Source organism: Chiloscyllium punctatum, chromosome 5 (assembly GCF_047496795.1).
Source record: "Chiloscyllium punctatum isolate Juve2018m chromosome 5, sChiPun1.3, whole genome shotgun sequence".
Classification (NCBI taxonomy): Eukaryota; Metazoa; Chordata; class Chondrichthyes; order Orectolobiformes; family Hemiscylliidae; genus Chiloscyllium; species Chiloscyllium punctatum.
The window spans coordinates 8,904,798-9,040,292 of NC_092743.1; the positions used below are offsets into that span (position 1 = coordinate 8,904,798).

General features: G+C 45.2%; 2 protein-coding genes across 2 annotated transcripts; both read left to right on the forward strand.

The window, feature by feature from the left end:
* The first annotated feature begins 2,174 nt into the window (after positions 1–2,174).
* Positions 2,175–87,345, forward strand: LOC140476863 (desmoglein-2-like). The gene is made up of 16 exons (XM_072569733.1): positions 2,175–2,291; positions 40,717–40,822; positions 42,597–42,802; positions 44,032–44,166; positions 50,799–50,960; positions 54,664–54,808; positions 61,923–62,074; positions 68,294–68,428; positions 71,181–71,366; positions 72,701–72,969; positions 73,368–73,513; positions 75,493–75,705; positions 77,520–77,750; positions 79,934–80,064; positions 81,753–82,118; positions 84,957–87,345. Exons 1-16 carry the CDS (start codon positions 2,238–2,240, stop codon positions 85,869–85,871), a joined length of 3,552 nt encoding a protein of 1,183 aa, XP_072425834.1. The 5' UTR covers positions 2,175–2,237; the 3' UTR covers positions 85,872–87,345.
* A 32,076-nt stretch (positions 87,346–119,421) lies between these two features.
* On the forward strand, positions 119,422–133,549 carry ttr (transthyretin (prealbumin, amyloidosis type I)). The gene is made up of 4 exons (XM_072569736.1): positions 119,422–119,539; positions 123,074–123,210; positions 125,717–125,852; positions 130,411–133,549. The coding sequence occupies exons 1-4, from the start codon at positions 119,480–119,482 to the stop codon at positions 130,513–130,515; spliced, it is 438 nt and encodes a 145-aa protein (XP_072425837.1). The 5' UTR covers positions 119,422–119,479; the 3' UTR covers positions 130,516–133,549.
* The last annotated feature ends 1,946 nt before the right edge of the window (positions 133,550–135,495 follow it).

Below are 135,495 nucleotides of genomic sequence, written 5' to 3' on the forward strand. Positions count from 1 at the left end.
CCCTTTGCCAACTTCCCATCCTTATGCAGCTCACCCTTCTACCTTCCCTTCTACGTAACAGCCTCCCCTCCATTCACTCCCCCTCCCCTCCATCTCACTCCCCCCTCCTCCTCACCCCATCCCGATCTCTACTCCCCACCTTCCTTCCTCTCCTCCCTCCTACACCTCGCCATCTTTCTCCACACCTCGCCATCCATCCCTCTTCTCCCTACCCCTCACTCGACCCTCACCTTACTCCTGTGCCGCTCCCTGTTCCACTCTCATCTTCTCCCCCAAACCCCTCACCACTCTCACTATCCCCTCAAACCCCTCCCCCCTCCCACTTTCTTCACCATTCCCTCCCACTCTCTACTCACAGCCACCCTGGCTTCCCCTCTGTTCCCCTGCCAATCTCCATCTCCCCACTCAAACCCCTCCCATCCCACTCCACTATTCCCTCTCATCCAGTCTCCCATTCCCTGTCCCCTCCTTCTTCCTCATAACCTCCCACTCTCCCCCATACCCTCCCCATTGCCTTCACCTCTTCTGTGTCTTCCTTCCCCCAACCCAAACTCTCCCCATCACCCCACTCACATCCTTTCCTCACACCCCCCTCCCTTTCCATCCCTCCCTCTTGCCCAATCACTCCCTCTAACTCCTATCTCCTTCACCCTCCCTCCTCAGCCCTCACCTCCCTTCTCCCACCCTTGATTACTCCCTTCTCTTCCCCCTTCCTCCCTTCCTCCCTTCCTCCCTTCGCTTTCCCTTCCCTAATGTCTTGTAAGTTTTCTTTATTCCAGTTGATTACAATGCTTTATGGGATTTCATCGATGAACATGGCCGACTGTTATTTAGAAATGGGGTATGATCTGATTTCGGACACTATTGTTTTCTGTTCCTCCCTGTTTCCCTCTCCTCCCCCTGCTCCCACCACCCTCAATTTGTCTCCCCTGCCCCACACCCCTTCCACTCCGCCAATTCCCACCACCCTTCTCCTCCTTTTCCCATTCCCCACCATCCCCTCTCCCTTCCACTCCTTACCCCCTTTCCCTCCACTTTTCCTTCCCTGGCTAAAGACCCTCTCTTTTTCCATCTAACCTCATCCCTCAGCCCTAACCCTGAGCTTTAGGGAGCACTGACTAAGCTGGGGCGATATTCCCTAAAGTGTCGGAGGCTGAGGGGCGACCTTATAGAGGTTTACAAAACCATGAGGGGTGTGGATAGGATAAATTACTAAAGTTCTTTTTTCCCAGGGTAGGGGAGCTTAAAACTAGATGGTATCAGTTGAGGTGAGAGGCGAAAGGTTTAGAAGAGACCCAAGGGGCAATTTTTTCACGCAGAGGGTGGCACGTGTATGGAATGAGCTGCCAGAGGAAGTGGTGGAGGCTGGTACAATTACAACATTTAAAAGGCATCTGGATGAGTATATGAATAGGAAGGGTTTGGAGGGATGTGGGCCGAGTGCTGGCAGGTGGGGCTAGATTAATTTAGGATATTTGGTCAGCATGCATGAGTTGGACCAAAGGGGCTGTTTCTGTGTTGTAGTATGACTCATCTCACATACCGCTGTCACCCCCTCCCCTCTCTTCTTGTTCTCCTTCCTCCCCCCTCACTTCACCCTCACTCCTCCAAATTATCCCCATTCCCACCTCCAACCTGCCCAAAGGTCACCCCTGCTGCCTCACTCCAAATTTTTTCCCTTCCCCTTTCCCAAATTTACCCTCCCCTCCCCAAGATTGTTCCTCACCTCCCAAAATTCACACCCTCCCTCCAAATGTACCCCCCAATTCACTCGTCCCAAATTTGCTCCCATCCCCCAAATTCTCCTACCCCCTCCATTCACCCCATCCTACCTCCAACCTGCCCAAAATTCTTCCCTTTCCCAAATTCTCCCTCCCTCCCCACTTCCTCCAAATTCTCCCTCCCTCCCCACTTCCTCCAAATTCTCCCTCCCTCTCCCTTCCTCCAAATTCACCCCTTCCCCTTTCCCAAATTTACCCTCCCTCCCCAAAATGCACTCTCTCTAAATTTACCCCAATTCACTCCCTCCCTCCCTCACTAGATAGCCCCTACCCTACTCCTCCACTTTTCCCTATGTCCCTCCCCCTTTATTTTACCCCACCCCCTCCTTCCCTGTCCCTCCCCCTGTGTGTGTGTGGAAGGGGAGGGGCGAGCTTGACCCTTACCTGGCCGGTGAGGCTGCTCCAGGTGAGTCGCTCCCGGGACTGGGACAGGGACAAGGGCTGGAGCAGCGGATAATGTGGATCCCAGGGACCGGGCTGTACCTCACTGCGTTGCTACTGCTCCTGCAGGTCAGTGACTGTGTCTCAGATAATCAGGAAACAATCTCTCTCTGAAGCCGAAACTGCTCGCTCTCCCACTGTCTCTCTTGTTTATTGATCTATACTTGGCTTTACTTTACACCCTGTTGTTCTGCCCTTTCATCCTGGGGAAATCCTGGCTGTGTCTTGGTTTGGTTTTGTTCAGTGCTGAATTCAGGTCGAGTTTAATATGCTTCAGCAACAATGACTTGCGTTTGTCTAGCACCTTTTCAGTTTTTCTTGCTTTTGCCTCTTCAATAAAACGCCAAAAGGTGCTTAAACTCCTAAATAAGATTGGGGCTGATGATTAAGGACAGTTGATCTAAGATATTGTTAAAGAGAGAGATTTTTAAAGTGTTTCTTTATGACAGAAGACTGAGGGGAGTTGGTGGGGAGTGAGGTGCACTGAAGGATTTGTGACATTTAAACCAAAACAACACGTTGGGGAACAACTGAGTGGGAACCTAAAATGGGAGCGCGGTGAAGATTTCGGGGAGTGGTGGCAGAGGTGGCTGAGACAGGAGCATGTGGCTCTGGAACAAATATAAAGAGAAGTACAAGAGAGTTAAAATCAAGATGTTAGTGGAGTGGGCATCACTGCATGTCATTTAAACATAGGGAGGTCTTGCTAAAACTATACACTGCACGAGTCATGTCATACCTGGTATATTGTGCAATTTTGGTTCCTAGTATAAGAGAGAATCTGGTGGTGTGGGAGGCAGTTCAGGGAAGGTTCCCTCGGCTGACTTAGTCTTATATGAGGAGAAGTGGAGTAGTTTGGACGTATACCCGTTGGAGTTTAGAAAAATGAGAGGTGTCATAATTGAAACATACAAGATTCTTAAGGGACTTTTGCATGCAATTCTGGTCTCCGATGTTGCAAAACTTGAAAGGGTTCAGAAAAGATTTACAAAGATGTTGCCAGGGTTGGAGGATTTGAGCTATAAGGAGAGGCTGAACAGGCTGGGGCTGTTTTCCCTGGAGCGTCGAAGGCTGAGGTTATAGAGGTTTGTAAAATAATGAGGGACATGGATTGCATAAATAGACAAAGTCTTTTCCCTGGGGTGGGGGAGTCCAGAACTAGAGGGCATAGGTTTAAGGTGAGAGGGGAAAGATTATAAAAGAGACCTAAGGGGCAATTTCTTCACTCTCAGAAGGTGGTGTGTGTATGGAATGAGCTGTCAGAGGAAGTGGTGGAGGCTGGTACAATTGCAACATTTAAAAAGGATCTGGATGGGTATATGAATAGGAAGGGATTGGAGGGATATGGGCTGGTGCTGGCAGGTGGGACTAGATTGGGTTGGGATATCTGGTTGGCATGGACGAGTTGGACTGAAGGGTCTGTTTCCATGCTGTACATCTCTATGACTCTATGACTCGACAGTTCAGATGTTGAAAAGTTTTTTCCCTTGTGGGACAGTCTTGGATCAGAGAGAGTATTCTCAGAGTAAGGGTTTGTGCATTTAACACAGAGATAGGGAGGAATTTCTTCTCTCACATGGGAGTGAATTCTTTCCCACAGAGGGCTGTTGGGGCTAGGTTATTAAGTACATTCAAGATTGTGATAGACAGATTTTTAATCAGGAAGGGGAATCAAGGGTAATGGGGAAAAGGCAGGAAAGTGGAATTATGGATTATCAGATCAGATACGATATCATTGAATGGAGGAATAGACTCGATGGACTGAATGGCCTCCTTCCAATTCCTATGTTGTATGGTTTTGTGGTGATGCCCTTCATGAAAGTTATTGTGAAATTGCAAGATTGCCTGTAGCTTGATGATTAAAGCCTATGGGAAAGACCCCATGGGCCAGGAGTCCAGAGTGGGGCTTCTGAGTAATATCCCAGCATTCCCTAACATCTCATTGCTGCCTCCCACCCAGCCTTTCCCATTTAGAATGCATTAATCGGAAAAAAAAACCCTTAAAAGCAGTCAGTGAAGAGCTGTGTTATTTTGCCGGGCTTGGAAAACTGCTTAATGAGGAGGCCGTCCGCGGTCATTTAGTTTAAAAGAGTAGAAACATTAACACTTTCTGGTTCCAACATAAGTATACAGCAAATAAACCTGCCCGGGTGGTATTGAATTGAACTGAATTGAATTAAATTGAATTTTTTTGTCACGTGTACCGAGGCACAGTGAAAACATAGTTGACTGGTCAGCATGAACAAGTTGGACTGAAAGCTTTGTTTCCATGCTGTACGACTCCAACACAAGGTTTACGATTGTTATTGTTTCTTGTAGCAGAAATTATAAATTATTCTAAATGTGTTATTAGAAGTCTTTTGTCACAAGATCAACAGCAGTAAAAAAAAATGCCCTAATGTTTACACACATTTTGCCGACAGGATTATAGTCAAATAATAACAGAAATTGCTGGGGAAACTCAGCAGGTCTGACAGCATCTGTGGAGAGAAAGCAAAGTTAACATCTGTGGCTTCACAGAATCCAGTGAGAATTGAAGAGTCACTGGACCTGAAATGTTAACTCTGATTTCTGTCTCCACAGATATTGCTAGACCTGCTGAGCTTCTCCAGCAATTTCTGCTCTTGTTTCAGATCTCCAGTGTCCGCAGTTTTATTTTATTAAAATTAGATAATATTTTTTCTTAAGCGCTGTTAATAAGACCATAAGACATAAGAGTGGAAGTAGGGCCATTCGGCCCATCGAGTCAACTCCACCATTCAATCGTGGCTGATGGGCATTTCAACTCCACTTAACCACACTCTCCCTGTATCCCTTAATTCCTTGTGAGATCAAGAATTTATCAATCTCTGCTTTGAAGACATTTAACATACCTACCTCCGCTGCGCTCCATGGCAATGAGTTCCACAAGCCCACCACTCTCTAGCTGAAGAAATGTCTCCTCATTTCCGTTCTAAATGGACCCCCTCTAATTCTAAGGCTGTGCCCACGGGTCCTAGTCTCCCCGCCTAACTGAAACAACTTCCCAGCGTCCACCCTTTCTAAGCCATGCATTATCTTGTAAGTTTCTATTAGATCTCCCCTCAACCTTCTAAACTCTAATGGATACAATCCCAGGATACTTAGCCATTCAGCATATGTTGGTTATGTTAATGCTGGATTATTCAAATTTTTTTTTTAACCAGTTGATAGGTACATTCAAGATATTAATTTAATTTATTTTGTGCAAAATTTAAATGGTTTCTACTTTCGTGGGATATGGGTGTCAATTTTTTTTTGAGTTGATCCATACATTCAAGACATGGATCTTATTGTGCGCAAAACTAAAATTCTTTGTTCTTTCATGGGATGTGAGTGTTTGCAAATTTTTGTTATCCATCCCTAATTGTCCCTTTGAACTGAGGGGCTTGCTCAAGTCATTTCCAAAGACCACCACACTGGCTGTGGGTCTGCATCACCTGTAGGCCAGATTGGGTAAGGATAGCAGATTTCCCTCCCCAGAAGGTTATCAGTGAACCAAATGGGTTTTTCAACAATTGAATATAGTTGTCATGGGTTTATTAAACAATTTTTTTAAATTGCACAAGCTGCAGAGGTAGGATTTGAACCCATAACCCCCAGGCAATAGTTTGGGGCCTCTGGATTACTAGAGTAGTGACATTCCCACTGAATAATCATCTGCCCTGACTGTCCAGATATCAACCGTTGGTCACTGACCCCTGAATGAACTTCAGCTTCCAAACTGCAACCAAGTTAATTTTCCAAGGTTATCTCACATTGGGAATAGGGAGATTTTAAAATGAATGTGGACCATAAGCCAGCAACTGGTAGAAGTGTTTTCCAAAGCCAGTGTATGGGGTGAATGGGATGAGGGTACATTAAATTTCTGTTAAATTTAATGCTATATTTGAGAAGCAGGGTGTAGTCAAGGGGTGTTGTACATTGTTTGAAAGCTGAAAAATATAATTAATGAATGTTTTACTGTGCATGCGGGGTATTGGAGCACCCTTTTATGAAAAAGTGTTGATATTGCATGGAAGGGTGAATCAGCCGCATTGCAAAGTACTTTATAAGTGACTTATTAACTCTTGTGTTGGAAGGGATATGATAGGTACAATAAACGGAGGGAAGAGGTCGGTGTGAAACATAAACACTGACATGGAGTAGCCTGTCTGTTTCTGTGTGAGTAATTCACAAGATTTTGACCTGAATCGATCAGTATGATTTTTCTTCTTGTTTCGTGTAATTTTATGAAGTATATGGCGTACTATTAGTTAAGAATGGGTTGCAATCTGATTTTGGAGGCTACCCATCAACAGTTACTTGTCTGTCCTTGGCATGCTGCAATGTTCCAGTGAATCACAGCCAAAACTGCAAAAGCAACCTCTCATTTTCAAACTTGGTGCTTTACAATCTCCTGGGCTCAAAATCGAGTACAGCATCTTTTAAATTGTGAATGCGTTCCTTGCCTTACTTTTAGCTTGGTTTGTTACATTCTCTGGAACCTTCCGCCACGCTCCCCCCCCCCCCCCACCCCACCCAACACCCAACTGGGAGGGTCTGTTCTTTCCAGTCTGGCGGTTAGACACTATTATTCTGCCATTCTCACATTCCGATCAGTTAATCTCAACTATCAACACCCTTTCTTCCCCAACATGCCAATTCCTCCCTCACCGTGTTGCATAAATGCTGTCATCACCACACTTCCTGGTGAAAGGCTTTTGCCCAAAATGTTGATTTTCCTGCTCCTCAGATGCTGCCTGACCTGCTGTACATTTCCAGCACCACACTCTCAACTCTGATTTCCAGCATCTGCCGTCCTCACTTCCTCCCTCCACACTTCACGTCAGCTCTGATGAAGAGTCATCTAGACCTGAAATGTTAGCTTGCTCTCTCCCCATGGATACTGCCTGATCCGCTGTCATTTCCAGTGTTTGTTGTTTTCAGTACAGATTCCAATATCTGCAGTAGTTAGCTCCTACTTTAAGCCGTGATATTTGCCTCTGGTTTGCCAACAGTAGGGGTAGCACTACTGCCTCACAGCACCAGAGACCTGGGTGTGATTCCAATCTCGGGTGACTGTCAATGTGAACTTTGCATGTTCTACCCATGCCAGTATAGGTTCCCTCCCAAAGTCTAAAGATGTGTCGGTTAGGGTGGATTGGCAGTAGTGTCCAGGGATGTACAGGTGAGGTGGATTAGCCATGGGGAAAATCAAGGAATAGGTTAGGGGGCTGGGTCCGGTTGAGATACTCTTTTGGAGGGTTGGTGCAGACTCGATGGGCCAATGGCCTGTAGCATTCTATGATTTACACTTAAGCCTGTTGCTTGTTCACAGCAGAGCCTCCTTTTCAAGGTATTTTGAAGTTTCTGTGAGGATTTTATTCAGCAAACCATACGACGTTGTGACCATCCCTGCAGAAACAGCTGGACTGTTCATGTTTTTTCCACCATCACAAGAGAGCCATTCGGCCCAGAACTAGTTGATATTGGTGTTATTGTTTCTCCCACTCAACCTCCTTTCAGTTCACTCTGTGTCAGTGTATCATACATCCTTAGCCCCTCAAGTACTTTTCCAGTTTGGCTCTAAATATAAATGTAGTGTTTGCTGTCTGAGTACAGAAATGTCTCCATAATGACTATCTATTATGAGTAGTCCCTTGTTTTGTTCTCTCAAACAAACATTTTCTTGATGGTCTATTTGATCATAGAGTCATAAAGCATGGAAGCAGATCTTTTGGTCCATTCCGTCCATGCTGATCAGATGTCCTAAATTAATCTACTCCCATTTACCAGCATATTCCCCATATCCCTCTAAACCCTCCTGATTCACGTACCTGTCCAACTTCAAACCTATGCCCTCTAGGTTTAGACTCCCCCACCCCAGGGAAAAGACTTTGTCTATTTATGCAATCCATGTCCCTCATGATTTTATAAACCTCTATAAGGTCACCCCTCAGCCTTCGGCAATCCAGGGGCAATAGTCCCAGCCTATTCAGCTCAAACCCTCCAACCCTGGCAACATCCTTATAAATCTTTTCTGAACCCTTTCAAGTTTCACAACGTCCTTCCTATAGCGAGGAGACCAGAATTGCACATAATATTCAAAATTGGCCTAACCAATGTGCTGTACAGCCGCAATATGACATTCTCACACCTATATTCAATGCAATGATCAATAAAGGCAAACATACTAAACACCTTCTTCACTATTCTATCTACCTACGACTCTGGAACATTCTATTCAATTCCCTTTGTACTCACTGGATCTGCAGGCTAACCAAATGCAAGATCATGCACCAGGACACTGTATCTCTGAGCTCTGCCATCACCACCATTTAGGTAATTTGCGCCTGTTTTGGTTTTTCCTGCAGAAATGGACGAAAAGAATAATGAATCATAGGCTTTGATTTTGTCAGAGATTTGTAGACAATTTCAGGCACCTCATTTCTGGAAAGGAATAATTTTCAATAGGGTGTGCCGGAGATTTCTCAGGACTTTTACAAGGAATGAGAAAGGTTGGAAGAGTTGGGAGTGATCTCCTTTTGGAACAGAAAAGGTGAAGAGGTGAGGTGAGGCTTTTAAGGTGACAAGAGGTTGTTGATAGAGAAAATTGAGAAAATGTAATCGCTACAGTGAGTGGGTGAATAGCCAATGGTCATAGATTTGAAATCACTGGTAAAACTAATGTTGAGTTTGTCCAAGATGTTTGTGAGGCCTCTTCCAGATTGCTGTGTCCAGTTCTGGTCTCCCATTTATAGGGAGGATATTGTTAAGCTGGAGAGGGTTCAGAAGAGATTTCCCAGGATGTTGCCAGGGATGGAGGGTTTAAGTTATAAAGCCTTTTTCACTGGGCACGTAGGAGATTGAGAGGTGACCTCATAGAGGTTTATAAAATCATGGGGGGGTATAGATATCTTACGGTCCTTTCCCTAAGATGGAGGATTTCCAGACAAGGGGGCACATTTTAATGGTGAGAGGAGAAAGATTTAAAAAGACATGAGGGGCAATTCTTTTACACAGAGGGTGGTTCACATGAGGAATGACCTTCCAGAGAAAGTGGTGGATGCAGGTACAGTTACAACGTTTAAAAGACATTTGGATAAGTACACAGATAGGAAAGGTTGGGAGGGATATGGACCAGGAGCAAGCCGGTCTAGTTTGGAATGATGGTTGGCATGGACTGGTTGGGCCGAATGGTCTGTTTCCATGCCGTATGATTCTTCCATAGAAGCTTAAGAATGGAGACACAAAGATGCTATGTTACTTGGAGATGTCAGGATCAGGAGAAAGTGAGGACTGCAGATGCTGGAGATCAGAGCTGAAAATGTGTTGCTGGAAAAGCACAGCAGGTCAGGCAGCATCCAAGGAGCAGGAGAATCAACGTTTCGGGCATTTCAGGAATGAAGAAGGGCTTATGCCCGAAACGTCGATTCTCCTGTTCCTTGGATGCTGCCTGACCTGCTGCGCTTTTCCAGCAACACATTTTCAGCGATGTCAGGATCAGGAATGTTTGACCTGCAAGGCTGGCAGATGTTTATTCCAGGAATAAGCTCAAAGGTCAGCAGCTATTTAGAGATGAGGAATGGCTGATAAGATCACAGGTCAAGGGTAGGCATATGGGGTCTGAACATAACTCCTCTTTCAAAGAGCCTGCAGAAGTGTGATGGATCAAATGGTCGCCTCTCTCTGATTCTCAATAAAGGCTGGTATTACACTGTTCACCACAGAAGGTTCTACTGTGTGCAAATTGGAGCTAGTGTTAGGTACACTGATCAGTCTTAAGTGGACTCTGGGTGGATCCATCCCTTTTAGAGCAGCAGGTCAGACATCATCGGAGGAGCAGGCGATTCAACGTTTCGGGAAAAAGCCCTTCATGTGAATTCCTGATGAAGGGCTTTTGCCTGAAGTGTCGACTCTCCTGCTCCTCAGATGCTGCCTGGCCTGCTATGCTTTTCCAGCACCACACTCGTGACTCTGATTTCCAGCATCTGCAGTCCTCACTTTCACCCAGTCCCTATAGAGAGCAGGCTCTGGATAATATTCCCCAGTAGCTACTGGCCCAAACCTTGGAGACTTCCTATTCATTAATTTGACAAACGTTAATCTGAAGCACAGCAGCTCTCCACCACAAGTTCATTTTCTATTCAAGGGCTCCTCCCCATCCTCCCCTTGAATAGAAATTTCTTCAGCCAGAGTGGTGAATCTGTGGAACTCATTGCCACAGAGTGCTGTAGAGGCCAAGTCTAAAGATTTGTGCTAAAGACAAGAGTTAGATACATTCTTGATTGCTCAGGGGATCAAAAGTTACTGGGAGAAAGCAGGAGAATGGGGTGGAGAAACATATCAAATGGTGGAACAGACTGGGTGAACTGAATCATCTAAGTTCTGCTCCATATTTTATGGTCTCGTATGTATGAGTGAGGGATATAAATACAGTAAAGACTTCAATGGATAAGAAAAACACTAATTTAATGTATTAAAATTGAATTTTAACATAAAAGCTTTATTTGTTGGCTTGCTCCTCCTTGTTTGTATTGTTTTGCAATTCTAAAAGTTCTTGAAGTCCAAGCTGTTTGTTTGTTTGTGGGATTGCATGCCAGTTAGCTGAATTTCATGCTTGGCAACAGTAAACTATATTTCAGGCAAAAGCCCTTCATCAGGACTGAAGGCAGGGAGCTGCCTGACCGGCTGTGCTTTTCCAGCACCATTGTAATGTAGACTCTGATTTCCAGCATCTGCAGTCCTCACTTTTTCCTAACAGTAAACTATACTCCTAAAATAAAAATTTAATTGGCTGTAAAGCACTTTGCAACTTTGAGGCTGCATTTTATAAATGCAAGGCCTTTCTTTGATTTATTATATTCTAGATGTCTAATCCCAAAGGCGTCTATAGCATAGAAAGGTAGATAACAGTAGACCATTCGGCCCTTCGAGCCTGCTCCACCATTCGATATGATCATGGCTGATCATCCAACTCAGTCCCCTGTTCCCACTTTCTCCCCATTCCCTTTGATCTTGAGCCCTATATCTCACTCCTTCTTGAAAACATTTAATGTTTTAGCCTGAACTGCTTCCTGTGGCAGAGAATTCCACAGATTCCCCACTCTCTGAGTGAAGACATTTCCCCTCATCTGAGTCCGAAATGGCAGACCCAGTATGTGAAGATTATGATGGCTAGTTCTGAGCACGTCCTTCTCCTCCCTGAGCTGCACAGAGCTCTGGTTCAATGACATCCCCACGACTGGGCTGCTTCCTGCCAAAGGATACATTAACCAAGAGTTTATTCTGCATTATCCCAAACATTTGTAAGCTCCTTGCTGTAGTCAAGAAACTGAACTCTTAAAAGAGATTACTCCAGATGTGAACATTCCATCAAAATGACTTTTATGTTTCCTGCAGGATTTAATGTTCCGGAATTTGAATTTTTTAAAATACACATTCATTGCTCATTCACTCCGAGCCCTTTTCTATTTTACATCTTTTCTGCTTGATGGTTATTGGAGGTATTCAAAATCATAGAAATCCTGCAGCATGGAAATGAGCTATTTGGCCACAGCAACCCCCCCCCCCCCCCCCCTCCCACCGGAAGAGTAACCCACCCAAACCCATTCCCCTATTACTCGTCATTTCCCCTGAATGATGCACCTAGCCGACACGTCCCTCGGCAGTAGGGGCAACTTAGAATGGCCAAACCACCTAACCTAATTGGACCGTGGGAGGAAACCCACGCAGACACAAGGAGAAAGTGCAAACTCCACACAGACAGTCACCCAAGGCTGGAATCGAACCCAGGTTCGTAGCACTGTGTGAGGCAATGGTGTCACAATAATATCACTGGGTTAGTCATCCAGAACCTCCACATCATAGTCAGCTGAAAGTCAGTGATGGGAAAGATAATGGAATCTTTGCTTGATAGAACAGCTCCAACTTAAGTGCATCATAACAAATAATTTCTCAAAGAAGGGTTCTGCTTGACCAATGTTCAGTAATTCAGTTCGAGTGATGTGAGAAATAGAATAAGTGTTTTGAGTTTCGAAAGGAACTTTGACAATGTGGCAAATAATGTCTTTCAGACGGCTGAAGAGATTGATGTGGGTGGATATCTGTGACAAGTTGCCACACCTTGTTCTTACTGTAATGTTTTCTAGTGTATAGTAAATTTGCATATTATCTTTGAGCAATGAGTCGTTCAGTATGATTTCAATGCATTCATTTATGAATTGTCTGCGCTGAATTAGATCATCAGGTAAGACACTCCCTGTAAATTTTGGCAGTAGCCCATTACTCAACAATGTAATGGAGATTGTGGAGAGAATAATTCTGAGAATTGTTCAGTCGAGCATAAATGATTAAGGAGAAAATTTAATACACTTTTCATTCATTCATGGGATGAAGGCATCACTGGCAAGGGTAGCATTTATTGCCCATCACTAATATCCCAAAGGGCAGTTAAATGTCAATCACATTCCTGCTAGTCTGGAGTCACATATAGACCAGAGAAGGTGAAGATGGCATTTTCCTGTCCTAAAGGACATTTGTAAACCTGATGGATTTTTTCCCAACATAGTTATCATGAGACTCTTAATTCCAGATTTTTATTGAATTCAAATTCCATCATCTGCCAGGGCAGGATTCAAACCCAGGTCCCTAGAATAATACCTGGGTCTCTGGATTTACAGTCCAGCGATTACACCACTAGGCCACCCCTCACCTTATCTGCTCAAAAATGAGGGATTTTGATGGATTAATCCAGTATTACCATGGTTGGAAGTGGCCAATGTGGGAATGAAGTTAACATTCAAATAAATCTTATTAAATGGTGGAGCAGCCTCAAGGGGCCAAATGGCCTACAGCTGCTTGAAATGTATATGTTTGTATTAACATGAGAGGCAGCCATGGGGATACAGTGCTTTAACTCACCCTCCAACTTAACTTCAATTTAGTCTCTTTCCTCTCTCCCTGACCCCCTCTCGATTTTTTTTAATGGAATTTGGTTTATAGGATCCCTACAGTGTGGAAACAGGCGCTTCACCCAACATATCCACACCGACCCTCCAAAATGTCCCATTCCCCTGCCTTATTGCTCTACATTTACCCCTGAGTAATGCACCTAGCCTGGGAGAAAGTGAGGACTGCAGATGCTGGAGATCAGAGTACACCAGTCAATGAAGGCAAGCAGGTAGTGAAGAAAGCTAATAGCATGCTGGCCTTCATAACATAGCAAAGAGGTTCTTCTGCAGAGGGCCCTGGTGAGACCGCACCTGGAATATTGTGTGCAATTCTGGTCTCCAAATTTGAGGAAAGCCATTCTGGCTATTGACAGATTGCAGCGTAGGTTCACGAGGTCAATTCCTGGAATGGTGGGAATATCTTATGTTGAAAGATTGGAGCAACTGGGCTTGTATACCCTTGAGTTTAGAAGACTGAGAGGGGATCTGATTGAGATGTATAAGATTATTTAAAAAATGGACACTCTGGAGGCAGGAAACATGTTTCCGCTGATGGGTGAGTCCCGAACCAGAGGACACAGCTTAAAAATAAGGGTAGGCCATTTAGGACAGAGATGAGGAGAAACTTCTTCACCCAGAGAGTAGTGGCTGTGTGGAATGCTCTGCCCCAGAAGGCAGTGGAGGCCCAGTCTCTGGATTCGTTTAAGAAAGAGTTGGATAGAGCTCTCAAGAAATCAAGGGTTATGGAGATAAGGCAGGAACAGGATACTGATTGAGGATGATCAGCCATGATCACAATGAATGGTGGTGCAGGCTCGAAGGGCAGAATGGCCTACTCCTGCATCTATTGTCTATTGTCTATATTGTCTATTGAAGAGTGTGGTGCTGGGTAGTGTCCTAGGCTCAACCATCTTCAGCTGCTTCATTAATGGCTATCTCCCCTACATGCAGATTGACAAGTGGTTAGTAATGTTTGTGCCTCACAAATGCCTAACAATGACCACCTTTGACAAAACAGAAACCAAATTATAGTTATAATAGTCACTGAATCCCACACAATCAACATCCCAGGGGCTTACTCTTGGCTGGGAACTGAACTAGACTGGCCAAATAAATACTGTGGCTACAACAGCAGGTCAGAGGTTAGGAATCCTGCAATGAATAATTTACCTCCTGTCTCCCTTAATACCTATTATCTACAAGGCAGGAGTTTGGAGTGTGATGGAATGCTCCCCACTTGCCTGGATGGGGGCAGCTCCAGCAACACTCGAGAAGCTCAACACTATCCAGGACAAGCAGCCTGCCCGATAGGCACTACATCCACTCCCTTCACCATCTACTTACAATGACAGAAAGTTAAAAAATCCCACAACACCAGGTTTATTTGGAAGCACTTCCTTTCGGAGCACTGCTCCTTCATCAGGTGGTTGTGGAGAATAAGATTGTAAGACGCAGAATTTATAGCAAAAGTTTACAGTGTGATGTAACTGAAATTATAAATGAAAAAGACCCAGATTGTTAGTTTAGTCTCTCGTCGTTTAGAATGACCAGGTTGGTTTCAGTTTTTTCATATGTAAATATGAAATATTCTATTTGGAAGTAGAATCAGGCTGACCTAATATTGGGACAAAGACAGACTTCAATCTCACACCTTCAATGCATTATCTGAGCTGAGATGGCACCTATTGTTAAAGCTATCTTGAGAATGTAACTTTAAAAAGTTCTGGGATTTACATGTGAAGGAACCGAAACTAACATGATCATTCTAAAAGGTAAGGTAAATTTGTTTAGTATTACATTCCATGACACTCTGAGCTTTTGCTATAAATTCTGTGTCTTATGATCCTGTTCCACAACCATCTGATGAAGGAACAGTGCTCTGAAAGCTAGTGCTTCCATATAAACCTGTTGGACTATAACCTGGTGTTGTGGGATTTTTAACTTGGTCCACCCCAGTCCAACACCGACACCTCATCACTTGCGATAACTGTTCCAGTATTTCCAGTGGATGCAGGGTCAGTAACAAGAATGAGGCTAATGTTCCTGGAATAGCAAGTCAAGGGTCAAGGCTCATGGTTGAAGGAATCCAGGTTCTGATCACACTCCAACGGATGGTAGAATTTAAATTCAGTCAACAAAATCTGGAATTCAGTCGTTAATGGGAGGGTGAGCTGAGAGGAACATGCTTCAATGTGATTTGGACAAGTTGAGTGGTGAGCAAATGCATGGCAAATGAAGTATGATGTGGATAAATGTGAGGTTATACACTTTGGTAGCATAAACAGAAAGTCAGATTATTATCTGGGTGGTGATAGATTGGGAAAGGGATCTGGGTGTCCTCATTTTCCTGCCTCTGAAAGTAAGTGTGCAGGTGAAGAAGGCAAATAGAGTCATAGAGATGTACAGCACAGAAACAGACCCTTCGGTCCAACCCATCCATGCCAACCAGATATCCCAACCCAATCTAGTCCCACCTGCCAGCACCTGGCCCATATCCCTCCAAACCCTTCCTTCATATATCCATCCAGATGGTATGTTGTCCTTCAAAGCAAGAGAATTTGTGTACAGGAGCAGGGATATTTGCTGCAATTGTACAGGATCTTGCTGAGACCACACTTGGAATATAATGTGCAATTTTGATCTCCTTATCTGAAGAAGGACCTTCTGGCTGAAAAGGTACCACCATGGAAGTCAGCCAGACTGATTCCTGGGGATGATGCGACTGACTGCTGAAGAGAGACTGGGTTGGTTAGGATTATATAAACTGGAGTTTAGAAGAATGAAGGGGATCTCGTAGAAACCTATAAAATTCCAACAGGGTATGATATTCCCAATGACTGGGAAGTCCATGACCGGTTTAAGGATAAGGGTCAGGCCATTTCGAGAAATGTCTTCACCCAGAGAGTGGGGAGCCTGTGGAATTCTCTGCCACAGAAAGCAGTTGAGACCAAAACATTTTTCAAGAAGGAGTTAGATACGGTTCTTAGGAATAATTAAAGGGTATAGCAGAAAACGACAAGAGGGTTTCTGAGATGGATGATCAAACATAATTCATGACTGAATGGAACAGGTTTGAAGGGCTGAATGGCCTTCTCCAGCTGCTGTCTTCTATGTTTCTATAGCCCTTCAGACCTGCTTTTCCATTCAATATAATCATGGCTGATCCTCAATCTTAGCACCATATTCCCAGATTCTCCCCATACCACTTAATCCTTTTAACATTTTAAAAACTCATTTTTCTCTTCCTTGAATACACTCAGTGACTTGGCCTCTCCAGCCTCCTGTGGTGAAGAATCCGATAGGTTCCCTCCCCTCCCAGTCCGAAATGACCTACCCCATATCCTGAGACTGTGTCCCCTGGGTCTAGACACCCCTACCCAGGGGAAATATCCACCCTACTCTGTCCACGCTGTTAGAATTTTATATGTGTCAATCCAATCCCACTGTCATCCTTCTCAACTCCAGCGAATACAGGGCCCCGTCAAACTACCCTCTCCTCACGAGACAGTCCTGCCATCCTTGGGATCACCCTAATGACCCTCCGCTGCACTCCCTCTGCCAGAGATCGTCCACTCTGTCCTGTTCTTTCTCATTCCTTTCCCTTTTATTTTTCGTGTTTTTTCTCTCTCTCCCTCTCTCGGTATTTCTTTTCTTTACTCCCGGGCTCAGCGTGGACCAAGTGAGGTATCCTTTCGGCATGGTCTCTCAGAGGCCTGTGGCGGTCTCTCGGCCTGGTCAATCATCCCAGTCTTTCAGCCCGGTCTCTCATCCCAGCATGGCGGTCTCTCGGCCTGGTCTCTCGGCCCGGTCTCTCATCCCAGCATGGCGGTCTCTCGGCCTGGTCTCTCGGCCCGGTCTCTCAGCCCAGCATGGCAGTCTCTCGGCCTGGTCTCTCGGCCCGGTCTCTCATCCCAGCATGGCGGTCTCTCGGCCTGGTCTCTCGGCCCGGTCTCTCATCCCAGCATGGCGGTCTCTCGGCCTGGTCTCTCGGCTCAGTCTCTCAGCCCAGCACGGTGGTCTTTCGTCTCAGTCTCTTGGCCCATTCTCTCTGCCTGGCCTCTCGGTGTGAGAGTGGGTCCTGTCTGGGCATGTTCTGGAGGCAGCAGGAGGAGGTTGGGGCGGAAACAGTAGAAGCAGCAATGGCTTTGCTGCCTAATGCCGGGAGAGCGAACAGTGAGAGAGATCACCCCTCCCCCTGTTGTCTGCAGCTGGGGTCTCCCAGAGAGCGAGCTGAGCAAAGGACTCATCAAAGACTGTTGAACTTTATTCCTTTTATTTTTCTACTTTATATTAAGGACTTTAATACCAACTATTACCTATTTCTTCATTTTTCTACTTATTCCATGAACAGAATAATGCTTAGAGTAATTCTAACGCTTAACTTTATCAACTTTGTTGCTTGTTATTATTTTATACCTGAGATTTTTGTACCTAGGTACCTTTGTACTAAGATGGCACCTTGTATGACAGCATTTTACACTTTTTTCTGTACTCCTGTACCCGAGTACACATGACAATAAAATCTAAATTGAAGTATATCCAAACCACACGCAATACACCAGGTAAGGTACTGTGTAAGACAACCTTACGTCTGAATTCAAATCCTCAATCCATTTGAATCCTAGTTCACCAATGCATTTAGCAATGTGTTTGACTCATTACTAAATGAGCCACTTGCAAGAGAAATAAAACACGGGTAATAAATGCTAACTTTGCCAGTGTAAGGTCTGTGGCATTTTACTTAAGTTTTATTGAAGAAGACTATTGACTGAAATGAAAAGGAGCTGTTTTAAAACCGGCATTTGAAAGGGTGGCTACATGTTTTCGAGACCATGACACCTGTGACAAGCAACTGTTTGAACAAGCAGTGCTTGGAGTTTGAGGTACACACTATTGGGAGCCAAGAGGATGTACAGATACAGCTTTTGCTCTAAACAAATAATTGAAAACCAAGAACAGAAACTGCTAGGAAAACTCTGCAGGTCAGGGACCATTTGTGGAAAGAAATCAGGATTTACATTTCATATCCAGTCACCCTTCCTCAGAATGGAGTATTTTTGCCTTTTGCCTTCCAACGTTTATGTGATTGGCAGTCAGGCAACTGTACAGCTTGAAGCTGGGATCAAGGTAGCAGTCTCTCTGTTCTCTGCAGTCAAAACACGTTTGACAGTGTGGTGCTGGAAAAGCACAGCAGATCAGGAGGCATCCAAGGAGCAGGAGAGTCAACGTTTTGGGCATAAGCCCTTCATCAGGGCTTATGCCCAAAATGTTGATCCTCCTGCTCCTCGGATGCTGCCTGACCTGGTGTGCTTTTCCAGCAACACACTTCCAACTCTGATCTCCAGCATCTGCAGTCCTCACTTTCTCCTAATCAAAACACACTGAAGTAAAAATTCACTATCAGCCTGAAGAAAGCCAGGTTATCTTCTCAGCAACGGTTGTTTTATGCTGTGACGTCTAGTTGGTAAGTTGGAGATTTTCTAACTAACCAGCAGAAGTGTCTGGAGAACGATAACTGAAGCAATGGACTATACACAAAGTTTTTCAGAAGCCATTTTAAACTACAGTCTTTAACCTTCTTAAACATCAGTTGTAACCATCTGACAACCTGACCTGGACATGTCTGCGATCTCCTTTTACAAGTTTTAATCACAAGTAACCGCAAGCTGATATCAGTACCAGAGGAATTAGTGTCACTACAACAACTAACAGAACCTGAAGAAGCCATTGTAAGAAAGCAGAAGAGTCACAAAATAATTTTGACAATAGAAACTTAAAACAAATATTACTAAACTGTTCTCCTCCATAACCTATTTAACCCTCTCTGTTTGTGGGTTGTGTTCAAGGGAGAAATTATTAGGGGATTTAAGTTATAATTAGCAGCATACTCTGATGGTTTAAACTGTTTACCTGTGACTAGAGTCTAATTACTTGTAATAAATAGTGATGTTTGTTCAGTGTACAAATGTGGTCTATGCCTTCTATCAACCTGGATCTGAATTATTGAGGTCAATTGAGAACCTTTCTATGTCTGTTGACACCTTTTAACATTTAAGATGACTCCGGAATAATGGGGCTTGATTTCCTGTAAACCATCCCAGAAAGGAGTAACATCAGCAAAACGCATTTCCATCAAAAAAATGATACTGATTGGCAAAAGAATAAGGATGAGATCATGAGTTACCTTAGTCAATGAGTTATAATCTAGAACTATCTCCCTGAAAAGCCAATGAAACAGAGAAATGTAAAAAACAAGAGCAACAGTAGAGTGTTTTTAAATGGGCTCTAGGTCTGAACTGAATGGGCTTCAGAAGTCTGAAGGAGAATCCAATTGAATCTTGTCCATTTAAATAGCATGTTCTTTGATTTCTTTCAGCCCAAAGAGTGAAAAATAAACACCTTCTTGAAAATGTTCAATGTTTTGGTCTCTCTCTGTGACGGAGAATTCCACTCACTGACTGAAGAAATTACTCCTCGCCTCTGCCCTAAATGGCATACCTCATATCCTTAGACTGTGCTCCCCTGGTTCTGGACTCCCCCTGGTCATTGGGAACATCCTTCCTATGTTTACCCTGTCTAGTCCAGTTAGAAATTTCTAGAATCCTGCCCTCATTCTTCTAAACTCTGGTGAATATAATCCTTTCCTGATGAAGGGCTTATGCCCGAAACATCGATTTTCCTGCTCCTCGGATGCTGCCTGACCTGTGCTTTTCCAGCACTACTCTGGTCTTGACTCTAATCGCCAGCATCTGCAGTACCTACCTTTGCATAGTCCTAACCAATCCAGTGTCTCTTCAGTATCCCAGGAATCGGTCAGATAAACTTTCATTGCACTCCTTCCATAGCCGGGCCATCCTTCCTCCGATAAGGGGACCAAAGGCCTCATGATTGCAGCAAGACATCCTTGCTCCTGTACTTTAATCCTCTCGCTATGAAGGCCAACATACCATTTGCCTCCTTCATCACCTGTTGCACCTGCAGGCTTACTATCAGTGACTAGTGCACAAGGACACCCAGGTCTTACATAGAACATAGAACATAGAACAATACAGCACAGAACAGGCCCTTCGGCCCACAATGTTGTGCCGAACTTCTATCCTAGATTAAGCACCCATCCATGTACCTATCCAAATGCCGCTTAAAGGTCGCCAATGAATCTGACTCTACCACTCCCACGGGCAGCGCATTCCATGCCCCCACCACTCTCTGGGTAAAGAATCCACCCCTGACATCTCCCCTATACCTTCCACCCTTCACCTTAAATTTATGTCCCCTTGTAACACTCTGTTGTACCCGGGGAAAAAGTTTCTGACTGTCTACTCTATCTATTCCTCTGATCATCTTATAAACCTCTATCAAGTCACCCCTCATCCTTCGCCGTTCCAACGAGAAAAGGCCGAGAACTCTCAACCTATCCTCGTACGACCTACTCTCCATTCCAGGCAACATCCTGGTAAATCTTCTCTGCACCCTCTCCAAAGCTTCCACATCTTTCCTAAAGTGAGGCGACCAGAACTGCACACAGTACTCCAAATGTGGCCTAACCAAAGTCCTGTACAGCTGCAACATCACTTCACGACTCTTGAATTCAATCCCTCTGCTAATGAACGATAATACTCCATAGGCCTTCTTACAAACTCTATCCACCTGAGTGGCAACCTTCAAAGATCTATGTACATAGACCCCAAGATCCCTCTGTTCCTCCACCTGACCAAGAACCCTACCATTAACCCTGTATTCCGCATTCTTATTTGTTCTTCCAAAATGGACAACCTCACACTTGGCAAGGTTGAACTCCATCTGCCACTCCTCAGCCCAGCTCTGCATCATATCTAAGTCCCTCTGCAGCCGACAACAGCCCTCCTCACTGTCCACAACTCCACCTATCTTCGTATCATCTGCAAATTTACTGACCCACCCTTCGACTCCCTCATCTAAGGCATTAATAAAAATTACAAACAGCAGAGGACCCAGAACTGATCCCTGCGGAACTCCACTTGTAACTGGACTCCATGCTGAATATTTACCATCTACCACCACTCTCTGACTTCGACCGGTTAGCCAGTTTTCTATCCAATTGGCCAAATTTCCCTCTATCCCATGCCTCCTGACTTTCCGCATAAGCCTACCATGGGGAACCTTATCAAATGCCTTACTAAAATCCATGTACACTACATCCACTGCTCTACCCTCATCCACATGCTTGGTCACCTCCTCGAAGAATTCAATAAGACTTGTAAGGCAAGACCTACCCTTCACAAATCCGTGCTGGCTGTCCCTAATCAAGCAGTGTCTTTCCAGATACTCGTAAATCCTATCCCTCAGTACCCTTTCCATTACTTTGCCTACCACAGAAGTAAGACTAACTGGCCTGTAATTCCCGGGGTTATCCCTATTCCCTTTTTTGAACAGGGGCACAACATTCGCTACTCTCCAGTCCCCTGGTACCACCCCCGTTGCCAGTGAAGACGAGAAGATCATTGCCAACGGTACTGCAATTTCCTCTCTTGCTTCCCACATAATCCTAGGATATATCCCGTCAGGCCTGGGGGACTTGTCTATCCTCAAGTTGTTCAAAATGTCCAACACATCTTCCTTCCTAACAGGTATCTCTTCTAGCTTATCAGTCCGTTTCACACTCTCCTCTTCAACAATACGGTCCCTCTCGTTCGTAAATACTGAAGAGAAGTACTTGTTCAAGACCTCTCCTATCTCTTCCGACTCAATACACAGTCTCCCACCACTGTCCTTGATCGGACCTACCCTCGTTCTCGTCATTCTCAGGTTTCTCACATACGCATAGAATGCCTTGGGGTTATCCTTGATCCTATCCGCCAAGGATTTTTCATGCCCTCTCTTAGCTCTCCTAATCCCTTTCTTCAGGTCCCTTCTGGCTATCCTGTATCCCTCCACTGCTCTGTCTGAACCTTGTTTCCTCAACCTTATGTAAGCCTCCTTCTTCCTCTTTACTAGACATTCAACCTCCCTCGTCAACCAAGGCTCCCTCACACGACCATTTCTTTCCTGCCTGATCGGTACATACATATCAAGGACACGTCGTATCTGCTCCTTGAAAAAGTTCCACATTTCCACCACATCCTTCCCTGACAGCCTATGCTCCCAACGTATGCTCCTCAAATCCTGTCTTACAGCATCGTAATTTCCCTTCCCCCAATTGTAAAAACTTCCTTGTTGTGCGCACCTATCTCTCTCCATAACCAAGGTGAAAGTCACAGAATTGTGGTCACCATCACCAAAATGTTCACCCACTAACAAGCCCACCACTTGTCCCGGTTCATTACCGAGTACCAAATCCAATATGGCCTCCCCTCTGGTTGGACAATCTACATACTGCGTTAGAAAAGCTTCCTGGACACACTGCACAAACACCGCCCCATCCAATCTACTTGATCTAAAGAGCTTCCAATCAATATTTGGGAAGTTGAAGTCGCCCATGACTACGACCCTGTGGCTTCTGCACCTTTCCAAAATCTGTTTCCCAATCTGTTTCTCCACATCTCTGCTGCTATTGGGGGGCCTATAATAAACACCCAACAAGGTGACTGCACCTTTCCTATTTCTGACTTCAGCCCATACTACCTCCAGAGGCAGATCCCCCTCAAACTTCCTTTCTGCAGCTGTTATACCATTTCTAATTAGCAATGCCACCCCCCCTCCTTTTTTACCACCCTCCCTAATCTTACTGAAACATCTGTAACCAGGAACCTCCAACAGCCATTCCTGTCCCTCATCTATCCAAATTTAGCAATAATGCCCTTGGTTCCTTTGTCCAGTTTGTTCATGTATTATGTGAATAGTGCCCCCAACACAGACCCTTGTTAACTCCACTTAACCACTGGGTGTCATCCTGAAAAAGACCCTTTTTTCCAAACACTGTTCTGCCAGTCAGCCAATCTGCGATGCAGTTCTTTGTCAAAGGCTTTCTGGAAGTCCAAATAGATCATGTCCACTGGTTCTCCTTTGTCACTTGCTCATTACCTCCTTAAAGAATTCTAGCAGATTTGGCAAGCATGACGTCCCCTTGACAAAGCCATATTTTCTTCTTTTTTACTTAAAGGGGTTACATGAGCTACCCTTCAGTCTGTTCCAGAGTCTGTAAAATCTTGGAAGAGAACCACCAATGTATCGATTAATTCTGCAGCTACTTCCTCTGGGATGTAGATTATCAGACCCTGGGATTTATCAACCTTTAATCCCATCAGCTTTCTAACTCCAGTTCACCCACTCATACTGATTTCCTTCAGTTTCTCCCTCTCAATAAGACGTGTTCCCACCAACTTTGGGACATTATTTGCATTGTCTTTTATGAAGACATAACTCCCAAATCGTATATTTACTTCGAAGCGTCAATTTGGGAGATTCCTCAGCAACTTTCAGAATGTAATGAGATGAATTTGCATGGGCTATGCTTGGAGGGGCTGGGCAAGCAGAAACAAAGTTTGACTGGGTGGGTACTCTTGGAAAGAGCTGACACAGGTTTGGAAGCTGAGTGACCTCCAATACTGCGGTCATTGTATTGTGGCAGAAACTGCACAGTTTGCGAGTTTATTCTGGCATCTGCAAAGGAACCTGATGTGTCGGCACAAGTCATGTTTACGGATTAGCCAATATTCTGCTAATCAGCTGTCACAATCCAGAATACAGCATTGGATCATTGTAAAATTATTGTTTAAGTAAACATATTGATTTGCATAAGAAATGGTTCTTTGTACGTAAAACCTCAATCCTGAAGAACAGGTCTCTAAACTGCTTGTTACATTAATTTCTGGCTGATTCTGCAATCTCTACTTGTACCCGTACAGAAGAATGTTCAACTCCCTGAGGTCATGGGATCAATTACTGAGAGTGTGCTGGTATAGTCAGAGCAACCAACTTTGGAGTGAGATGGTCAACAAAGTCAAGTCTGACATCTTGGGTATTTATAAGCAATCCCAAGGCACTACTTTGGCAAAGAATGCAATGTTCTGAAGTTGAAGGTGTGTACAGTACCTTTAAGAGAGAGTGAAGGCTGTTTTACACTGAGAGCTAGCAGGCACCTGTCGTGCGACTAACTAGCAGTCTCAGAGTACGAGAAAATTGAAAACATGTAACATTTGGCTGTGAAACAAATACCTGAGTTTTGGTTGCTATATTGGCAACTATTTGAATTTAACCAATCAGCTTAAGTTATGCCCTACAATACTAAAACCCAATCAATTTTGAATTTACTTATTTGCCAACATCAAACCAATGAGACGATCCAATATTTAGGGGTATAAAGAAGCAGACGTTTTGAAAGTTAGACAGTGAGACCAACTGCCATCGCCAGAGTAACTGCCAGCAAAACACTCTCTATGAAAGGTTCCTTTTTCATATGAAACATCTTGGCAGCAAAAGACCGAAGATGACTCAGGGAGATCTACAGCCAGAGGATAACAGACACTGGAGATGACAGCCACTGTCTGGGCTTGAAATTAAGTTGTTGTAATTTTAATATGGGTGGTTCTTGGAACAGTTTATTGTTATAGAGTTGGAAGCTTAGAGTTGTAAATAGTTGTTGTTTCATGTTCACTTTTAGAGTTAAAGAATAAATTGATACTTTTTCTTCAAATAGTGGATTTTGGGAGCTCTCTGTCACTCATACTTTAACAGATTGTGAGGTGAGGTAAGGTTTTCTGGGTGTTTGGTTTAATTAGCAGAAGGGGTCACCACCGTGTCGTAACACCAGGGTCCTTTCAGTGCCCTCCAAGTGTGGCTATATCCGACCACTGGACAGATTCCAATTATGGGAACTTCATATGGATCAGTTGGCAGCCATACTACAGTGATGACTCTAGGTCAATTGGTTGTAAAGTCCTTTAGCGTGCCCTGAGATAGTGAAACACCTTTTAATACAGCATAAGACTAAATAGCAGCAGAACTTTCAAAAGCTGATTGGAGGCAGATGTTCACAATTAAAGGGACGGCTGGAAAATGGGAAGTCTTCAAAAATGAGATAACAAGAAACCAGAGAAAGTATATTCCTGTCAGGGTGAAAGGGAAAGGTGATAAGTATAGGGAATGCTGGATGACTAAAGAAATTGAGGGTTCGGTTAAGAAAAAGAAGGAAGCATATGTCGGGTATAGACAGGATAAATCAAGTGAATCCTTAGAAGTGTGTAAAGAAAGTAGGAGTATACTTAAGAGGGAAATCAGGAGGGCAAAACGGGGACATGAGATAGCTTTGGCAAATAGAATTAAGGAGAATCCAAAGGGTTTTTACAAATATATTAAGGACAAAAGGGTAACTAGGGAGAGAATAGGGCCCCTCAAAGATCAGCAAGGCGGCCTTTTTGTGGAGCCACAGAAAATGGGGGAGATACTAAATGAATATTTTGCATCTGTATTTACTGTGGAAAAGGATATAGAAGATATAAACTGTAGGGAAATAGATAGTGACATCTTGCAAAATGTCCAGATTACAGAGGAGGAAGTGCTGGATGTCATGAAACGGTTAAAGGTGGATAAATCCCCAGGACCTGATCAGGTGTACCTGAGAACTCTGTGGGAAGCTAGAGAAGTGATTGCTGGGCCTCTTGCTGAGATATTTGTATCATCGATAGTCACAGGTGAGCTGCCGGAAGACTGGAGGTTGGCAAACGTGGTGCCACTGCTTAAGAAGCGAGGTAAAGACAAGCCAGGGAACTATAGACCAGTGAGCCTGACCTCGGTGCTGGGCAAGTTGTTGGGGGGAATCCTGAGGGACAGGATGTACAGGTATTTGGAAAGACAAGGACTGATTAGGGATAGTCAACATGCTTTGTGTGTGGGAAATCATGCCTCACAAATTTGATTGAGTTTTTTGAAGAAGTAACAAAGAAGATTGAGGGCAGAGCAGGAGATGTGATCTATATGGACTTCAGTAAGGCATTCATCAAGGTTCCCCATGGGAGGCTGATTAGCAAGGTTAGATCTCATGGAATACAGGGAGAACTAGCCATTTGGATACAGAACTGGCTCAGTGATAGAAGGCAGCGGGTGGTGGTAGAGGGTTGTTTTTCAGACTGGAGGCCTGTGACCAGTGGAGTGCCACAAGGATCGGTGCTGGGTCCTCTACTTTTTGTCATTTACATAAATGATTTGGATGTGAGCATAAGAGGTACAGTTAGTAAGTTTTGCAGATGACACCAAAATTGGAGGTGTAGTGGACAGCGAAAAGGGTTACCTCAGATTACAACAGAATCTGGACCAGATGGGCCAATGGGCTGAGAAGTGGCAGATAGAGTTTAATTCAGATAAATGCGAGGTGCTGCATTTTGGGAAAACAAATCTGAGCAAGACTTTCCACTTAATGGTAAAGACCTAGGGAGTGTTGCTGAGCAAAGAGACCTTGGAGTGCAGGTTCATAGCACCTTGAAAATAGAGTCACTGGTAGATAGGATAGTGAAGAAGGCATTTGGTATGCTTTCCTTTATTAGTCAGAGTATTGAGTACAGGAGTTGGGAGGTCATGTTGCGGCTGTACAGGACATTGGTTAGGCCACTGTTGGAATATTGCGTGCAATTCTGGTCTCCTTCCTATCGGAAAGATGTTGTGAAACTTGAAAGGGTTCAGAAAAGATTTACAGGGATGTTGCCAGGGTTGGAGGATCTGAGCTACAGGGAGAGGCTGAACAGGCTGGGGCTGTTTTCCCTGGAGCGTCGGAGGCTGAGGGGTGACTTTATAGACGTTTACAAAATTATGAGGGGCATTGATAGGATAAATAGACAAAGTCTTTTCCCTGGGGTGGGGGAGTCCAGAACTAGAGGGCATAGATTTAGGGTGAAAGGGGAAAGATATAAAAGAGATCTAAGGGCAACGTTTTCACGCAGAGGGTGGTACATGTATGGAATGAGCTGCCAGAGGATGTGGTGGAGGCTGGTACAATTGCAACATTTAAGAGGCATTTGGATGGGTATATGAATAGGAAGGGTTTGGAGGGACATTGGCCGGGTGCTGGCAGGTGGGACTAGATTGGGTTGGGATATCTGGTCAGTATAGACGGGTTGGACCGAAGGGTGTATTTCTATGCTGTACATCTCTATGGCTCTAAGTAGGCCATTCAGCCCATTGAGTCTGCTCTGCCATTCAATGATATCATGTCTGATCTGATAATCCTCAACTCCACTTTACCACCTTTGCCCCATTACCCACGATTCCCCTTCCAGATTAAAAACCTGCTTCTAACTCAACTTTTAATGCACTCAATGCCCCAGCCTTGACATCCCTCTGTGGTAAACAATTCCACAGATTCACTCCCCTCTGAGAGAAGACATTCCTTCTGATCTCCATCGCAAATGAGTGGCGCCCTATTTTGTGATTATTCCATCTTGGTCATGGACCCTCCCATAAGGGGAACCAACCTTTTCACAATCTACCTTGTGTATCCTCTATGTTTCAATAAGGTCACCTCTCATTCTTGTGAACTTCAATGAGTATTGGCCCAACCTACCCAACCTCTCCTCTTTAGACAGTCCCTCCATACCCATGATCAGCTGAGTGAACCTTCTCTGCAATGCCTTCGATGTCACAGTATGGTTCCTTAAGTAAAGGGCCGAGAGCTATTCACAGTACAGTATTCCAGCTGTGATCTGTCAGTAAAATCTCTGTACTTCTGTCTTCCCATTGTATTCAAGGCCAACATTCCATTTGCCTTCCCTATTACCTGTTAGCTCTTTGATTCATGCACAAGACTCCCAAATGCCTCTGCCCTGTTGCTTCCTGCTGTCTTTCTCTGTTTAAAAAATATTGAATTCCTATATTTTTCTACATATTTCCTCCTATATTTCCAAAGTGTGTGACCTTACATTTCCTCGCTGCATTCTCTCTTTCAACCCAACTATCAACGTGCTGGGGATTGTCATTGACCACAGACTGAACTGGACTAGCCACATAAATACTGTGGCTACAAGAACAGGTCAGAGACTATGAATCCTGCAGTGACTAATTATCGCCTTAATTCCAGCTACAAGACACAAGTCAGGGGTGTGATGGAATACTCCCCACTTGTCTGAGTTGATGCAGTTCCAGCAACAATCTTGGACGATTTGGTCTGTTTCCGAGCTGTATGACTCTGACAAAGCAAGCCCCCATTTGATTGGTGCCACATCCATAAACATCCACTCCCTCCATCACCGACGCTCTGTAGCAGCAATGTGTGCCATCTATAAGAGGCACTGCAGACATTCACTAAAGCTCCTAAGACAGCAGCATACAAATCCACTTCCATCTAGAAGGACAAGGGCAGCAGATACAAGGAACTACCACCAGCTGCAAGTCCCCCTCCAAGCCACGCATCATCCTGACTTTGAAAAATATCGAACTCTTTCTTCAAAATGTTTTGACCCCAACCACTTCCTGTGGCAGTGAATTCCATGAACGCACCTCTCTCTGGGGGAAGACATTTCTCCTTACTGACCCAAAAGGTTTACCCCTTGTCCTTTAAACCCCAATCCCTGGTTCAGGACTCCCCACCCCACCATCGGGAACATCCTTCCTGCATCTAACCTGTCTAGTCCTGTTGCAGTTTGGGTGCGATCCCATCTCAACTCCAGTGAATTCAAGCCTGACTGATTTACTCTCTCCTGGTATATCAGTCCCGTCATCCCAGGAATCGATGTTGCAAGCTTTAACTCCACTCTGTCCAGAATATGTTTCCTCAGGTGAAGAGGAACTGGACACAATATTCCAAGTGTGGCCTCACAAAGAGCCTGTATAATTCCAGCAAGACATCCCTGTTCCTCCACTTGAATCTAAATGGTGGAGTTTGCCTTTACTTCTTTGTTCCCAGTCATAAACTCCCCCTCCCTAGAAACTTTGTCAGATGTGAATTCCCCTTCATGAAGCCATGCTGACTCTGCTCAATCATGTTGTGTCTACATCTTTTACAAAGCCACCACCATTTTCCCAATCACAGATGTTCACGCTAAATGGCCTACAAAGACCTGTTTTCTGTTTCCTTTTTTTAAAGAACAGTGTTCATTTGGCACTTTTCCAATCCTCTCAGACTTTTCCAGAACCTTTTTTTTACCCCTCTCTCACTGAATCCAATCCTCCTTTCCACTTTCGCATTCAGTTACTGCTTTAACTGGAATACATTTTACTTTCCTTTGCAACCTACCCTAACGCTAACCTTAAATACACCCTAACCCGACTTCCTTTAATAACCAAGAATGCATCCCCTCAGGTCCAGGGGACGTTGCTGTCTTTCACCCCACAGATTCTTAAGTAATTTTTCTCTAAATAGACATTTTCATTTTAGCTTCTTTAAACCTGTACAAAGCCTATTGATTACACTTGCTTTCTATCTCACAGTTTACCATCAGAAAGTTATGAAGCAATTTACAAAAAAAAATATATTTATAAAATATAGTTGTTGTTCAGATTTCATCAAGACAACAGTGTGGCTCTCCCACAGCACTGACCCTCCGACTGTGTCTTCTCCCTCAGCACTGACCCTCGGACAGTGCGGCTCTCCCACAGCGCTGAACCTCCGACAGTGTGGCTCTCCCACAGCGCTGACCCTCCGACTGTGTCTGCTCCCTCAGCACTGACCCTCCGACTGTGTCTGCTCCCTCAGCACTGACCCTCCGACAGTGCGGCGCTCCCTCAGCGCTGACCCTCCGACAGTGCGGCACTCCCTCAGCGCTGACCCTCTGACAGTGCGGCGCTACCTCAGCGCTGACCCTCCGACAGTGCAGCGCTACCTCAGCGCTGACCCTCTGACAGTGCGGCGCTACCTCAGCGCTGACCCTCTGACAGTGCAAAACTCTCTCAGCGCTGACCCTCTGATAGTGCACTCTTTCCTCATTACTGACCCTCTAACAGTGTCTGCTCCCTCAATACTTACCCTCCAACTGTGTGGGACTCCTTCAACACTGACCCTCTGACAGTGCTGTGTTCCCTCATTACTGACTCTCTGACACTGCTGTGTTGCCTCATTACTGACCCTCTGACAGTGCAGTACTCCCTCATTACTGACCCTCTGACAGTGCAGTACTCCCTCATTACTGACCCTCTGACAGTGCAGTACTCCCTCATTGCTGACTCTCTGACACTGCTGTGTTGCCTCATTACTGACCCTCTGACAGTGCAGTACTCCCTCATTACTGACCCTCTGACAATGCAGTACTCCCTCATTACTGACCCTCTGACAGTGCTGTGTTGCCTCATTACTGATCCTCTGACAGTGCTGTGTTGCCTCATTACTGACCCTCTGACAGTGCAGTACTCCCTCATTACTGACCCTCTGACAGTGCAGTACTCCCTCATTACTGACTCTCTGACAGTGCTGTGTTGCCTCATTACAGACCCTCTGACACTGCAGTACTCCCTCATTACTGACCCTCTGACAGTGCTGTGTTGCCTCATTACTGATCCTCTGACAGTGCTGTGCTCCCTCATTACTGACTCTCTGACAGTGCTGTGTTGCCTCATTACTGACCCTCTGACAGTGCAGTACTCCCTCATTACTGACCCTCTGACAGTGCAGTACTCCCTCATTACTGACTCTCTGACAGTGCTGTGTTGCCTCATTACTGACCCTCTGACACTGCAGTACTCCCTCATTACTGACCCTCTGACAGTGCTGTGTTGCCTCATTACTGATCCTCTGACAGTGCTGTGCTCCCTCATTACTGACTCTGACAGTGCTGTGTTGCCTCATTACTGACCCTCTGACAGTGCAGTACTCCCTCATTACTGACCCTCTGACAGTGCAGTACTCCCTCATTACTGACCCTCTGACAGTGCAGTACTCCCTCATTGCTGACCCTCTGACAATGCAGTACTCCCTCATTACTGACCCTCTGACAGTGCAGTACTCCCTCATTGCTGACCCTCTGACAGTGCAGTACTCCCTCATTGCTGACCCTCTGACAGTGCAGTACTCCCTCATTGCTGACCCTCTGACAATGCAGTACTCCCTCATTACTGACCCTCTGACAGTGCAGTGCTCCCTCATTACTGACCCTCTGACAGTGCTGTGTTGCCTCATTACTGACCCTCTGACAGTGCTGTGTTGCCTCATTACTGACCCTCTGACAGTGCAGTACTCCCTCATTACTGACCCTCTGACAGTGCAGTACTCCCTCATTACTGACCCTCTGACAGTGCAGTACTCCCTCATTGCTGACCCTCTGACAATGCAGTACTCCCTCATTACTGACCCTCTGACAGTGCAGTGCTCCCTCATTACTGACTCTCTGACAGTGCTGTGTTGCCTCATTACTGACCCTCTGACAGTGCAGTACTCCCTCATTGCTGACCCTCTGACAGTGCAGTACTCCCTCATTACTGACCCTCTGACAGTGCTGTGTTGCCTCATTACTGACCCTCTGACAGTGCAGTACTCCCTCATTACTGACCCTCTGACAGTGCAGTACTACCTCATTACTGACCCTCTGACAGTGCAGTACTCCCTCATTGCTGACCCTCTGACAGTGCAGTACTCCCTCATTGCTGACCCTCTGACAGTGCAGTGTTGCCTCATTACTGACCCTCTGACAGTGCAGTACTCCCTCATTGCTGACCCTCTGACAGTGCAGTACTCCCTCATTACTGACTCTCTGACAGTGCTGTGTTGCCTCATTACTGACCCTCTGACAGTGCAGTACTCCCTCATTACTGACCCTCTGACAGTGCAGTACTCCCTCATTACTGACCCTCTGACAGTGCAGTGTTCCCTCATTACTGACCCTCTGACAGTGCTGTGTTGCCTCATTACTGACCCTCTGACAGTGCAGTACTCCCTCATTGCTGACCCTCTGACAGTGCCGTACTCCCTCATTACTGACCCTCTGACAGTGCAGTGCTCCCTCATTACTGACCCTCTGACAGTGCTGTGTTGCCTCATTACTGACCCTCTGACAGTGCAGTACTCCCTCATTACTGACCCTCTGACAGTGCTGCGTTCCCTCATTACTGACTCTTTGACAGTGCAGTACTCCCTCATTACTGACCCTCTGACAGTGCAGTACTCCCTCATTACTGACCCTCTGACAGTGCAGTGCTCCCTCATTACTGACTCTCTGACAGTGCTGTGTTGCCTCATTACTGACCCTCTGACAGTGCAGTACTCCCTCATTACTGACTCTTTGACAGTGCAGTACTCCCTCATTACTGACCCTCTGACAGTGCTGCGTTCCCTCATTACTGACTCTTTGACAGTGCAGTACTCCCTCATTGCTGACCCTCTGACAGTGCACTCTTTCCTCATTACTGACCCTCCGACTGTGCGGGACTCCCTCATTACTGACCCTCTGACAGTGCAGGACTCCCTCATTGCTGACCCTCTGACAGTGCAGTACTCCCTCATTACTGACCCTCTGACAGAGCAGTGCTCCCTCATTACTGACTCTCTGACAGTGCTGTGTTGCCTCATTACTGACCCTCTGACAGTGCAGTACTCCCTCATTACTGACTCTCTGACAGTGCTGCGTTCCCTCATTACTGACTCTTTGACAGTGCAGTACTCCCTCATTGCTGACCCTCTGACAGTGCACTCTTTCCTCATTACTGACCCTCCGACTGTGCGGGACTCCCTCATTACTGACCCTCTGACAGTGCAGGACTCCCTCATTACTGACCCTCTGACAGTGCAGGACTCCCTCATTACTGACCCTCTGACTGTGCGGGACTCCCTCATTACTGACCCTCTGACAGTGCAGTACTCCCTCATTGCTGACCCTCTGACAGTGCAGTACTCCCTCATTACTGACCCTCTGACAGTGCAGGACTCCCTCATTACTGACCCTCTGACAGTGCAGGACTCCCTCATTACTGACCCTCCGACAATGCAGTGCTCCCTCATTACTGACTCTCTGACAGTGCTGCGCTCCCTCATTACTGACCCTCTGACAGTGCAGTACTCCCTCATTGCTGACCCTCTGACAGTGCAGTACTCCCTCATTACTGACCCTCTGACAGTGCAGGACTCCGTCCTTACTGACCCTCTGACAATGCAGTGCTCCCTCATTACTGACCCTCTGACTGTGCGGGACTCCCTCATTACTGACCCTCTGACAGTGCAGTACTCCCTCATTGCTGACCCTCTGACAGTGCAGTACTCCCTCATTACTGACCCTCTGACAGTGCAGGACTCCCTCATTACTGACCCTCTGACAGTGCAGGACTCCCTCATTACTGACCCTCCGACAATGCAGTGCTCCCTCATTACTGACTCTCTGACAGTGCTGCGCTCCCTCATTACTGACCCTCTGACAGTGCAGTACTCCCTCATTGCTGACCCTCTGACAGTGCAGTACTCCCTCATTACTGACCCTCTGACAGTGCAGGACTCCGTCCTTACTGACCCTCTGACAATGCAGTGCTCCCTCATTACTGACTCTCTGACAGTGCTGTGTTGCCTCATTACTGACTCTTTGACAGTGCAGGACTCCCTCATTACTGACCGTCTGACAGTGCAGGACTCCCTCATTACTGACCCTCTGACAGTGCAGGACTCCCTCATTACTGACCCTCTGACAGTGCAGGACTCCCTCATTACTGACCCTCTGACAGTGCACTCTTTCCTCATTACTGACCCTCTGACAGTGCAGTACTCCCTCATTACTGACTCTCTGACAATGCAGTGCTCCCTCATTACTGACCCTCTGACAGTGCACTCTTTCCTCATTACTGACCCTCCGACTGTGCGGGACTCCCTCATTACTGACCCTCTGACAGTGCACTCTTTCCTCATTGCTGACCCTCTGACAGTGCAGTGCTCCCTCATTACTGACCCTCTGACAGTGCAGTGCTCCCTCATTACTGACCCTCTGACAGTGCAGTGCTCCCTCATTACTGACCCTCTGACAGTGCAGTGCTCCCTCATTACTGACCCTCTGACAGTGCAGTACTCCCTCATTACTGACCCTCTGACAGTGCAGGACTCCCTCATTACTGACCCTCTGACAGTGCAGTACTCCCTCATTACTGACCCTCTGACAGTGCAGTGCTCCCTCATTACTGACCCTCTGACAGTGCAGTGCTCCCTCATTACTGACCCTCTGACAGTGCTGTGCTCCCTCATTACTGACCCTCTGACAGTGCTGTGCTCCCTCATTACTGACCCTCTGACAGTGCTGTGCTCCCTCATTACTGACCCTCTGACAGTGCTGTGCTCCCTCATTACTGACCCTCTGACAGTGCTGTGTTGCCTCATTACTGACCCTCTGACAATGCAGTACTCCCTCATTACTGACCCTCTGACAGTGCAGTGCTCCCTCATTACTGACCCTCTGACAGTGCAGTGCTCCCTCATTACTGACTCTCTGACAGTGCTGTGTTGCCTCATTACTGACCCTCTGACAGTGCAGGACTCCCTCATTACTGACCCTCTGACAGTGCAGTGCTCCCTCATTACTGACCCTCTGACAGTGCAGTACTCCCTCATTACTGACCCTCTGACAGTGCTGCATTCACTAATTGTCCTTGTGATGCTAATGATGAGCCACTTTCTTTAACACTGGCATTCCATGTGAAATAGGTGTCCCCACAGTGGTGTTCCGATCATGAAGTGAGTTATATGTTGCAGATTTCCCAATCTCTGGGCTGAATTTGTAGCCACAGGCTGGATTCAGTTCAGTTTTCTGGCTGTTTGATTTTGTGGGATTCAGTGACTGTAATGCTATTGAATATCAAGGGCTAGTGGGTAGCTTCTCTCTTGTTCGATTTGGTCATAGCCTAGCCTTTGTGTGGCATGGATGTTAACTTGCCACTTGTCAGCCCAAGCCTGAATATTGATCAGACCTTGTTGCTTTAAATATAGACTGCTTCAGTATCGGAGGAGTCATTAATGGTGCTGAACATTGTGATTCCTGTTGAAGGGCTTAAGCCCAAAACATCGATTCTCTTGCTACTTGGATGCTGCCTGCCCTGCTGTGCTTTTCCAGCACCACACTCTCAATTGTGTTATCATTGACAAACATATTTTTGTGACCGTATAATAGAGGCAAGGTGCAATTTGATGCCTCAGTTTATTTATGTGTTGCAAATTTGATTTTGTGTACCGCAGGATTTAGAGCAGGCTGTCGGTAAATAAAAACATCAGGGAATTAAATGTTAACACCTCATAACTTATAAATTATTTATAACTAGATGTGGAACCTAATGTTCAAAAGATTAAGCAGAGAGTGATGGATCTAAACAGTTCTATTTACTAAATAAAACCTTGTAAAGCAAAACATGTACCCATTTCAAACAGGTATGCTGTTTTGGAAAATGTAGGGGGTGATGGGTTCTCAGGGGAACGTAGCACGAACAGCCAAGTTTCTGGTATTGAGACTGGCTCTAATGCAACGAGGGGTACATCGGCTTCCAAGAAATCAATTGTGTTAGGGGATTCTGTAGTCCGAGGTACAGACAGACGTTTCTGTGGCCAGCAGAGAAAAAGCAGAATGGTGTGTTGTTTCCCTGGTGCCAGGACCAAGGATGTCTCAGAGAGGATGCAGAATGTTCTCATGGGGGAGAGGGGCCAGCGGGAGGTCATTGTCCACATTGGAACCAATGACATTGGAGAGGAAAAGGTTGAGACTCTGAAGGGAGATTACAGAGAGTTGGGTAGAATTTTAAAAAGGAGGTCCTCAAGGGTAGTAATATCTGGATTACTCCCAGTGCTATGAGCTAGTGAGGGCTGGGGGGGTGGGGGTGGTGGGGTGGGGGGGGGGGTGGGGGTGGGGGGGGGTGGGGGGTGGGGGTGGGGGTGGGGGGGGGTGGGGGGGGGTGGGGGGGGGGGTGGGGGGGGGTGGGGGGGGTGGGGGGGGTGGGGGTGGGGGGGTGGGTGTGGGGGGGGGTGGGGTGGGTGGGTGGGGGGGGTGGGGGTGGGGGGGTGGGTGTGGGGGGGGGGGTGGGGTGGGTGGGGGGGGTGGGGGTGTGGTTGTGGGGGGGGGGTGGGGTGGGTGGGGGTGGTGGGGTGGGGGGGGGTGGGGGGGGGAGGTGGGGGGAGGTGGGACCCAGGGAGATCGTGAGGAAAGAGATCAATCTGAGACGGGAACAGCTGAGAACAGAAGTGAGTCAAAAGTCAGGGCAGGCAGGAACAAGGTAGGACTAATAAATTAAACTGCATTTATTTCAATGCAAGGGGCCTAACAGGGAAGGCAGATGAACTCAGGGCATAGTTAGGAACATGGGACTGGGATATCATAGCAATTACGGAAACATGGCTCAGGGATGGGCAGGACTGGCAGCTGAATGTTCCAGGATACAAATGCTTCAGGAAGGATAGAAAGGGAGGCAAGAGAGGAGGGGGAGTGGCATTTTTGATAAGGGATAGCATTACAGTTGTGCTGAGGGAGGATATTCCCGGAAATACATCCAGGGAAGTTATTTGGGTGGAACTGAGACATAAGAAAGGGATGATCACCTTATTGGGATTGTATTATAGATCCCCCAATAGTCAGAGGGAAATTGAGAAACAAGGAGATCTCAGCTATCTGTAAGAATAATAGGGTGGTTATGGTAGGGGATTTTAACTTTCCAAACATCGACTGGGACTGCCATAGTGTTAAAGGTTTAGATGGAGAGGAATTTCTTAAGTGTGTACAAGACAAGTTTCTGATTCAGTATGTGGATGTACTTGCTAGAGAAGGTGCAAAACTTGACCTACTCTTGGGAAATAAGGCAGGACAGGTGACTGAGGTGTCAGTGGGGGAGCACTTTGGGGCCAGCGACCATAATTCTATTAGATTTAAAATAGTGATGGAAAAGGGTAGACCAGATCTAAAAGTTGAAGTTCTAAATTGGAGAAAGGCCAATTTTGACGGTATTGGGCAAGAACTTTCAAAAGCTGATTGGGGGCAGATGTTCGCAGGTAAAGGGATGGCTGGAAAAAGGAAGCCTTCAGAAATAAGATAACAAGAATCCAGAGAAAGCATATTCCTGTCAGGGTGAAAGGGAAGGCTGGTAGGTATAGGGAATGCTGGATGACTAAAGAAATTGAGGGTTTCGTTAAGAAAAAGAAGGAAGCATATGTTAGGTATAGACAGGATAGATCGAGTGAATCCTTAGAAGAGTATAAAGAAAGTAGGAGTATACTTAAGAGGGAAATCAGGAGGGCAAAACTGGGACATGAGATAGCTTTGGCAAATAGACTTAAGGAGAATTCAAAGGGTTTTTACAAACATATTAAGGACAAAAGGGTAACTAGGGAGAGAATAGGGCCCCTCAAAGATCAGTCAGCATCCAAGGAGCAGCAAAATCGACGTTTCGGGCAAAAGCCCTTCTTCAGGAATAAAGGCAGAGAGCTAGAGGAGGGTGGGGGTGGGGAGAAAGTAGCATAGAGTACAATAGGTGAGTGGAGGAGGGGATGAAGGTGATAGGTCAAGGAGGAGAGGGTAGAGTGGATAGGTGGAAAAGGACATAGGCAGGTAGGACCAGTCCGGACAAGTCATGGGGACAGTGCTGAGCTGGAAGTTTGGAACTAGGGTGAGGTGGGGGAAGGGGAAATGAGGAAACTATTGAAGTCCACATTGATGCCCTGGGGTTGAAGTGTTCTGAGGCGGAAGATGAGGCGTTCTTCCTCCAGGCGTCTGGTGGTGAGGGAGCGGCGGAGAAGGAGGCCCAGGACCTCCATGTCCTCGGCAGAGTGGGAGGGGGAGTTGAAATGTTGGGCCACGGGGCAGTGTGGTTGATTGGTGCGGGTGTCTCGGAGATGTTCCCTAAAGTACTCTGCTAGGAGGCGCCCAGTCTCCCCAATATAGAGGAGACCTCATCGGGAGCAACGGATACAATAAATGATATCAGTGGATGTGCAGGTAAAACTTTGATGGATGTGGAAGGCTCCTTTAGGGCCTTGGATAGAGGTGAGGGAGGAGGTGTGGGCACAGGTTTTACAGTTCCTGCGGTGGCAGGGGGAGGTGCCAGGACTGGAGGGTGGGTTGTAGGGGGGTGTGGATCTGACCAGTTAATCACGGAGGGAACGGTCTTTGTGGAAGGTAGAAAGGGGTGGGGAGGGAAATATATCCCTGGTGGTGGGGTCTGTTTGGAGGTGGCGGAAATGTCGGCGGATGATTTGGTTTATGCAAAGGTTGGTAGGGTGGAAGGTGAGCACCGGGACGTTCTGTCCTTGTTACAGTTGGAGGGGTGTGGTCTGAGGGCGGAGGTGCGGGATGTGGACGAGATGCGTTGGAGGGCATCTTTAACCACGTGGGAAGGAAATTGCTGTCTCTAAAGAAGGAGGCCATCTGGTGTGTTCTTGTGGTGAAACTAGTCCTCCTGGGAGCAGATACGGCGGAGGCGGAGGAATTGGGAATATGGGATGGCATTTTTGCAAGAGGTAGGGTGGAGGAAGAACACCATCTTCTGCCTCTGAACACTTCAACCCCAGGGTATCAATGTGGACTTCAACAGTTTCCTCATTTCCCCTTCCCCCACCTCACCCTAGTTCCAAACTTACAGCTCAGCACTGTCCCCATGACTTGCCCGGACTTGTCCTACCTGCCTACCTCCTTTTCCACCTATCCACTCCACTCTCTCCTCCCTGACCTATTACCTTCATCCCCTCCCTCACTCACCTATTGTACTCTATGCTACTTTCTCCCCACCCGCACCATCCTGTAGCTTATCTCTCCACACTTCAGGCTCTCTGCCTTTATTCCTAAAGAAGGGCTTTTGCCCGAAAGGTTGATTTCACTTTTCCTCAGATGCTGCCTGAACTGCTGTGCTCTTCCAGCACCACGAATCCAGAATCTGGTTTCCAGCATCCGCAGTCATTGTTTTTACCCCTCAAAGATCAGCAAGGCAGCCTTTGTGTAGAGCCACAGAAAATGGGGGAGATACTAAATGAATATTTTACATCAGTATTTACTGTGGAAAACTATGTGGAAGATATAGACTACAGGGAAATAGATGGTGACATCTTGCCAAATTACAGAGGAGGAAGTGCTGGATGTCTTGAAACCGTTCAAGGTGGATAATTCCCCAGGACCTGATCAGGTGTACCCGAGAACTGTGTGGGAAGCTAGAGAAGTGATTGCTGAGCCTCTTGCTAAGATATTTGTATCATCGATAGTCACAGGTGAGGTTCCGGAAAACTGGAGGTTGGCAAACATGGTGCCACTGTTTAAGAAGCGCGGTAAAGACAAGCCAGGGAACTATAGACCAGTGAGCCTGACCTCGGTGGTGGGCAAGTTGTTGGAGGGAATCCTGAGGAACAGGATGTACATGTATTTGGAAAGGCAAGGACTGATTAGGGATAGTCAACATGGCTTTGTGCGTGGGAAATCATGTCTCACAAACTTGATTGAGTTTTTTGATGAAGTAACAAAGAAGATTGATGAGGGCAGAGCAGTAGATGTGATCTGTATGGACTTCAGTAAGGCGTTCGACAAGGTTCCCCATGGGAGACTGATTAGCAAGGTTAGATCTCATGGAATACAGGGAGAACTAGCCATTTGGATACAGAACTGGCTCAAAAATCGAAGACAGAGGGTGGTGGTGGAGGGTTGTTTTTCAGACTGGAGGCCTGTGACCAGTGGAGTGCCACAAGGATCAGTGCTGGGCCCTCTACTTTTTGTCATTTACATAAATGATTTGGATGTAAGCGTAAGAGGTACAGTTAGTAAGTTTGCAGATGACACCAAAATTGGAGGTGTAGTGGATAGCGAAGAGGGCTACCTCAGATGACAACAGGATCTTGACCAGATGGGCCAATGGGCTGAGAGTTGGCAGATGGAGTTTAATTCAGATAAATGTGAGGTGCTGCATTTTGGGAAAGCAAATCTTAGCAAGACTTATACACTTAGTGGTAAGGACCTAGGGAGTGTTGCTGAACAAAGAGACCTTGGAGTGCAGGTTCATAGCTCCTTGAAAGTGGAGTCGCAGGTCATTAGGATAGTGAAGAAGGCATTTGGTATGCTTTCCTTTATTGGTCACAGTATTGAGTACAGGAGTTGGGAGGTCATGTTGCGGCTGTACAGGACATTGGTTAGGCCACTGTTGGAATATTGCGTGTAATTCTGGTCTCCTTCCAATCAGAAAGATGTTGTGAAACTTGAAAGGGTTCAGAAAAGATTTACAAGGATGTTGCCAGGGTTGGAGGATCTGAGCTACAGGGAGAGGCTGAACAGGCTGGGGCTGTTTTCCCTGGAGCGTCAGAGGGTGAGGTTTATAGAGGTTTATAACCTTATAGAGGTTTACAAAATTATGAGGAGCATGGATAGGATAAATAGGCAAAGTCTTTTCCCTGGGGTTGGGGAGTCCAGAACTAGAGGACATAGGTTTAGAGTGAGAGGGGGAAGATATAAAAGAGACCTAAGGGGCAACTTTTTCATGCAGAGGGTGCTACGTGTAAGGAATGAGCTGCCAGAGGATGTGGTGGAGGCTGGTACAATTGCAACATTTAAGAAGCATTTGGATGGGTATATGAATAGGAAGGGTTTGGAGGGATATGGGCCAGGTACTGGCAGGTGGGACTAGATTGGGTTGGGATATCTGGTCGGCATGGACAGGTTGGACCGAAGGGTCTGTTTCCATGTTGTACATCTCTATGACCCTATGTTTTTAAAAATGTACTTGTTTTTTTCTAGAATCATTGTGAGGTTGGACAATGTTTTTGCAAAAGAGGATTTTCCAAACATAAAGTTAAAGCACAGATTGATCCATATGTTTCTGAAGGGAACGTTGTACTTACAGGTGAGTACCAGCCAACTTTATTTGATTTTCAATTCATGTTACTATTCCCTCTCTCTGAGTGGCAGCAACAGTATAGAGTCAGAGATGTACAGCACGGAAACAGACCCTTCGGTCCAACCCGTCCATGCCGACCAGATATCCCAACCCAATCTAGTCCCACCTGCCAGCACCCGGCCCATATCCCTCCAAACCCTTCCTATTCATATACCCATCCAGATGCCTTTTAAATGTTGCAATCGTACCAGCCTCCACCACTTCCTCTGGCAGCTCATTCCATACACATACTACCCTCTGCATGAAAATGTTGCCCCTTAGGTCTCTTTTATATCTTTCCCCTCTCACCCTAAACCTATGCCCTCTAGTTCTGGACTCCCCGACCCCAGGGAAGAGACTTTGTCTGTTTGTCCTAACCATGTCCCTCATGATTTTATAAACCTCTATAAGGTCACCCCTCAGCCTCCGACGCTCCAGGGAAAACAGCCCCAGTCTGTTCAGCCTCTCCCTATAGCTCAAATCCTCCAACCCTGGCAACATCCTTGTAAATCTTTTCTGAACCCTTTCAAGTTTCACAACATCTTTCTGATTGGAAGGAGACCAGAATTGCACGCAATATTCCAAAGTGGCCTAACCAATGTCCTGTACAGCTGCAACATGACCTCCCAACTCCTGTACTCAATACTCTGACCAATAAAGGAAAGCATACCAAACACCTTCTTCACTATCCTATCTACCTGCGACTCCACTTTCAAGGAGCTATAAACCTACACCCCAAGGTCTCTTTGTACAGCAACACTCCCTAGGACCTTACCATTAAGTGTATAAGTCCTGCTAAGATTTGCTTTCCCAAAATGCAGCACCTCGCATTTATCTGAATTAAACTCTATCTGCCACTTCTCAGCCCATTGGCCCATCTGATCAAAATCCCGTTGTAATCTGAGGTAACCTTCTTTGCTCTCCACTACACCTCCAATTTTTTGTCTACCCTTAAAAGTTGTTTGAAGGTTTGTTTGGGGAGATCAGTATCCTTAGTCTGAATTCAAAGAAAACTTTGGCAGTTAACTGTCCCTTGTACATCCTACACCTATACAAAGCAATGTCCACTTACTAACCAGTCAGCATGCTTTACTCATTCTGTATAAGTTGCTGTTCCAGTTGAGATTTGGCATTCTTGCAACTGTGTCCTGATGAGTGATAAATTTGAATTTAATAACATTTTCAATTTTCAAAAAAGCTTACCAACTTACAAAATGTCAATTTTGTAAAAGAGAAACATGTTTCTGTTTCATTCGTGTCCTATTGGGAAGGAAATCTTTACTTGGTCTGGCCTACATGTGACTCCAGACCCACAACAATAAAGGCAAAATATTGCAGATACTTGGAAATGTGAAACAAATACAGAAAATGCTGGAGAATCTCTGTCTCTCCCTCTCTCTCTCTCTTTATTTCTCTCTTTATTTCTCTCTCTCTATCTCCACCACTCCCTCTTTCTCCATCATTCTCTTTCTCTTTCTCTCTCTCTCTCTCTCCACCACTCCCTTTCTCCATCATTCTCTCTCTCTCTGTCTCTCTCTCCCCCCTCCTCCACTCTCTATTCTCTCCCAATGTGCTGTGTCTCTCTCTCTCTCTCTCTCTCTCTCTCTCCCCGCAGATGCTACCCGACCTGCTGAGTGTTGCTATCATTTTCAGCTCCTTCTTCGGATTTCCAGCATCTGCAATAAGTTGCCTTTCACCTTCAGGAGTCTAATTCCAGGTCTTTTCTTTCCCTAAATTCCAGTGCAATTCCACGACTGTGCCTTGGGGAGTCATGTCCAGTTTAGAACCAGCGACAGCAGGTTTGTCGTGGATGGTGCCGGGGTTGTACATGCATCTCGGACCCTAACCATTGATTCGGAAGATCAGTTCCGTGTATTGGCAGAAGATTTGGAAACTTGTGAAACTTGGAGTGTGGATATTCAGCTCAGCCCTTGGAAGAAGACCGAGGTGAGTATCCAGAACACTCAAGAGGGAGTCTGCCACTGGTCAGGAAATATAGGTGAGGCGAGCGTGTTGTGGGACTATCAGATGGTCCTTACTGGAATATTTCTATTCCACTTCCCACCAGAGAGTGAGGCTGGTTGCTAAGCGAATATCTGTGCTACGGTCAGAAGGGATGGTCACTGGAATTGGAAATCACGGATTAGAATAGAATTCCTACAGTGTGGAAACAGGCCCTTGGACCCAATAAGTCCACACCGACTCTCCAAAGAGTATCCCGCTCAAACCCATTGCCCTAACTAACACATCACTGAAAACTATGGACAATTTAGTATGGCCAATTCACCTAACCTACACTGTGGGAGGAAACTGGAACACCTGGAGGGAACCCACGCAGACACTGGGAGAATGAGCAAACTCCACACAGACAGTCGCCCGAGGCTGGAATCGAACCCAGGTTCCAGGCACCGTGAGGCAGCAGTGCTAACCACTGAGTCACCGTGGAGAAAATGGATTGTGAGGGCGTGTGCAATGGAAAAGGATTTCAATGGAGGAGGTTTGGGCACTGGTTTCATGGTGGGCTGGTTGGGAAAGGAAGGTGCCAGAGTGAAAGCAGGATCTCGTTGGTGGGGTGAAGAGGCGAGTTTAACTGGGGTTAGGTTCTGGATGGCTGGGGGCCGCGGGGAGAGAGTGCGAAACAAAGATTGCTAACAAGGAAGATAGGGGGTTCCCAAAAGGACATGTAGCCAGAGTGAGGCAGGGAACATGGTAGAGAGGGATGGTGAAGGGAGGTCATGGGCTTGCTGAGAGTGAGAATGAAGCATATTCACAATGGACTGAATGGTCTCTTACTTTGCTGTGGTTCTGGGGGATGGGAGTTAATGAGGGCATGATGTGGGGACTACAGTAGGGTATACTGAGACTGGGGGAGCAGATTGGGGGGTGGGTTTGGTGCTCTAAAGACAATGGGAATCTAAGCAGAGCGCACCAGGTTTACCGAGTTAGGTGGCCAGTGGAATGACATATGCCTGCTCCCATAGGCCCACAGGCAGACCTGGAGAGATAATACAGCTCCCAGGTCTCTCTGCCTATTTCAGTTAGGCTGGCAAAGTGAAATGACCTTTTTGGCATTAAAAACAATGCAACGATTGAATCGGTTGCTGCGATTGTCCAGATGGTTTGTACCTTTTTTTTTACGAGCTTGATGTGAAGTTGTTTCTAATATGTTTTCACAGCTTGTCAAGAGGAGCCTTAAAGTTATCCGGTTTCCAGCGAAAAGGACCTCCAGACGGCAGAAGAGGGAATGGGTCATTCCACCACTTGATGTTCGTGAGCATGAGCCTCCGACACAGCATAACCCGATTGCTATTGTAAGCAAACCTGATCGTTTTCTACTCACTCGTGGGATGTGGGCATCGTGGGCTAAATCAGCATTAATCCCCCGTGCCTAGTTGCCCCTTGAGAAGGTGGGGATGAGCTGCCTTCTTGAACCGCTGCAGTCCATGTGCTGTAGGTAGACCCACAATGCCCTGAGGGAGGGAATTCCAAGATTCTGACCAACTGACACTGAAGGAATGGCGATATATTTCCCAGTCAGGATAGTGAGTGGCTTGGAGAGGAACTTGCAAGGGGTGGTGTTCCCATGTATCTGCTGCTCTTATCCTTCAGGATGGAAGTGGTCATGTGTTTGGAAGGTGCTGTCTGAGGATATTTGTTGAATTTCTGCAGTGCATCTTGTAGATAGTATACCCTACTGCTACTGAGTGTGGGTGGTCGAGGAAGTGGATGCTTGTGGATGTGGTGTCAATCAAGTGGTTTGCTTTGTCCTGGATGGTATCAAGCTTTTGAGTGTTGTTGGAGCTGCCCCCATCCAGGTAAGTGGGGAATACTCCATCACATTCCTGACTCGTGCCTTGGAAGTGGAGGCAGGAAGGAAGTTACTCGCTGGAATATTCCTAATCTTTGTCCTGCTCTTGTAGCCACAGTAATTATATGACAGTTCTGTCCAGTTTCTGGTCAATGGTAACCCCCAGGATGTTGATGGTAGAGGATTCAGTGATAGTAAAGCCATTAAGGTAGCGATGGCTAGGTTATGTCTTATTGGATATGATCATTGCCGGGCATTTGTGGGGCATGAATGTTATTTGCCGGTCGTCAGCCAAACCGCCATAGTGTCTGTGTCTTTCTGCATTTGGACATGGATTGCTTCAGTGCCTGGAGAGTCATGAATGGGGCTGACCAATCATCGGCGAACATTCCCCACTTCTTACCTTGTGATGGAGGGAAGGTCATTGATGAAGCAGCTGGAGATGGTTGGGCCTAGGACACTATCTTGAGAAACTCCTACAGAGATGTCCTGGAGCTGAGATGACTGACCCCCCAACAACCACAACCATCTTCCTGTGAGCCAGGTATGACTCCAACCAGCGGAGGGTCTTTTCCCCCATTCCCATTGACTCCTGCAAGGGCTCCTTGATATGGGCAGTGACAGTGCTGTAGGTCATGTCTAGGCCAGACAAGTATATGTGGCAGAATGCCTTTTGCAAAGTAAACCGGTTTGTTATACAGTTGATGTTTTATGAGTGCTAGCTTTTTAACCATGATCTATTTAGCCGACTTCTAGAATAAAATGGCAGCATTGAATGGTTACAGCAGAGAAAGGGGGCCATTTGGCCTGTCCTAACCCTACAGCTCTCTGCAACTCAGTTGGACTCAGCCTGGCCTTTTTACATGCCAATCCTTCCTCTTTAATAATCTACTTGTGTTTCGAATGTCACAGTCTGCTTCTCAGGTAGGATTTTAACTCCAGTCTCCAGATCATCCATGCAGACCTCTGGATGCTGTAATGTCACTGCCACCATCGCCTGACCAAGGACTCTGGTTGAATGGTTTCGTTGTCACATGCATCCAGGAGGATACAGTGAAAAGTGTTATGCTGCCATAGTCCGGTGCCATTTTGGTTTACAAAAATGATGCAAAGAAATTACTTGAATGGGGTTCATCCTCTGTTCAAATTGGGTCTCAAGCATGGTTCCAGGGGCTTCTGCAAGCTCCCTGCAAGGTTTTCCAGGCCTCAAGGAGTCCTTGCTCTGGGTACAGCAACAACAACACCGAGGGGTCAGGCTCAGTGGTTAGCACTGCTGCCTCACAGCGCCTGGGACCCGGGCTTGATTCCACCCTCGGGTGTCTATTTGTGTGGAGTTTGCACATTCTGCCCAGCGCTGAGTGGGTTTCCACAGGGTGCTCCGGTTTCCTCCCACAGCCCAAAGTTGGGCAGATTAGGTGGCTTGGCAATGGGGAAGACAGGGATTGGGTGGGATGCTTGTCAGACGGTTGGTGTGGACTTGTTGGGTCAAATGGCCTGTTTCTACATATAGGGAGTCTGTGACTTCTATAAGTCGCTGCTCCGGGTGCCACCAGTACCAAGAGTCCAGGCTCTGGGCCTACTATTGACTGGAATCACCGCTCTGGGCATTGCCACTGCCACAAATCTAGGTTTTGGGCCTACTATTGACTGGAATCACTGCTCTGAGCACTGCCACTTCCAAGGGTCCAGGCTCTGGGCCTGCCACTACCAGAAATCGTGATCCACTCCAATGACACTGCAGCCACCACTCTGCGACACCACACTGGCAATGAAGATGAAGAAAGAAAGAAAAAAAGACAAAACAGAGAAAAGGATGCTGCCAGGCGGGCTCAAGACTCTGGATCACATCATTGACCGCTCGTGACGATTGTTAAATATTATGTTGTCACTGTTAGCCATACCTCAATAACACAGGAAAGTAGTCCCACCTAAAGCAACATCTGTCACTTCCTCTGGCTTTCCCTTGTCTCATTCACACGATCCACCCCTCCCCCAACAAAGGGTTTTCTGGCTGTTTGACAGAAGGCTGAGAGGAACAGTGGATAGTTATTTTTCAATCTGAAGGGAAGTAGACACTTGGTGTCCCCATAAGGATCTGTTCTTTTTGACATACTTTTAGAGGAACATAGAAAAAAGGAGCAGGCCATTCAGCCTCTCAAGCCTTCTCTGCCATCCAGTCAGATCACTGATGCTGCACCTCAGTGCGAAGATTGATGAGTAGAGTCTGTGTAAATGAGCTGGTGCAGAGAGACCGCAGGGTTTTTGTTTTGGTAATGTTTGAAGAAGAATGTGGACAGTCCTTAGCCTTATTGCATGTTCTGACAATGCTTCCAGGGTATTGTAGAGTTGCATATCAGTGATGAACATGACATCATATGTTCATGAGTTTCACAGAGTTATAGTGGACTACAACTGATTCTTCTGCCCTACTTATCGAGAGTGTGGTGCTGGAAAAGCATAGCAGATCAGGCAGCATCTGAGGAGCAGAAGAATTGACGTTTCAACATTCCTGATGAAGAGTTTATGCTCAAAAATGTCGATTCTCCTGCTTCTCAGATGCTGCCTGACCTGCTGTACTTTTTCAGCACTACCCTCTCGGGCTCTGATCTCCAGCATCTGCAGTCCTCGGTTTCTCCAACATGTCAGGTATAGACAGCCGGGATCAAGTGACTCTCTCGAGGAGTCTAAGGGGTGTAGGAGTACACTTAAGAGGCAAATCAATGGGGCAGAAAAGGGGACGTGAGACAGCTGTAAGGTTAAGGAGAATCCAAAGAGATTCTACAAGTACATTATGGGCAAAAGAGTAACTATGGAGAGAATAGGGCCTTTTAAAGGTCAACGAGGTCTATATGATGGGGGAGATACTAAACTAATATTTTAGTATCCACACTCTTATATCTGACATATGTCTCCTTCATCTTCTTGACCAGTGCCTCAATATTTCCTGTTATCCGGTGTTCCCTACTCCTCACACCCTTGTCCTCCACATTAGCAGGAACATGCTATCACCGAACTCTCCTTGTCGACATGTCACATTGCGCTGCATTCAATTCGTACATCGATGTTTTAATGCAGAGTGGTGTGGTGATTGGGAGTATGCTTCCAGAACTAAGGGTCACCACTTAATAATCATTTAAACTGAACCAGAAGAACATCCTTTCTCTCAGAGAGCTGAGAGTCCTTTGGAACTCCAGCCCTCTGAAGGGAGGAGTCTTCAAGTTATTTTTTAATTGGGAGTGGGATAGATTTCTGAAAAGAAAGGGATGATGGTTTTTGGGATATAGATGGGAATGTGGAGGAATCTAGGCAACTACGGATCTTGTTAAATGGCTGCTCCTGCTTCATATGTTTGTACACACACTACCCCTCCTGGTGGCATCTTCCAAAAGGGCATTAGACCAAAATTAGACCAAGTGCGCAGGGGAGAAATGAATCAAGTTTTATTTTCCAAGAGCTGGCACTAATATGATGGGCTGATTGGCCTCGTTCCCTGTTGCATGGTCATTTCCTTGGCCTCACCTTATCTACTGGCATTTAACACTTTCTCAAATCGACCTTCTGCCTTGACTTTAACACTGGGTGATTCCATTATCTGTCTTCGCACATTGTGCATCTCCCCTTCAACAGTACCATCATTTGTCCACTCTTCAAAAGAATATCTCCAGCAAATGGACTAATTTCCGATCTTCCCCTCCACACTTAGATCCTTAAGCATGTCAGGATAGTCTCCCAGATCCAGACAGTCTTCCTGTTTCAATCCCATCATTCTCGCAATAGATTAGGCTCTTTGCAATGGCTAGGTCAATGGGTGCCTTGATAGAAGTCTTTAAAATTCGTAAAATTGTACAATAGGTCAGCACTGATATGGAATTCAAAACCCAGAGGCCTTCAACATGAGGCAGTCAGTAATAACTACAAGAAGGAATTCAGAAGAAACCTTTTTAACCATCTTTTTTGTACCATCTACAAGACACATTACAACGCCACACCAAGGTACCTTAGACAGTAACCACCAAACCTACAACCACTGCTATCTAAAAGGATAAAGCAGATACATGGGAGCAAGTTCCCTTCCAAGTCAGTTACCATCCTGACTTGGAAATCAATTGCCGTTCCTTCAGTGTCCATGCGTCAGAATCCTGGAATTCCCTCCCTAAGGGCATCATGGGTCTACCTACAGCACATGGACTGCAGTGGTTCAAGAAGGCAGCTCACCCCCATCTTCTCAATGGGCAACTAGGGACGGGCAATAAACTCTTGGCCCAGCCAGTGATATCCATGTCTCATGAATAATTGAATAAAAACCCAGCAAATTTTGAGAATGTGGAACTCCACCACAGGTACAATTTTAATAGATGATTTGGAGTTGGGGACCATGTGTAGTTGTTGTGGTTCTGTTCACCGAGCTGGGAATTTGTGTTGCAGACGTTTTGTCCCCTGTCTAGGTGACATCCTCAGTGCTTGGGAGCCTCCTGTGAAGCCATGTATAGTGTCTAAAAGTTTGCAGATGACACTGAGTGACACTAAGCAGAGCAGAATGTGCAGAGGACTGTGAAACTTTGCAGAGGGAAACTTAATGCATCTGTAAGTGAATAGGCAAAGGTCTACAATTAGCAAAGACTTTGCTCTTGGCTCTCTTTTCATCACCACACATAGTAATATTCTTGTGCTATCTGAATGCAACACAAGAAGGATATGTTGAGTTTGTTTACTTGAGAATCAATGGTAGATTTATTTATAGCCAAAGTAACACAGAGATAGTAATCTCCAAACACAACATTGGAATACAATGTTAATAAATGTGAAGTCATCCATTCTGGTAGGAGTTACAGTAAAAAGGACTATGACTTGAATGGGAAAAGGTTGCTGTATGCTGCTGTGCAGGGGGACCTGGGAGTCCTTGTGCATGAATCACAGAAGGTTAGTCTGCAAGTACAACAGGTAATTAGAATGCAAATGGAACTTTGGCCTTCATTGCCGAAGGGATTGAATTTAAAAGCAAGGAGGTTATGCTGCAGCTGTGCAGGGTGCTGGAAAGGCCACAGCTGGAGTACTGTGTACAGTTTTGGTCTCCTTACTTGAGAAAGGATGTACTGGCACTGGAGTGGGGTGCAGAGGAGGTTCACCAGTTTGATTCTGGAGTTGAGGGGATTGGTTTATGAGGAGAGACTGAGTAGACTGGGATTATATTCACTGGAATTTAGAAGAATGAGGTTGGGGGGGGGAATCTTACAGAAACATATAAAATTTTAAAGGGAATAGACAAGATAGAGAAGTAGAGAGGATGTTTCCACTGGCAGGTGAAACTAGGACAAGAGGGAATAGCCGCAAGATTATAGTGAGAGGATTTGGAACTGATTTGAGAAGGAACTTCTTCACCTTGAGGGTTGTGAATCTGTGGAACTCACCGCCCAGTGAAGTAGTTGACATTACTTCAGTAAATGTTTTTAAAGCTAAGGTAGATATTTTTTGAGCAATGAAGGAATTAATGGTCACGGTAAGAGAGTGGATAAGTGGAGTTGAGTCCATGAAAAGATCAGCCATGATCTTATTGAATGACAGAGCAGGCTCGATGGGCCGGATGGTCTACTCCTGCTCCTAGTCCCTGTGTTGTATGTAACTGTTGAGTTTAAATTCACACACAAAGCATTGCATGTCCCATTAAGAAGCCAAACATGCAAGTGAGCCAAGTATCTGCATACCATCCGATGACCAGAAAGTACAGGTATCCTGCACTGTTACACTCTAGAAAAAGGTTGTGTTTGGAGATTACTGTCTCTGTGTTACTTTGGCTGTAAATAAATCCACCATTGATTCTCAAGTAAACAAACTCAACATATCCTTGTGTTGCATTCAGATAGCACAAGAATATTACTGTGTGTGGTGATGAAAAGAGAGCCAAGAGCAAAGTCTTTGCTAATTATATTCGGAGACAGAGTTCCATTTAAAAGTTTCCTCAAAGGACGCTATCTCAGTTAATTCCTAGTATTGATGGATTGATCTTTGCAGAGAGAATTATCCTGTGTGGATGTCGGTGTAATACAATTGCATCTAGTCTGGATGCATGAGGCATGTTTTGATATAACTCGGTTATATGTTAAATATCCTCTTTCTTTCCCCACCCACACCCTTTAGATTCGATCGGATGCTGAGGATATACCTGGTGTTACCGTAACCTACCGCATCACTGGCAAAGGGGCCACCGAGCCACCTATTAATCTGTTTGTAATCGATCATCAAACCGGTGAATTAAATATTACAAAAGAGGTGGACCGTGAAGTAAATCCAATGTTCATAGTAAGTTATAACTGATTCTCCATATTGGAAGAAAACTTGCAAAAAGTCTATTAAGGTTCCAAATCTTTCAGATGCTGTGAATAGGGAGAGATACGTCTGTGCATGAAAATTAAATTCTAGTCAATTTACAATAATTACAGTGTGGAAACAGTTAAAAATCACACGACACCAAGTTCTAGTCCAACAGGTTTATTTGGAAGTACTAGCTTTCAGAGCACTGCTTCTTCGTCAGGTAGCTAGGTCTATAACCTGGTATTGTATGACTTTTAACTTTGTCCACTCCAGTCCAACACCTCCACAGTGTGGAAAAAAGATTATTCAGCCCATCAAGGCTACCCCAATTCATTGAGAAGCATCCCACCCAGACCCTATCCTATCTCTGCATTTCCCATGGGCAATCCACTTAACCTACACATCTTTGGACTGTGGGAGGAAACCAGAGCACACAGCAGAAACCCGCGCAGACAGAGGAAGAAAGTGCAAACTCCACACAGACCATCACCTGAGATTGGAATCAAACCCAGGTCCCTGGCACTGAGGCAGCTGTGCTAACCACTGAGCCACCATGCCACCTGTTGTTCCTTGTACATTTACAATTCTTAATGATTGACTATTTAATCCAATTAATGTTGTTTTACACTTCCCATTCTCAAGGTAAAAACAATGACTGCAGATGCTGGAAACCAGATTCTGGATTAGAGTGGTGCTGGAAAAGCACAGCAGGTCAGACAGCATCCAAGGAGCAGGAAAATCCACATTTTGGGCAAAAGCCCTTCATCAGGAATCGGGTATTCGTGATGAAGGGCTTTTGCCCGAAACGTCGATTTTCCTGCTCCTTGGATGCTGTCTGAACTGCTGTGCTTTTCCCGCACCACTCTAATCCAGAACTTCCCATTCTCACACATTCCCAGTTATGATTTGACTTGATTTATTGCTGTTACGTGTACCTGGGTACAGTGAAAAGGTTTGTTTGTGTGCAATACAGGCCGATCATACCACACAAAGATCACAGGGTGATAGAACAGAGCAAGGTGTACAATGTTACACTACAGAAAAGGTGCACAAAACATGACATCACATTAGATTTGGAATTTGAGAGGTCCATTCAGCAGTCTAATAACAGCAGGAAGAAACTGTTCTTGAACCTGTTGGGATGTGTGTTTAAGCTTTTGAATTTTCTGCCTGTTGGAAGTGTTGGTAGAGATTATAGCTGGGTTGGAAGGGGTCTGTGATGATATTGGCTGCTTTCATAAGGCAGTGGGAGGTATAGATGGAGTCAATGGATGGACGGCTGTTTTCGTGACGGACTGGGCCGTGATCACAATTCTCTGTAGTTTCTTATGGTCCTGGGCAAACTGGTTGCCATTCCAAGCCGTGATGCATCAGATAGAATGCTTTCTACGGTACATCTATAAAAGTTTGTAAGAGTCCTTCTGGATATGCTGAATTTCCTAATCCTCCTGAGAAAGTAGAGACGTTCTTTGCTGCATTCTTTCAGGTGTTCTGACTAAGAAGAGTAGTTTGTTTGCAGACACTGGAGTTTAGAAGAATTAGGGGAGAGGTCTCATAGAAACCTATAAAATTCGAACTGGACTAGACAGGGTAAATACAGGAGTCCAGAACCAGGGGGTCACAGTCTAAGGATACAGGCTGAGATGAGGAGAAATGTCTTCACCCAGAGAGTGGGGAGCCTGTGGGATTCTCTGCCACAGTCAACAGTTGAGGCCAAAACATTGAACGTTTTCAAGAAGGAGTTAGATCCAGTTCTTAGGGATAAAGGGATCAAAGGGTATGGGGGAGAAAGTGGGAACAGTGACTGAATTGGATGATCAGCCATGGTTCAATGAATGGGAGAGCAGGCTTGAAGGGCTGAATGGACCACTCCTGTTCATAGCTTCTATGTTTGTGACTCTTGATAGCAACTGTAAAGTCATCTCAGAGATATCTTAGTATAATGAATGTTTCAAAGCTTTTAAAAGAATCACTGGCCAGATGCTGAGGAAAGCTATGAAGGAAAATGACCAAAGGTCCTGCTAGAGGAGGTCATCTTTAAAGAGGGTCTAAAAGATTAAAAAAAGATCAAAGTGACATATTTTGACAGCGTACGAAAACTTTGTTGAATGTCTTTGAGAGATTTACTCGTGGTTCTAGGTGGGGAACTGTAGTTAGACAGAGAGATTGGAGAATTTACAGTCCTTGAAGCTGAGCAGATTAAAAGGAAATTTAATTGAGATACTTAAGATCAGGAAAGGGTAAAGTGGGGGTAAGTAAAGACAAACCGACTGAAGCATGGGAACCAGTGGCTGCAGACCACTAAACGAATGTAGAAGAACATCGTTATACATAGATGGTGAAAGCACATTTAATTTTTCAAAATACTAAAAGGGGAAAATATTGCAGGGAAAGGGAGAGAATGTGGGCCATGTGCCAACCAGGATTTCTCTCCAAAAGGGTGGGCACAGACTTGATGAGGCTAAATAGCCTCCTTCTGCACTGTACTATTCCGATAGTATATTTGAAGCTGGGCAATTGGTTACTTTGAGGCTGAGATTTTTTGATCAGAAAGAGAATAGGTGGTTATGGGGAAAAGGCAGGAAAGTGGAGTTGAGGATTATCAGAGCAGGGTAAAAACAATGACTGCAGATGCTGGAAACCAGATTCTGGATTAGTGGTGCTGGAAGAGCACAGCAGTTCAGGCAGCATCCGAGGAGCAGTAAAATCAGAGCATTATGATCTCATTGAGTGGTGGAACAGACTCGATGGACTGAATGGATGAAGTGGAGTGGTCTTCACCTTGCCAAATTTTGGGAACATCTTGCCTTCCCAAAATGTTAATCATTAACTGCTGGGCAATTAGGGATGGAAATCTGCCATCCCCACCTGGTCTGGCCACATGTGACTCAGTCCTACAGCAATGTGGTTGACCTTTAACTGCCCTCTGGGCAATTAGAGATGGGCAATAAATGCTGGGGTAGCCAATAACAAGCACACTTAATGAATGAATCATCAAAAAGACCTCGCACTAACCCTATCACAAATCCCAGTATCAGTGATACGTATGTGTACGCAGATCCCATGTCAGTGACATGTATGTGTATACAGATCCCAGTGTCAGGGACATGTATGTGTACACCGATCCCAATGTCACTGAAATGCATGTGTACGCAGATCCCAATGTCACTGACATGTATATGTCTACAGATCCCAGTGTCAAGGACATGTATGTGTACACAGATCCCAGTGTCAAGAACATGTATGTGTACACAGATCCCAATGTCACTGACATGTATGTGTATACAGATCCTGGTGTCAGGGACATGTATGTCTGTACAGATCCCAGTGTCAGGGACATGTATGTGTACACAGATCCCAATGTCAAGAACATGAATGCGTACACAGATCCCAATGTCACTGACAGGTATGTGTATACAGATCCTGGTGTCAGGGACATGTATGTGCACACAGATCCCAGTGTCAGGGACATGTATGTGTATACAGAAACGAGACAGATGATAAGACTAAGATGTTGGAGAGGACAGTGAGATTGCTGAATAATGGGGAAGAGGAATCTTTACTGGAGATTACAAAAAGAACTTTCTCGATGTTTTATCAAATTATCATGAGATTGTGTGATTGTAGTTTCTACTAATTTTCTACAACATCAGAGAATTTGCTTTGGTAAATCTCCCTTTAATATTTTCAGCTTACTGGTCAGGCCTATGATCAAAATGGAATCCCAAGAGAGAAGCCAATCGAACTCAAGGTTAAAATTTTGGACATCAACGATAATCCTCCAATTTTCACAAGACAAGTCTTCCAAGGGAGTGTTGAAGAACTGAGTCCGTTTGGTAAGTGATTTGCTTTTTGACTTCTAAATTTGAGTTTGACAAAAAAACTCGGCTCAGAAGGATGTTGTTAAACTAGAGAGGGTATAGAAAACATTTTTTTTATTAGATTAGATTCCCTACAGTGTGGAACAGGCCATTTAGCCCAACAATTCCACACCGACCCTCCGAAGAGTAACCCACCCAGGCCCATTTCCCTCTGACTAATGCGCCTCACACTACGGGCAATTTAGCATGGCCAATTCACCTAACCTGCACATCTTTGGAAGGTGGGAGGAAACCGAAGCACCCGGAGGAAACCCACGCAGACACTGGGAGAATGTGCAAACTCCACACAGTCGCCTGCGGTTGGAATTGAACCGGGGTCTCTGGTGCTGTGAGACATCAGTGCTAGCCACTGAGCCACCGTAGCAGGATGTTGCCGAGTATGTGGGGGAGGGGGTGGTTTAGTTACAAAGGAGGCTGGATAGGCTGGGGCTTTTGTTCCCCAGAGCTGAGGGATGACCTTAGAGAGGTTGATAAAGTCATGAGGGTCATAGATAGAGTGAGTCTTTGCCCAAGAGTGGGGGAGTCTAGAAATAAAGAGCATAGTTTTATAATAAAATGGAAAAGATTTAAAAAGGACCCGAGGGGTAACGTTTCTCACAGAAGCTGGTACGTCTATGAAATGAGCTGCTAGAGAAAGTGATTGAAGGCTAGTACAATTACAGCATTTTAAAGGTTAAAAATCTCAACACTAGACACCTATAAATCATAACATTTAAAAGGTATCTGGATGGGTATATGAATAGGAAGGATATGGGCCAAGTGCATGCAAATGGGATTAGGTCAGTTTGGGGAAATCTGGTAGCTTGGACGAGTTGGACTGACGGGTCTCTTTCCATGCCTTATGACTCTTTGGCTCTCTCTAACTTGAGTAACTCCTGTCCCCCAACTCCTCTCCGCTTGCTGACCAACACTGGGTGCTTGTCAAGTAGTGCCTCGATTTTACAATTCTCGTCCTTGCTTCCAAATCCCCTCGTGGTGTTACCCTTCCCCTCTCCAGTCCAACAAGAGTCATCCATGTTCCTACATCTCTGGTCTTGTATCCATCACCATCTTTAATTGTTCCATCATTGGGTGACCATGTCTTCAGTACCCAGGCCCCAGTACCTAGAACCGCCCCCTCTCCCCCTCTCCCCCTCTCCCCCTCTCCCCCTCTCCCCCTCTCCCCCTCTCCCCCTCTCCCCCTCTCCCCCTCTCCCCCTCTCCCCCTCTCCCCCTCTCTCCCTCTCCCCCTCTCTCCCTCCACACCTCCACCCCTCCACCCCTTCACCTCACTCCCCCTCCCCCTCCCCTCCCCCACTCCCCCCCACTCCCCCCCACTCCCCCCCACTCCCCCCACTCCCCCCCACTCCCCCCCACTCCCCCCCACTCCCCCCCACTCCCCCTCACTCCCCCTCACTCCCCCTCACCCCCCCTCACCCCCCCTCGCCCCCGCGCTCCCTTGCTCTCTCCCTCACTCTGTCTCCACCCCCTCTCCCTCTCTCTCTCTCTCTCTTTCTCTCTCTCTCTCTCTTTCTCTCTCTCTTCCCCCCTCTCTCTCCCCCTCTCTCTCCCCCCCTCTCTCCCCCCTCTCTCGCCCCCCCCTCTCTCTCTCCCCCTCTCTCTCCCCCCTCCCTCTCTCCCTCCCTCTCTCCCCCTCCCTCTCTCCCTCCCTCTCTCCCTCCCCTTTCCTCTCTCCCTTTCCTCTCTCCCTTTCCTCTCTCCCACCCTCTCTCTCCCACCCTCTCTCTCCCCCCCTCCCTCTCCCACCCTCTCTCTCCCACCCTCTCTCCCACCCTCTCTATGTCCCTACCTCACTCCTTCACTATATCATTAGCTCATTCTCCTCCTTTAAGACACTCCTTAAAACTGACCTTTCTGACCTATTGATTATCTCCTAAGATGGATGAGTGACACACTTTAGTTTACAATGCTCCTCTGGAGTATCTTTAGATGTTTCCACTTGTGGGGGAATCCCAAACCGAGGGACATAGTTACAGGATAAGCAGACGCTCTTAAGACTGAGCTAAAAAGGAATTTCTTCTCCCAGAAAATGTCTGGAATTCTCGACATCAAAAAGTTATGAACATTTGATCAGCAGAACTATTTTAAGAGGAGGCAGATTTCTTTTAAAATATCAGGCAGTTAAGGGTTGTAAGGAACAGGATTGAAAGAGAGTTGAAGCCTGGGACAGATTAGGCTTGATCTTATACAATGATGGAGCAAGCCTGAGGGGCTGAATGGTCTACTCCTGCTCCTGTATCTTGTGTTCATTACGTTAAAGGTACTATCAAAATAAATTATTGATATTGGCAAAGGACACATTGTGGCTCACTTTGTTCCTTGCTCTAAGGCATTAACACTTCATGTTATAACAACTGCCTGTGTCAGTGCGTGTGTGTGTGTGTGTGTGTGTGTGTGTGTGAGTGTCCAACTCAGTCTCCTGTTCCCACTTTCTCCCCCCATACCCTTTGATCCCTTTAAACCTAAGAACTGTATCTAACTCCTTCTTGGAAACATTCAATATTTTGGTCTCATCCGCTTCCTGTGGCAGAGAATCCCACAGGGTCCGTACTCTCTGGGTGAAGACATTTCTCCTCATCTGGGTGAAGACATTTCTCCCTATCTCAGTCCAAAATGGCCCACCCCGTATCCTTAGACTGTGACCCCCTGGTTCTGGACTCCCCAGTCATCGGGAACACCCTTCCTGTGTTTACCCGGTGTGGTCCGGTTAGAATTTTATAGGTTTCTCTGAGATCCCTCCTTACATTCTTCCAAATACCATTGCTACCAACTCTCTCTTTCTTTCCTGTTAACTAAGCAATTCTATATCCCTTCTCATGTGTTACCCTCTCATGGATGAGCTTTTATTCTACATTAATCATCTATGATACAGCCCAATTCAAATATCTTCAAGAAATCAAAGAGCAGCACATCCACAGGTCTATCTGCCTGATGCTTTTTGAAAATCACACAACACCATATAGTCCAACAGGTTTATTTGGAAGCACTAGCTTTCAGAGCACTGCTCCTTCATCAGGTACCTAATGGGACAGGATCGTAGACACAGAATTGAGAGTAAAAGATCAAAGTGTCATACAACTGATGTGATGTATTGAACAAACCCAGATGGCTGTTAACCCTTTCATCACTTAGAATGGGGTTGATAGTTTCAATTGATTAATATGTAAACCCCAGAAATTCTCTCAAGTCACATTCCCAAGATTACTAGAGATTTTATAAAAAAAAAGTGACATCTCAGCTCAGACAATACATCAAAGGTGTGAGGTCAGAGTCAGTCTGTATCCCAACCTTGACTCAGACTGGTTCTATTTCCAAAGTAGGAATTTTTAAAACGTCACGAGTTGGGAGGTCATGTTGCAGCTGTACAGGACATTGGTTAGGCCACTGTTGGAATATTGCGTGCAATTCTGGTCTCCTTCCTATCAGAAAGATGTTGTGAAACTTGAAAGGGTTCAGAAAAGATTTACAAGGATGTTGCCAGGGTTGGAGGATTTGAGCTACAGGGAGAGGCTGAACAGGCTGGGGCTGTTTTCCCTGGAGCGTCGGAGGCTGAGGGGTGACCTTATAGAGGTTTATAAAATCATGAGGGACATGGTTAGGACAGACAGACAAAGTCTCTTCCCTGGGGTCGGGGAGTCCAGAACTAGAGGGCATAGTTTAGGGTGAGAGGGGAAAAATATAAAAGAGACGTAAGGGGCAACTTTTTCATGCAGAGGGTGGTACATGTGTGGAATGAGCTGCCAGAGGATGTGGTAGAGGCTGGTACAATTGCAACATTTAAGAGACATTTGGATGGGTATATGACTAGGAAGGGTTTGGAGGGATATGGGTCGGGTGCTGGCAGGTGGGACTAGATTGGGTTGGGATATCTGGTCGACATGGACGGGTTGGACCGAAAGGTCTGTTTCTGTGCTGTGCATCTCTGATTCTATGACATGGACTGACTGCCTACAGATTGTGTGCTTTTAGAACAAAGTAGAATATATCTGCAAATACAAACCTACAAATGCAAATTCACCCCATAGACACGTGTGTGTGTGTGTGTGTGTGTGTGTGTGTGTGTGTGTGTGTGTGTGTGACATGAACCCCAGGTCCAAGTTGAGGCCATCTCCATGGGTACCGAACTTGGCCATCAGCCTCTGCTCGGCCACTCTGCATTGCTGCCTGTCCTGAAGTCTGCCTTTGAGGATGGTCACCCGAAGGTTCGAGGCCAAATATCCCTGACCGCTGAAGTGTTCCCCGACTGGGAGGGAACGTCCCTGTCTGGTGATCGTTGTGGGTGTCCGTTCATCAGTTGTCGTGCTTTCTGCTCAGTCTCGCCACTATACAGTACCACTGGACACCCTTACCTGCAGTGTATGCGATAAACAATGTTGTTTGAGTCGCATGAGTACATGCCACACACGTGATCCTTTACTATAAATCCTGTGCCCTATGACCCTTCCTCATTAGTACCTGATGAAGGAGCAGTACTCCGAAAGCTAGTGCTTCCCAATAAGCCTGTTGGACTCTAACCCGTTGTTGTGTTTATTTTTAACTTTGTCCACTCAATCTAACACCGGTATCTCCACATCATAATACTTTCTGAAACATTCCAATAAATTCGTCAAACTTGATTTCCCTTCCACCATATCGATTCCGATTACATCGATATTTCCGAAGTCTTCCACTATATCCTTTTGAATAAAAGATTCTAGCATTTTCCCCCAAAAGGTATCAGCTAATTTGTTAAGGCCTCCCCACATTTCATCGCCCCACTCATAATTATTTCTGGAATGTTAATTGTACTCCCTATAGTGAAAGCAGATGCAAAATATCTATTTAGCGTATCCACATTTGCAGCATTAATTTTCCAGAGTCTCAGTAGAGAACAGCAATATCTCCCTTCCCTCTCCACAGAAGCTGTCATCATCTCCTGCTGAGCTGTCCTGGGTTATCGGTTCCCCCACAACACAGGAACTGCAGACCACCAGTACCATCTCCAGGAAGGGCAATAAATGTGGATCCAGCAACGAAAGCCCCATGCCCCAAGAACGAATAAATAAAAAAGTCCTGCAGCTGTGTCTCTGTAATGGCTGCAAGGTCATACATATTTATCCCTTTTGACACTGTCAATTCACCTATTTGATTATGAATACTGTGTGCAAACGGCATTTGATTGTGTTTTTTTTTTGTAATTTTGTAACAGCCGGCCTTACCTGCTGGTTCACTCTTGAGTTTCCTGCCACACTCTGATCACCACATCCCTTGCTCTTTTGCTTTGTCTGCTGTTTTCAATCTGGCACATGCTCCCAAACGTGTTCCCTTGTCCCAACTAATTAGTTTGAAGTTTCTCTATTGCCCTAGTTGTATGACCCACCAGAACGGTATGCAGCCGTGCCTGTGCTGGAGCCCATTCTAAACCCATTACTCCCCACACCAGTCTTTGAACAACTCCTTTACCTTGCCCTATCTTGTTGAGACAATGCTTCTTTGCACGTGGCTTGAGCAGTAATCCAGAGATCATTAACCTGGAGGTGCTGCTTCGTAATTTAATTCCTGGTGATTCATGCTCCTTTCCGAAAGAAGGGTTACTGGACTCAAAATCTTAACTCTGTTCTTCCTCTGCTGCCAGACCTGGTGAGTTTCTCCAGCAATTTCTGTCTCTGTTTTAGTACATAGCCTAGTTCAGTCAACATTATGATCTTTATATGCTTGTATGGTATGATCAACCTGTACAGCTCACAAAACAAAACTTTACACTGTACTTAGGTACATGTGCCGACAGTAGATCAAATCAAATGGTTAGAGCCCATGTAACCACTACCACTGGATCCTTCCTTCTCACTGCAACCTCTCTGACCCACGGCAGGTTTCTCGGAATGCCATCAGAGCCTCATAGCAACAGGGAACCTGTTGCACTCAGTCACACCTTCCTGACCATTAACCAGATCAGAAGATGCTATCCTAAGTGCACTGTTTGCCTTGGGGAAGGAAATAGCCTAGTGATATTATCACTAGACTGTTAATCCAGAAACCCAGGTAATGTTCTGGGGACTGAGGTTTGAATCCTGCCATAGCAGATGGTGACATTTGAATTCAATTTTTAAAAAATCTGGATTCAAGAGCCTGATGATGACTGTGAGTTGATTGTCTGGAAAAAAACCATCTGGTTCATGAGGGTCCTTTAGGGAGGAATACTGCCATCCTTACCTGGTCTGGCCTACAGTGACTCCAGACCCACAGCAATGTGGTTGACTCCTAACTGCCCTCTGGGCAATAAGTACTGCCTAGCCAGCAGTGCCCCCATCCTGTGAATAAAGAAAGACCTTCGCCCACTCCCTGATACGCCACAGTGTCTAAAGCTTGGCTGAGTCCCAGATACTTACTACAGAACGTCTTTTCCCTGGATCACACCAGCATCCAGGAGCTCCTACATTCTGCGGTTACAACACATCACCAAGCCAGCAATCTTTATTGTGTGATTAATGATTTTTTTAAAAATCAGAATCTGCTCTGTCTCTGCCCAAATGCTGTGGTGCACTTTATCTCTTGCTTGGTCCTCACAAATTCTCTGACCTGTCGGGTATTTCCAGCATTTTTGTTTAATTCCAGATTTCATACATCTGCAGTTAAAAACACAACATGACAACCTCAGTTTTGAAATGTTCAATTAAGTCCCCAGCTTCGATGTTGTTTTGGAGGAGGTTAGAGGGTTGGGGAGTTCCACGTTTCCATTATCCTCCATGTGAAGAAGTGCTTTCCTGACGTTGTTCCCTGAGCTGCCTCAACTTTTAAGGTTAAGCTTGTTTGTCTCTTACCAATCCTGTCAACACGTTCAATCACCATAGACAGTTTAACGAGATCGCCTCTTAATCTTCTATACTCAAGCCTCTTCAATCTGATCCATCCTCCAAAATGTGACATTTTTAGCTGGCTTCTCATTCTGATGAATCTGCGCTGTAATCTCTTCAAGACTGGCCTATCCTTTCTGAGGGGGCAAGTGTCCAGAACTGAATGCAGGGCAGGCATAGTTCAATTTGTCCAGGAAAGTCCAGTTTAAAACTCAGCAATGTTTGCTTCCCTCTAGGCACCTTCGTGTTATCGCTGAATGCAACTGATGCCGATGAAGGGGAGAATGCTATGATCCATTACAGGATCATAAATCAAAATGTCAAAGAGGAATTCACTGCAACAGCAAACGGAGAAATCAAAGTTACAAGTCGGAATCTGGACCGTGAGGTGAGTGAAACCTGCTTCCTATGAGCTGGTTAACATTAGCGATCCGGATTGCGATGGGTTAATATGTTGAGTCAGGCCGGTAAACTGTTGCTGCCACATCACCCAGATCTCAATGGGCTCTGATGGTAGATGCTGAAAGGGGGGGGTTTCCTCTTGTAAGTCAGTCTAGAAAGAAGAGCACTTACTAATCTGAAAACATCTGATCTCGAAAGCTGAGCAGACTCAAGCCTGGTTAGTACTTGGATGGGAGACTGCCTGGGAGTACCAGGTACTGTAGGCTTTGGGGGCAACACAGTGGTTCAGTGGCTAGCACTGTCTCACAACACACTCACTGCCTCACAGCACACTCACTGCCTCACAGCACCAGGGACCGGGTTCGATTCTAGCCTCGGGTGACTGTCAGTGTGGTGTTTGCACATTCTCCCTGTGTCTGCGTGGGTTTCCTTTGGGTGCTCTGGTTTCCTCCCACAGTCCAAAGATGTGCTGGACAGGTGAATTGGCCACGCTAAATTGCCCATAGTGTTAGGTGCATTAGTCAGAGGGAAATGGGTCTGAGTGGGTTACCCTTCGGAGGGTTGGTGTGGACTGGTTGGGCCAAAGGGCCTGTTTCCACACTGTAGGGAATCTAATCTAATCTTTAACGTGACAGATCTCTCATTCAAGAAGGAAATGAGAATGATTTCTTCTCTCTGAAATTTGTTAGTGTTGTCCCCAGTGAGCGAGGCAGACTGGGTCTTGGAATATATTTAAGGCCAAGTTAGAGGGAGATGTTTGATAAATGAAGAGGTACAGGCTTGCGGGAGGGGTGGTCAGTGAGGTCTTCTGGTGCGGTGGTTGGGTCCCAAACTCTGGGTCAGAAGGTCCAGGTTCAAGTCCCACCTGCCCCAGATGTGTGTCTTTAACATGCCTGAACAGTTCGAGAGTGGGGGAATTCACACAGGAAAGTGGAGTCAACTTGAGAATCAGATCAACCTCGACTTGTTAAAAGCCAGGAAGGCTTGATGGGTCGAATAATCTGCTGCTGCTCCTATTTCTTATGTTTTATTTGGAATTTATTTACAGTGACTTGGGAATCTATAATTGTTTTTAAGAATGTTCATAGAATCTCTGCAGTGTAGAAACAGGCTCTTCAGCCCAACAAGTCCACACCAACCCTCCGAAGAGTAACCCACTCAGACCCATTCCCCTGTCCTGACTAATGCACCTAACCCACACATCCCTGAACACTACAGGCAATTTAACCCGGCTAATTCACCTAACCCGCACATCATTGAACACTATAGGGCAATTTAGCATGGTCAATCCCCCCTAACCTGTACGTTTTTGGACTGTGGGAGGAAACCGGAGCACCCAGAGGGAACCCACGCAGACACGGGGAGAATGTGCAAATTCCACACCGACGGTTGCCCAAGACTGGAATCAAATCCAGGTCCCTGGCGCTGTGAGGCAGCAGTGCTAACCACTGAGTCACCATGCAAAGGACTTTTCAGCGTTCACCTCAGTTGTAAGAGGATCAATTAAACTTTTGTTTGGATAATAAGAATTACTGGTCCATGTGACCTGGCAACCATTGACATGGAGGCAGTGCCAAAAGGAAGGACGTTAGAATGTAGAAGCTGTGTGACCAGACAGGAAGCAGAGCCTACAGACCAGGAGTTGGAGGTTGATGGTGGTCAGCACACGGATATGTACAAAAAGGGAAATCAGAAAGAGATTGAAAGAGAAGCACTGAACTCTTATAACAATAAGAAGGAAATCTCTTTCAGGAAGGGGTTAGTTTTGCTGCTGAGCAGAAAAGGAATTAAAAACTCTCGAGGTCATTGGAAAATGCCTAAAAAGATCTAAAACCTGGGAAGCTGCACAAATAGCTGAGAGTTCTAACGAGTTGTTCCAGAGATGGCCTGGTCACAAGCAAGTTGGTAGGTTGAAAAGGAGCTTAGGAATGTTACACCATCTAGACCGAGGTGTGAGGACAAAGGGTTGTAGTAATGTGCTGTGCTGATGACAGTTGTACTCCAGAAACATCCTGAGGTGAACCTGTTGTTGGATTGGATTTCTAACCTACCCTGTGTGAATAATTACCAGCGCTTTATGGAACTGTGCAGTGCATCTGAACAGACACTCTACATTTGCCCTTAACATAAGAAAAAGGTAACACCTAGGCTACCTGCTTAAAATATTTTGAGGGAGTTTGGTCTGCTCCACAGCAAACTGGGCACTTGTCGGGATCAACATCCCTAATTCCAGGTGGGGTTTAGGTGCTGGGCAGTAGGTGTTACTGACTTTTGTTTTGGGTGTTGAATTTGGTTGGCTTAAACAGGGTGCGCCTTCTGTAGTAATGGCTCTTTTGGGCACTAAGCATTTTCTGAGGCTGGAAGAAGTCACCATGGGGAGTCACGTGGGTGTACCATGTACCTTTGTTGCATTAACTGCTTAAAGTGAAGTTGATGTCTCATTTTGCATGGTAATTCATTTTGAATCAACTGTGATTTGTATTCAGGGTAAAGTAAAATTTAGATTAAATGGCAGCACGGTGTCTCAGTGGTTAGCACTGCTGCCTCACAGCGCCAGGGACCCGGGTTCAATTCCATCCTCGGGCCAACTGTCTGTGTGGAGTTTGCACATTCTCCCCGTGTCTGCATCGATTTCCTCCGGTGCTCTGGTTTCCTCCCACAGTCCAAAGACGTGCAGGTTAGGATGGATTGGCCATGCCAAATTTCCCATAGTGTTCAGGGATGTTAGGTGCATTAGTTAGGGGTAAATGTAGAGTAATAGGGTAGGGGTTATTCATTGGAGGGTCAGTGTGGACCTGTAGGGCGGCATAGCCTGTCTTCACACTGTAGAGATTCTATGATTCTAAAAGTTACGAAAAAGGAAAGCCTTGTTGGTAATCTCCTCTTCGGCAGCTGTTTACATTGATGCAGGTGGACATTTTGATTTCTGGTTCCCCTACCTGGTTTAGGACACTCCTTTAAGTGTACAGCCCAGAATGCAACGCCACACTCCAATTACTCGCTTCAATTCTTTTGTATTCACTGCCGCTATTTAGAAAGACCCAAACCCATTTGCTTTCACAGCCTCCTATTTCCCAATGTACCTGCCTGTCAAACACTTGAAATTAATGCCCTAAATGTAGTTTGAAGTTGATCTCAGGAAAATGGGATCCAATTCACAGAGGGCCCAATGTATCAGTGAGATTTTGTATTGTGTATTGTATTTGAGATGTAAAGGTGCCAGTATTGAGGTGGACGGGGTCAGAAGTCAGATGACATCAGGTTACAGTCCAACTGGTTTATTTGAAATCACAAGCTTTCGGAGCACTGCTCCTTCATCGGGGGAAATCTTGACTATCATCTGGTGTCATCTGACTTCTGATCTTGTATGCAAGGGCACCGTTAATTTGAACATTGGTGTTTTTCAACCCAGATGTAACAGGATGAACCTATCTTAAACAAACCAGAGGCTGGGGGAGTAATCTTAAAGATTTTTATAAAATCACAAGGGACACAGATAGGGTGAATAACCAAAGTCTTTTTTTCCCCAGAGTAAATGAGAGGGGAAAGATTTAAAAAGGATCTAAGGGACAACTTTTTCACGCAGGGGCTGGTATGTGTATATGGAAAGAGCTGCCAGAGGAAGTGGTGGAGAGGAGGCTGATACAATTACAACATTCAAAAAACATCTGGATAAGTATATGAATAGGAAGAGGCAAAAGTGAGGACTGCAGATGCTGGAAATCAGAGTCTAGATTAGAGTGGTGCTGGAAAAGCACGGCAGGTCAGGTAGCATCCGAGCCGTATGAAAATCGACATTTCTGGCAAAAGCCTTTCATCAGAACTGAAGACAGGGACTCTCCGAGGTGGAGAGATAAATGGGAGGGGAGGGGGGAGCTGTAGAGAAGGTAGCGTAGAGTACAATAGGTAGATGGGGGTGGGGATGAAGGTGATAGGTCAGAGAGGAGGGTGGAGTGGATAGGTGGGAAGGAAGATAGGCAGGTAGGACAGGTCATGGGGACAGTGCTGAGCTGGAAGGTTGGAACTAGGGTGAGGTGGGGGGTGGGGGAATGAGGAAACTGGTGAAGACCACATTGATGCCCTGGGGTTGAAGTGTTCCAAGACTGAAGATGAGGCTTTCTCCCTCCAGGCATCAGGTGGTAAGGGAGCAGCAGTGGAGGAGGCCCAGGACCTGCATGTCCTCGGCGGAGTGGGAGGGGGAGTTGAAATGTTGGGCCACAGGACGGTGGGGTTGATTGGTGCGTGTGTCCCGGAGATGTTCCCTAAAGCACTTTGCTAGGAGGCGTCCCGTCTCCCCAATATAGAGGAGACCTCATCGGGAGCAACAGATACAATAAATAATATTGGTGGATGTGCAGGTAAAACTTTGATGGATGTGGAAGGTTCCTTTGGGCCCTTGGATGGAGGTGAGGGAGGAGGTTTGGGCGCAGGTTTTGCAATTCCTGCGGTGGCAGGGGAGGGTGGGTTGTAGGGGGGGTGTGGACCTGACCAGGTAGTTACGGAGGGAACGGTCTTTGCAGAAAACAGATAGGGATGGGAAGGGAAACATATCCATTTGGAGGTGGCAGAAATGTCGTCAGATGATGCAGTTTATGCGAAGGTTGGTGAGGTTAAAGATGAGGACCAGGGGGTTCTGTCCTTGTTACAGTTGGAGGGGTGGGGTTTGAAGGCGGAGGGGTGGGATAAGGATGAGATGTGTTGGAAGGCATCTTTAACCATGTGGGAAGGGAAATTGCGGCCTCTCTGGCCATCTGGTGTGTTCTGTGGTGGAACTGGTCCTCCCGGGAGCAGATACAGCAGAGGTGGAGGAATTGGGAATACGGAATGGCATTTTTCCAGGAGGTAGGGTGGGAAGAGGTGTAATCTAGGTAGCTGTGGGAGTTGGTGGGTTTGTAAAAAAATGTCAGTGTCAAGTCGCTCATCATTGATGGAGATGAAGAGATGAAGGCGTTGTCAGAGATGGTCCAGGTAAATTTAAGGTCAGGGTGGAATGTGTTGGTGAAATTGATTAATTGCTCACCCTCCTCACGGGAGCACTTGGTGGCACCAATGCAGTGGAGGAAGAGGTGGGGAGTGGTGCCGGTGTAATTACAAAAGATGGACAGTTCTACATAGCCAACAAAGAGACAGGCATAGCTGGGGCCCATACGGGTGCCCATGGCTACCCCTTTGGTCTGGAGGAAGTGGGAGGATTCGAAGGAGAAATTGTTAAGGGTGAGGACCAGTTCAGCCAAATGAATGAGAGTGTTGGTGGAAGGGTACTGTTTGGGACGTCGGGAGAGGAAGAAATGGAGGGCTTGGAGGCCCTGGTCATGGCGGATGGAGGTGTAGAGGGATTGGATATCAATGGTGACGATGAAGCGTTGGGGGCTGGGGAAACGGAAGTCTTGGAGGAGGTGGAGGGCGTGAGTGGTGTCTCGAACGTATGTGGGGAGTTCCTGGACTAGGGCGAATAGGACAGTATCGAGGTAGGTGGAGATGAGTTCGATGGGGCAGGAGCATGCTGAGACAATGGGTCGGCCAGGGTGGTCAGGCTTGTGGATCTTGAGAAGGAGGTAGAACCGGGCAGTGCGGGGTTCCCGGAGTATGAGGTTGGAAGCTGTGGATGGGAGATCCCCTGAGGTGATGAGGTTGTGTACGGTGTGGGAGATGATGGTTTGGTGATGGGGGGGGTTGGGGTCATGGTCGAGGGGGCGGTAGAAGGAAGTGTCTTCAAGTTGGCGTCTGGCTTCAGCGGTGTAGAGGTCAGTGCGCCAGACTACGCTACCACTGCGCCCCCTTTGACCGCTGGTTTGATGGTGAGGTCGGGATTGGAGCAGAGGGATTGGAGGGCTGCGTGTTGTGAGGGTGAGAGGTTGGAGTGGGGGAGGGGGGGTAGACAGGTTGAGGCGGTTAATGTCTCAGCGGCAGTTGGAAATGAAGAGATCAAGGGCGGGTAATAGGCCAGCACGGAGTGTCCCAAGTGGATGGGTGTGGTGGAGGCATGTTTTTCCAGCACCACACTAATCTAGACTCATATGAATAGGGAGGGTTTAGAGGGATATGGGCCAGGTGCTGGTAAATGGGACTAGATTAATTTAGGATATCTGGTCAGCATGGATGAGTTGGACCGAAGGGGCTGTTTCTGTGTTGTGTAATGCTATAAGTCTATAACATCTGCCAGAAATACATCCCTTAAACCCTTTTCATGTTGTTTCTTTTCAAGACGCTGAGTTTCTACACCTTTAGTGTTGAAGCTCGTGATCTGCGAGGGAAAAGTCAAGGACTCAGTGCAACAGCATCAGCTGAGATCAGGATTTTAGATGTGAATGATAATATCCCCACTGTGGAACACTTTGAGGTAAGATTAACTCTGACATAGCTTGCTTTTTAGAAAGGCTGTTAATAAAACCGATAACAGGCAATCATTTTGAACTATGCAGAATCCTTCTTTATTAAGTGGTTTTAAATTGAAGCTTTCAGCACAGAAACCAGTCAGCCAGTGAGGCTCGACACCATCAAAGACAAAGCAGCCCCCGCTTGATTGGCACCACACCCACAACCATCCACTCCCCCATCACCAACGCTCAGTAGCAGCAGTGTGTCCCACCTACAAGATGCACTGCAGAAATTCACCAAAGACCCTCAGACGGCACCTTCCAAACCCACAACCACTTCCATCTAGAAGGACAAGGGCAGCAGATACATGGGAACACCACCCCCTGCAAGTTCCTCTCCAAGCCTCCCAACATCCTGTCTTGGAAATATATTGCCGTTCCTTCACTGTCACTGGGTCACAATGCTGGAATTCCCTCCCTAAGGGCATTGTGGGTCAACCCACAGCACATAGACTGCAGTGGTTCAAGAAGGCAGCTCACCCCTACCTTCTCAAGGGGCAACTAGGATAATAAATGCTGGGCCCTGTCAGTGATGCCCCTGTCCCATGAATGAGTAAAACAAAACTGCTCCATCCCAGTGTTTATACTGTACACGTGCGTCCTCACTTATCCCTTCATCTCATCCCAAAAACAAATCCTACTCTTTTCTTCCTTGTGTGTTTGCTATATTCCTCGTAAAAAAAATCTCTGCCCTTCCCCTCAGCCACTTCCCGTGGTAGGCACCATGTTCCATGTATTTCCCTCTCTCTGGGTAAAGGGGTTTACCCTGAACTCCTGATTGGATTAATCAGTGATTTTGCATATTGATGACCCCACATCTTGCGGTCACCCAACCCATGAGTGGAAACATGACCTTTATGCCTTGGGATGTGTTGTTACTTCAAAGCTGCTATATGAATGTAAGTTGAAGTTTGTGTTGTCAACTCTATCAGACTAATTCAGAGCATTTTAAAACCCCGCTCGGGTCACCCCCCTGTGTTTTTATTTCTTTATTTTCATTCTGTGCAGTGGACGCCCGAAAGGGAAATTCACAGCTCCAGGAATCCTTTAGAATTATTAAACCCTTTCCCAGGACCCTTGTCAACCTGTTAAAGTTGTGATCTTGCACTCCTTTGATGTTCCCCATTTTAATCAGCCTCGTTTTAACATCATAAATAACATTACTGCTGTTCCCTGTGTTGCACGAAATTTTAGTATCCTCCGAATTTTAACATGCGTTTTTGTTTCTCCCCCGCGTTCTATCTTCTCAGCTGTATAGTTTTGTCAGTTGTGGTATAGTTTTGTCAGTTGTGGTAAGAGTGTCTCCAGATCCAGGGTGGTCTCTTCTGACTCTGGTTCTGTGCGACCCAAGGTTATACAGAGAAGCACCGCCTTTCTCTATGTTTTAAAATGGATTTTCAGCTGGAGTCATAATCTGCATTTAACCTGAAAGGGATAATTGACACTGTAAGGGAGGGTCCACCTATCAGGATCCTAGGTGCAGCTGAGCACAGAATATTAATGTGTCTCTGCTGGTGCTTGTATTGTCTCTCCAAGTTGTTGCTAAGTCACTAATTAAAGTGTGTACTGGGCAACCCTCCCCCCACCCCCCCACCCCCGTATCCGTGAAATTGTTTTCCACGGTTTCACTTACCCACAGTTTTCCAGAGTCGGAACATATAAAAGAGAACATTCCAGAACCAGGAACTAGGAGGTTGCTGGGAAGGTACGTTTCCCATTTAAACCTGCAGTAGGCTCTGAACATAACCCCACAGGTACTGTATTTACTCTTACCATGAACTTAATGCTTTTCAAGAGATGTCTGTATCTCAGATTTAATGTTATGAGCCATAAAGTGCAGTGAATATCTCTGTTTACTGGCAATGCCAGGTGACACCAGCAGCATAGAAAATAGGAGCAGGAGTTGGCCATTCGGCCCTTCCAACCTGTTCTGCTATTCAATATGATCATGGCTGATCATCCAACTCTATAGCCTGTTTCTGCTTTTCCCACATTCCATTTGATCCCTTTAGCCCTACACGCTCTATCTAACTCCTTCGTGAAAACATTCAGTATTTTGGCCTCAACTGCTTCCTGTAGCAGAGAATCCCACAGGCTCCCCCACTCTCTGGGTGAAAACATTCCTCCTCAGCTTAATCTGAAATGGCCTACCCTGTATCCTTAGACTGTGATTTCTTGTTTTGAACTCACTGGCCATCAGGAACATCCTTCCTGTGTTTATCCTGTCACAGTGTTTTCTGTGAGATCCCTCGCTCATTTTTGTAATCTCCAGTAAATCGGTTTCTAACCAATCCAGACCCCACCTTATCCCCATATTTCCCATGGCTAACCCACCAAGCCTGCACATTCCTGGAGACTTTGGGACAATTTAGCATGGCCAATCCACCTAACCCACACATCGTTGAACTGTGGGAGGAAACCAGAGCACCCAGAGTAAACCAACACTCACGCCAGGAGAACATGCAGATTCTACACACAGTCTCCTGAAGGCGGAATTGAACCCGGGTCCCTGGCGCTGTGAGGCAACAGTGCTAACCACTGAGTCACTGTGTAGGTTAGACCAATATGAATAAGAATGACTGATTGGAATATACCTGCTAATTCCCACCATTCCAATCAGCTGTCCACTCAGTCAGAAGCCATTACAATAAGACCACTGATTTGTTCCAAGAATGTTATTTTCAATTAAGCAAATTTTTATATTTTCTTTTTCAGTATGAAATGCATGTGCAAGAAAATATGAAAAATATTGAAGTGATACGAATACAAGTGATAGATAAGGATGAAAAGTTCAGCGATAATTGGGTGGCGCAGTTTGATATTATTGAAGGCAATGAAGCCGAATATTTCAGGATTGAAGTCGATAATCGAACAAACGAGGGAATTTTGATTGTTCACAAGGTGAGGTTGTAAACCACATTTACTTGATTTTGTTTCCTGGGATTTGAGCATCAGTGTTAACGTTGCCCCACCCCTAATTGCCCTTGAACTGAGTGGTTTGAGGCCATTTCAGAGTCAACCATATTGCTGTGGAGTCACATGTAGGCCAGATCAAGTAAAGTTTCATAACATCCTTCATACAGCAGAGAGACCAGAACTGCTTGCAGTATTCCAAAAGTGGCCTATCCAATCTCCTGTAACATGACCTCCCAACTCCTATACTCAATGCACTGACCAATAAAGGAAAGCATACCCAACGCCTTCTTCACTATCCTATCTACCTGCGACTCCACTTTCAAGTAGCTATGAACCTGCACTTCAAGGTCTCTTTGTTCAGCAACACTCCCTAGGACCTTACCATTAAGTGTATACCCGAAACATTAATTCTCCTGCTCCTCGGATGCTGCCCGACCAGCTGTGTCTTTCCAGCAACTCTGATCTCCAGTATCTGCAGTCCTCACTTTCTCCAAGTGTATAAGTCCTGCCCTGATTGGCCTTTCCAAAATGCAACGCCTCACATTTATAGAAATTAAACTCCATCTGCCACTCCTCGACCCATTGGTCCATCTGAGGGAGGCCATTCATGTGTGATGTCAGGAAGCACTTGTTCAAACTAAGGGAAGTAGAAACTGAAAGTGGAAGTGCCACTGAGGCTGCGGTCAGCTGACCATTGCAAAACCTGGGTAGATATTTAAGGAAAAGTGTTAAAGTCTGATGAATGAATCAAGGTGTGTGGAGTTAAGATACAGTTCAGCCCCAGTCTTGACAAAATGATGGAAGAGACTGAAGGCGCTGAAAGGCTTTCTCTTTTTTTTTCCCCATGTTTGTAAATACAACTGAATAATAAAATAATAGAATTTATAACATAAATGGAGGCCATTCAACCGATCATGTCTGTGCTAGCTCCCAAAGTAGCTACCCAGCTGGGCCCAGTCTCCAGCTCTAACTCCCATGATGCCATTGGTCATTTCCATTCAGATTTGGTCTGAAGTTTTGAATTTCCTCCTGTTTTCAGAAATAAGACCAGAAGTTACTGGAAAAGCTCAGCAGGTCTGGCAGCATCTGTGAAGAGAAATCACAGTTAACATTTCGGGTCCAGTAACCTTTCATTGGACCTGAGTTCTGAGGGGTCAGTGGAGTCTGATTTCTCTCCACAGACGCGGCCATAACTGCGGAGCTTTTCCAGCAACACCTGTTCTTCTTTCTGCTTGACAACATCTGCAGTTCTTTCGGTATTTATTTTCCCTGTTTTCACTGGGTCACAGTTACATTGCCTTCTCTTCCACCCTGTCCAGGAACTGAACTATGAAGAAATGGAAGTGGTGAATTTATTAATTAGGGTCCGTAACAAGGCACCATTCCACAGCTCCGTTTCTTCAACCAGCATCGTGAGGCCTGTTAAAGTAAAACTTATTGTGGACGACGTGAAAGAAGGTATTGAATTTCGACCCTCAAGATGGATGGTTTCAGTGAAAGAAACTACCACTGGTACAATAGTCCATGAAGTGCTTGGAAAGTATCCTGCTGTTTGCGCTGACACTGGCAAGCAGAGCAAGATGACAAAGTAAGAATTTGGTTCTGCCGCTCTTTGTGTAGCTTCTGTTTAAAAAAAAAATGCCTCTAGCCAAAAGTTCACCCGTATTTTATGACATTTCACGAGGGGTGGCACAGTGGTTAGCACTGCTGCCTCACAGCACCAGAGACCCGGGTTCAATTCCCGCCTCAGGTGTGGAGTTTGCACATTCTCCCCGTGTCTGCGTGGGTTTCCTCCGGGTGCTCCGGTTTCCTCCCACAGTCCAAAGATGTGCAGGTTAGATGAATTGGCCATGCTAAATTGGTAAGGGGCAAATGTAGGGGAATGCGTCTGGGTGGGTTGCGCTTCGGCGGGTTGGTGTGGACTTGTCGGGCCGAACGGCTGGTTTCCGCACTGTAAGTAATCTAATCTAATCTAATTTGCGACAGGTATGCCAAGGATGTTGACGTAGCTAACTGGTTAGTGATTAATCCAGACACTGGGGAGGTTACCTTCAAAGGCGTTCCTGATCGAGAGTCAAAGCATGTGATTAATGGGACGTACTCTGCAACCATATTGGCTATAAACAATGAACGTAAGTGGATAAAGAAATATTAACTTGAATTTTAACGTGTATCCATAAACAAAGGTGTGGAGGTGGACAAAGTCAGAAGTCAAACAACACTAGGTTATAGTCCAACCGGTTTATTTGAAATCAGATAAACCCTGGTTGCAGTGTTTGGCATGGTGGCTTGTGGTTAGGACTGCAGCCTCACAGCGCCAGGGACTTGGGTTCAATTCCTGCTTTGGGCAACTGTCTGTATGGAGTTTGCACATTCTCCCCGTGTCTGCGTGGGTTTCCTCCAGGTGCTCCGGTTTCCTCCCACAATCCAAAAATATGGAGGCCAGGTGAATTGGCGATGCTAAATTGCCCCAGTGCATTAGGGGAATGGGTTTGGGTGGGTTACTCTTCAGAGAGTCGGTGTGGACATGTTGGGCTGAATGTAGGTAATCTAATCTGTTGGGTTATAACCTGGTGTCATGTAATTTCTGACTCAATAAACAGGTAAAATCACCATAGCCTTACCAGACCATAAACCACTCTCTCAGTTGAGGGACAATGGGCAGTGTTTTAATCTGAGGGTGAACATACCTCAGGCACAGGGAAAGGTAGAGAAGGAGAGTCCTCCATGCTAACCTCAGCCCGCGGGGGAATTGAACCCACAGTCAGAGTCACTGTCTGCATTACAAACCTGCTGATCCAACCAGCTCCCTTTAACATGCACTAATATGCTAAAATGAAATCAAATTATTACTGGTGATCGCAGATAAAAATAGAAAGTGCTGGAGAAACAGATCTCTGTGGAGAGAGAAATAGAGTTAACATTTGAGTCTGATATGACTCTTTTCTGTAACTCAAGAAAATAGTACACTCTTTAAACTCTATTTCTGCTTCAGTGGTATCACCATCTCTGACTAGCATTACTATCTCACCAAGGTTTATGGGATGGCACTAATTAAATCAGGTATCTATTGATAAACTGGTCCAATAATATTAGATTTATGAATGGAAATGATTTAGGGATGGCTTTTGACAATGTCTAGAGATGAGGCTGTGATTGTTTCTTGTTCCAGGTCCTTTAGAAAGGAAAATTGTTGATACATTGTCTTGGAAACATGAAACACTTACGCCATGCTTGTTTATAACATTGCAGTATGTTTTAGGTGGTCAACTATAAGATTAGATTAGATTACTTACAGTGTGGAAACAGGCCCTTCGGCCCAACAAGTCCACACCGCCCCGCCGAAGCGTAACCCACCCATACCCCTACATGTACATCTACCTCTTATCTAGCACTATGGGCAATTTAGCATGGCCAATTCACCTGACGTGCACATCTTTGGACTGTGGGAGGAAACCGGAGCACCCGGAGGAAACCCACGCAGACACGGGGAGAACGTGCAAACTCCACACAGTCAGTCGCCTGAGGCAGGAATTGAACCCGGGTCTCAAGCGCTGTGAGGCAGCAGTGCTAACCACTGTGCCACCGTGCCGCCCAAAGGTTTAAAATAAGTTTACTATCTTATATTCTCAAGGAGAAATTTGTTCCACATGACACGGAGTGTATGAACTTTTCTACTAGTCACAAATTCAGCATTACAAGTCGATTGTTTAGGACTGAAGTGCAGAGAAGTTAATCCATGTAAACCGTTGTGAATCTTTCACTATATTTGAGGCTGGAGCAGAGAGACCCTCGGACCAGGGGTTGTAGCTGTCACTCTTCAAGCTCTTGTGATCAAGTCTCTTATTGACTGAAGAAATTCTGAGAGATTGTCTGTAATGGGAGTTAACTTGAAGGCTTTGCCCTTGTTTAGTGATAAATTGTTCATCTCTTTTATTGGAGATGAAATCCAGTCCACATTTCAGCCGCTGCATTGTGGACACCTCAAGAGCTTAAATCCTTGTGATTTCATGACAAGTGTTTCAGGACATGTGTTTTGTCGCAAAATGTGGTTCCGTGGTAAAGCTGAGCAATGTTTTCATTCCTTTCCTTTGTCCCTTTCCTTTTGCAGGTCGCCCTGCCTCAACATCCACAGGAACCATTGTTATTAGAGTGCAAGATGCTAATGACCATCGGCCAAACTTTGTGGATTTAAATCCGTGTATATGCAGCAATGCAAAGTCATTGACCCTCACTGCCTTCGATGCGGATGGTCCTCCATATGGAGCCCCTTTCCAGTTTAATCTAAACTCTAATAAGAAATGGAAATTGGGTCACACTAATGGTAAGACATGATAGTAACCCTAGTTTGAGGAGAATTATTTTTCTTAAAGAATCTTTGTTGGCTATCTTAGTGTAGGTGATGGCACAGCGGTGATGTCACTGGCTTTACAAACTGTATAGTCCCAGGCTAATGCTCTGGGGACACAGGTTCAAATCCCAACAGAGCTGCTCATGGGATTTAAGATTGACTTTGTAAAATCTGGAGTTAAAATTATCCCAATAATGGTGCCCACAAAACTATCACTGATTTGTTTTAAAAATGTACCTGGTTCACTCATCCTTTTCAGGAGGGAAATCTGCTGTCCTTACCTAGTCTGGCTTACATGTGATTCCAGACCCACAGCGATTGGATTGACTCTTAACTGCCCTCCTGACAAGCTGCTCAGTTCAATGAGCAGCTGGAGATGGATCAGTTCTGAACTGGCCCTGCCTGATGTGTACACATCCCATTGCAAAAACAAACAAAATATTCCCTCAGCAAACGCATTTGAATCCTGATCCTAACCTGATGGATTCCTAGAAACGTGAACACGTATATTAGGAGCAAGAGTAGGACACTCAGCCCCCTGAGCATGTTCGGCCATGCTATAAGATGGTGGTTGGTCTGATTGTAACCTCAAATCCCTGCTTCTACATGCCCTTTTGAGTGAGTGGTATCTTTTAGTTTGTACAGACTCCCCATTCGACTGAAACGTCTCACCTCATTGTACTCCATTGAACTTTATCTGCCACCTATTTGGCAACTCTACCAACTTGTCAATGTCCTTTAGAACTCTGTATGTTGTCCTCCTTACAATGCTCTGAAGTCTTGTGTTCTGTGCAATCTTTGAAACTGTCTACTGCACACCAAGATCACACCAATATATATCAAAAAAACCCAGGGTCCCAATACTGACCGCTGGGGAAGGTCACCAAAACCCTTCCTCCATCCTGAACAATATTCATTGTCTATTACTCTCTGTTCCCTGTCATTCAGCCAACTGTGTCCATAATGTCTGTTTTATTCCATGACCTCACCACTCTATTGTGTGGCACTATTCCTACCTTCAATATAACATCTTAAGTGTTGAAACTCTTAATGATTCTTCAGCTGAGTGATAGAGAATGGCTCAAGTTCTTATTTTCATAACAATTTGACTTTGCAGGTTAAAACCAAAGTGAATTTTCAAACCTTTCATTCCATCAGGCAACGTTAGATTTCATGCCGAATGCTCCACCTTGCCAAGATGGTTACAAGTCATGAGTTTAGCAATTAAGCTTTTAATTATCCAACATTTTACTTATGCGTTTATCTTTAAGGAAGATTTTGATATAATTCTTAGGACTAAAGGGATCAAACGGTCTGGGAAGAAAGCAGGAACAGGGGACTGAGTTGGATGATCAGCCGTGATCGTGTTGAATGGTGAAGCAGGCTTGAAGGGCCGAATGGCCTACTCCTGCTCCTGTTTTCTTTATTCCTGTGTAAATGTGAAAAGCCCTTTTTACTTATTTATTCACAGATTGGGAGTATTGCTGGCTAGACCAACCCAAACTGCCTTTGAGAAGGTGGGGATGAGCAGCCTTCTTGAACCGCTGTAGTCCATATGCTGTGGGTAGATCCACAATGTCCCTTAGGGAGGGAATTCCAGGATTCTGACCCAGTGACAGTGAAGGAACAGTGATGTATTTCCAAATCGGGATGATGGGTCACTGGGAGGGGAACCTGCAGGGGGTGATGCTCCTATGTAACTGCTGCCCTTGACCTTTGATATAGTAGTGGTCGTGGGAGCAATGCTATGGTCCCAATGACTAACATTTTCAATCTTTTCTTCAAAGCAACTAGCATGCAGCTGATTCCCATCAGAGATTTGTGGCCTGGAATATTTACCGTACCAATATCTATCAAAGATAACGATGGCAATGGACACTTGGTAAACCTCAATGTTCACGTCACTGATTGCCATGACATCAACATATGCAGAGCAGAGAAATTATTCCAATCACCAAAGGCATATCTCGGTGCTGCTGCTGTGGGTCTCATGGTGCTGGCCCTACTGCTGCTCCTGCGTAAGTATGAAATGACTGATAGCCCACAGCTATCATATTAACTCAGTGCGCCAGACCAAAATTGATCTTTCTGCAGCTGGGTTTCAAAACAATCATCCACTGGTTTATCCAATCTCACAACTCAGGATCAGGCCGGTCAGCCCTTCATATCTGTGCTTCCTCTTTGAACAATCTTTGTAGTTCATCTTGCTCCCCCACTGATCCACAAATGTGTCCTTCTCAAAGTGTTGAAATCCAGCAAACTTTAGAATAACCAGGAGTGTGTTGGTTGATCAAACATTCCAGTTAATCAAGAGGTCCATAAAATCTGTGTAAAAACACACACTAAGTAACAGAAATGTAATGCAGGGGGTATACACATCACTGTTAGACTTTATTCTACATAAATCACTTAAATAAATGATACACATGCATATATTCAATATTATATAATTGTAAATCACAAATAACAATGCAACTTAACCTTAAATAAACCTTAGCAGCAAGCCTTCTCACTCTCACCCTCGCCTGACCACTCGGAGATGGCTACAATGCAATAAACTTCTGGTATCTCAAGAGCACCAGCTCCACCTTGGGCAGCACGGTGGCACAGTGGTTAGCACTGCTGCCTCACAGCGCCAGGGAGCCGGGTTCAATTCCCACCTTGGGCAACTGTCTGTGTGGAGTTTGCACATTCTCCCCGTGTCTGTGTGGGTTTCCTCCGGGTGCTCCGATTTCCTCCCACAGTCCAAAGATGAATTGGCCATGCTAAATTGCCCATAGTGTTAGGTGAAGGGGTAAATGTAGGGTTGCTCTTTGGAGAGTCGGTGTGGACTTGTTGGGCCTAAGGGCCTGTTTCCACACTAAGTAATCTAATCTAAAGTGCCTGTTAAAACAAATTTTGCTGTATTTCCTGAAACGCCTGTTGAACCTACTCCCCCATTCTTGATCATTCCAACTTAGTCATAGAGATGTGCAGGATGGAAACTGACCCTTCGGTCCAACCCATCCATGCCAACCAGGTATCCCAACCTAATCTAGGTTGATGCGTATTGTGAACTCTCGACCCACTTTGTCCCCACAGGACAAATATTCCAGGCCACAAGTCTCTTTGGCCTTCCATTGATCTCAGCTCTCTCCTCCCACCTCAGCACTGGCTCCTCTGCTATTGAGCCGACTGCATCCAGAAGAACGTCCAGCGATGGTTTCTCTTCGCCCTCCTGCTCAGCTTGAGGGAAGCAATGGCCTTGACACTCAGCGAGTAACCAGAGCAGCACGCTAATTTTCCAAAGTCACGAGTTCAAATCCTCTTGGATCAGGCAATGGTTCTGAAGGAGTTAAATGTTTGTGTAAAACTGAGCTCCACCCAATCTGACAATGTCACATTGTCTTTAGTTGGAAGCAGTGTTGAGTTCTGTATGAGTTCTGTATGAGGTCTCAAAGGCAGCAGGGAAGCCTCAGTACTTAGGCCTGATTGATTCCATGCGACCAATCATCTTGACAGGCAAGACAAGCCCCTCATCTGTTTAGAATTAGCTTTAGACTTGGGCACTGTTTGGACTTACCTCTATCACTAATAATTACTCAGGACTTAAACTCAGCAGAAAGCAAGGAGAACTTGGAGACAGGCTTGCTTCTACCCCCTTGCACCTTTCATAGGTTTGGGGACCCGAGTAAAGAATTATTAGCCCGGTTGAAAAGAGGTACACGTTTCGGACGTTTTGTCATCTAAAACACATCAGGATGCATGCAAGAATGCAACATTTTCAAATGATCACAACAATTTATACTACATGAGAACAGGGGTATTGATTGGCCAAGGTGAAATTGTAGGCTTCTGGGTGATCCAGAAGAGTTGCAAGGCTGAAACATGTTCCTTTAGTTTCCAGAGAATGTGTCCCTGAATACAAATATATGCCACTCCTGGTGAGTGTAAATGAGACACAAGACCAGCTCAACTACTTATCTTAAATTGGCTTGTTTGTGTAGCTATTAATACATTGTCCAATCGCTGAGACATGTCTTGATTTGGGTTTAGTGAGCACAGGCTGGTTAAGTTCAGTCTGCCCCCTACCCACACATGGAGGGACTGGCTCTTTGATCCAATCAACCAATCATTTATTTCTTGTTGTTTTATATAAAATTATAGTTTAATATCATAGTTGGGTAATCGTGGCTGAACTGTATAAATTGTGACTCCACAGTTGTTCCTTTGCTGCTCCTGCTTTGTCAATGTGCCGGTGGAATGGGGAGAAAAGGCTTCTTTGTGATACCACCCGAGCCTGTGGGATCCCTCGGCAAAAGCAACTTTGAAGGTGGAGGGCCTGTCGACACGGTTTGTATTCTGCATCATTTCAACTCCACACTTCGACTTTAGCCAGTTGTAGCAAACCAAGCCTTCTCCAATAAAGGGTAATGGAGGAAAGGTAACACCATTGCCAAGTTGTCTGGCGGTTTAGAACAATGCTCTTGGGGTGGGGGAAGGGCTCTGGGTGTAGGGTAGGGAAGGGTGTGGGTGTGGGCTCGGGGGCTCTGGGTGAGGGAGAGGGCCTATGACTGTGGGTGTGGGGGAAGGGTTCTGGGTGTAGGGGAGGGAAGGGTGTGGGTGTGGGCTCGGGGGCTCTGGGTGAGGGAGAGGGCCTATGACTGTGGGTGTGGGGGAAGGGCTCTGGGTGTAGGGGAGGGGGGGCTCTGGGTGTAGGGGAGGGGCTCTGGGTGCGAGGGAAAGGCTCTGAGTGCGAGGCAGGGACTCTGGGGGTGGAGGAATGGTTCTGGGTGTGAGGGAGGGGCACTGGGTGCAGGCTTTGAGAAGGGCTCTGGGTGTGGGGTGGAGGCTGGGAAAGTGTATATAAACAGTGACAGCTGTGGGTGAGGGCTCACCCTGGATTGTGGTATTAGGTTGGATCGGGGTGGTGTTAGGATGGGGTTAATTGATGAAGAGGTTTAATTGAGACCGGTGTGATCAAATCGCCCTGTGTTGGGGGTGAGTAACGTTACGTGGGCCAACGTGAATATTTCCCTATTCCGAATCTGCACCAAAAACAACCCTATTCCTTATCCATTTTAGGCAGCTACGATACTATACGACTGCTTCATATTTCCGTGTCATTCTTAGATGAGTGATGCCATGAATTTGCTGTCAGTTCATTAGTTGCTGTTGGTATTTGTGCCCATTATGTGCAGAATACATATTTATTAAGAAATTAATACCAATTATCTTTTGAAAGTCATTTATGTGGTTCATGGTTTTTTAAAGATATTTTTAAATCAAGCAGTTCAGAAGCTCAAGGAAACTAAGCCTTTCTGCTCAGAGGTAGGGACACTACCACTGTGCCATTGTAACCTCCTGCACCTTTATTAAACTGAGCTCATAGACAACTTGGAATGGAGAATAAATGCTAGCCCATTCACAACATCTTATCATGTGAGCGCATTAAAAAGCAAACGAAAGCCATAAAACAGGAGTATTGGGCCATTTGGCCCATTGAGTCTCTGTTATTGAACATGATGATAATGGTTTGATGATTCATCTCAACTCTACTTGCCCACCTGCTCCCGACATCCTCTGAGACACAAAGGTCTGTTTATCCCAGTCTTAAATATCTGCACAAACCTCCCCCTCCCCCTCCCCCCCCCCCTCCCCCTCCCACTCCCCCCCTCCCCCTCCCACACACAGACACACACTGACACACGAAATTGAATGAAGTATTGTTTCCAAACTCAGTCCCTTTTTCCTGAGACAGTGCCCCTGTGTTTTAAATTCCCCTGCTGGGTGGGGCATGGAGGGGGCATCAGCCCCCCTCAGTCAAATCTCTTCAGAACTTAGACTATTTCAGTGAGATCACCTCTCATGCACCTAAACTGCAGAGAACATAAAGTCACCTCATTGTAGAGCAACCCATCCTACATCCCTGGGACCAGGATTCACTTGGTTCTTGTTTGTAACTCTATCTGATTGTTGGTGCATTTATGGCACTAATGCCTATTGTAAGTCATGAAGATGTTTACTTTTGTCAACTACAGATGGTGCCAATCCTTTCTCCTGACAATACAGTGGGAATGGGACAACGAACAGAAGGATTTGCTGCAGTAGGAGCTGGAGGAAGTGGCCTTGTAGGTTCTGGTAATTTCGTGGGATCTGGTGGTGTCGTTGGATCTGGTGGTGTCGTCGGATCTAGTGGCATGGATTGGAGGTCTGAGAAACAGATGATGTTGGAGGAGGAAGCTTACGAAACAGATTCGAGTCGATTGGTTTCCATTCAGGACAGGAAAGTTCAGTATGATGTCTTTGGAAGATCAGCAGGGGCTCCAACTTGGAGTCAATTGTCATATGGTGGAAAACTGTGGGAAGGTTCTTGTAAGGCTTTCATCGAGCAATACATCAGCAAGGTACGCAGTGGTCATCCCATCGTAACTACACAAACCATCTTTGCGGTGTAGCGTGCTCTGAACATCTGATATGGCAAGGGAGCAAGTCAACTGGACAGTAATAGTATTCATTAACAGGAGGAGGCCCACTGTGGCCATCCTAGCCCTCTGAATGACCTACCAATCTGTCCCACTTACCTACAGTTTCCCCATATTAATGTATCAGTTCAGCTCCCTTTAGTGAGCTACCATCATATTCCAATTCCACTTCCCTTTCAGACAGAAGATTGTGAATAAAAAGAAATGTTTTACCTTCATCCTCTTGTCTGGTAATATGTTGGAGCAGGTTCAGTGGAGGTGTTCAAGATGGCATTGGATAGTTTTTTGAGCAGGAATTATGGGCAGGGTTATGGGTAAAAGGCAAGAGGTTGGCACTAAATAATGGAGCTAGTACAGGTATGTGGACTGTATGGCCTCCTGCACCACAAACTTCTGTATTGTGCCTTTGCTGGTTCAATCAGGAGCTGTCATTGCCTCTCGGTCACAACATTCCAGGTTCATGTCCCTCCTCAGGGAATGAGTCAAGGCTGATACTCCTCTGCAGTACCAAAGGAGAGCTGTACTGTCTCAATTTACAAGTGAGATGCCATGACAAGGTCCCATCCTGCTCAGGTGGATGTGAAAGATCCCATTCTATCTCAGTATCCTGACTACAATATGTATGCCTCAGTCAGACGTTATAGCAAACTTTCTTTTTACTAATTTGCTGTTTCAGAGGTTAGAGAGCAATGGAATTTATTCAAGGCTGAGCTAGATAGATTTTAACAAAAAAGAGGGAGTCCAGCTTTAGAGCTGCGACTAGGGAAGTCAAGGTGGTTTTGCCAAGCAACTGGAATTGAGGCTCCAGTCAGGACAGCCATGACCTTTTTTGATTTGGAGGTGCCGGCGCTGGAATGGGATGGACAAAGTTAAAGATTACACAACACCAGGTTATAGCCTAACAGGTTTAATTGGAAACATTAGCTTTCGGAGCACCGCTCCTTCATATACTTATGCTCCACAACCACCTGATGAAGGAGTGGTGCTCCAAAAGCCAGTGCTTCCAAAGAAACTTGGTGGACTGTAACCTGGTGTTGTGTGGTTTTTAGCTATGATCTTTTTGAATGGTGGAGCAGGGTCAATGGGCTGAATGGTCTACTTTTGCTTGTACAACATCCAATCATGTGGATTTATTGAACTTTAAGCAGCAGTGATGTTTCCTACATTATGGCCACATTTCAAAAGTGCACCATTGGCCGCGTAATGTTTTATAACATCAGTCAGCCAACACAGTGGGCTGTAGATGCCTGAGATGTGCTGCCCAGGGGAGGTGGGAGAAGTGGGTATCTTAGCAAAGTTGAAGAGGCATTTAGAGAGACACAGGAATAGACAGGGAATAGAGGGATATGGACCATGAACATGATGGCCAACTGTTATTACCACTGGATTGTTCATCCAGAGATCCAGGTAATGTCTTGGGGACCCGGATTCAAATCCCACCGCAGCAGTTCGTGGAATTTAACTTCAATAAAAATCAGAAATTAAGATTCTAATGATCACCAGGAATCCATTGTCAGTTCACTCCTGCCCTTGAGGGAAGGAAATTGCCATCCTTACCTGGTCAGAGACAAAAAAAAAACTACAGATGCTGGAATCCAAGTTAGACAAGCAGGAGGCTGGATGAACACAGCAAGTCAGGCAGCATTAAGAGGTGGAGAAGTCAACATTTCAGGTGTAACCCTTCCTCAGAACTGGGGGGGAGGGGTGGGTCACAAGGGGGGCCTGCAGATAAAGGGGGGCTGGTGGAGGCGGGGCAGGGTGGTGAGGTAGTGATAGGTGAACACAGGTAGAGGGGACGACCTGGTTGGTCAATGGGAGGATTTATCTAACCACCCCCTCGGCTCACGGCCTCATTCCTGATGAAGGGCTTTTGCTCGAAACGTTGATCTTCCTGCTCCTCGGATGCTGCCTGACCTGCTGTGCTTTTCCAACAACACACTCTCGACTCTAATCTCCAGCATCTGCAGTCCTCACTTCGCCTGGTCAATGGGAAGAAAGAATCCAGTTGTAGCTGGAAAGAGGGGTCAATCAGAGGAATGGAAAGGAGGGGGAGGGGCTGGGAAGGGAGTCGGGGGATGGGTGAGAAGGGTATTTGAAATTGGGGAGTGCTCTGGACTGTCAGCTGCCCAGTTGGAAGATGAGGTGTTATTGCTCCAATTTGCAGTCTGATTCGCTGTGGCAATGGAGGAGGCCAAGAATAGTCATGTCGGAGGGAACGGGAAGGGGAATTAAAATGGGAGGTCAGTTCAGCTCCTGTGGGGCCCTGAGTTTATGTTTGGTCTCCCCTATGGTCTTCTCTACATCAATTGTGGGAAAAACCCAGCTGGTTCACTAATGTTCCTTAGGGAAGGAAGCTGCCATCCTTACCTGGTCTGGCCTACATGTGACTCCAGACCCACAGTATCATGGTTGACACTTAACTGCCCTCTAGACAATTAGGGATGGGCAATAAATGCTGGTCTGGCCAGTGACACCCACATCCTGGGAATGATATAAAAAGATGGGATTCATATAGAATAGCACCGAGATTCGACAGACAAATGATGTGTTGTGATGTTCCACAACAAAAATAATACTCCTTACTTTGCCTTAAACTGTTAGCAGCAACATTAGCCTTGCTCAAATGTACAGAAAATGGATGTAAACCCTAACCCTAATTCCAACCCTAATATCTCATGCATGCACCATGTTGCACCTTACTGTCAGATAAGTATTTAATCCAAGTTGTTCTAATGTTATCTGGGTCCTCTTGTGTTTCAGAAGTTGGTCCCCAAAACAGAATGGGAATCTCGCTCAGCGCGTGATGTCTTGCTGGTGTACGCCGATGAAGGGAAGAACTCGCCTGTCGGTTCCCTTGGTAGTTGTAGCTGCATTGAGGATGCTGTCAGAGATGATTCCTTCCTGAATGACCTGGACTCAAAGTTCAGAACCCTCGCTGAGATCTGTGAGAGTCACCACTCGGTGTTCGTCAAATCCAGCTCCTGCGTATTGTCGGGGTCCACTGATCCTCTGATCCAGCAGAGCAACGAGGCGAAAGAGGGGTCCGTCTGGAAGGAGACTGGAAAGCTATTGAGTGCAACCCAGGAGGCACAAGAGACGCCCGTTCAGAAACACATTGTGGTGACCACAACCATCAGTCCCTGTGGGGAGGTCATGCCTGGAGTGACTGACCCTACATTAATCCAAAGGATGGCGATGGCAAATGCCCGATCAGGCATTGAGGATCTGCAGGGTGTCACTGACCCAACGTCAGGCCTCAAAGCGTCCAAATTTAATCTGGGCGTGGATCACGTCGACGGAACAGTTCCATCCTTCTCCCAAACGCCCGTTGTCCAAAAGAGTGTGGTAGTGACCAGATCGGTCAAGTCGGGCACGAGGGAAACACAACCCATGATCACCGAGCCATCGTTTGGATCAATACCCGCGGTTGCGAAGAATGTGGTCTTGACCAGATCAGTTGATACCTGCGCAGGGGCGATGCAAGGCAGCCCCACTGATCCATCCCTGGGTCGGGCCTCTCTCAGGGAGCAGCATGTGCGGGTGACTCAGTCAGTTCATTCGGGAAAGGGAGAGATGCAAGGCATGGCCACTGACCCGTCCACTGGTCGGGTGCCGGTGATCCAAAAAAATGTGGTGGTGGGTGGATCGCTCAGTTCAGGAATGGGAGGAATCTAAGTCATTGCCACGGAGCCAGCAATTACAAAAGATTTAGTTACGGGTCCCTTTGGTGGTGGGATGTACAGTTCTGTTAAAAAAGTAACCAAAACTGTACAGTTATTACAGGAATAGGCATCTTGTACAGTCAAATACATTTTAGCTTACAATATCACTGGAGGGGAGATGTTCTGAAAGAACATAGGAAGTAGGAGGAGGCCATTCAGCCCCTCGAGCCTATCCCACTGTTTAATTTGATCATGGCTGATTTCATCTTGGCCTCAACTCCACATTCCTGCCCCCGTAACCCTTCAACCCATTGCTAATTAAAAATCCGATTCAAATCTAGAAGTAGGATAGTGTGATTACTCCCCTCAAGCTTCCGTACAAAGTCCATTGGGACCTCTCATACCCCAGAGCAACACAAATCTCAAACCAAGAATCATACGCTAAGACCAAAGAGCCAGAAACTAAAACTAAACCCAAGAAATCAGCTCAGTTTAGGTCATTTTAAAGACTGGCAGATTTTTAGAAGCGTCATATATTTTCTGGCAAACACGCCTTTTAATGTAACAGCCCTTTGTTTTTGTTAGAATTAAGTGCACAAATAATTCCACAGTACTCCTAGAAATCCACTTACATTGGCTTGTCAATAATCAGTTGCTTGTTTGACCAAACTAGCTAAACATTTTAAAGTTGGTCAAACAAAGAGGGTACGGCGATTTCTTTCTTTAAATTATCATATGTATTTGTCACTCTTTATCTACTTTTATCACTCCTGAGAAATGAGGTAAACTCATTTGTTTACTTTCTTGATGTTATATTTCTAGCTCCAGGTCTGACAAAGTGATATCCTTTTTTACAAGAATCATTTAAATGTTGTCATATTATTTAAATACACTCAGTTGTTTCAAAATATAGAGTCATAGAGATGTACAGCACTGAAACAGACCCTTCAGTCCAACTCGTCCATGCTGACCAGATACCCTAAATTAATCTAGTCCCACCTGCCAGCATTAGGGTCATATCCCTCCAAACTCTTCCTAATCATATATCCGTCCAGATGCCTTTTAAATGTTGCAGTTGTACCAGCCTCCAACATTTCCTCTGGCAGCTCATTCCACACACACACCACCCTCTGTGAGAAAAAGTTGCCCCTTAGTTGCCTGCATTTATTGCCCATCCCTAACAGTCCAGGGAGTAGTTAAGAGTCAATCCCATTGCTGTGGGTCTGGAGTCACGTGTAGACCAGACCAGTTAAGGATGGCAGTTTTCCCTTCCTCAAGGACATTATTGAACAAGATGAGTTTTTGTTTAAATGACCATTCAATAGTTCCATGCTCACTTTTGATGATAGTGGCTCTTTATTCCAGATTTGTTTAATTCATTGAGTTCAAATTGTCCAACTGCGATGATGAGGTGAGAATTCAAGATGAGATCAGGGATGTGTTGGCTAGGGGGTTTAGCCATGGTTAATGCAGGCTTATGGGGTTCAGGTAGGGGGGGCTGGGTGGGATACTCTTCGGAGGGTTGGTGTGTAACTCAATGGGCCGAATGGTCTGCTTCCGCACTATAGAAATTCTGCGATTCTATGATTCTATGCCAAGTCTAGTAACACAAACACTCTGGTGTCATACCCCTCCTGTTGCAAGTACACTCTGCATCAAGCTTCTCCAGTCAGAATGGTGAAGCTCTTGAGTAAACTTTTCTTGATGTAATTGGTGTGAAGACTGCTTCTGACCTTGATAACAACTACTTTCTCTTGCCTTTTCTCATGAACTCTCTCATTGGAAAGTGAGAGTGTCTCATAAGACCATAAGATCTAGGAACAGAATTAGGCCCTTCAGCCCCTCAAGTCTGCTTTGCCATTCAATCCTGGCTGATACATTTCTCAAGCCAAACCTATCTGTGCGTAATTTTGTTTTAACATCGTGGGGGGCGCTATCATTGTCTGTATGACCTTGATGGTTTTCTCATCATGGTGACGTGTTTAGCCATGGTGATTGGGATCACCTCATCTTTGCCATGGCCAGTGAGAGAGACGGTCTTTCATAAGACTGGTCAATCATCGAGCATCTTTTGGACCGCACTTCGTCCAGCCTCTCCTGCTCGTCTTGCTGATATTGGTGGCCTGACCAAAAGCAAGGGACAACCGATGGCATTGCTCAAAGAATTCTGGGAGTGCATGCACGCATGAGCCTCTTCATCTCGTCAAGGCGGTGTTCCACCGAGGCCATTTTGGCTACCGTATTGGTAACTTAGTCGACTAATTTGTGTCCCTACAAACAGGCGCTTCGTGGTGAGGTTCAGAGGTCCTCAAGTTAAGAAAGCACCTTGCAATTCCAATTCCCTCGTCAAGCCCTGACAAACGTACAGAAAGACTGAACATATTTGGGGCCATGTTGTGTGGAAAAGGGAAGGCTAATAGGTGATCCAGTAAAAATAATTAAAGGATTTGACAGGAGCTGTGAAGAAGGCCATCAAAGCAAAAGCAGCAAATAATCAAGATGAGTGTGGTACGGTGGCTCAGTGGTTAGCACTACTGCCTCACAGCGCCAGGGACTCCGGTTTGATTCCAGCCTCGGATTACTATCTGTGTGGAGTTAGCACGCTCTCCCCGTGTCTGCGTGGGTTTGCTCCGGTTTCCTCTCACAGTTCAAAAATGTGCAGGTTGGGTGGATTGACCATGGGAAATTACCCCATAGTGCCCAGGCACATGCAGGCTCGGTGGATTGGCCATGGAAAATTGCCCAGGCACATGCAGGTGAGGTGGGGTTGGCCATGGGAAATGTGGAATTTATGGGGCTGGGTGTGGATGGGATGCTCTTTGGAGGTTTGGTGCGGGCTGAAAGGCCTCTTTACATGCTGAATGGATCCTATGATCACGCATTATCATCTTTTATTAGCTGAAGGAATTCATGAAATGTTTCTTTAGGACCGTTAGGCTCTAGAAAGTCAACGCTGTGGGGAATAGTTGGGGGACCATACCTTACAAGCAGATGCTGGATTAGCACACGATGCAGAAAGAATTGGGAGGTTATGTTGATGAATTGAGATGAAATACTCCATTGTGTTAATGGACTGGTTTTGTGCTGTGCAGCTCTGTGTCTTTAGTCAATCAATTTAAGTCTCGAGATGATCATAATGTATTTAAAATGTGGGTTGTCTCAAGATGGGCTGTAGTCGTTGGCCCCTCTTGCAGACTGTGAAACATTATGACAGTATCTCCAATGTGTTTTTTTTCTCTACGATGGTGAAATTAAATGTACCTGAATGTCAATCAAATGACCTCATGAGGATCATGGGCACTGCCTACTTCCTGTTTCCTTTGCTGAGATTTTTTTAAAAATGTTACGGTGCAAAATTTGTAAGAGAAACAGTGGTATTGAATGATTTTGCTGATGGTGGGGTTATAGGGTAGGGGGTTGGATCTGGGTGGGATGCTTTTCGGAGGGTCGGTGTGGACACAATGGGCCAAATGGCCTCTTTCCACACTGTAAGGAGTCTGTGATTCTGAATACACATCGCTGTCTCCATTAACGCATCCCAGAGCACTTCATCCATCAATCTTATGACTTATAAAGTTTAATCTTCTGTATGGAAATATTAACTGTGTGTTCTGAGGAATGTCATAATGCAAGATTGCCATAGGTGACTTTTATGGGACCATTAAGCTTTCTTAACGAGAACAATATATGTTGAATAGACTATAGTGAATATTCTATGGTGGTTGTGTTAATATTAAATAAAAATCAAAATAATGTGCTTCTCCATTAGAGTTTGATACACTGTGTGTAAGGAAGTAAAAGTTTTCTGGAAATTACTGAACTTTTCTCTCTCATCTCTACATTAGATTTTGTCTGAGTAACTTCAGTTTGCATGTTGCTTTTTACCAATTTGGTAAGCCTAAGTTTAAGATATTATTGATCCTCAGGCAAAAATGGTGCAGGCAGTTAATTGTATTCTGTAAATAAAACAGAAATGAACAATCTAACTGTGCTCTTCTCTGAAAGTATTTTAAAGAGGTTGCATTGTAAGCTTCAATGTTGCACTGAAAATAAAGGGTTTTTTAATATTGTGTGCGAAAACAAATTCTTTTGGCAAGTTTAGTCATATATTCACTGACGTGACATATAACTTCCCTGTTGCAATTAGAAAATGCTTTCTAAAAGCGACTGATGGTTATATTAAATGCAAATGCTTAGTTTTAATCACAAGCATAAGGAACATAGGAACAGGAGGAGGCCATTTAGCCCCTCAAGCCTGTTGTACCATTCAATGAGATCATGGCTGATCTGCGGCCGAACTCCATATCCCTCCCTTTGGCCCATATCCCTTAAACTCTGCTTTCACAAAAATATATGTATCTCAGATTTAAAATTAACAACTGATCCGGCATCAACTGCCATTTGTGGAAGAGAGTTCCCAACCTCCACCACCGTTTGTGGAAAAGCTTCTTAACATCTCTCCTGAACCATCAGGCCCTAATTCTCAGACTAATTCTGTCAGAAATGAAATAATATTCAATTAACACTAACAAGTCCCTCAGAGAATTCAGCACAACCTGTTACCCAGACAGTAGGGCAAATGTGAACTGTGCTACCACAGGGAGTGGTCTAGGTGAAAACATTAAAACATAGACAGTAGGATCAGGAGGAGGCCATTCGGCCCTTCGAGCGTGCTCCGCCATTCAATATGATCATGGCTGACCATCCAACTCAGTCCCCTGTTCCTGCTTTCTCCCCATACCCTTTGACCCTTTAACCCGACGAAGTCCTTCTTGAAAACATTTAAATGCTTTGGTCCCAACCACTTCCTGTGGTAGAGACTCCCACAGGCTCCCCACTCTCTGGATGAAGACATTCCTCCTCATCTCAGTCTGAAATGGCCCACCCCATATGACCTCCTGGTTCTGGAAAACCAGTGATGTGTTTATGGGAAAGCTCAGTAAATACAAGAGAGAAAGGAAAAGAAGGATACGTGATCAAGTCAAAATACTGCGGCTGAAGAATAAACAGCAAGGGCTGGAGAAACTCAGCTGGTCTGGCAGAGAAAACAATTAACATTTCGAGCCCAGTATGACTTTTCTTCAGGACTAGATTTATTGATGGGGTTCAGTGGAGGAAGCCTGTGTGCAGCATATGCAGTAACATGAACCAATTGGGGCTGAATGGCCTGTGGGGTGTTGTTAATTTTCTGTATCCAATCACCATTTAAGTGTCATGTAGCATTGTAATTATTGCAAGTCCTCCCAGCACCACTAGGTTGTGTTATTGTGCAGGACAGAAACAGGAATAGGCCATTCAGCCCATCAGACCTACCCCACCATTCAATATGATCATGGCAGGTCGAAATAGTTCAATACCTTTTATCCATAGCCCAGTGCAATAGTGGAGATCCTAAACCTATCGATGTCTACCTTAAGCAGATTGAATGACTGAACCTCCACAGCCCTCGGTGGTAGGAAATTCCAAACATTCACAACCTTCTAAGGAAAACATTTTTCCTTATCACAAACCAAAGAAGCATTCCCTATATTTTGCAATTGTGCCCCCTGGATCTAGTCTCCCCAAGCAGGGGGAATATCTTACCCATATCCACCTTGTCTCTCCCTCTAAGCATTTTGTTACAAATCACACAACACCAGGTTTTCGTCCGACAGATGAGGTCCTGGTGTTGCATGATTTTTAACTTTGTGCACCCCGGTCCAACACCGACTTCTCAACATTTACGTATGTTGTTAGTTTCAATGAAATCACCTCATTTTTCAAAACTCTGGTGAATACAGGCCCAGTTTCCTCAATCTGTCTCCATTGCACAAGTCCTTCCAATCCAGGAGCTTTCATTGCATCCCCTCGATGGAATATAGCAAAATCTTTATTCTCCGGCACCCCCCAGAACTGGGAGTGTGCCAGTTAATTGAATGTTCCGGTTTTTCAAGCGGTCCACATAATCAGCGTGAAAACACAGCAGTAGAAACGTCAAATAGGAATATGCACATCATTGTTATACCTTATTTACAGCATAAAGCACTAATAATAATGCAACTTTGTCTTAAATAAAACTTACCAGCAGAAAGCCTCACACGTTCAACTGACTACTCAAGGCATCACGGAGATGACAGTAATATATTAAACTGGTAGTATAATACTTGCCAGTTTATCAAGAGCTCCAATTCATTAAGGTGCTAGTTATAGTGTCATAGAATCACAGAGACATACAGCACAGAAACACACCCTTCAGTCCAACTCATCCATGCCAACTTAATATCCTAAATTAATCAAGTCCCATTTGTCAGTATTTGGCCCATATTTAAATAAAGATCACTGTAATATCTTTCCTGAGATAAAGTGATCAGAACTGCACACAGTACTCCCATACTGCAGTCTAACCAAGATCCTCCATAGCTGAAGCAAGATTTCACTGCTCCTGTCCTCAAATCCTCTTGTGATAAAAGCCTACATTAGCCTTCCTAGTAGTTTGCTGAACCTGAATGTTAGCCTTCAGTGGCTTATCGGTGAAGACATTTAAGTCATTTTGTACATCTACACTTTCCAACAATTTATCATTTTAAAAAATAATCTGCATCTTCCAAAATGGGTGAACCACATGACTTTCCATCATCATAGAACCCCTGCAGTGTGGAAACAGATGGTCCATCTTGACCATTTGAAGAGCCTCCCGCCCAGACCCACCCCTATAACCCTGGATTCCTGATGGCCAATCTAAATAAGCTGCACACCTTTGGACTGTGGGATAAAATTGGAGCACCCGGAGGAGACCCATGCAGACTCAGGGAGAACAAGAAGGGGAGTAGAGATAACCCTTGTAATTATAGACCAGTGAGTTGTACTTTGGTTGTGGATAAAGTGTTGGAAAAGGTTATCAGCGATAGGACTTATAATCATCTAGAGAGAAATAACTTAATTAGGGATAATCAACATGATTTTGTGAAGGGTAGGTCGTGCCTCACAAACCTTATTGAGTTCTTTGAGATAGTGACCAAACAGGTGGATGAGGGTAAAGCGGTTGATGTAGTGTGTATGAATTTCAGTAAGGCATTTGATAAGGTTCCCCACCGAAGACTATTGCAAAAAATACAGAGGCATGGAATTGAGGATGATTTAGCAGCTTGGATCAGAAATTGGCTTGCTGAAAGAAGACAGAAGGTGGTGGTCAATGAGAAAGGTTCATCCTGGAGTTCAGTTACTTAGTGGGGTACCGCAAGGATCTGTTTTGGGGCCATTGCTGTTTGTCATTTTTATAAATGACCTGGACGAGGGTGTAGAAGGTTGGGTTAGTAAATTTATGGATGACACCAAGGTCAGTGGAGTTGCGGATAGTGCTGAAGGATGTTGCAGGTTACAGAGAAACATAGATAAGCTGCAGAGCTGGGCTGAGAGGTGGCAAATGGAGTTTAATGCGGAAAAGTGTGAAGTGATTCACTTTGGAAGGAGCAACAGGAATAAAAAGTACTGAGCTAATGGTAAGATTGTTATTAGTATAGATGAGCAGACATCTCGGTGTCCATGTACATAGATTCCTAAAAGGTTGATAAGGTTGTTAAGAAGGCATACGGTGTGTTAGTGTTTATTGGTAGAGGGATTGAGTTTTGGAGCCAAGAGGTCATGCTGTATTTGACATATTGAGTACAGTTCTAGTCATGCATTATAGGAAGGATGTGGAAGCTTTGGAACGGGTGCAGAGGAGATTTACCAGGATGTTGGCTGGTATGGACAGAAGGTCTTACGAGGAAAGGCTGAGGAACTTGAGACTGTTTTTGTTAGAAGATGGTTGAGAGGTGACTTAATTGAGACAATCAGAGTGCATTTTTCCTCAGATGATGATGGCTAGCACGAGGGGACATAGCTTTAAATTGAGGGGTGACAGATGTCAGAGGCGGTTTCTTTACTCAGAGAGCAGTGGGGGCATGGAACACACTGCCTACAACTCGCCAACTTTAAGGGCATTTAAATGGTCATTGGATAATAATAGTGTAAGTTAAATGGGCTTCAGATTGGTTCCACAGGTCAGTGCAACATCAAGGGCTGAAGGGCATGTACCACTCTATGTTCTAACACACAAACTCCATATGGACAGTTGCTAGAGGGTGGAATTGAACCCAGTTCCTAGCACTATGAGGCAGGAGTGCTGACCACTAAGCTACCCTAAGTCTACATTCACTGAGCCCATCCAAATCTTACTGAAGCCGATTCACATCTTCCTCATGACACACCCTCCCACCTGATGTCTAGTTCCCTTCTATCATTGTTTTCTCAATAACCTGTTGAACATCCTTTTCCTACTGCATCTGAACTTTCTGGGCTTGCTCATTCCCACCTCAGATGCTGCTCTCCTAACCCCAGTTAACCCCGAAAGATCCACTTGCAACCAACTGTCTGAGGCACCACCAGCTCTGGTTTGACCTCAACTGCAGTATATCCAATAAAATTGTGGCAAATCATCTATCTCAACACCATATTCCCACTTTCTCTCATACCCCTTGATGCACTTGAAATCTAGAATTATATCAAGCTCTTTCTCGAATATATTCAGTGACATGATCTTCATGGCTTTCTGAGGGAGAGAACTCCCTGAGTTCCTCACTTCAGTCCTAATTGACTTACCCAGTACTCTGAGGCCATGAACTGACAGCTGGGGGAAACAACATCTCTGTATTCAATCTGTCTAACCCTGTCAAAATTTTGTATGTTTCGGTAGGATCCCTTCTCATTATTCGAAACACCATCGAATATAAGCGCAGTCTAACCAATCTCTCCTCAGACAGCAAAGCTGCTATCCCAGGATTCAGTCTGGTGAACCTTCATGGGGTGGCACAGTGGTTAGCACTGCTGCTTCACAGAGCCAGAGACCCGGGTTCAATTCCTGCCTTGGGCAACCGTCTGTGTGGAGTTTGCACATTCTCCCCGTGTCTGTGTGGGTTTCCTCCGGGTTCTCTGGTTTCCTCCCACAATCCAAAAACGTGCAGGATTGGTGAATTAGCCATGCTAAATTGCCTGTAGTGTTGGGTGATGGGGTAAATGTAGGAGAATGGGTCTGGGTGGGTTGCACTTTGGAGGGTTGGTGTGGACTTGTTGGGCCGAAGGGCCTGTTTCCACACTGTAAGTAATCTAATCTTCACTGCACTGTCTCCATGGCAAATATATCCTTTCTTAGGCAAAGGGACTAAAATTGCACACAATACTTGGGGTGTGATCTCACCATAGCCCTGTATCACTACAGTAAGACATCCTTATTTCTGTACTCCAATCCTCTTGCAATGAAGGCCAACATGCCACTTACCGACCTGACTGCTTGCTTTCAGTGACTGGTATACAAGAACATGCAGGTCTCTTTGTACATCAACCTTTCTCAATCCATCATTTAAATAATACTGTCAGTCTGCTTTTCCTACCAAAATGGACAATCTCACATTTATCCACATTATACTGTATCTGCCATGCATTTGCCTCTCATCCAACTCGTCTGAATGTTAACCCTCTTTACATCCTGCTCCCAGTCCCTCCTATCCTTGTGTTGTCAGCATGCCATCAGCATGTCATTACTCACATACATTTTAATTACATGACAGTAAAGTTCAGTTCTACTAAAACATGTATTTCTTCAATTTGAATTGGCTTTCACGCAATTGAAGAACTTAGACCATTATTTGCAGAACGCGAACTTTCCTTAACCTGTATTGGCTATAATGTGATTCCAGGCCCATTAGTTTAAATGGTACGGCTATTGTGTGATTTTCTTATAATGCGAGATCACATGAGAACTGAACTATATTGCATTATATCAGAACCAATTGCACCAGCAGCACAGGAACAGGCCATTCGGTCCAACTCGTGCTTCGCCTCAACACGAGCTCCCTCCCACCACCTTTCACTGCACGTCTCTCCCTTGTGAGTTTCATCTCGCTTCCCTTATTCACCTCAAATACTCCCTATGATAGTGAGGCTGTGCATGACTGCTACTGTCTGGGAGTGGGCCTGTCTCCTGAATCCCCTGCTGATTATATTGTTAGCCCTGGTTCTCATCTCCTCTGCAGAGTTTTGCATTCATTCATTCAGGGGACATGGATGTCCCTGACTGGGACAATAGTCATTGTCTATCCCTGGTTGCCCCCTTGAGAAAGTCGGGATGCTACTTTGACTATGCTGCAGTCCATGTGCTGTAGGTTGACCCACAATGCCCTGAGGGAGAGACTTCCAGGATTCCAATCCAGCGACACTGAAGGAACGGCGATATATTTCCAGGTCAGGATGGTGAGTGGTTTGGAGGGGACCTTGCAGGGGGTGGTGTTCCACAAATCCCCTAATGCTATCGATGAACATACAAAACAGAAGCTGAAGTAGACCATTCAGCTCCTCGAAGATTTAATTAATACTCTGCTGTTTCATTCTTTCTGCCAAAGTCAACAACTTCCCATTTTTCCACATGACACTCCATCTTTTGGATTTTATGTTCACTCAATTCAACCGAACTATGAAGACCATAGGAACACAAGTATGCTATTTGGCCAAGTCTACCCTGCCATTCAATGAGACCAAGACTGAGCTGAAAGCAAGACTATCCTATTGATACTCCAATGCCAACTTTCCATTTGCCTTCCCGATTACCTGTTGAACTTGGATGTTAGCCCTTTGTAATTCATGCACAAGGGTTCTCAAATCCCTCTGTGCTCTGGCTTTCTGCAGTCTTTATCCATTTAAATAATATTCAGCCCCTCTATTTACCTTGCTAAAGTGCAGAACCTCACACTTCCCCACATTATATTCCACTTACCAAGCTTTTACACTCTCATGTTAACTGCCTGCATCACTGTCTGAACATTTAAAGTCTCCCTCACCACCTGTCTTCCTACCTATTTTTGTGTCATTGTGGTGAATCAATTTCCTCATCCATTATGTTTGCCCCAGCACTGATCCTGGTGGTATTCCACTAGTTACAAGTTGCCATCCTGAAGATGCATCCCCCTTATTCCAACTTTCTGTCTTCTGTTAGTAAGCCAATCCTTGATCCATGAAAATACACTACCTCCAAAAACTATGGGCTCTGACCTTATTAAGTAGCTTTATGTACGATGCCTTAGATAACCTTCTGAAAATTGAAATATATAACATCTACTGGTTTCTCTTTATCAACCAGCTAGTTATGTCGCTAAAGAACTGTAGTAAATCTGTCAGGCAAGATTTCCCCTTCATTAAGCTATGCCAACTGTTTGTTCATCTTATGTATTTCTATATGCTCCATTATTACATGTCTTATAATAGATTCAAACAGTTTTCCAGGAACAGACATTAAGTTATAGTTACCTGCCTTTTCTCTCTTTTCTTTAAATAAAGGTGTTACACTGGCAATTTTTCAATCCTCTGGGACTTATCCAGAATTTCAGGTATCAGAGAGTCATAGAGCTGTACAGTACTAGAACAGACCCTTTGGTCCAACTCATCCGGCCGACCAGATATCCCAACCCAATCTAGTCCCATTTGCCAGCACCTGGCCCATATCCCTCCAAACCCTTCTTATTCATATACCCAGCCAGATGCCTCTTAAATGTTGTAATTGTATCAGCCTCCACCACTTCCTCTGGCAGCTCATTCCATACATGCAGCACCCTCTGAGTGAAAATGTTGCCCCTTATGTCCCTTTTCCCTTCACATCTTAAACCTGTACCCTCTAGTTTTAGATTCCCCTACCTCGGGGAAAAAGTCTTTGGCTGTTCACACTATCCATGGCCCTCATGATTTTATAAACCTCTATAAGGTCAGCCCTCAACCTCCAACGCTCCAGGGAAAACAGCCCTAGCTTATTCAACCTGTCCCTATAGTTCAGCCTCCACCCCACCCCACCCCCCAACCCTAGCAACATGCTTGTAAATCTTTTATGAACCCTTTCAAGGTTCACAACTTCCTTCCTAAAGCAGGGAGACCAGAATTGAGCACAGTAGATTCCTGGAAGATAATGACGGGCAGCATGGTGGCTCAGTGGTTAGCACTGCTGCCTTACAGCGCTAGGGACTCAGGTTTCATTCCAGCCTTGAACGACTATCTGTGTGGAGTTTGCACATTCTCTCTGTGTTTATGTGGGTTTCCTCCCACAATCCGAAGACGTACAGGTTAGGGTGAATTGGCCATGCTAAATTGCCCATAGTGTTCAGGGATGTGTAGGTGGTTAGGTGCATTAGTCATGGGAAATGGATCTGGGTGGGATACTCTTCAGAGGCTCAGTGTGGACTTGTTGGGCTGAATGGCCTGTTTACAATGTAGGGATTCTATCCTACTACTGGTATATTCACTTCCTGTAATACCCTAGATGTATCCCATCACGCCTAATATTATTTTTCTCTAGCGATAGTTGCTATAATTATTCCCTGTCTTCCTGTTGCCCCTTGATAATTTATTAACTTTAGAATGTTATTTATATCTTCCCACGAAGACTGATGCAAAGTATATACCTAACTCCTCTGCTATTTCCTGGTCCCCATTATCATCTCCCCTGTCTCATTCACTAAGGGGCTTATGTTCACTTTGGCCACTTCATTTATTTTCATGTATTTAAAGAAGCGCTTACTGTCTATTTTCATATTCTTTCATAATTTACCCTCATTGCTTAGCTTTACCCTCTATGTCGAGAGTGTGTTGCTGGAAAAGCACAAGTCAGACAGCTTCCGAGGAACAGGAGAATCGACGTTTCGGGCCAGAGCCCTTCATCAGGAATGATTCCTGATGAAGGGCTCTAACCCGAAATGTCGATTCTCCTGCTCCTTGGATGCTGCCTGACCTGCTGTGCTTTTCCAGCAACACACTCTCAGCTCTGACCTCCAGCATCTGCAGTCCTCACTTTCTCCTCCTTTACCCTCTATGTTTCACATGTGTGCTGAACCAGTTAAGAATGGCAGATTTTATTCCCGAAAGAATACTAGTGAAAAAGATATTTACAACAATCAATAGTGGTATCCATGACACAGTTGTTAAGATAAGCTTTCAATTCCAGGTTTATTAATTAAACTTAAATTGTGATTGTTATGTGAAAACAACAGTCAGTGAGGCAGGACCAATTGGGTAGATATGTGGGAACACCAACCCTTGCATGTTCCCCTCCACTCACCATCCTAACTTGGAATTTTTTTACACTATTCATTCACAGAATGAGGGCATCACTGGCTAAGCCAGCATTACTTGCCCATCCTTAAAGAGGGCAGTTAAAAGTTGACCACATTGCTGTGGGTCTGGAGTCACATGTAAACCAGAGTGGGTAAGAATGGCAGCTTCTTTCCCTAAAGGGAATTAGTGAACCGGATGGGATTTTCTGACAATCGACAATTCATGGTCAGCCTTAGACTTGTAATTCCAGATTTTTATTAAACTCAAACTTTCCTATCTGCCATGGGAGGATTCGAACCCAGGCCTAGCAGAATGTTATCTAAGTCTCTGGGTTAACATTCCATTGATAATAACACCAGGCCATCACTTCCTCCAATGCATGGCCATTCCTTCAGTGTCACTGGGTCAACATCTGGAATTCCCTCCCGAAGGTCATTGTGGGTCTACATACAGCACGCAGACTGCAGCGGTTCAAGAAGGCAGCTCACCCCCACCTTCTCAAGAGGGCAACTAAGGACAGGCAATAAATTCTGGCTAGGGATGTCCACGTCTTATGATTGAAAAAGCAGAAAAATTATCAATTTGGTTTGTTATAAAAGCCAACATTCCATTAACTTTCCTAAACACTTGCTGTACCTGCATGTTACCATTTTGTGATTAATGTATCAGATTCCATGATCCCTCTGGATATGCATTCCATCAGTGAAGAGAAAAAGTTATTCTACCATTCCCTAAGAAATCACAGCCTGAAATCTATTCAACGAGAAAGTATGCAAAATCCTCTGGTGTAGTGAGTTCCAAAGATTTACAATCCTTTGAGGTATTTTTCATTTACTGAAGAGACGTGAGTGTCGCTGGCTGGGCCAGCATTTACAGTCTGTCCCTAGTTGTCCCTTGAGAAGGTGGGGGTGAGCTGCCTTTTTGAACTGCTGCAGTCCATGTGCTGGATGTACCCAGCAACGCTGAATAAACAGTGATATATTTCCAAGACAAGAAGGTGAGTGGCTTGGAAGGGAACTTGCAGGGGGTGGTGTTCCTATTGTCCTTCTAAATGGTAGTAACCATAGGTTTGGAAGGTGTTGTGAGAGAATGCCTGACAAGTCAATTCTTCTTCCTATGCCTTCAGTTCAGCCTTCACTTTGCCTATGCCTTCACTTCCTATGCCTTCACTTTGTAACAGTGTTTCTTACAGTTGAGCTCGCTACAGTCTGTTTTGAAGAACTATAAAGCTCCCATCTGGGTTAAAGTCCTGTACACCTTATCTGTTGGTCACTTTATCTTAATTCTGCGCTCTGTGAAAAGAAGTAAGGACAGCAATTGCAAACAGGGTCATCTTAATCAAAGAGCATCTTATTTACTCAATCTGCGGTTTTTTTCCACTTTATCGTTGAAGCAAAATAGGAACCAGTTGGAATTCAAAATAACAGTCAGCACCTCTAAACAGCACAAAGATAAAGCTTCCAAGTCTTATAAACTTTCCAAAGTTAAAGAAGATACATGGATTTCTTTTTAACCATACAGACTCAAGAGGCCATTCGGTCCCTCATGCTTGCTCTGCCATCCAATCAGATCACAGCTGACCTGGTGGAAGCCACCATCCATTTTCCCACCTACCCCTTGATAAATTTTGACTTCCTTGTTAGTCAGGATTCACGCTTACAAATATTCAATTATCCTACTCCTACTGCCCTCTGTGAGAGAGACTTCCACAGACGCCTGGCTCTTTGAGGGACTGAAATTCCTTCTCGATTTAAAGATGATCCCTTTTAATTTTTCTTTATTTTTGATTGTGGACTGAAATAAGAAAGGGGCTGTTTCAAAACTAACACCTAAGGAAAGGATCGCTGAACTTTCAAAAAGCAAATTATTAAAAACAAAACATTGGTTGTGTTGACATTTTGTTTAAGCAGCAGGGGAAGCTGTAGATGGGTCAGCACCAGGTCGTGTGTGAGATTGGCTGGCTGCTGGTTACTGATAGGCTTGTGGAGTGTTGTTCAGTTGTGGATGCCAAAGGCCATTGGCCTGACAACAGCCTGAGTGATTCCTGGGCAGCCAAGCAGCTTGTGGGTGTGAACAATATTGACAGAAGCCTTCAGACTGCTCCAAGGGAAGATAATGTGCCAGTCTCTCCAGTAAAGTAGAAGAAAGCCAGTTTATTTTCTCCCTTCAATCTCTCATATTTCAAATCTAATAATGATCTTTTTTTATGCACTTTATTTGCAGCCGTAACTTTTTATTCCTCGTTTTGTTTAATCACCCTATGATCTTTGTATGGCATGATCTGCCTGTATTGCATGCAAAACAAAACTTTTCACTGCACTGAGGTACATGTGACAATAATAAATTGCTGTTGGCAAACATGGATATTGCTGGAGAAACTCAGCAGGTTTGGCTGCATCTGTAGAAGGAGAAACAGAGTTAACCTTTTAGGTCGGGCATGACGCTTGTTCAGAATATTTCTTCCCTCTCTTCAAGGTAAGCTCACCTTGAAGAAGTTTTGTTCTCCTGTTCAACGAGATTTCTGTTTTAATCCTTTATATTTGCCTTCATTGTTTTCCAACCCCCTCCTTGTGTTGTGAGTCCTGAGGAAGATTCAAAACATTAACTCTGTTTCCCTAGCCAAAGATACTGCCAGTGTTAGTTTCAGATTTCCAGCATCCACTGAATTTTGCCATTATTTGAGTTACTGTTAGCTGTTGCTTACAATTAATAACTCAGTGACTTTACAATTTGTGATCCAATCACTTGGTGCCTCCTGTGAAGAAACAAAAACTGGAGGGAGAAGAACTGGAGGATTTGGAAACAAAAGGAACGGTCCATTGAATTGCGAAGATTGGCACTATTGAATAACATCCACAGTACCTTTTCTTCCACATCACTAAAGGTTTGTAATTGCATTTGTGTGCATTGGGGTTTTAGAGGGGGGTTAGAGTTTTAATGAATAGAGTTGTATGTTGTTTACCTGTAGTCAGAATGTATTTATTTGTAACATTAGTAGTTCTTGTTTAATATAGAAATGTGGTCCACGCTTTCTGTTAATCTGAGTCTATCCAACAGGTAAATTGGATGTACTTTGATAGCATTTTTAACTTTTGTGAGAACTCTGGGAATAATAAAGCTGGATTTTTAAGCAGACTATCCCAGTTAGGCTTGATATCAAACCCTATTTTAATGGTGGCTCAGTAGCTAGCACTGCTGCCTCACAGCACCAGGGACCCAGCCTTGGATGACTGTCTGTGTGGAGTTTGCACATTCTCCCCGTGTCTGTGTGTGTTTCCTCCGGGTGTTCTGGTTTTCTCCCACAATCCAAAGATGTGCAGCTCAGGTGAATTGGCTATTCTAAATTGCCCATAGCTTTAGTCAGTGGGAAATGGGTCTGGGTGGGTTGGTGTGGACTTGTCGGGCTGAAGGGCCTGTTTCCACACTGTAGGTATTCTAATTTTTTTTAAAATCTCATATTTAAAACTGTGTCCCCTGGTTCCAGTCTTTCCTACAGGGGGAAACATTCTTTCAACAGCCACCCTGTCATCTTCCCTTAAATCTTCCACATTTGGAAAAGACCAGCTCTCATTCTTTTAAAACACCATCTTCTGCTGTTTCATCAATGACCTTCCCTCCATCATAAGGTCAGAAGTGGGGATGTTCGCCAATGATTGCATAATGTTCAGCACCATTCACAACTCTTCAGACACTGAGACAGTCAGAATCAATAGGCCGAAGGGCCTTTTCTACACCACCTGGCCTGTTCCTTTACTGTTCAAAAATCTATCGATCATCGTTTTAAAAACATTCAATGAGGTAGCCTCAGCTGCTTCATTGGGCAGGGAATTCCACAGATTCACAACCATTTGGATGAAGAAGTTCCTCCTCAACTCAGTCCTAAACCTGCTCCCCCTTATGTTGAGGATATGCCCCCTATCTCCAGTTACACCCACCAATGGAAATAACCTCCCTGCTTCTATCTCATCTACTCCCACCATAAATGTATATGTTTCTACAAGAATCCCCCTCATCCTTCTAAATTCCAATGAGTGTAGTCCCACTCTCATCAGTTTCTCCTCATAAGCCAACCCTAACTCTGGAATCAACCTGGTGAACCTCCTCTGACCCCCTCCAGTGCCAGTTCATCTTTTCTCAAGTAAGGAGACCAAAACTGTACACAGTACTCCAGGTGTGGCCTCACCAGCACCCTGTACAGCTGCAGCATAACCTCCCTGCTTTTAAACTCCAACCCTCTAGCAATGAAGGACAATATTCTATTTGCCTTCTTAATTACCTACTGCACCTGCGAACCAACTTTTTGTGATTCATGCACAAGGATGCCCAGGGCACTCTGCACAGCAGCATGCTACAATTTTTCACCATTTCCATAAAAGTCCATTTTTCTGTTCTTCTGACCAAAATGGATGACCTCACATTTACCAATGCTCCATCTGCCAGACCTTTGCCAGCTCACTTAACCTATCTATATCTCTCTACAGACTTTCAGTGTCCTCGGCACGCTTTGCTCTACCACTTACTTTAGTGTCATCTTTGACACAGTACACCTGGTCCCCAACTCCAAATCATCTATATAAATTGTAAACAATTTTGGTCCCAACACTGATCCCTGAGGCCCACCACTAACCATTGATCGCCAATTAGAAAAACACCTATTTATCCCCACTATTTACTTTCTGTCAGTTAACCAATCCTCTGTCCATGCCAATATATTATCCATAATGTCCTGCAGCTTTATCTTATGCAGCAGCCTTTTGTGCAACACCTTGTCAAATGCCTTCTGGAAATTCAGATACACCACGTCCACCAATTCCCCCTTGTCTACCACGCTCATAATGTTCTCAAAGAATTCCAATAAATTAGTTAAATATGACCTGCTTTTCATGAACACACGTTGCATCTTCCCAATGGGTCAATTTCTATCCAGATGTCTTGTTTTTCTTAATGGAAGTTAAGCTAACATGCCTATTATTACCCACTTTTCATCTATCTTCTTTTTTAAACACTGGCATCACATTTGTTGCTTTCCAATCAGCTGGAAAGGCCACAGAGTCCAACAAATCTTAGTAAATTAGGAGTGCATTTGGGATTTTCCCTGCCATCTCTCTTAATATCCTGGGATGCATTCCACCAGGGACAGTAGACTTGTTTGCCTTTAACCCCATTACCTTGCCCAACTCATTACTGATAATGATCATTTCCGGGTCCTTGCGTGCCACAGCCTTCTTATCATCAATTATTGGTATGTTATTTGTGTATTCCACTACGAAGACCAACACAACAATAACTGTTCAATATCACGGCCTCATCACTCATTATTACATCCCCCCTCTCATCCGCTAAAGGACTAATGTTTACCTTAGCCACTCTTTTACTCTTTTTCATTTTATATATTTATAGAAACTTTTGCTATCTGTTTTCATATTCTGAACTAGTTTACTCCCATAATCTATCTTTCCTTTCTTTATAGCTGTATTCTCGGCTTCCTGTTAACCTTTAAATACTTCATAAAACATCTAGTTTCCCACTAACCTTTGCCACTTTGTACGCATTAGCTTTCAATTCGATAACCTTAGTTCCTTAGTAATCCAGGGCTGATTAGACCTTTTTCTACAGCTCTTCCTTTTCCACTTTTGCTGAGCGCTTTGAAAAATCATTTTCAATGCTTTCCACTGTCCCACCATATAACCTTTGCTCCCAGTCTAACTTAGCCAAGTCCTCCCTCATCCCATTGGAGGATCACTGAACACCCCACAATCAACATCCTGGGAGTTACCATTGACCTGAGGCTGAATTGGACTCACCACATAAATACCGTGGCTACAAGAAGGGCCAGCACATGCCAAAGTGGGATTCGAGCCCATGAACTCAGAACATTTGCCTGGATTGCTAGCCCACAGGCATTACCATTATGCCGCTGACTGCCAACATATTTCCTGTAAATCCATCCTTCCAACTTTAAATATCCCTGTCAATAATACAGACCAAGGAGAGAAGGTGGACAGGCAGGAGGCTGGATGAACACAGCAGGCCAAGCAGCATCAGGACGTGGAGAAGTCAATGTTTTGGGTACTAACCCATCTTCAGGACCAGGAGGTCTCCTGCAGCTGCCTGGCTTGCTGTGTTCTTCCAGCCTCCTGCCTGTCCACCATGGAAGCCAGCATCTGCAGCTTGTTTCTGTCTCTAACCAAGGAGAGGAGAAGGCCATTCGGCCCTTGAGGCTGCTGTCTATAAATGGAACAAAAGGGAGAAAGGCTGCTAGAGAGAAGTGAGAAACCTTGCAAAAAGGACAGGTCTAACCCCCAGGCATGGTGGCTCAGTGGTTAACACTGCTGCCTCACAGTGCCAGGGACCTGGGTTCGATTCCAGCCTCTGGTGAATGTCTGTGTGGAGTTTTCACATATTCCCTGCGCCTGTGTGGGTTTCCTCTGGGTGCTCTGGTTTCCTCCCACAGTCTGAAGATGTACAGGTTAGGTGAATTGGCCATGCTAAATTTCCCGTAGTGTTCAGGGATGTGTAGATTAGGCGCATCAGTCAGGGGTAAACGTAGAGTAATAGGTGAATGGGTCTGGATGGGTTACTCTTTGGAGGGTCAGTGTGGACTTGTTGGGCTAAATGGCCTGTTTCCACACTGTAGGGATTCGATGCAAAAGATAATTCTCAAACATGCTGCAGTGTAAGTGGAAAAAGCTGAGAACTGGGAACAATCTGGAGAAGACCAGTAGGACACCAAGACACTTAACGATAAAGCAGCAAAACAGGGTATCTCAGTGGCCAGCCTTGACTATGGGCTTGCAGTGAGATGGAAAGGGCTGAGATCAAAATAAATTGCTGCATGGGGAAACTGACCAAAAACAACAAACCAACATCCCCCACCTCCCCAGTTTCCTCTGGGTGCTCTGGTTACCTCCCACAGTTCAAAGATGTGCAGGTTAGGGTGGATTGGCCATGCTAAATTGCTCATAGAATCCAGGGATAAGTGGGTTAGCCATGTGAAGTACAGGGTTATGGGGATAGGGTGGGGGGGTCTGGGTCTGGCCTGGATGCTGTTTGGAGGATTGGTGCAGGTTCAATGAGCTAAATGACCTCTATCCACACTGTAGGGATTTGATGTCATTCTTGCTCTTGAGATGGTGGGGGCGAGCTGCCCTCTTGAACCACTGCAGTCCACGTGCTGTACAATGACCCACAATGCCCTTAGGGAGGGAATTCCAGGATTAAATAGAAAAGGATCTCATAGAAACCTACCAGTTTCTAACCGGATTGGACAGGCTAAACACAGAAAGGATGTTCCCAACGTCAGGGAGTTCAGAACCAGGGAGCAGACCCAAAGGATACAGGGTAGGCCATTTTGGACTGAAATGAGGAGAAATGTCTTCACCCAGAGAGTGGGGAGCCTGTGGGAGTCTCTACCACAGAGAGCAGTTGGGGCCAAAACATTGAATGTTTTCAAGGAGGAGTTAGATCAAGTTCTTATGGATAAAAGGATATGGAGAGAAAATGGGAACAGGAGACTGAGTTGGATGTTCATACTGAATGGCAGAGCAGTTTTAATGTAGGTAAAAACAATGACTGCAGATGCTGAAAACCAAATACTGGATTAGTGGTGCTGGAAGAGCACAGCAGTTCAGGCAGCATCCAACGAGCAGCGAAATCGACGTTTCGGGCAAAAGCCCTTCATACCTCATTAAAACTGCTCTGCCATTCAGTATGATCATCCAACTCAGTCTCCTGTTCCCATTTTCTCTCCATATCCAATGATCCTTTTATCCATAAGAACTTGATCTAACTCCTCCTTGAAAACATTCAATGTTTTGGCCCCAACTGCTCTCTGTAGCAGAGAATCCCACAGGCTCCCCACTCTCTGGGTGAAGACATTTCTCCTCATCTCAGTCCATTTTTGCCCGAAACGTCGATTTCGCTGCTCATTGGATGCTGCCTGAACTGCTGTGCTCTTCCAGCACCACTAATCCAGTATAGAGCAGTTTTAATGGCCTACCTCAGGTCCTTTTTACTATGTTCCTGCCAAAATTTCCATAAGCATCAACAATGACAATAGGAAAATGCCAATTTTGTTGCCATCCAGGTTAATGAGACCCTTGAACTATGACAGGTCAAAATCATGTCTTTAAAAGGCACTCTTTCAGGGAGTGTTCCCAGTCAACAGTTAACCATCTCAGATTCCCCTTGAAACAGACTTGGCTTGTTTGGTCATGTCAGAGACAATTATATTACTGTGGATCTGGAGTCAGGCAAAGACATTAGTGAAGCGGACGTGGGTACTCCAGATACTGGAGATTAGAGTCAAGATCGGTGTGGTGCTGGAAAAGCACAGCAGGTCAGGCAGCATCCGAGGAGCAGGAAAATCGATGTTTCGGGCAAAAGCCCTTCATCAGAAATGAGGCTGGGAGCCTCGGGGGTGGAGAGATAAATGGGAGGGGGGTGGGGGCTGGAGAGAAGGTAGCTGAGAGTACAATAGGTGGATGGAGGTGGGGATGAAGGTGATAGGTCAGAGAGGAGGGTGGGAAGGGAGATTGGGACTGGTCATGAGGACAGGGCTGAACTGGAAGATTGGAACTGGGGCAAGGTGGGGGTGAGGGGAAATGAGGAAACTGGTGAAGTCCACATTGATGCCCTGGGGTTGGAGGCTCCCGAGGCAAAAGATGAGGCGTTCTTCCTGCAGGCATCAGGTGGTAAAGGAATAACGATGGAGGAGGCCCAAAACCTGCATATCCTCGGCAGAGTTGGAGGGGGAATTGAAATGTTCGGCCACGGGGTGATGGGGTTGATTGGTGCAGATGTCCTAGAGATGTTCTCTGAGACACTCTATGAGAAGGCGTCTGGTCTCCCCAATATAGAACATTTAGTCCTCAGCAAAAACCTAGTTTGGTCCCCCTCCGTCCACGTATCAACGAATTCAATACACACTGTGACGTCAAACACTTCTTCCGCTGCCTCCGACTCCAAGCTTACCTTTTTTCATCAAGATGCCTGCTATCTCCTGAGGACCCCTTCACTTGCCTCCAAAACACCCCATCCACGTGGACACCCCGTGCTGGCCTATTACCCACCCTCAGCCTCTTCATTTCCAACTGCCGCCGAAACAATAACTGCCTCAACCTGTCTACCCCCCTCCCCCACTCCAACCTCTCATCCTCACAAAGCGCAGCCCTCCACTCCCTCTGCTCCAATCCCCACCTCACCATCAAACCAGCAGATAAAGGGGGCGCAGTGGTAGTCTGGCGCACTGACCTCTACACCGCTGAAGCCAGACGCCAACTCGATGACACCTCGTCCTACTGCCCCCTTGACCATGACCCCAACCCCCCCCCCCCCATCGCCAAACCATCATCTCCCAGACCATACAGAACCTCATCACCTCAGGAGATCTCCCACCCACAGCTTCCAACCTCATAGTCCGGGAAGCCTGCACTGCCCGGTTCTACCTCCTGCTCAAGATCCACAAGCCTGACCACCCTGGCCGACCCATTCTCTCAGTCTGTTCCTGCCCCACCGAACTCATCGCCACCTACCTCAATACTGTCCTATCCCCCCAGTCCAGGAACTCCCCACATATACTTGAGAAACCACCCACGCCCTCCACCTCCCCCAAGACTTCTGTTTCCCCGGCCCCCAGCACCTCATGTTCACCATGGACATCCAATCCCTCTACACCTCCATCCGCCATGACCAGGGCCTACAAGCCCTCCGTTTCTTCCTCTCCCGACGTCCCCAACAGTACCCTTCCACTGACACTCTCATTCATTTGGCTGAACAGGTCCTCACCCTTAACAATTTCTCCTTCGAATCCTCCCACTTCCTCCAGACCAAAGGGGTAGCCATGGGCACCCGTATGGGCCCCAGCTATGCCTGTTTCTTTGTTGGCTACATAGAACAATCCATCTTCCATAGTTACACTGGCACCACTGCCCACCTCTTCCTCCGCTACATTGACAACTGCATTGGCGGCACCTTGGGCTCCCACGAGGAGGTTGAATAGTTCATCAACTTCACCAACACATTCCACCCCAACCTCACATTCACCTGGACCATCTCTGATACCTCTTTCCCCTTCCTGGACCTCTCCATCTCCATTAATGGTGACCGACTCAACACTGACATTTTGTACAAACCCACCAACTCCCACAGCTACCTGGATTACACCTCCTCCCACCCTATCTCCTCTAAATATGCCATCCCGTATTCTCAATTCCTCCACCTCTGTCGCATCTGCTCCCAGGAGGACCAGTTCCACCACAGAACACACCAGATGGCCTCCTTTTTCAAAGACCACAATTTCCCCTGCCACATGGGTGAAGATGCTCTCCAACACATCTCATCCACGTCCTCACCTCTGCCCTCAAACCCCTCCCCTCCAACCGCAACAAGGACAGAACCTCCCTGGTCCTCACCTTCCACTCTACCAACCTCCGTATACATTGCATCATTCTCCGCCATTTCCACCACCTATAAACAGACCCCACCACCCGAGATATATTTCCCTCCCCACCCCTTTCCGCCTTTCGCAAAGACCGTTCCCTCCGTGACTACCTGGTCAGGTCCACGCCCCCCAACAACCCACCCTCCCATCCTGGCACCTTCCCCTGCCACCACAGGAATTGCAAAACCTGCGCCCACACCTCCCCCCTCACCTCCATCCAAGGCCCCAAAGGAGCCTTCCACATTCATCAAAGTTTCACCTGCACTTCCACACATGTCATTTACCATATCCATTGCTCCCGATGCGGTCTCCTCTACATTGGGAGACCAGATGCCTACTCGCACAGCACTTCAGAGAACATCTCCAGGACACCCATACCAACCAACCCCACCGCCCCATGGCTGAACATTTCAACTCCCCCTCCCACTCTGCTGAGGACATGCAGGTCCTGGGCCTCCTGCATCACCACTCCCTCACCACCCGATGCCTGGAGGAAGAAAGCCTCATCTTCCGCCTCGGGATCCTTCAACCCCAGGGCATCAATGTGGATTTCACCAGTTTCCTCATTTCCCTACCCCCCATCTTACCCCAGTTGCAACCTTCCAGCTCAGCACTGTCCTCATAACCTGTCTCACCTGTCAATCTTCCTTCCATCTATCTGCTCCACCCTAATTTCCGGCCTATCACCTTCACCTCCCCCCCCAACTCCAACCACCTATTGCACTCTCAGCTGCCTTCCCCCCAGCCCCAAACCCTCCCATTATCCCTCCACTCCGAGGCTCCCAACCTCATTCCTGATGAAGGGCTTTTGCCCGAAACGCGATTCTCCTGCTCCTCGGATTCTGCCTGACCTGCTGTGCTTTTCCAGCACCACACTAACAAAGACATTAGTGAATCAATAGGATTTACAAGGCCACCAATGATTGTTTCATTGTTGGCTGTGAATAGCCTACAATTCCTGGAGTAAGTGAATCCAAACTCCACCAGCTTCAAGCTTGTTCTTCCAGATATCTAATTCAGAGACATAACCATTACAACAGCATCTCCTTGTAAGGTACAGATCGGGCACACTTGAAGAATGATCATTACCACTCCACTACTGCTCTGTGATACATATCAGATGCCTATGTTGGAAAAAGCATCAAGCAAGAACCACTTTAATGTCCTCAGATACTCGCAATGTACCTTACTGCCAATAATGTGCTTCTGGAATGATATCACAGTTGCAATGTAGGCAAACATGATAGGCAATCTGCACAGAGCAAGGTCTAACAAACAGCAAACAGATAAATGGTTTAGATTTTCTTCAATCACTCACCCCTGTGATGATGATCGAGAGACAAATATTGGCACAGATATCAAGAGAAGGCAGACGCTCATTCCAAAGTCCTACAAAGCAATCCACTCGAAAAGGCAGGCAGGATCGTACTGTGAATGTTGACGATTGAGACTGTAATGTTGTCATAGAGTCATAGAGATGTACAGTACGGAAACAGACCCTTTAGTCCAACCTGACCACGCCAACCAAATATCCCAACCCAATCTATTCCCACCTGCCAGCACTCAGCCCATATCCCTCCAAACCCTTCCTATTCATATACCCATCCAGATGCCTTTTAAATGTTGCAATTGTACAAGCCTCCACCACTTCCTCTGGCAGCTCATTCCATACACGTACCACTCTCTGCGTGCAAAAGTTGCCCCTTAGGTCTCTTTTATATCTTTCCCCTCTCACCCTAAACCTATGCCCTCTAGTTCTGATCTCCCCACCCCAGGGAAAAGACCTTGTTTATTTATCCTATCTATGCCCCTCATGATTTTATAAAACACTATCAGGTCACCCCTCAGCCTCCAACACTCCAAGGAAAACAGCCCCAGCCTGTTCAGCCTCTCCCTATAGCTCAAACCCTCCAACCCTGGCAACATCCTTGTAAATCTTTTCTGAACCCTTTCAAGTTTCACAACATCTTTCCAATAGGAAGGAGACCAGAATTGCACACAATATTTCAACAGTGGCCAAACCACTTCTAAATTGTTCTTTAAAAGGTCTTTGACAAAGCTACATAGGACCTGTCATAGACCTGGGATAGCAAGAATTATGATTGAAGACCTATACTGCCAACATGTACATGAAAGGGGAGATTAGGGAGTGTCTGGCCTGCAGACTGTACTGTGGGTGGACACTCGTTTGAAACATATCAATGACCTAGGCCTGGATGTTCACACCACATTTCAAAGTTTGTCGACTGGGGGAAAAAAAACCGCAATAGTATTTAAAAATGAAGAGGACACTGACAGGTTTCAGGAGGTCACAGACAGGTTTGTGTAAAAGGCACAGCCTTGGCAGGTGAAAAGTACAACAGAGTGAAATATTCGACTTGGAACCAAGACAATATGAACAGTATTTCACACTTTGCTGGTGGGTGCAGGAACAGGGAGAACTGGGCAAACCTGACAAGACCTTTATAAATGCATGTGCAATCATTGGTTTTACCAAAATGCAAGTCAAGCAGATATCAATATTGTCATATAAAATCTTTAAAAAATACTGGCCTAACAGAGAACTCTCTATAAACTCTTAAAAACAATACTATTAAAAGTCCAGCAGCATTTGATGGGAACCTATACATAGAATCCTAGAGATGTACAGCACGGAAACAGACCCTTCAATCTAACTTGTCCATATTGAACAGATATCCCAAAGTAATCTCGTCCTATTTGCCAGCAGTTGACCTATATCCTAATAATCTGGTGTACCTATTCATGTACCAATCCAGATGCCTTTTGAAGTGTTGTAATTACACCAGCCTCCACCATTTCCTCTGGCAGCTCATTAACACACGCACCACCCTCTGCGTGAAAAGGTTGCCCTTGGGTCCCTTTTAAATCTTCCCCTCTCACCTTAAGCATATGACCGACCCTGGGAAAAGACCTTACGTTCAAAAATACAAATGAGGAGCAGGATTAGGCCAATCAGCCCCTCAAGCCTGATCCACCATTCAACAGGATCATGGCTGACCTCATGACACTATGTTCCAGATAACCTTTCACCCATACCTGCTCTCCCTTGCTTACCAAGAATCTATCTACCTCTGCCTTAGTAATCTTCAAAGACTCTGCTTCCACTGATTTTGAGGAAGAGTTCCAAAGATTCACCATCAGCTGAGATGAAATCTCACGCTTCATGTCTTAAATAGACGATCTCTTATTTTGAAACAGTGACCACTAGCTCTAAACTCAGTCACAAGGGGAAACATCCTCTCCACATCAACCCTGTCAAGACCCCTCAGGGTTCTGAACTCCAATGAATACAAGTCTAGCCTGTTCAACCTTTCCTCATAAAGCAACCCACCCATTTCCAAGTATTAGTCTGTTCAACTTTCACTGAATTGTTTACAACACGTTTCCATCCTTCTTAAAATAAGATGGCCAAAACTGTGGAAAGTACTCTCACTTGGTCTTATCAATGCCCTGGGTAAGCTGGTGCTGGGTAATGGGATTAGACAGGTGCAGATAGAATGGGTAGAAGGGCCTTTCTTGTGCTGTAGATCTCTATGACTCTCTAACTGAAATGTAGCCTCCTCTAGGTTTTCTAATAAAGGTAAACAATGCTAATTTATCACGGTGAAAAAGCAGTTAGAATGAACTTCAAGCACCACCTCAAAGTCTCATGTTACTTATGCTCAGAGAATGCTGAGTATATCATCTGCTCTGAAGAGTGACAAATGGTGTTTAATTTGGATAAATTCGATGTATTACACTGTGGTAAAACAAGAGGAAAGGGAAGCACACATAAGTTCTAGGCAGCTAAGAACAGAACGGACCTTGGAGGAATATTGGAAGAATAGGATAAGTCTTAAATGAGGAATCAAGCAGATTAAAAGGGGTCATGAAATAGCCCTAGCAAGCAGAATTAAGGAGAATCCCAAAGCATTTTATTCTTATATAAGAAGCAAGCGGATAACTAGAGAAAGGATTGGTTCACTAAAGGATAATGAAGGAAGGCTGTGTGTCAAACCTGAGAGAACAGGTGAGATTCTGAATGATTACTTTGCATCAGTGTTCACTGAGGAGAGGAACATGATGAATGTTGAGATTAGAGATAGGAGTTTGATTAGTCTGGATCATGTTGACATAAGTAGGGAAGATGTGTTGGGTAGGCTAGAGGTTATTAAGGTGGACAAATCCCCAGGTCCAGATGGGATCTATTCCAGGTTGCTGAGGGAGTCTGAGGGAAAGAGGAAACAGCTGGGGCCCTGACAGATATCTTTGTGGCATCCTCAAATATAGATGAGGTGCCGGAGGACTGGAAGGTTGCTCATGTTGTCCCCCTGTACAAGAAGGGTAGTAGGGATATTCTAGGTAACTACAGACCAGTGAGCTTGACTCAGTGGTGGGAAAGTTGCTGGAGAGGGTACTGAGGGATAGAATCTATTTATATTTAGAAAATAATGGGCTTATCAGTGATAGGCAACATGGTTTTGTGCGGGGGAGATCATGCCTTACCAACTTAATAGAGTTCTTTGAGGAAGTGACCAAGTTGATAGATGAAGGAAGGGCTGTAGATGTCATATACATGGACTTTAGTAAGGCATTTGATAAGGTTCCCCATGGTAGACTAATGGAGAAAGTGAAGTCACATGGTGTGCAGGGTGTTCTCGCCAGGTGGATAAAGAACTGGTTGAGCAACAGGAGGCAGAGAGTAGTAGTTGAAGGGAGTTTCTCGAAATGCAGTAAGGTGACCAGTGGTGTTCCACAGGGGTCAGTGTTGGGGCTACTGTTGTTTGTAATATACATAAATGATCTGGAAGAGGGCACTGTTGGTATGATCAGCAAGTTTGCAAATGACACAAAGACTGGTGGAGTAGCAGAAAGCATAAGGGACTGTCAAAGAATGCAGGGAATATAGATAGACTGGAGAGTTGGGCGGAAAAGTGGCAGATGGATTTCGATCCAGACAAATGTGAGGTGATGTATTTAGGCAAGACTAATTCTAGAGCGAATTATACAATGAATGGAAGAGCCTTGGGAAAAGTTGATGGGCAGAGAGATCTGGGAGTGCAGGTCCATTGTATCCTGAAGGTTGCTTCACAGGTGGATAGAGTTGTCGAGAAGGAATATAGTATGCTTGCCTTCATTGGACGGGGTATTGAGTATAAGAGCTGGTAGGTCATGTTAAAATTGTACAAGACATTGGTTCGGCCACATTTAGAATACTGTGTACAGTTCTGGTCGCCACATTACCAAAAGGATGTGGATGCTTTGGAGAGGGTGCAGAGAAGGTTTACGAGGATATTGCCTGGAATGGAAGGTGCTAGCTATGAAGAGAGGTTGAGTAGGTTAGGATTATTTTCATTAGAAAAAAGGAGATTGAGGGGGGACCTGACTGAGGTTTTCAAAATCATGAAGGGTATAAACAAGGTGGATAGAGACAAGTTTTTTCCCAGGGTGAAGAATTTAATAATGAGAGGTCACGCTTTCAAGGTGAGAGGTGGAAAGTTTAAGGGGGATACACACAGCAAGTACTTCACACAGAGGGTGGTGGGCGTTTGGAATGCGTTGCCAGCAGAGGTGGTAGAGGCAGGCAAGGTAGATTAATTTAAGATGCGTCTGGACAGATGCATGAGAAGGTGGGGAGGAGAGGGATACAGATGCTTAGGAATTGGGCGACAGGTTTAGACAGTGGATTTGGATCGGCTGGGGCTTGAGGGCAGAAGGGCCTGTTCCTGGGCTGTAAGTTTTCTTTGCTCTTTATTCTTTGTAAACAAATTAAAATATAATTAAAAGTAGGGCCTTGAGGAGTGTTGTGGAGCAGAGAGACTTAGGTGTTCAAGTGCATCAGTCTTTCAAGATTTGGAGATATCGGTGTTGAAAATGTGTTGCTGGAAAAGCGCAGCAGGTCAGGCAGCATCCAAGGAACAGGAGAATCGACGTTTTGGGCATAAGCCCTTCTTCAGGAATCTGCTTATGCCCGAAATGTTGATTCTCCTGCTCCTTGGATGCTGCCTGACCTGCTGCGCTTTTCCAGCAACGCATTTTCAGCTCTGATCTCCAGCATCTGCAGTCCTCACTTTCTCCTCGAAGATATCAGTGTTGGCGTGGGATGTACCAAGTTAAAAATCACATAACACCAGGTTATACTGATGAAGGAGCAGTGCTCCAAAAGCTAGGGCTTCCAATTAAATCTATTGGACTATAACTTGGTGTTGTGTGATTTTTAACTTTATAATTCTTTCAAGTTTGCATCAATGTAGATAAGGCAGTGAAGAAAGCATTTAGCATGCTTCATTGCTCAGACGTCTGAACACAGGAGTTGGGATGTTATGTTGAGGTTGTACAGAACTTTGGTGAGGCTGCTTCTGGAATACTGTGCCCAGCTGTGGTTGTCCTGTTATAGAAAGTATATCATTAAGCTGGAGAGGATCCAGAAGAATTTTACAATAGAATTCCTATGATGTGGACACAGGCCATTTGGCCCGACAAGTCCACACCAACCCTTCAAAGAATAACCCACCCAGACCCATTCTCCTACCCCAATAATCTACATTCACTACTGACTAATGCACCCAACCTACACATCCCTAAACACTATGGGCAATTTGGCATGACCAATTCACCTCAACAATTTACCAGATGTTGTTGGGAATGGAGGATTTGAATTGTAAGGAGAGGCTTGATTAGCTGAAACTTTGTTCCCTGGAGCTTAGGAGGTTGAGAGGTCACCTTATAGAGGTTTATAAAATCATGAGGGGTATAGGTAAGGTGAATGGCATGTGTCTTCTCCCTAAGATGGGGGATTTGATTAAATGATTGATTGATTGATTGATTGAATTACTGTCATGTCTACCGAAGTACAGTGAAAAGCTTTGTTTATGAGTAGTACAGTCAGATCAGAGTAAGCAAGGATGTACAGATCAGAGAGACTTAGACAGAGGCATTCAGGTCACATTACACAGGACATTGGTAAGATCAACATCAGCAAGGTCAGCATTATCGGAGGTTAGAGAGTCCATCCATCAGTCTAATAACAGACTGGGAAGAAGCTGTTCCCGAACCTGCAGGTGCGTGTGTTCAAGCTTCTGTATCTTGAGCCTGATGGAAGGGGTTGTAAGAGGTTGTTACCGGGGTGGGAGGGGTCTTTGATGTTGCTGGCAGCCTTTCTGTGGCAGAGAGCAGTGTAAATGGAGCCCATGGATGGAAGGTTGGCTCCGTGATGGTCAGGACTGAGCAATTGTCATAGCAAGCCGTCATACACCCAGACAGTATACTTTCAATGGTGCATCTGCAAAAGTTGGTGAGGATCCATAAGGCATAGGAGCAGAAATTAGGTCATTCATCCCATTGAGTCTGCTCTGCCATTCAATCATGGCTGATGAGTTTCTCAACCCCACTCTCCCACTTTTCCCTCATAACCCTTGATCCCCTTGAAACTGAAGAAACTATCTATCTCCATCTTAAATATACTCAATGACTTGGCCTCCACAGCCTTATGTAGCAATTAATTCCATAGATTCCCCACTCTCTGGATGAAGACATTTCTCCTTATCTCCATTCTAAAAGGTCTTCTCTTTACTCTAAGGTTATGTCCTCAGGTTCTAGTCTCTTCTACCAATGGAAATCTTCCCAACATCCAAACCAGGCCATTCAGTATTCTGTAAGTTTCAATTAGATTCCCCCTCATCCTTCTAAACTCCATTGAGTATAGACCCAGAGTCCTCAAATGTTCCTGATATGTTAAGTTTTTCATTCCTGGGACCATTCTCATGAACCTCCTCTTAACACGCTTCAACGCCAGTCCATCCTTCCTGAGATACGGGGCCCAAAACTGTGCACAATACTCCAAATGCGGTCTGACCACATCCTTATTGAACTTCAGAAGTACATCCCTGCCTGTATATTCAAGTTGTCTCAAAATAAATGCCAGCATTGCATTTGCCTTCCTAACTACTGACTCAATCTGCAAGTTTACCTTGAGAGAATCCTGGACTAGAACTCCCAAGTCTCTTTGCACTTGAGATTTCTGAATTTTCTGCCCATTTAGAAAATAGTCCATGCCCCATTCTTCCGACCAAAGTGCATAACCCCACACTTCCCCACGTTGTACTCCATCTGCCACTTCTTTGTCCACTCTCCTAACCTGTCCATATCTTCTGCAGCCTCTCCAACTCCTCAATGCTACCTGTCCCTCTACCTATCTTTGTATCAACTAAAGACTTAGCCATTTGATTATCTGCAAATGCCCTCAGTTCCTTCGTCTAGATCGTTAATGGATAAAGTTGTGGTCCCAAAACTGCCCACTTATCATAGGCTGCCATTCTGAGAAGGACCCTTTTATCCCCACTCTCTGCTTTCTGCCAGACAGCCAAAGTCCTATCCATGCTAGCACCTTGCCTCTAATGCCATGGGTCCTTAACTTACTCAGTAGCCTCCTGTGCAGCACTTTGTCAAAGTCTTCTTGAAGTCCAGGTAGCTAACCTCCATTGGCGCTCCCTGGTATAACCTGCCTTATGAACATGCCAAATATCCCGAGCCACCTGAGGAAGAAGCAGCATTGTTGCATTTTCTTGACTTTTGTATCTACGTTGGAAGTCCAAGACAGATTGTCAGTTATCGTCACTCCAAGGAACTTGACGCTGTACCCCCTCAACTTCTGCTCCGTTGATGTAGATGGGGGTATATTCTCCTCCTTTCTTCCTGAAGTCAATGATTAGTTCTTTAGTTTTGTCGACATTGAGAGAGAGGGTGTTCTCATTGCACCACATCACCAAGCCCTCTATCTCCTGTATTTTGACTCACCATTGTTAGATATCTGTCAAACTACGGTGGCCTCATCAGCTTATAGATGGTGTTTGCCTGGCTGTACAGGCAGTACAGTAGGGGGCTGAGAACATATCTAAGGGGGCTCTAGCATTGAGTGTTATTGTGGAGGGGGTGCAGTCACCCATCCTCACTGATTATGGTCTGTGGTTAAGAAAGCTGAGGATCCAATTACAGAGGGCAGAGCCAATACCAATGTCAGAGAGATTTGAGATCAGTCTGGAGGGGATAATAGTGTTTCAAGACCATATTTTTTTAAGGTGAGAGGATAAAGATTTAAAAAGGACATTAGGGGCAATTGTTTTACACAGAGAGGGGCTCGTGTGTGGAATGAACTTCCAGGGGAAATGGTAGATGCGGGTACAGTTACAACATTTAAAAGACATTTGGATAAGTACATGAATAAGAAATGTTTGGAGGGATATGGGTCAAATGCAGGCAGGTGGGACTAGTTTAGTTTGGGATTAGTTTGGGTCAGCATGGACTGGTTGGACTAGAGGGTCTGTTTACATGCTGCGTAACTCGATGCACTCCAGAGTTTCTCCAAGGTTCTTTAGATGGCATTTTCCAAACCAAGATGACTTCCATCTAGAAGGACAAGGGCAGCAGATACATAGAAACACCACCCCGACAAACAAGTTCCCCTCCAAGCCAATCACTATCCTGACTTGGAAATGTATTGTCATTACTTCGATTGCACTGGGTCACAATCGCAGAATTCCCTCCCTAAGGGCATTGTGGGTCTATCCACAACACATGGACTGCAGTGGTTCAGGAACTGGCAGGAGGTGGTTCTCCTCCTCCCCCCCCCCCCCCCCCCCACACACACACCTGCTGCCCTTGTCAGTTCTAGGTGATATTGGGGGTGACTGTGGGAGGTTTCAGACATCCTGACATTTTAAAAAGACTTAGCTGGAGAAGAAAATCACAAGTCTGTGGGAAACATTGTTCAAAACATTTCAACACCAACAAAGTGAATAAAAAGCGATGGGTTTTCACAGGAATCTCACTTTGATTAATTGATGCCTTTTTAAAAGTCAGAAATTGAGTTTGGTGGAGTAAGGGGTGGCTTTTGCTGAATTTTGAATAAATTCCTTTATTCTACAAGTTACTGATTCTCTCGCTGTTTACTAAGCCAATAATCTGAGTCAGTGGTTTGTAGGTCAGAGACCTGGTGACCTTCGCAAAGCTGATCTATAAAATATCCCTGTCTTGTAAATCCTTTCATCTCGGCATCAGCTTTGAGAGCAGGCAACATGCGTTTCATATTGAGCCTCATCATCTGCCTGACTGCCTTCTACAAAGGAGAATCAGTGGTAAGTGTTTATAATGGTAACCAAAACTAGCACTGCAATATCCTTATGAACTCGCTTTCACCTCACTTCAGATTGCAGGAGGCAAACAATTGTAGTACAATATGTACAGGTTGGAATAAGCAGAAAATAAAACTGTGCTGGCATGGGTCAGCTCCAGAAGATAACCGCTAAATGCAGTCACTCTCATTTTCCAAACAGACGAAATAGGAAGGGTTTGGAGGGATATGGGCCAAGTGCTGGCAAGTGGTACGAGATTAGGTTAGGACATCTGGTTGGCGTGGGCGCGTTGGACTGCAGGGTAGTTTCCACGCTGTACTTCTCTATGACTCAAAGTGCCACAGCAGTTTGTACTCTTATTGCCGAGCCACAAAGATTGTGGATTCATGTCTCACTCCAGAGAGTTGACCATTCTCACTTTCAGTACAACTCTGAGTGGACTTGACATTATTGAAAGAGCAGGAATGGGACCACTATCTGGTGATTTTATTTTATTTCTTCCCCCACCCCCCCCCCCCATACTACCGCAGTTAGGCGGTAGTGCTTCTCCCCAGCACCCATGTTGCGTGTGTGCAGGTGTGAGACACACTGAAGGACTCAGAATCTTTATTCAAATTTCCACCAACCAGGAAGAAAGGAAACACCCGAGTGGCCAGTGTCAAGCAGTGCCCTTATCTGGTGATTTTATTGTGTTGTGGGAGCTTACTCTGTGCAAATGAGTTGCTCCATTTGAAGCACTTTATTGGTGCTTCAAGCACTTTGCAACATCTGAAGGTCGTGAAGGATGCTAAAGAAATGCAATTGTTTCCTTGCTGCTTTTGATAATGACTCAAAATTCATCTCCCAAACACTAACACTCAAACTTAGAATCAGAGAATCAGACAGCAAGGAACCAGACTCTTTGGTCCAATTAGTTTATGCCGACCAAGTTTCCTGGACTAAACTAATACCAGTTATTGGCCTGTATCCCTCTAAACCCTTTCTATTCATGTACCAATCCAAATATCATTTAAATGTTATAAGTGTAACTCCTACTTCACTCCAAGTATGAGCCTCCCTCTGTGTTAAAAAGTTGCCTCTCAGGTCCTTTTCAAATCTTTCTTCTCTCACTTTAAAAATATGCCTCCCTCTGTCCGAGAGAAAGGACCTTGGCTATTCACCTTATCTGTACCCCTCAGGATTTTATAAACTTCTATAAGGGCACCCCCTCAACCTCCTACGCTCCAATGAAAAAAAGTTCCAGCCTGTCCTTTTAACTCAAACTCTCCAGTCCTACCAATATCCTGGTAAGCCTTTTTTGAACCCTCGTCAATGTAATAATATCTTTCCTATAGCAGGGAGATCAGAACTGTAATCAGTACTCCAAAAGTGGTCTCAATGTCCTGTACAACCTCAACATGATATCCCAGCTCCTATACTCAAGGGTCTGAGCAATGAAGGTAAGCATGCGAAACACCGTCTAAACCATCCTGTCTACCTATGATGTGTCTGAGGGAATCAAAGTGAGACAATAATATCTTATACAACCAAAGGGTATGCCAAAGCACCGTGCAACCCACTTTTGAAATGTGGTTATGCATTAATACAAGGAATACAGCAGTCACCTTCTATATGGCTCACCCAGCTCACTTGTGCTTCTTATTGATCCACAAAGAGCAGTAATCTCATTGGTGCATCCTGGAGATGCAATAGCTACAGCACAGAGGGAGGCCATTCAGCCATTGTGTCCATGCTGGCTCTCTGAAAGAACAACCCAGCTAATGGACACTCTTGCTCCTTCTTGGCAGCATTGATGATGTCATTGGGCTAGCAATCTAGAGACATGGGGATCAAACTGCTGGCAAGGTTTAAATTCAGGTTATCAAATCTGGAATGAAAAGTTTGTCTGAATAACAGTGACAAAGACAAGCCTCGTGTGGTTCCCTTTTGCCCTTTGGGAAGGATATCTGCTGTGCTTACCCGATCTGACCTACACGTGACTCCAGATTTTGATTAGCTGTCAGAGTTATAGAGTCATAGAGATGTACAGCATGGAAACAGACCCTTTGGTCCAACTCATCCAGAGTCATACGGATGTACAGCACGGAAACAAACCCTTTGGTCCAACTCGTCCATGCCAACTAGATATCCTACATTAATCTAGTCCCATTTGCCATATCCCTCTAAACCCTTTCTCTTCATAGCTGCCAAGTAGCTGCCTTTTAAATGCTGTAGTTGTACCAGCCTCCACCACTTCCACTGGCAACTCATTCCAAGCACACACCACCCTCTGCACGAAACTGTTGCCCTTTAGGTCCATTTTAAATCTTTCCCCTCTCACCTTAAACCTATGCCCCCTAATTTTGGGCACCCCACACCAGGGAAAAGACCTTGACTATTCATGATTTTATAAATCTCTGTGAGGTCACCCCTCCTAACTACCCTTTGAATTGTTGTGGCAATCCTCTCATTTCAGTGAAACAGCTCACCACTGCCCTCTCAAGGACAGTTGTGGACAAGCACTAACTGTTGGTCTGGCTAGTGATAATCAGTAAAATCATTGCCACATGAGATTGTACAGGTAGATGCAGTTAAATTACCGATGGCTATGATCTAACTGCACAGTGTGACAAGCTGAAAGGCTTCCTCTCAGTCCCAAAGTTGTTACTCGGTACAGAATGTGAATATTTCTGCAGAAAGTTACAAATGCAAGAATAGCACATCACAAAGGGAACAACAACGTAAAATGAAATTTGTCAAAATTCTGGCATCTTGTCCTAATGAGAATAAAATTAAAATATTAAATTAAAATATTCGACGGTGTATGTTTTATTCAGCAATGTCCAACTTTCTACATTTCCCAGATTTGGTTTTTGGGGCTAGAGGGGTCAAAGGGTCTGGGGGGAGAAAGCGGGAACAGTGGACTGAGTTGGATGATCAACCATGATAATGTTGAATGGAGGAGCAGGCTCGAAGGGCCAAATGGTCTATACGTGTTTTCATTTTTCTGTTTTCTAAAAAGCGGTCATCTTCCGGGTAAAGACATTTTAAAGCGAAATATCCACAACATCTTACCATGCATATGGCACCATCCCCTGCAGCATTGTTTTAAAATGTTTCAGGGCAGGGTAAAATCAAGTTTTTTTGTTAATCGTTGCACTAGGGTGGCATAGTGGTCAGCACTGCTGCCTCATAGCACCAGGGTCCCAGGTTCAATTCTAGCCTTGGGCGACTGTCCGTGTGGAGTTTGCACATTCTCCCAGTGTCTGTGTGGGTTTCCTCCAACAATCCGAAGATGTGCAGGTCAGGTGGATTGGCCATGCTAAATTACCCATAGTGTTAGGTGCATTAGTCAGAGGGAAATGGGTCTGAGTGGGTTACTCTTCGGAGGGTCGGTGTGTACTGGTTGGGCTGAAGGGCCTGTATCCACACTGTAGGGAATCTAATCTTTAAAAACAAAACTGAAATGATAGCTTATGGATGGGTTAAATGAATGGGTTTGATTTTTCATCTTGCCTCTTTGCCTCAACTAATGCAGTTTGTTTCTGTCCACCTCAGGACCACAGTGGTAGTGACACCAACTGCCCCATCAACATCAAAGTGCTTAACGCGGTCAATGGAACTCCAGCAGCAAACCTTCATATGCAAATTTACCGACGAAATGCAGACCTCAGTTGGCACCAGTTTAACACCGGGTGGGTACACGAATATGGATGAAGGGTTTCCAAACTCCTCCTCATCTGGACATACCCACATTGTGGGGGGGGGGGGGGGGTGGGGTGGAATTCCACAATTTGGACCCAGCGGCACAGAAGGAAGGGCAATATAATTCCAGCAGCATCTGTACCACACAAATGCGAGGCAATAACTATTACCAATAAGAGATAATCTAACCACTGTCTCTTGACGTTCAATGGTGTTACCATCACTGTATCCCCCACTATCAGGTTATAGCTCAACAGGTTTATTTGGAAGCACTAGCTTTTGGAGCGCTGCTCCTTCATCTGATGGTTGTGGAAAGAGCTGCACTCCAGAAGTTAGTGCTTCCAAATAAGCCTATTGGACTATAACCTGGTGTTATGTGATTTCTAACTTTGTATACCTCGGTCCAACACCGGCATCCCCAAATCATGTCCCCCTCTATCAACATCCTAGGGCTACCACTGACCAGAAACTAAATTGGACTCGCCAAATAAACACAGCGGCTACAAGGGCAGGTCAGAGGCTAGGAATACTGTGGCGATTAACTCACCTCCTGACTCCCCAAAGCCTGTCCACCATCTACAAGGCACAAGACAGGAGTGCAATGGAATACTCCTTACTTGCCTGGATGGGTGAAGCTTGACAGTATCCAGGACAAAGCAGGCGGCTTGATTGGCACCACAGCCACAAACATCCACTCCCTCCACCATCAATGCTCAGTATAAAAAATGTGTATTAACTACAAGATTTACTGCAAACATTCACCAAAGAGACTCAGACAGCACCGCCTAACCCCACAAACACTTACATCTAGAAGGAAAAGGGCAACAGATACACAGGAACACTACCACTTCCAAGTTCCCCTCCAAGCCACTGCTCATCCTGACTTGGAAATATAGCTCCGTTCCTTCAGGGTCATTGGGCAAAATCCTGGAATTCCCTCCCTAAGGGCATTGTGGGTCTACCTACGGCACATGGACTGCAGCGGTTCAAGAAGGCAGCTCACCCCCACCTTCTCAAGGGGCAACTAGGGACGGGTAATAAATGTTGACCCAGCCAGCAACACCCATATCCCACAAATGAAAAATAAATTCGGGATGGTGCGAGACCAGGATGGGAATGAGCAAGTGGTGGGTGTTTCCATTCATCTGCTGCTCCTGTCCTTCTAGATGGATGAGGCCATAGATTTGGAATTGCTGTCTTTTTCTGCAGTGTATCTTGTAGATGGTACACACTGCGGGAGGATATTGGATGTGGCAGATATGGTACCACTGGATATCAATCATCCAGGCTACTTCTCAACCTTTCTTGAATGTGTATTTTTAATTATACCAAGTAGCCAAACTTGGTCTCCTGTGGCACAGAGGTAATGTCCCTACCTGAGGCATGACGCATCAGTCCAAGCCCCACCTGCTCCAGAGGGATGTAATAAAATCTCTGAACTGACTGATTAGAAAGCAATGAGAAGCCATCAAGTTGGAGAGCTGCAAGTGTAGCGTATACACTGTCAGGTCTCACGAAGCAGAAGTTGACTTCAGTAACAATTTGTAGCCCTCACAATGAGGAGCAGGACAGGGACCCTCAGGATTGATCACAAAATGAAGGTGCTAGTCAGCTCTTACAAAGGTGGCATCATCAGCTGGACATATCTCCAGCTGAGGTAACATAAGCTCACAGTGTAAGCTTAAGGGAGGTAATGGCATAAATGTTGAGAGCAGCCCTGATTTTGAAAACTACATTGGGAGTAGTGCTCCCAAGTATCTACTGCCTTTGTCCTTCTAGGTGGAAGTGGCCGTGGGTTTGGATGGTGCTGGTTAAGGATCTTTGGTGAATTTCGGAAGCGCATCTTATCAATAACACACACTGCTGCTATTGAGCGTCAGTGGTAGAGGGAGTGGCTGTTTGTCCCATCCCTGAACATTGAACACAAAAGCAAGGCTGACACACCCCATGCAGCACTGAAAGAGCACTACACTGTCAGAGGTGCTGTCTTTTGGAACACGATGTTAAACCAAATATATCCCCACTGGTCTCGCTTCTCGGATGAATGTAAAATTCCAAGAGCACAGTTAGCCGTGCTGCTGCTGTTACTGTCCACCACTGGGAATACTGATCCCATTTCACTGACTCCATGAAAGGCACTGACTCAACAACTAAAACTATCAGCAATTGGCAGAAAGTCAGGCCAAGTAATTTATTGAGATACCTTTTGCCAATTTACACGTTGTGTGTAAATTTTTACACAATTCTGAAATCAGATTGAACTGAACTGACATAGGAACAAAGAGGTGGTCATTCTGCCCCTCCCATCTGTTCCACTGTTCATTAAATTGTGCTCATAGTTGGTCCATATCTATTGAAAAACTAATTTAAACATCAAGGCGAACCTTTGATTTACCCTCAGCATTGAGCTAGCTTATACATACTTTACACTTCACTTGTTAATATAATTGTTAAATTGCTAAAATTACAGTCCAACTGTGTTTTTTTTTAAAATAGAGTTACAGGAATTAATGGAGAAGTCCATAATCTGATCACTGAGGCAGATTTTATCCCAGGAATGTACAAGATCCACTTCAACACTGCTGATTATTGGAGGAACTTGGGATACACCCCTTTTCACGAATGTGTTAATGTGAGTCCCACTTACATTGATTGTTAAAATAATGAACAAGAGTTATTTTAAGTATTACATCTCACTGGGTAATGCACTGGAAATCAAACTCCCATCTGTCCACAGTCAACATGGAACTATAGAATCCCTACAATGTGGGCCAAATGAATGTGGGCACAGTTACAATGTTTAAAAGTCATTTGGATAAATACATGAATAGGAAAGGTTTGGAGGGATTATAGGCCAGGAACAGGCAGGTAGAATTAGTTTAGTTTGGGATTATGTTTGGCATGGACTGGTTGAACCAAAGGATCTGTTGCCTTGCTGTAAGACGATCACCCTTCAAAGAGCATTCCACCCAGACCCATTAACACCAACCCCCAACCCTATCCCTATAACCCTGCATTTCCCACGGCTAACCCACCGAGCTTGCACATCCCTGGACACTATGGGACAATTTCCAACCCACCCTAACCTGCACATCTTTTGGACTGTGGGAGGAAAGTGGAGCACCTGGAGGAAAACCACGCAAACACAGGGAGAATGTGCAAACTCTGGACAGTCTACTTATGATAAATATATAGATAACTAACTCCAGATAAACAATTACAAACCATTGACATGTGACTCTGTTAAATGCAAACTCCCTTAAAAATTGCCTCCTATACAGACAGGGGACATAGGTCTAAGGTAAAAGGGGTACGTTTAAAGGAAATGTGAGGGGAAAGATTTTTTTTTTAAAAAACCACAGAGGGCTTGCAATTTGAGAAGATTTGTAGCTCAAGTGTAGTCCAGAGTGCGGTAAGTGCCTGGAATGGGTTGCAAGAGGTGGTAGTGGAGGCAGATACAATGGTATTATTTAAGACGTATCGTGACAGATACATAAATAAGTAAGGAATAGAAGGATACACACAGTGTAGAGGAAAGAGGTTTTTGGTTTAGTAAGGTGGCGTCTTGGTAGGCCAAGGGGGTTGTCTCTATGCTTTACAACTTAAAAATACGGGGTAGACCATTTAGGACAGAGATGAAGAGAAACTTCTTCACCCAGAGAGTGGTGGCTGTGTGGAATGCTCTGCCCCAGAGGGCAGTGGCGGCCTAGTCTCTGGAATCATTTAAGAAAGAGTTGGATAGAGCTCTTAAAGATAGTGGAACCAAGGGTTATGGAGATAAGGCAGGAAGAGGATACTGATTAGGAATGATCAGCCATGATCATATTGAATGGCGGTGCAGGCTCGAAGGGCAGAATGGCCTACTCCTGCACCTATTGTCTTTGTTCTTGAAATACCCCCCCAATGACTTGGCCTCCACAGCCCTCTGTAGCAATGAGTTCCACAGATTCACCTCCCTCTGGGTGAAGAAATCACGCCTCAACTCAGTTCTAAAGGTTGTGCCTTCAGTCTGGGGCTGTGCCCTCAGATTCTAATCTCTCCTACTAGTAAAACATCATCACTAAGTCTACTCTATCCAGGCCTCTCAGTATTCTGTAAGTTTCAACGACATCTCCCCTCATTCTTCTAAACTCCATTGATTACAGATCCAAAGTCTTCAAACTCTCCTCATATGCCAAGCCCTTCATCCCTGGGATCATTCTTGTAAATCTCCTCTGCACCCCCTCCAAGGCCAGCACATCCTTCCATAGTTACAGGGCCCATAACTGCTCACAATATGCCAAATGCAGTCTGACCAGACCCTTGTAAGCCTCAGCAGTGCATCTCTGCTTTTGTATTCTAACCCTCTTGAAATGAATGCTAATATTGCATTTGCCTTCCTAACTATCAAATGAACCTTGAATTAGGACTCCCTTTGTGCCTCAGATTTCCGAAGTCTTTGCAAATTTAGAAAATAATCTACACTTCTATACTTCCTATCAAAGTGCTTAATCCCACATTCCTAGACTGTATCCCATCTGCCACTCTCAGAGCCTGTCCAAGGCCTTCTACTGCTTCTTGCATCCTCAACCTTGTGTATCCCTGCACCCACCTTTGTGTCTGTCATCTTTCTACCAAAAAGAACAGTCCCAAGCCGTTCAGGCACATGTTTGCCAATCAGCATGCATGATCTGTAGTTTCAGCTTCACTTGAACTTCCTCCCAGAGTTCAGCACCTATCTAGCAAAGTCTGCCATTCCAACCTCCTTCCCCTGCTGCTTAGCTTCACCAAAAACTATGTCTAAACTATCCATTACTACTACTCCCCAAGGTAGCACATTCTCGCCATGTAGAATTTCGTCTGCATTCCCAATGAGTTTCTTACTGATGATCTTACATTAATGGCCTCTAGTTACTCTCTTTCACACAAGAGGAGTTATCCTCTGCGTTTACCATTTTAAATTCTCTATGATGTCACCCCCACAGACTTCTCTTTTTAAGACTGGGGCATCCTTTCCTGATCTCATCATTCAAGGGACAAATGCATAACTGATTTGAGAATTTGTGGAACAGTCATGCATTCTGTTGAAGTTATGTGCAATTAAGGATTGACCATTGGTTTTCATCAAGTTGGGGAACGTAGAGGCCATTGCCATTCTGGGGTAAGTGCTGATTTATCACTTCCCCACTTCACCTTGTTCCAATGTGGACAAGTACGAATGAAGGCAAGAACCTCAGACTGATTAGCATTCTTGCAATCTCAAGCAAAACATCACTTTTGTGCAATCTATTCTGTCAAACTGCTAGTCTGAATTCTTAATTCCACCTATCCACCATGGAAAAATGATATTAAGAGCAACCAGTGTTCAAGGCAGTGACAAACAGCATTGAGATCCATTAGGGAAACAGTTAATGGTCAAAGCAGATTACTGATTAACCATAACTCAAAACAGGGTAAAATCAATGACTGCAGATGCTGGAAACCAGATTCTGGATTAGTGGTGCTGGAAGAGCACAGCAGTTCAGGCAGCATCCAAGGAGCAATAAAATTGATGTTTCGGGCAAAAGCCCTTCATCAGGAATCACAAGAGACTCAAAGTTAACTGAAATGAGCAGTTTTGCAAAATCATACAGGAGGGCATTCACCCAATCATGGAAGATCTAGCTGATTATCCATGGTCTCCCAGCTCTTTCCCCACAGCCTTGTATATCCTACCCACCTTTTTAAAAATATATCCACCTCCCTTAGGCCCAATCGTAGCTTTCCTTTCAGGCAGCACACACCTTCAATTCTTACCACATTTAAAAATAATTCTCACACTCTCTCCACTGACGTTTGCTAAATTTCTTTAATCCATGAATAGGAAGGGTTTGGAGGGATATGGGCTGGGTGCAGGCAGGTGGGACTAGATTGAGTTGGGATATCTGGTCGGCCTGGACTGGTTGGACCGAAGGGTCTGTTTCCATGCTGTACATCTCTATGACTCTATGTACCCTCCAGTTAGATTAGATTAGATTACTTACAGTGTGGAAACAGGCCCTTCGGCCCAACAAGTCCACACCGCCCCGCCGAAGCGTAACCCACCCATACCCCTACATCTACCCCTACGTTACCCAACACTACGGACAATTTAGCACGGCCAATTCACCTGACCTGCACATCTTTGGACTGTGGGAGGAAACCGGAGCACCCGGAGGAAACCCACGCAGACACGGGGAGAACATGCAAACTCCACACAGTCAGTCGCCTGAGGCGGGAATTGAACCCGGGTCTCCGGCGCTGCGAGGCAGCAGTGCTAACCACTGTGCCACCGTGCTGCCCATAATTACTCACCCTCTTCCAGGCAGAAGGTGTATTCGTCCAAGATATTGTGATGCATTCTGAAGTATTGAGGCCAGTGATTCTTTGACTGAGGCTTAATCTGTGTTGTATAAAGGTTTCTATCAGGCTTCATATTCCTTCTAAAGCCAAAGATCCTGCTTGTTCCTTTTTTAAGAGCTTTATGAACTTGCCCTGTCTTAAACTGACTAACATTAAACTGCATTCTTCTATAAGGATGGAAAGATTATAGCCACGGATTCAATAATCTTTACCTTTACTGACCTCAGTAACCTTGGACATATCCCATTCTTACCAGGGTGACATTTTATCAAGAGAAGAGCCAACTATTTCAATGTAGAGGAGGCCACATCGGATGCAGCGGATACAGTAAATGGTGTGTGGGGAGGTGTAGGTGAATGTTTGAAGGATATGGAAGAAGAGTTAAGGCTTCAGGGCTCTACTTAATGGAGTTCAGAAGAAAAAGAGGTAATCTCCATGCTACATATAGGATTCTTAAGTGAGCTGGACAAGGTAAATGCTGAGAAGACGATTCTACTTGTAGGAAAGTCTAGGTCCAGAGAATAAACAGAATAAACAGACGCCAATTTAAGACTAAGGAAAAATTTCATTTTTTATGGGTTGAGTGTCCTTGGAACTCATTGCTACAGGGAGCTGTGGGGAGCGAGACCTTGTGTATATTTAAGGTTGAGTTAGATAGATTCTTGATCAGTTGAGGAATCAAGGGTTACAGGAAAATGGGGGGGGGAAAATGGATGCCAGATCAGCCATGATCCTATTGATTGGTGGAGGAAGGAGTGGAGCCAAACGGCCTACTCCTGTCCCAATTTCTTATGGCTCTGAGATTATTTTTTCCCTCTCTCTTGTTTCAGGTGATTTTCCGTGTAGATGAATCCACTCATCAACACTACACTCTTGCACTTCTGCTGAGTCCTTACTCCTATTCCACCACGGGAATGATCAGAAACCCACATTAGACCAACAGAACCATTTCTGCACACCCAGACTTCAGATCAAAATGGCAAGTCACAAGGAAGGAAACTACAAATTATTTAACAAGTGGTCAAAATTTTGTTGGTGAATCATTGCCAAATATTTAAACGATGATTGTCGTAGCTCTTAATTATTTTTGATTGAGAAACTGCACAATAAAAGCACATCCTCCGAGCTAAAATGTTATCTATTGTTAATAAAATTACACATTTATTGTGCTTTAACTGCCTCACTTACATCAGAAACTTTATCAATTAAAGAACATGTGCTTTTAGGACCATAGAAGCAGAGCTAGGCCATTCAATGAGATTACAACTGATCTAATAATCCTCAACTCCACTTTCCTGTCTTTGCCCTATAACCCTCGGTTCCCTTCCTGATTAAAAGTCTGTCTATCTCAAATCTAAAGAACTCTACAGATTCGCTCCCCTCAGAGAAGAAACGCTTCCTCCTCTCAGTCTGAAACGGGAAATCCCTTATTCCCGCCTCAGGCGACTAACTGTGTGGAGTTTGCACATTCTCCCCGTGTCTGCGTGGGTTTCCTCCGATTTCCTCCCACAGTCCAAAGATGTGCAGGTTAGGTGAATTGACCATGCTAAATTGCCTGTAGTGCTAGGTGCAGGGGTAAATGTAGGGGAATGGGTCTGGTTGGGTGCGCTTCAGCAGGTCAGTGTGGACTTGTTGGGCCGAAGGGCCTGTTTCCTCACTAAGTAATGTAATCTAATCAGTAATGTAATGTAATGTAATGAATACAGCTGTGTTTGAACCACTAGAAATAATTGGCCATGGACGCAGGACATTTAATATTTTTAAAGGGCAAAGTGGAACATTGTTTACACATGAACATAGACATTAGAAGATGATCATTTGGCCTCTTGAGCCTGTTCCACTACTCAATAAGATCAGGGCTGATATTGGCTAACAGGAAAGTCAATGATTGCCAGGTGTAGGTGGGCACATACAGTTGAGGCCATAACCAAATCAGCTATAACATTATTGAATGGTGGAGCGGGCTTGAGGGAGTTACTGCTGGTTTTACGTATATTTGTATTTTTCTTCTTTACTTCATGGGATATGTCTGTCAGTAGCAGACCAAAACATGTTGTATACCCTTAATTTTCATTGTAGTGAAGACTGTTGAATTAGGACATATCAGAGAGCAGTTAAGAATCGAGCACTTTTGTTGTGGATCTCAAGTCACATGTAGGCCAGACCAGGTAAGCATGGCAGACGTCCTCTCCTAAAGGACATCAAATGCATAACATAGCACACAAATAGCATTTTTCAACCCAGAATAACAACTTGTACAACAGTTCTAACAAAATAAATAATGCCCAAAGTTGCTTCACTGAAGTAAAGCATGACTGTGAACCATGTAAGGATGTGTTATGATGAATACTCAAAATATTTTAAGGAACATTTTAAAAAAGGAGAAGCTTTCAAGTGAATTTCAGGGCTTAGAGGATGCACAGTCACCGAAGGTGAAGCAAATCATCAAGGATGCTCAAGAGGTCAGAATTAAATGAATGCAAATTTAGAGAGAACTATGAGCACTATAAATCAATCCCATTGGTGCAAGTAGGAATATGAACAGCAAAGTTTTGCATGCCTTCACATTTAAGATGCACAGAGTGCAAGAGTGATGGATTGCAAAGGTAAAAGACAAGAGGACAACGTATGACTGAGGAACACAGTCAGCCACTTAGTACCAACAAGCCTATTCTGCCATTCAGTAGGATCATTACTGATCTGATTGTAAACTCAAATCCACATTTCCACCTACTTCTGAGAAACTTGTACTGCATCCCCACCACCACCCTCCCCCCACCTTGTTTAACAATAATCTCTCCACCTTTGCTTTATATGTTTCAGGACTCTTCTTCCACCACCTTTACAAGAATTCAAAAGACTAACTGTCAGGGAGAAAAACGTTTCACCTCATGTTTTAAATGGGTGACCCCTTTAAATAGTAACCCCAGCTTAGAGATTCCTCTTCAAGAGAAAATTTCTTCTCCACAATCATCCTGTCAAGATCCCCCAGGATTTTATACATTTCAATTGTCATCTCTCAGTCTTCCAAACTCCAACAGATACAAGATTATCCAGTCCAACCTTTCCTCGTGTGAAAATACACCCATTGCAGGTATTAGTCTGGTAAACCAAGACATTTATGTCCTTCCTTAACAAGGTGACCAGTAAGAGCATTTCAAATGGTCTCACCTGTAATCAGTATAATTGAAGCATAACTTCCACAATTAAATTCAATCCCCCTCTCAATAAAAATGATAACACTATTAGCTTTCCCCATTTCTTGTGCACCCATGTACATACTGTGGGATATAGGTAAATTAATGTTACTTCTGCAATTCTGCAATTCCATTTTACAAAGTAAAATGAACTCACACCAGTGTGTAATTGTTTTAGCCACGAGCTGAGTCAACGAGAATGGAAACGATGTGGAGGAAATATATAATTGTTTTTGTATTAGCTAAAACTGTATGTCAGAATGAAATGTGACTGCAAAACAATGGTAGACATTACAGGCAAGTAGATAAGATGTTGTGAGGGGATGAAGTTAAGCTAGATACGCCTGTACAAACAGTAGGTATAAACATCTGTTTCCCACTTTTACAGAGACAGAGGAACAAACCCCAATTAAAAGGGTCATAGGGATCAGAACGGCCTCGGGAAAGGCACAGATGAAGGGGGTAGATAATGATGAAGAAAGAATATGCCTAACAATGACCTACAGAAGGATGAGGTCAAACAGTCTTGTGAGGCCAGAAATAAGCACTTTGTCACAGACAAGGCCGGATAAGGCAAGAGATAAACAGGGGTAATGGGGGCCGGACTTAGGGAAGTGGAAGATGTAAACAGGGGAGGAGCAGTGCAAAACAAAAGAAATCAAATTATATAAATGTTGTGTATGAATTGAATTTGGTGTGTATGTCCTCTGCCTTATAGACACTGGACATCACACCCACTTGCAAGTGTAAAATAAATGACACTACCGAATCAGATCTTGTCTCGGACTGAAATTATTGAAGTGAGTGGGCTTTGTTTCTCACAATACATAGTTTTATAGATAAATGCTTCAGCAGCTGATTAGCTGAGATATAGAAATAAATAGGAGTAGTAGTCCATTTGGCCCTTCAATATGATCATGGCTGACCATCCAACTTAATACCTTGTTTCTACCTTCTCCCCATACCCTTCGATCCCTTCAGCCCTAAGAACTAAACCTAACTCCTTCTTGAAAACATTCAATGTTTTGGCCTCAACTGTTTTCTGTGGCACAGAATTCCACAGGGTCCCCACGCTGGATGAAGACATTTCTCCTCATCTCAGTCCTAAATGGCCCACCCAGTATCCTTTGGATTTAGGGATGGCAGGGAGTCCGAAATAGAGGTATAGATATGCAGTCTTATAGATGGTGCCTATATGTGTTCATAAATTCACATTGGGGTCATATAGGACAGTATTCATTAAAAATTTGATCTAGTTTAGCTTCAGATAGTTGCTAAGAAATAGAGCCAGTAGCTAGGGAACAGTCAGCATAGAAATCAGTAGCTTTGTTGTTCCCTCTAGTTAACTAGGAGGAACATCTACTCAACCAATATCAGATTATGCAAGCACTTTGCTAAGAGGAAGACAGAGGGAGGTCATGGTGATATGGACCTAGTGGTCAACAACGTAGATGAAACAGAGTGTGTTCAGATCACATTACTGATCGATAGCAGACAATAACAGGACAGGCCCAGGATAAGTCTTGAAGTCAGAGGTAACAGTGGAAGAGAAGCCATTGAGGGTGACATTCTAACTATAATTGGGTGAGAACCAGGCATCCATACACAGTAATAAATTATCTTTTGCCAGTTCTTAAGTCACGCTCTTTTATCCAAAATGGATCACCTCGCACTTCTCCGCAAGGATCATCTGTCTGTCCACTTCACCAACCTGCCTTTGCTCTTCTGAAATTCTACGTTGCCCACTACACTCTAAGATCTACATCATTTATATAAATCACAAAACTTAATGGTGCCCGAAGGGACTTTAAGCTCTACTTCAAGCTTTTCACCAGCTTGAAAAATATCCATTACCCGGTTTCCGCCCACTCAGCCAATTTTACATCCACATTGCTAGTGTCTCTTCAATTCCATGAGTTAGAACTTCTCAAAAGGCTATTGCATGGCACTGTACCCAATGCCTTTGGAAGTTCATCACCAGCATTATCCTCACCAGCTCTCTTTCCATTACCTCTTCAAAAGAACTTCAGTAAGTTACTGTAAGTTACTGATTTTCCCTCAAGAAATTCATGCTTGTATTTGTCCAAGTGAGTATTAGTTCTATCCTGAATTATTGTTTCTACTAGTTACCTCACTGTCAAAGTTAAACTGACTCGTCTGGAATTACTTGGCTTTGATTTGACTTATTGTAGTCACACTCACCCAAGTACAGTGAAAAGCTTTGTTTTGCAAACAATACAGGCAGATTATAGCAAACAAGGACACATGGGGTGTTTAGACAGAGCAAGGCATTATGGCTGCACAGGTGGTGTACAATGCAAGATCAACATTAGTAAGATCAACATTATTTGAAGTTAGAGAGGTCCAATCAGCAGTCTAATACTATCTTTTTCCCACACAATCTTTTCTCGAGCAAGATGATAACCAGATGGGCCTTTAAGACAATGAAATAAAACAAATAATGCTGGCAAGTACCTGAAAATCTGAAACAAAAAACAGAAATTGCTGAAGAAACTCACCAGGTCTGGGGCAGTATCTGTTGAGAGAAAGCAGAAGTGAACATTTCAAGTCCAGTGACCTTTCTTAGGAGACTTTTAAAGACCCCTGTTTCTCTTTCCACATTGGATGCTGCCAGCCCTTTACAGCAAACTGGTTAGTCTGTCAGTTATTCATTTTACGTTTTTTTTTTAAAAAGCGCTACCTAATTAGCTGAATTCA

Excerpts from the sequence above, each read along its gene's own strand:
- LOC140476863 (XM_072569733.1), top strand. The coding sequence starts at position 2,238 with ATGTGGATCCCAGGGACCGGGCTGTACCTCACTGCGTTGCTACTGCTC. Across the intron at positions 44,167-50,798 it reads AGCATAACCCGATTGCTATT|ATTCGATCGGATGCTGAGGA; the intron begins GTAAGCAAACCT and ends CACACCCTTTAG. Across the intron at positions 54,809-61,922 it reads TGAAGAACTGAGTCCGTTTG|GCACCTTCGTGTTATCGCTG; the intron begins GTAAGTGATTTG and ends GCTTCCCTCTAG.
- ttr (XM_072569736.1), top strand. The coding sequence starts at position 119,480 with ATGCGTTTCATATTGAGCCTCATCATCTGCCTGACTGCCTTCTACAAA. Across the intron at positions 119,540-123,073 it reads TCTACAAAGGAGAATCAGTG|GACCACAGTGGTAGTGACAC; the intron begins GTAAGTGTTTAT and ends TGTCCACCTCAG. Across the intron at positions 123,211-125,716 it reads TGGCACCAGTTTAACACCGG|AGTTACAGGAATTAATGGAG; the intron begins GTGGGTACACGA and ends TTTTTAAAATAG.